Raw genomic sequence first — 144,179 nt, 5'->3', positions numbered from 1 at the left:
GAGAGCCGTAGGACCCTGGTGAGGTGTGCTGTAGGTGTGACAGAGGAGTTCAAAGTGGAGGTGGGTCTGCATCATCGGCTCTGAGCCCCTTCTTGTTTGCTCTGGTGATGGACAGGCTGACAGATGAGGTTAGAAAGGAATCTCCATGTGAATATATCGGTAGAAGGATGGTGAAGTTGGAGCTGCCAGGCAGGAGGTCTAGAGGAAGACCAAAGAGAAGATGTAGTGAGAGAGGACATGAAGTTAGTTGGTGTGAGAGAAAAGGATGCAGAGCATAGGGTTAGATGGAGGCACATGATTCGCTATGGCGACCGCGGAAATTGATCAGCCCAAAACAAAAGAAGATCTATTCACTGAGCTATAGGTTCGTACAGTGTTTTTTTGGTGGTGGGTGGCTTTCAATAATAGGTGTCCAGAGGTATTTCTGGCAGGCTTTCCAATGTAAAGTGCTGTGATTTTTCTACAGGGCCCTCAAACCACACAATTATCCTGTTGATCCAAATCTCAAAAATGTGCTGTGCAGAGATGCGTATTTATGAGCTGCTTGGTTAACCTAGTCGTGTCCGGAGGGAGGTATCAAATAAAAAGGAAACAAAGACAACAAGGAACATGAGGAAATGGAAAGACAGATAGAGATGAAAGATAGAGGAGCAGTTAACAGATGAGGTTAGAAAATATTAGTGAAACTTGCTGATTTTGTTCTTCTCGCCATTCAACAATTCATTGTAGTAATTTGTTTACTTTGAAGTAACTTTGTTTTCCACTTTCTGTTCAATTCTTCATCTTCATTGAATACTGGTTTGCCAAATGCAACACTGCCCCTTGTGGGTACATAAACATACAGTATATGTTGCGCATTTGTAAACATATGCAAAAGTCTCCAAACATAACCAGATATCTTTGGGTCACACAGAATACATTCATAACTACATAATAATTCTAACTTAACTTAACTGTCATGGACTGAATTTGAGTGCTGTGCTGCCCTTAAACCACACCCACGTTACATCACAAGCACTTTAGTTTTCCGTGTAGTTATGAATAACTCTGCGGGTCCTCTCACCACTGAAAGTGGCTGATAAGCTTGCCAATCCCAGGCATCAGAGAAAAGTCTGCATTTGTTAAATTACACACCCTAACAGCTGGATCTGTCATCATCCTTAATGTTGTTAATCAAACACCTTACTGCCTTAGACCAAGGTGTAGATCCCCAAGGATTTATCATCGCAGGGTGACCAGCAAAGGAAGGTAGCTCCAAAGTTCAAGAAGAAAACAAAGAAAATCAATCAGAGTCTTTTTCGGGGCCCTGTTTTTGTTAACATCATTTGGTTGTGTGAACTTTTCAGACAAGACTTAAAAATAACAACTGTAAATATTCACTGAGCAAATGACTCTGGGAGGGGATAGATCCCAGGGGGGTTGTGCACTTTGCAGTGTTTGTATAACACACAGTAGTGAACTGCAGATTTTCCTGTGTTGCTTGTTGTGCTTGTAGGAATTTACTGCTTGTAGCCTTGTGGTTATTTGATTCTGGGTACAGCCTACCAGGGGCTTATATATGGGCAAGTCTCCTTGTTAGGGTTAACTGAAAAACAATGTTTGCCAGCTTTAGTAAGAGAAACCAGCAAACATGTCTATGGAGATGAGCACAAAATAAAAGACTTGGCTCTTATAAGGGAAAAAAAGAAAAAATCACCAAAAATAGGTGAGCATGTGGAACACATTGTGGATATTATTTAAAAAATCTGTCAGTTGCAATAATCATGTATTTTATACAAGCAACATACAGTATGCATCTCTGCTACAAATTAACTTTGTTTCCAACTTCTACTGTTTTTGGACAAAATAATGAGAGGTGCAGTGTTACAATTTACCCCATCAAGCGAAACTTCGTGTTCCTATCATTTTATCCACGCTCTGAACCGGAACCAAGGTGGCCCTTGGTGGGTGGGCGGGGCCACACCACGTGGGGTGGGATTTAGACCATCCAAACCCAATCATCTACCACTGAGCCACCAGGACCCCTATTAGTGTTACAACTTGAGTGGTATTAATTGTAACATTTAGAGGGTTTGTTGTAAAACTTGCTTGAAATGTCTTGCTTGAAAGGAGTGCAAACCAACTTATTTAAATAAATATAATTTCCAACTACAGTATATTGCATTATACAGTATAATATCCATCTAAGCCTTGCTAGCAACTGCTGTAAGTAGGTAACAAGATGGTGATTAATGTCTAGCCATCCAGCCGCAGTGTCTAATTTTATTTGCTGTCAATAACTTGGACAATATAACACAATATATTTTTTTATATTGGTATTACTTTTCATTTCTGTTTTCCTTAGCTTACTGTTAGATTCACCTTCAACTCATTTACACAAAAACTCTACAATAACTTACAGCTTTATCCGACCAGCTGCACATGGTTAATTACCATTAAGAAATCTGAGCTTGTGGCTAATTTACATTCAGACCAATGCTTTTGCAACAACTGAATATACATAGTATATATATATATATATATATATATATATATATATATATATATATATATATATATATATATATATATATATATATATATATATATATATAATTTTTAATTTATATTTATATTTTTTGACTTAATTTATTTCCTATTTCCTTTGTTAGAACATATAGTTTTGTATTTTGTGTACAGAGTGAACTTTTAGTTATATCTTAAGTTCAACATGACACACACCATGATTGTGGCTGCAAGTGACATAAGGCAAGAGCTGACTAAGTGTCAACCTCCCCTCTCAATTAAACAGCAAATTAGACAACAGTAAAATGTTTCTTCCGTGTCTTCAACAGCCCATGAGATGGTTCTTTAGATGGTTCTTTAGTCAGGGCAAGTCTTAGAAAACTCACAACTTGTGCCTACTAAAATATATAATTGATTTTTCAGAAAAATAAGCCCAAAGTCACATATAAAAAGCAGATCTGGCAACAATGCTGACAAAATATTGAATTTTGTCAGACTGTGACGAAAACTCTTACCCCGGCTTACAGGCAGTAAACCACCACAGTCTTGACTTCAGTAATGAAATGTAATTACAGTTTTTATCAGATGGCAAACGTTGAGTTCAAAAAGGGATATTTGTTTTAAAGCATGATGATAAAAATATGTTTACAACCACTGTCCTCTGCATTCTGTCCAAAAGCCTGAATCACATGGAGATCACAAAATGCTGACAGAACAGAAGAAGACTATGCCATCAATAACACCAGTGATTGTATCTGTATTTTTCCCCTCTTTATCGTTTTATTGTCCTTAGTATAAGGAATCTGATAAGATAAAGTCCATCTCCTCAAGAATGTTGACACAAATGTTATTTCCTTAAGGTCATTCCTTGCCAATGGAGACAAATAGTCTTCGGTATGTTGTTTTTTTGTGTGTGTGTGTGTTTTGCTGGCACCCATGTTTTAACTCTTTAATTTTTGTCTTTTGAAATTAATGAGAAATTTGAAACTGTCTGAAAATGTGTTTTTATGACAGAAGCTGTTTGCTTTCACTTCAGTGCACATGAGACTGTTTTGTACTTTATGCTACATTAAAAATGTTATAGCAAAAGGTTTTTGCTAAATGCAGTATTTCACGTTTTAGTTAAGATGTTTGCCGAAAACAAACTTTTCTGGAAAAAAAACTTTTGCGGAAAACAAACTTTTTACTACAGTAAATATCCTCATCCACAGTTTACACTGTACTTACAATACACAATACTCAGTCAGTTTTAATTTTGGTACACAAATCTAAAAGCGATGCAGTCTACTTTAAAAGTGTTACATTTTTAATGATTGGAATGTAAATTGTTTGTTGGGAGGTAGTAATTAGACTTTGTGTATGATCATTTTGCATGATACAGTGTATGGTGGTGTATCAATGCTTAACTGTGAGAGTTTATGTGCACTGACCATGTGTCTGTCAGTCATACAAAAAGGCTACAGTCAGTCAGTCTTTTGCTTGATGTTAGACGTTTTTCAGTTCTGGATTGAGACTGATAAGCACAATAAAGAGTCTTTTATTTAAATAGGCATGGATAGAGGGATTACTACAAGCTGTTTGCCCTAAAGAATCCTGCAATATCTATTCAATTGTGTTTTCCAAGTCTTGGTTAATTAGGGTAAGTGTGAAGTGTGAAGACAATAAATTTTATATATTAGTTATATATTAGTTCTTGCCTACTAAGATGAAACCTAATATTGCACGCAAGGACACTGCATGTTAGATTTTTTGAAAGAACTAAACAATACGTGTGAAATGGATTAAGTAGAAATGTGGAGGAATACATTCTTATTCAACTGACTTGTATCATCAACCTTTCACCGTAGTAAAAGCAGTGTTTGTATTGCCCAGGACCTTCAGTGTCACTGGCTGCCCCTCTTCCTGCACTCTCACAAGGCAACACAACTCAAACTGTCTCTGGGGTTAAGCCAGAGTATATAAAAAGAATCCACCCCTTAGGCATATGTTTAAAATGCTTTGGGCATGTAACCATGGCAGTATTGGCCAGCCAAAGGTCATGAATGTTATTCAGAACATGCATGCTGGCATTAATAATTAGCTCACAGAAAAATGTGTTTGTGAGAAATATTTGTCGCTCCATATGAAGAAACAGCTGAAATCAAAGCAGCCAAGTGTTCACTGAGGTTGTCAGAACTGCCAAGGCTCATGTCATGCTCTGGGTCAAAAAGGCCTCTGATGGAAGGAAGCCTCCAAAAAATTATGCTCACTTATTTTGTAATAACATGCTGCAGTCTAACTACACAGTGAGAGGTGACAGCCCTACCCGACTGAAACCTGATAAGTGATGAAAAAATTACCAAGACTGACATTGAACTATAAGATAAGTTGTAGCTTGTGAGATGTGACTAAGTTCCTTTTCATTTACATCCACCTAGAAATTCCTAAATACTGTTAAAAGACACAAATTCATTATAGCATTTCAGGTTTCTATTTGTTGCTACATAAAAATTAACACATAAAGCTACTATATGAAAGTATTAAAGTAAAACAAAAGTTTATTTTAATTACAAAAAGGTTACAAGACCTTTTAATGTTAACCCAGCTGTGACAGTTGGTCACAGTCATTCCTGTGTCTAACAGAGCGGATATAAATCCATTTCATCAAATAAATCGATCCACACCAACTCCGACACATGTGCCTTTGACAGTATTGTTCTGTTGTCTCTCAGTGGAGTGAAAACAGTTTGTCCGGCTGATGTCCCTTTGTCCTGCTGACAGAGACTCTGAATGCAGTGTGCATTGAGTGAAATGTTCAGTATGAGTTAGCTTTTACAGGAAGTAAAGCTAACCAGTGTGCACAGTTTGCTTGGTATACAGTGATTTCAGCACTGCTACCTTCATCATCATAATACTGTGGCTAAAGCATAACAATTGAAGTAGTGCCAGTACTTCGAAACTGACACAAAAACAAGGGCGACCAGAATATGGTTCTGCACGTTTTACAGTGGGTACAGTATTTTCCCACTCACAACCCATGTGGTCGGTATCCTGGTGGACACATGCACAAGTGTCTGGGTGAAAACTTGATTGTCAGGTGCAGAATCTATGGCTCGGGGACCAAAGCTCCTAAGTGCCTGTACTTGAAATGCAATTAAAGTTTTTAAAAATGTTTTTGGTAAAGCAGGTGTGACTTAACACGAACTTATTTTGTGAGAGTAGGGGCATAGAGTGGTGGCAGAGTACTTTGTATGTAATTAGATAAGGTCTTTGGCAGAAACCGCTGAGCTTGTACAGGTATTCTGTTCTCACCATCGTCTAGACAGCAAGGAGGGTGATAATGAGGAAGAATTTAAATTCCACTATAGATCCTCTAAAGTAAGCTACACACTAGTACTTTGAAATATTCAACAGCTGAAAAGTAATCTAACAGATAATGAGTTGTTAATCACAGCAGCTCGAGGTGTTTAATCAATCCACACTAAAGAGACTGTTCACAGAAAGAAAAGAGGAGCATCTGACAATGGTTCTCTTCACTACAGCTTACTAGCTTTGTCTGTTTTTCTCTGCCGTAGGTCAGTACTTGTAGTTAACTCTCAGGACTCAAACCACACCATACATTAGGCTTTTTCTTTTTTACCAGTTTACCATCTTTTTTACTATTTAATCTTACAAATATTTTCCAAGGCTTTGTTCCATGTTTCTATTTAGTAAATCCTTTTCATTTCTTATAACAAGACAGGAAATGCCTGCCACAAGCTACAGTAAATTTTCTGGTGTGATTTGTGTCTACATTTTATGTCCAATGACAAACAGTGCCTCTTTAATTACGGTTAATTCATAGAAAATGCGGCCAGTCACATCCTACATATCACACTAGGCAACTAAAGATTGTTGTGCTGTCAACATGAGGCACATTCAGACAATTCAGACGACACTCATGATAGAATCCAAAAGTGTGCTTCTTTTCAAACCACTCAGCTGTCACGCTGTTGACCAGAGTCTGATTCACTGTGGCTGGGGAGGGACGAAAAACACATTTTCAGACACCTAAGGAGAACGATGGGAGAAAGAGTAATGTACACGAGAGAGGAAAGGCAAATTTATCTTTTAATGGGTTGTAGGCACAGGAATGAGAGAAATGCACCACTGAGTGGTTAATGGAAGAAAGGGGACATAAGTCAGTGCTATGACACTTTATGAGGAAATTACAGAATAGAAAAAGGAGAAATGAACAAGATAATGTTTAAAGTCAAATAATGACAGAGCTTGGTAGGTAGATTAACAGATTGTATTCTTACAGGGGTAAGGGATAATTTAGATTAATGACATTGTGACTTTTAATTTTGTAAAACATGAGCAGTCAGATTAATAGAAAGGTTCAAACAAACTCATAATTTAGCCAGATTACATGAACCTCTTTATTTGAAGGTAAAATGGAATATAAGACAGTTTTGGGCATTAATGTGGAAGCAACACTAGACTGCTAGGCAGTTTCTTCAGGAAAAGCTGTTGCAGAATCAGGCAAATAAGTCTTTAAAAAAGGTCTGCAAAGTCCTGGATGGACTGTCTAACTAAACTGTCTTATTATTCACTATCTTGTCTTTAGTCAAGAATGAACAAGACCAGATCTTGTCAGCTTCACTTGACCTCAGGTGTCACTTCCCTGATGCTCAGTCTGACTAAATAACCACAGTGAATTTGTGGAGGAAAAACAGTGCAGTGGAGTTGCAGCTGTCTCTTCACTTGAATACAACATTGGGCTGCAGGAATAAAAATTTACACCAAAGCTTTTTAGTAGTGACTCATAGATGTCACATAGATGTCACTGTTACTGCTGTGGTATAGGAGAAATATTGTCATAAACAAATTTAAATGAACAAGGAAGAGAATAACTAAAATTATTTTATTCTTGTGCTGCCATGAAGTGCAGAGATCTCATGAGTCACAGAGTGCTCCCCATGTGAAGTGGAAAGCGTTTTTTTTCAAGCAGTATGAGCTCAGTTATTTTGCTTAAAAGCAAAGAGTAACAATTATTTGCAAAAGTGTGTTCAGGCCTAAAACTTAAGTTGAACATATGCACACACACCAAAGTAATTATGACGACCTTCTTAAACTGTACATATGATTTTGGTCAATAATTATTCATAGATCAAAGTCTTTGCAGTGCTGGAGACGGCTTGATTAGACGTATGAAACAAGGCCAGACCGGCAGGAATACAGAGTGCAGAATGAAAGTTAAACTAGAGACATGGATAAGTCACCCTCTCCCTCTCCCCCTCTCTCTCTTTCCCTCTCTCTCTCACACACAAACCTCTGTCTGGGTTGCCATGACACCTACAGACAAAAGAGCAAGGCCCTAATGTCTCACTATATGATGAAGGCATTCATCACAACAGTGACATCTGTCATATGCTGATCTACCACCCTACCACCACCCAAATGCAGACATCAGCAGGCGTGTTGTCGTATTTTCAAGATGAAAACGATATCTTAAAAATAAAACCCAGAAAGACTCAAAATATGACTACAGGGTTTAACAACTGAAGTTGCCAAGGTTCAAATCAGACTGTATTCTTGGCTAAAGGCTGAAATGACTGAAAATTTACAGCCTTCCCAAGGTGTTTTGTATAATTCATTCAGCACAATCTTTTGCTACAAGGCAACAGCTTTGCAAATACAGGTCAAGTTTAACTTTATTGTGTGTTTAAAAACAAATTTCACCAACACTGTATATCATTGACACAGATCCAAAAGTAAAGCATACTGTATCTTTGAAGATTCCCCACAAGCAATTTTTAAAAGCTAATGTTTACAGTCTCTATTGCACCAAAATCTCCCCACCTACCCTCAGATATCCTCACTGCCTTCTTCCCTAGCAGGAAATAATAGCTACATCCAGTATGCTTTCAGTTTAGGAGTCACCCTCACATAGGCTGCAATATATCTAGACATGGCATGATCACCTGTAGTATCACGCATCTCGTTTACCTTACTGCCTGCATGGTCTGGCTTATATTGGCAAAAGGCCAACTGTGACAGAACCAGAGCTGGCCCACCCACTGTGAGTCAGGATGCTATTTAAACACATCTGTTAGTAATTGAAAAGTCATTTTTTCTTCTAACTTGAAGTGAAAAAGCACAGAGCAGCCAAACAATGCTATGACCATGATATTTTTCCCTATCATACATACTGTTTTTCCATGTTTAGCTCTTACATTGCAACGGTTTTATTTATTTCCATACATGCTTCATCAATTAGTGAGGAAGCACACTTTTTGCATGGTGCTTAAAAGCCTCCTTCAACAAAATATTATCAAATATATCTTTAAGACCCTTTTATGGGGAACTTTGGAGCATGTCAGACACTTTAAAGAGGGAAGAAAGGTTGAAGTAAGGACAAAAGGAGGGAGACAGAAGGGAAGAGAGGAGAGACAAAGACAGAGATAGGGACAAAGAAAGGGGAGGTGGACAGAGTGTGAATGCAGTGATCCAGAGAAACGAATTAGCCTGCTGTGAATTGACAGTTCCAGCTCTGTTGCCAGCTTCTCACAATATCTCTCTCTCACACACTTTATGAATAGGAGGCATATACAGAAGGAAAAATGGAAAAAATGGAAATTGTAAATTTAGAAAAGGAAACTGAATTGTTGTGTTCATTTTTTGAAAGTCAGTATTACTTTTTTAAAATCAGAGAGAATCTGTCTGTAGACATTTGATGTAAGATAATGATTCCACTTTACCTGTCTTCAAATCTCAGCTGAGGCAGCACAGATCCATTTATTGATAGTGTCATTTTTTCATAAATACTCCTACATTGAGACATACCCAAGGATTATACAATTGCATTCATATATTCATAACCAGGGAAATGTGACAGGAAATTGTATTTCTCCCCAACTAAGAGCATCTGCATTATGTTTGCTTCAGCACACAGAGGAAGGGGTGAACATTTCCTACGTAGTAGTGGATAATGAAATGTGAATAATGTGAACCCAAGGTCTTCACAGCAGCTCTTATTCTGACATTTAGCTGTTCTGCCACCTTTTCTTCTGCTTTCAATCCAGCAAATCCCCTTTTTTGGTCTGTAACCACAAAGTGGTAATTTGGCATTCACGGTGCACTGTGGTAATATCTCAGATCTGGCATCTCCTCTTAGCCTAAACACCTTGAAGGTGTTATTGTACTCTATTTTGACGTGTCCAATTTTATACCAACCTCTTATTATTTCTTTATCCTCCAACACTCACGTTTTTTCAAAGTCTCTGGCATCTAACATGTGCAAGATACTGTTTGACATCTGCAAAGTAATGCATAGGGTTTGCAGGTTTGTGAAACCACTTGCAGCAATATTAGACATCCAGAGCAACTCGTCCGGGCTGGTTATTGACTCCAGTGTAAACATACCCATGGCGATACTGGAGAAATAAATTTTGATGTTCTTATTGGAAAGCTGATAAATATATTTCCCCACTGTATAGTAAATCCCACGTTAAACTTTCTTGACATACCTAATCTTCCTCAGAAAAACCCAAGTCTATTTCATAAATTAACTAAATGAGGTCATGTGGTTTACTGTTTATTAATTGCATATTTGGTTTTTAGTAATTGCATTTTTTCTTCTAGGTATGGATAAGGCTCTGAGTACTACAATTATAATATTTATCACTAACAAATGTAGTTTAAATACATAATACAATTGTCATCTACAAACCAGAGCAGAGGACAGAAGCAGCTGCCAAGATTTCCAAATTAAACAAATGTGAATTGCTAAATCAGGATATAATATGAATAGATGTGAATATTAACCTTCAAGAGCAACTACACCCTGACTTATATTTTTTTTATTAAAATTTTATGCTTTGTTTTGTTGGTACGGGCACAGGGGGCGGTTTGTTTAACAAATTGGAGGAGCCAGCTGTATGGCCTTATCAGTTTGTATGTGGCAGTTTGTGGATAGTGGATGAATGCTCCCACCATCTAAAACTGGTGGAAATAAAAATCTCAGAAGTTAAGTTGAAATGATTAAAAACATTTTTACATGATCCCAACTGCTTCTCGAACCCCGGTGCAGAAATTAGAGCTTTGGGACAGCACTAACCATGAAGGTTCAAAATTCCACACCGATTTCTATCAAGCAAAAAGCAAGAAACAACATGTGCAATTGGAAAGCACCTGCTCTGAAAGCAAAGATGACACAATATTTGTTTCTCATCTACAGAGCTTAGTGTTGCTTTTAGAAGTGCACCGCACAATTTCTTCCAGAAAATAGCAGTAATATTCTTTATGTTTTCTTACCTACTAAAGAAAATTTAAAAAAAAATCTTAACTTGCTACAATATTGAACCTAAGATAGTGCTGGCATAAGACATCTCTCCTCCTTCCTGATTTGCCATGATCTACTACACTCTGCCAAGAGCTTAAAGTAGACTTTGAAACTACAATGTGGAAGAGTTTTTCAAACAGAAATCATTTTAATTTTCTGATTGGTTAGAGGAGTCACTTCAAATCCTTAAGAAGCAAACAACTCCACACTGCTGCTAGGCATTTTTATAACTCTGGTCACAGGAGTCTTCACATTAAGATAAGTTTGAAAGCATTTTCAAAATAAGTTGCATACTATAGTGTACCTCTAAACAATAGTACAAAATCAAGTACTGTAGCAAAACATAGCATAGCAGGCAGTGACATGATTTTCTCTTGCATAGCTATTTTTACATCATAATGAGCAGTTAATGTCACCTTCACTGATATTAGTGTTTGGAAAACATTTTTTTGTGCTCTCTTCTAAATTCACAAAGCAATTCAAGTGCTTTAAACTGTCAACCTAATGCAGCAAAACAACTCTGAATGCCCACAAAAGTACTTTGCATTTTTCCTATTTTATTTCTTTATCTTGTCCTTGCTCTATACCTCTTATAATGACAAAAACTGTATATATGCAGGGATCTTCATAATTGCTCTTCATTCTAGAGATTTAACTCTAGCTGTCCATTAGTAAGCAATATCAGTATAACTATGAGCATTAGTGGTGCAGGGAAAGGGAGCAGTCTCAAATTGAGTTAAAATGCAGATCTTTACATTTCTAGTCTGAGGAGGAGCTGGTGCAGATGAAGCCAGGTCTGTATTATCTGAAGTTCTAGGAGGGCGTTTGTTTACAAGGCAAGAGGTAATTGTAAACTTTTCCTCCCAGTTCAGCCAAGGACATTTTAAGACTGGTTTCTGGAAGGGAAACAGACAATTACCCACTACTGAAAACATCTCCGGTAAACACATTACAGTTTCTGTCTTCTGAGCTGCACAGCATTTCCAGAGATACTTGGAGTCAAGTAGTGAATGGGCAGGATGTGTGTTTTTTGCTCTGGAGAAGAATTTTTAATTAGCTCAGTGTCAGGAATAGAGCAGCATTGCTTGTGGACCAATGATCAAATTTTGCCTTTGATAATGACATCATCCTTGACATGGACTACACAATGAAGAGATGGGAATATACTCGCCCCATCATCCCTTCCAAGAAAATCGGGAGATTGAGGGGGGGCAGCTTCTGGGGCTTAAGCCCCAAATCTTTCTAAAAAACTTCCTCTGTCATATTTTCTTGGCTAAGCTGGTAAACGAGTAGAGAAACAATTTTATTACTGTGGAAATATCACAATCTTATGGATCCTCCACAGTGACATCCCGGGTAAAATAAGAAGATATTCTGTGTCTGCGACTTTTTATGTGTGCGAATGCAATAATTTTCCATTGTAATTGAGATGGGACGCTTGTGGTTTTGCTGGCAGTGAAATTGAAGCTGGATAGCCTAACTTCTGTCAATAATGATCATTGGACTGACATGGCATTTACTTTTTTTTATTGCTAATAAGCTACTTTCTTGGATGGTTGTTATTAATCGATTAGAACTCAGGTCAGCAATTTTTTATTTATTTATTTATTTATTTTGCAGCAAAAGTAACATTTTGTCATAATAATCAACTTAACATGACAGAACAAAAATGTGGGCTGTATCAGTGTAGAAATCACGAGCACAGCGTGATTTTGCTGCAGATTTAGCTTAATAGACTAAGTCTACCACAGACAGAAAATTTGCATAGCTACAACTCTGACAAGCATAAAATATTTAAAATAATTTGACTGCTTCTCACAGTCAAAGAAAAGTAGCCACAGTCTACTGTACATCATTGGCCAGGATGAGACAGTGTCTGAAAGCGGCGATGTTCAAGGCAGTGGCATATGACAAGGAGACAGAGTTGATTTTTGGCAGGGTGTGATGTGGATGTGCCAAGTGGGCTACGGCTCATTTTCTCTGACAGTTTAGCTGCTATCATAGCGGCTTCACCAAAGACAGTATCATTCCAGCTTAGTGCTATGCAACAAATTGTTCCCATCCCCTCTCTGTGTGAGGTCCTGTTGAATTCAGACAGAGAACAGGCTTTCCTTCTAAAATAAAATCCTATGTTTTGTTTGTGCAGACAGGTCATAATGGATAGTGTTGAATTCTATAAAGTTACCTGTAAGAAAAAACAACACCAGGACTAAAATAATACCACAGCATAAACCTAAAGACCCCTGCCAAAGAGGAGTTTTTAGCCATTTGTGATCATAAAATCACTTTAGGGCGCTACTATAGCAGGATATAGCAGTGTGCAGGATACGGTTGGACTTGAGCTTCGATGCCACAAAATGCCAGACTTGCAATCACTTATTTTATTTTTATTGATACTGTGAAATCTGTTTGCATGTTGACTTGATAGAGGCGAGGAGCTGAGAGTTAACAGCTGTCCATCCAGCTGTGCATTTTATAAACATAGGCAAATTAATACATTTAAACTCTGCTGTCTGGCACTGCATATTTAAAAGGCCTCCTTGTCTCCTAAACTATTCCATATGCAATATTTTAGTGCTTATTTATCCAGAGTTTTTTCATCACTACACAGGCAAATAAATGAGGTAGAGAGAGTTGGTGCTATGTTGCTATTCGTCAAAGGATCTTAGTTGAAAACCTGGGAGCAGTACTCCAGGTAATTATTTAGGGAATTGATGTTCATAAATACATAGAATTTTGGAAAGGCCTGAGCATGTACCTCATTTGTCAAACATATTGGAAATTTTTAAATCTGCTGTGGCCATATTCCTGTGTTATTGTTTATGACAGTATTTGAGTAATTTCTTTATATCCCCAGGGCATTCTTTGCTACAGTATAACATAAAACATCTGAGATCATATTTGATTGATTTGAACATAAATGCATGTGTTTTAATAAACGTTTTCCACACACTTCGTGAACACAAAAATAATGTTCAAATCCTTGGCTGGCCTTTCTTTGAGTACTTTGCATGTTCTACCCATGATTGCATGGGTTTTCCACAGCCCAAAGACATGCATGTTAGGTTAACTGAATGGTGACCCTGAATTACCCGTGGCTGTGAATGTGAGTATGAATGTTTGTCTGTCCATGTTGGCCCTGAGATAGACTGGTGACCTGTCCAGGGTGTACCCCCCCTCTTTCCCATGACAGGTGGGAAAGGGTCCAGCCCACCCACCCCCCGGACCCTAAACAGGATAATGGATGGATGGATTACTATGAATCCTGAACTGTGTCCTGAATGTTTACTTGCTGTATTCACTTCCTACAAGCAGATTGATTTCTTGTCATTTTGTGGTCATTTGTTTAAAATAAATAAATCTATTAAAAAACGAAACAGTTCAATCTTTAATTATTTCAAGAGATCTACAATTTCATCTTCTAAATCCTTTACACTAAGTTCAATAAAACCATTTAGTAATTATTATATAGATTTTCATTTTAATTTAGGTTACAGCTTATTATAACCTGATTTCAGGCTCTCAACTCTACAAAACTAAACTACTGTCTCTTAATTAGAATCTCAAGATTAATTTTATTTCTCTATGCATCAATACATTTAGTTTCTTATCTTATGCACAGGCTCAACCAGACCCTTTACCCCTTTTAAAAGATGCAAGCACATGCACATCATTACAAATCAATATATGTGTATGCATAAACCTGACTCTTGAATATTGGACAGATTATTTTGCAGCAATAAGAATTGTTCTCTTACTAATATAACAAAAAGTCATATTCTCTGAGTTAGGTCCAATGTCATTCAGTCAAGAGCAGTCAATAAGAGCTTTTTTTAAGTGGATCTCTGCAGGGTTGTGATTGATCACATGCCTTGATCTGCATCAGAGTTTAACATAATGAGGTTGATAGTGGGAGGCCTGCAGCTACAGGCAGCACACACTTACCAACTATTGTAGATTGTTAAGTCCATAACTGCCTCTGGAAGAAGAAGTTTTTTTGAAGAATTGCCAAACTTTATTTAATTTGCCATTTCAATGAGGATAGCTTCAATATGAACAGCAAAGTAGAATCTCCTTTTTCTGAACTAAAATTAATTGATTTATCTCCCATTAGATGCTCCTGGTCTCTAGTAACACAGACTTTCGCCTGCAGAAAATTATTCAGCATTTTAAATAAGAATTACGTTTCATTGTACCTTATAAAACCTCTAACCTTATGCTCATTGAGCCTGACTGAGTTAATTAACACTGGTGAGTCCAGTGATCATTCAGATATTTACAATCATCTACTTTGATTTGATAGTGTCTTTGCACATTGACTATGCATGTCGTTTTCTTCCGTAATCGATTTGCTTGTAAACAGCTTATTAGAGCAAAGATTGCTTTAGAATTGGATAATCTCATCTCATTAGGAGGGAAATGCATTAATGTTGATTAATATGAAGCTTGAATACTGATGATGTATCATGCAGTAGTGTGGAGGGGTGTGAGGATTTCTTCTAAAAAAGCCTGCATAATCATCCCTTTGTTTGGAACAAACTATGCATTTTCAGTCTGCATGGAAAACCTGGAAGCATGTTAGCATCCATCTCAGCTGTTCAGTCCATCTGCATGCTGTCTTTGTCTCTGAGCTACACACACACAGACTCTGCAGTATGCCGGTGGACAGTGCTGGTGTGAGAATGCCATCTGTACTCACACCATTGGATCCACCCTGGCGGCTGTCCACACCATGCCCTGCTTATTTATCACCGCCTGGCACATTGCAATGATATTAATTGATTTTGAGGCATCCCCTACCTCTCAACACCTCACTATTCCTTCCTTTTTCTCCCATATTCCTCTGCTTTACCAGGGCAGCTTTGGCAACCGCAACATCTTTTTTTTTCTCTTCATGTGTCAAGAAGATGGACTAGAAGATGGGCTGGTATTATTGTAAATGATAAGTTGTGAAGAGTATACACTCATAGCATTGTTGAGAGTATTGCATGTGCAGTGGGCTATAAGACATTGGTGCATGCAGTGTAATTGTACATTCATGCTTCAGGCTAAGTATATCTGGAAGGAAAGGAGGGTGATGGAGAGGAGTGACGACACACAGTGCTGCTGCAGTGGGAAAACCATTGCTGGTGCAAGCCAAAAGAATGAGAACAGTCAATAACCCTCAATAACTGCCAGAGGTTCCATGTTAGGGGCCTCATGGAGCTCAAGGAGACTCAGGCACCAAGTACACGGAGTATGATTCCTCTGGCAATTAACGCTACAAAGCCAACTTCACTTTGTTGGGACTTTGTGAAAGCACAGTAAGACACGTTCTGCTTGAACAAGCTACACTAACAACCACAATTATGTGATAATTAACAGTAAACAAGACAACGTGCCAAATCTTGCTGAACGTAAGCAGAGTGACAACCTGCTCTCTTTTTTTTCGTTCACTCAATATCTCAACTATTTATTAAAATCATCTTTACCTTCACATTTCAGCTTTGAACTGCAAAATATCTATGTGCACAAGGCTCAGTTGTTAGTCGAAGTACGCTTCATAAAATATTCCTAATTGGATTGATTAAACAATCTTATTGATATCTCACTTTAACACTTTGTTAAAACCATGTGAAGTTCTGATAAATGCAATGAGCTGACAGAGTGGAATCTCGGCTGGGGATGCTTACCTGTTTGACTGGGGGTTACAGTTCTTGTAGACCACGATAAAATGAAGGATTTCTGTGATGATTTAATTTTCCAGTGTGTGTTCTAAACCTCTGTTCTCAACAACCGGCTCAGAATATGGTGAATTCATGGCTACTGATGGTCACAGAATCTACTCTTGATTTAAATTCACATTTTAAATTCAAGAAAGGAGTTTTAGTGTTTTGGAAGGGGAAAATGTGCTGTAGATTGTTACTTCAAAAACATCAAAATAGGTCATGGAACACAACGGCTGTCAGAGCAGCATGAAAACACATTCATGAATGTATGGCAGAAATATACACGTGTGTGTTTTTATTCGAATAAATATACAGAACATCTGTTTCATCTTTTGAGAAAAGTGATTTACAATGGACCGTGATAATGACTTTGAAATGAATAATAGAAAAAAAAACATTCATATGCAGCTACAGTAATATTCCTTAACATATTTGTGAGGTGCACATGTTTTGTATGCATGCTCATGTTTGACCAGTGGTTTTTGTGTCTGAGTTGCAGCGTCGCAGGCTGTCATTACCTATCTCGGAGCAAACTGCCAGAGAATGAGCCAGGCATTAGGATGGGCGGCAGGTGGGAGGTAGGTCCAGGGAAAGATCAATGTAATTTGCAAAGTGCCTTTCACACAATTTCAGTGTTGGATCGTCTCCAGGAGTGGGAGCAGGAGGTACACAAGGAAGGATAAAAGTAACGACTTAACTTAACTTCAGCAAAACCCCAGAGCTCTACCGTGACTGTCAGAGATGACACAGGCCAACAGACAGAAAGAAAATGACGCTGTGTGATCGGCATCTTCTGCCTGCCATACAGACATACTGCAGCAAATCTCCGCGTCTTGTAGGCAAGCAGGACAACTATCATGGTTTTCTGTCCAACAGCACTGATACTATCACACTTGCACCACTTTACACTTCTGCTGTAAATTATTACTTGACTATTGCTTTGCCCTAAAGAGTAAATGATTTACAAACTATCTTTGTCCTCCTATCAGAGGGCAAATGGAATGCAACTCTATCTGGTACAGCATCGCCATCCAATTTGATTTTGTCACCCATTGTTTTCCTCATTGTCACCTCATAGAGACAACAATGCACATTTTATTGCTAAGTATAAGAAATGTACTGTCAGTGACTCATGGTGCATTTCAAATCATTGTTTCCTTTGTAATTATGTTTTTTTTCCATTGGTGGTGGGTCTTTACCTCAAACTCACACGTGGGAATGTACTAAATCACTTTAAAGAACTTTGTGATACTATTATCTCCCACCAAGTGTTCATTGATTTTAAAACTTGTTTGGCTATAACTTCTGTTATCTAGTTCCTCTTCACAGAAGCGTAACCAAACCTCACACTAGAGACAAAATAGACACACGTTGTCAAATCAGTATTATTTATATTAAGCAAAACCACGTTTGTCCCAGAGGGACCTCAATCTGCTGCCGATGCTGCTTCAGTGTGTACAGTTTCCACTTAATTCATTGCAGGAAACATGTTTTTAGGAAACGCATACTTCATGACAATCCCAGTCAGTAGCTACACTGTCCTATAAATAATTAGATCTTAACATACAAGTTACAGCTCTCTGAATATACTGACAACTCAGAATATTCTGCAGTGGTTGTTGTTGTGCAAGACAGTCGTAACAATAAATAACATGATAATTTGTGGTTAGACTATGCTCCAAAAAAAAACAAATACCATGGACCTCCTTAACCTTGGGATTGGTTGTCATTGGTAAGGCATCCAATTTGCAGAGAGGGATATGTGTGATTTGTGTGATTAACAAAATTGAATATTCTAAAACATATTCAAACTATATTGACAAATATAATGACAAATGGTTAAAGTGTCTTATTTTCCCAGAAATGCATAGTGTTTCCTGGGATTCTTGATCATTAACAGAAAGGTCTCTAAAGTACATTTTGGTAGATCGTCCATAGCACTTACTGTAAATCCTCAATTTGATTTTCAGGTCAAGGACAGAATTTATTGGAACCTCCACTGACCAGTCTGTGGCTGGATCTTTGCCTCTCATGTCTCCAGGGATAGAAACTACAGTAGGACCCTAAAATAAGACTATGCTCGGCACAATCAATGGCTCTTCCACAGCTGGCCTAGTTTAGCTCTCTGACACACTTCACCATGATCAGCAAACAGCATCTATACCCACAGCCTCTCACTAGTGACTACCTTCATCAAATATAATTTATTTCTCATTTTCTCTTTTTCTATTACTGTAACAGTTCTTTCATGCATGGTTTGGGAATAATTTAAGTAATGCAATTCATTTTGTATGTTTGGTGTTTATTTTGTTTGCTTGTGTTCTAATTTGTAAATGTATATTTGCTAATATATGTGTTTCACTATGGGTAAAGTTGCTAATTGCATAATGAAACCAATATGTATTTTATGATTAAAGATATAATGGATTATTAGTTTTCATTTTCATTATGATGTTCACCTTTCCTTGTCCTTCCACATACACTGGTTCATTAACACAGCACTACATATATTCCCCACCACTTTCAATAAAAGCAGCATATCACGTAAATGGATCTATTTTCAGCCCAACCCTCTGGAGCATATCAGGGCTGTTTGCCTGATAGGTGATATGTGATGAAATTTAGAATGGAAAGAAGTTAAAATTGGTTTTCTTTATGATGTCTGTTGTGTTGTTACATATGTACAGTATCTTGATGTTTACTGCCCACATTTGATAAAACAGGATACCATGATATTTACAAAAAGTTTAATGTTAGTAGATTTAATGTCAGTGCATAATTAATTATTAACTATTTTCAGAGTTTCTGAAGCATCTTATAAAGCTACAGGTGAAAATAACGTAATCTGTCTACTGCATTTCTGCACATAAACCAAGCTCAAGCTGAGGCCTCCATGTAGAGTAGGTACAGATGCATGAGGGCATATTTGGTTTTAATATCTCATATCCCATGCAGTTTTCTTTTTACTTTTTATCTATAGCTAGATGAGAAATTTAACATTTGTTAAGTTTAAAACACTCAGCTATTATAGACTTCAATGTTGACTGTAAAATGTATTCATTTTGCCAAGCAGCAAAACAGCTTTTGGGTAAAGGCTGGTTTGCGAGGAATACAATAAAAATGGACAGTATTTCACAACGAAGAAAGTATTGCAATGATGCCACAAGGGGGCCCTAGATGGCTGCCTACATGTGTTCTAACTGACAAGCCGGCCATCTTTACATTTGTACAGGCTGATTTAGTAAAGATGAAGAGAAGTAGGACAAAAATTAACCAGACAGGAATGGAATTGTCAGGTTAGCCAGTGAAAATACTAATGTGGTTCTAGCCAGTGAAGGAGAAGAAAAATTCAAGCTTATGTGTGCAAAGTTTGTAAGTCTGCCTGGGTAATGAGTTCGGATTAAGATGAGGGTTATCTGGGAACCAAGAATTTCTGTACAAATTTTCACAGAAATCCATTGAGTACCTGTTGTTGTATATATAGTCTGGACAGCCTGCGGGGATTTAATTTGAAAAGTAGTTGCAAAGAAGCATTTCTTTAGTCTAGTATATTAAAATCTACAGACGTTCAAAGGGTTTTTGAGGTTGGGGGGAATGCACCGCAGAAATCCTGGGTTTAGTTAGGAAATTATATTCCTACAGATCTGTTATTCCAACTGTATGACTGGGGTACATTTTCAGTAGAAGAGAGAAAGATAAAGGGAAGTGAGGGAGGAAGAGCATCATGACTGGCAGCTACAAGAATGTCATTAGGATTAGCTATAAAATGTAGGCCATCCTCCATTTTTCTGGTTTGGCCCACAGAGCAGGAAAAGAGCTGCAAAGATCAACTGTATGTGTTACTGTATTTCTGCAGTAAATCAAATCCACAGTCCAAAGAATAAGAAAGATTTAAAAAATCTGGTATTTTAAGAGGTTTTGTTTGTGTCTATTATCATGTGTTTCTAGATTTCAATCATCATAAATTATTGTGGTTGAGATGATTAAAAAAATGACTATAACATGGCTCCACAGAGGATGTCATGGCACTAACAATGATGCAGCAATCTGATTGGGTTGTTCAGTTGCTCAGTCAACAACGTTCTGCTATTTATGGAGTTTACAGTTTAGTGTTCTGTGCAAGTTCAAAAGTAGGACAAAAGTAGTAAAAAAAAACATTGGCACATTGGTCATTGGCTGAAGTCTGAAATCTTTTTTAGTACCTTTGATAGTAGTATTAGTAGATAGTAGTCTTTGATGTAGGATTGTTTCAGTATGTCTCTGTTAGATATTATCCACTGCCTTTAAACTCTGGCACTACATCAATTTGCTTTTTTGTTGTTAGTTGTTTATAAAAAAAAAAAAAAAAAAAATATATTGCAACAGCTTTATTTCCACACCACCATGAATACTATCTACATGAGCTCAAATCCACACCCCAAAAGAAGCTCATGTTGCTAATGTCCTCCTTATATCTTCCTAAATCATTCCAATTGTATGCACCTGGTGGGTTTTACCACTAAAATAGAAGAGGCTTAAATAAGGTTTTTTTCACAGCCCAATTAGCAGTAGACTAGTGAGGTGCAACTATTGGTGTCTATTGAAAAGACGCATGCAAATCAAAACACAACTCTCCACTCTGTAGGTGCTCTGTTTGTTCCATGGAGACTTTTAAGGCATCAGAATTAGTCAACTTCAGAATTAAACAGTAAGCCACAATTTGTACTATATTGAGTGTTGAGTTTTGGAAGTGGAAACAGCTCTTAGTTTGTTTGGACTGTTGCTCACTAAATCAGATGGTAAAGAGTTGTATTAGTCATACCGGGTGGAAATGTTCAAGACTGCTCATGTTTCACCAGTTTGTTGTGTTTTTACAGAACTAGTGTAAAAATGACTGAAGAAATTTTGAGACGTACTCATGTCAAAGGCTTTCTTACAAAACAAAAACACAAAACATGGTAAATTTTTAATCCCTCCACTCTGTGATATGAGAACCCTACCACCTCTGCATGATTTCTGTGGTTGAATGATTCAAGCAGCTTTTCAGATTTTTGTGTAGGCTGAACAAGCATCACCGGGTTATTCTCTGGAAGTTTAAACTGCCATGGACCCACCGGATGTCCCTGGCCTTTCACCCGATTTACAGTCACCTGACCCTACCCACCCACCCGGACTATCAAGTTCTTCTTGTTCAGTGTGAATCAGGTCATCCCAGCTATTGCTTTCCATCCTTATATCTGGTGTGCCTGCCTTTTCATTTTTAAACTTGTTTTTTGGACTTTGCTTTTGCTTGTTCATTTTGACTGCCAACATCCCCTCTTTTTTCATCTCGGTCTGCTCTTGTCTGCTGGAATTCTTAATAAAAGTTAACTGTATATTACAGTACTTGTTATTGGCATTTTGGAGACACTGTAGTTATTCAAAACATTGTTACTTCAAAAAAGATCAATGACTTTCAGCTTGTCCTTTCAGGGGTCGCCACAGCGGAACCTGTTCCGCACGTTGATTTGGCATGTATGCCCCAGATGCCCTTCCTGCCGCAACCCATTTTTTTTATCTCGGCTCATGACCCGCACCAGAGTCACCCTTGGTGGCTGGGTGGGGCCACACCTGGTGGGTTGGGATTCAAACTCGCGGCCTTCTGTATCCCAGCCATATGTTCTACCACTGAGTCACCAGGCCCCCTATTCAAAACACTGTTACTTAATATTGCACATTTCTGCAGGTAGGGTCACTTTTCTTCCCATCTCTTTCAAATAAAAAACAAACAAACAAAAAAAAACTTTTAGCCAAACAAAATTAAGATATTTGGCCAAACAAAATTAAGATATTCTAACCACTTTAGCGATAACAGGTAAACAGCACTGATCACAAAATGGCACCCCCAGTCCCCCAAATGTTTGCATAGTGTGGCATCTAAATTAATGTTCTCTAAAAGGGAAACATGTTGAAGTGCGTTTTTGACAAGAAGAAAAACTCACCAGAGTGGCACAGAAACCCCATCCACCGTCTTGTAAGTAAGTAAGCTTTATTTATATAGCGCTTTTCACAGATAAAATCACAAGGTGCTTTACAAGGTACAGTGATATATAATAAAACAATAACACAGAAGCTAAATAAAATAGTTAAAACCTAAAAGTCCAGTCAAAGAAAAGCCTGTCTAAATAGTATCTTCATCTGCTTTTTGAAACAATCCACAGATTCAGCCATGCCAGTGACAGGGCCAAGGGGTTCCAGAGTCTTTGGGCTACAGCCTGAAAAGACAGGTACCCCCGAGTTTTCAAACAGGTTTTGGGAAGCATCAGGAGGGTTCGACTTGATGAACGGAGAGCACGCTTAGAAGCACGATTAGAACGTGGTCAAGAGGTCTGAGATGTACTGAGGAGCCTGTCTGTGCAGTGCTCTAAATGTTAGCATTAAAATGTTTAAATCCATTCTGGACTTGACTCGCAATCGGTGAAGTGAAAATAAAACCAGCGTAAGATGGGCTGTTCTAGAGGTTTCTGTTAAAGCAATGTGAACACCATCGAGAAACAGACTGGTCAGACACAAAACTTTTAAGCGTCTACTCATCACACGCAAATTACTCTTTCAGACTTAGAAATAGATATGCTGTGCATAAAGAAAAGGCTGGAAGCTCACAATAAAATGTTGAAAAACTTTATCAAATGTAAAAGTTAGCAAAAGTGAGTGTTTTACTAATACAGTACAGAGACAGAAACGTGACCATCGGCAGATAACATGAATTTGTCTATGCGAGAGTAACATTTAGCAGCTAGTCTTTAAAAGCCTGAAAATTACAGTTTTCTGAGTGACAATGAACAAAGGCAACAATGGAGTGTTAAGGAAATTCACATTTTAAAGATTTGTGATAAAAGGTATGAATGTAAGGTGATTGTAATATTACCTTTGCCATGAAAAAGTCTGCATGAAATGGTACCACTCGCCTGTTTAACAAATAGCACACACAGCTATGCATTCTTATTCTAATACTGTATTATTTGCTAATACAATCTACACAGCTATTGTATTGAGTGTAAGTGAGTTATGAATCAGAACAACAACAAATCTGAACAAAAAAGCATTATAAACGCATGTGGTGGTGTTGGTGTTCTTTCCCCAGGACATTGCTTTTTAACTCAACTAACTTTGATTCTGTCCTCGTGTTTAAATACTTACACATCCCTTTCATCTCACTGTACAGCGTAGCTTGGCTGCTACCATCTATACACTAAGTGTGAGTTGAAAGATAGACCACATTTTTAAGGCGACCCCCTGACATGCTCTCATTACAGCTGATATGTCATTTGAATCCCATTTGTTTGATTTCCCACAGATAAAACTCAACTGAAACAGCTACCAAATTGCTAAACAAACCACCAGCACTGCTATTAGTTTACTGATGACCGTTTTCCCATGCTCTGTTATTAAGAGCTTAAAATGGAAGATGAAGAGGTTGGTCAAGTGTATACATCACAGAAACCACACTGCCAGTACTTTGTGATTCACATCCCTTCATCTGCTATCACAACAGTGCTGTCTCTGCTTAGATGGAAAAATTCAGGTCAGCAAAGAAACTATTTAAAAAAATCGAATTAGTGGATGTTCATTAGTGAAAGTCTAACTTATGATGTTAAAGCTAGAGATTACATCAAATATACAGCAATAATGATAATAGCTTCTTGTAAAGATGTGATTTTTTTTTTAAAACCTAACTTTCACTATGAAATGTATAGTAAAATGAGGAGGGAATAGACAATTTACAGTAAATCACTATGACTTTCTTATGTAACTGTTCTGGCTTTATTGTGTCATCTGAGGTCATTTAGCTTTAAAGCAGATGTCTGGTCCCCTGGGACTATCTACCTGAATCATCCATTAATCTTCCACTCTAGCTGAGGTTTATAGCACTGGCTGGTTTTGCAAGGGTTCTATTGTCAGAATAATATAAAAGCATGTCATTCTGGTGGAAAGAACCACTTACTGCTTGGCCTGGAATTGCTATTTTATCTGTATGTTTCAATGTCACTCACCATAAAGCTATAATTTGTGTTTGGTGTTGAAGTGTTTGGGTAATTGTGATTTCAAATAGGAGTTATAAACTTTCCAGATTATTTTTCTCAAATAGAACAAGGCTGCACAACATATCTGCACAGCTGTAGAGGAGAAGTTGAACTGAGACATAAGCATTCACAAAATTCTTACATTTGTGTGCACATTAGTAGTCAAAACCACTCCCATCGTCAGAAGCTAAGCTAGGGTAAAAACAGATGTGTCAGCAGTGTTGCTGTTAATCCAACATATGAAAAGCATGCTTAGTTTATGCACTTTTATGTAATTATGTAGTAAATATAGACAAGGAATTGGAAACCTGAAGCCATTTATTTATGACTTTATGTTTTAAGTGGCCAAATAGTGACTGACAGAATGACGTGATGGCACAAGGGTCCAAAAATAATTTTTCCTGCAGGCATCTGGACAGCCTTAGAGGCTTGAATAGATTGAAATAGAACTGCTGGTTGTTCACATTACAAAGAGTCAGCTAAGGTGTTTTGGGCACAACAGATCACGGTTGTGGACATTTCTCCATGGATTTAATCTGATCAACATAGAGGAGACACTAGGGCAGACCGATATTAAGTTGAAAAAAAAAAAAAATTACATATCCTATTTGGCTTGTGACTGCCTCATGATGCAGAAGGATGACTTCACCAATTTACAGTTTTCTATGGCTTTAGTTTAGGGCGTTAATGTACATTAATGCTTTTAAATCTCTCTCTGACTTCCTGATATTAAAATATTTCCTTGCTTCTAGCTGAAATACTACTCCAGATGACAGCACCCAGATTCCATCATTAGGAATTCAGATGATGTCATCTGGGGGAGTTCAGGAAAAGAAGGTTGACTATGATCACAAACTTATAATAGTTATAATAGTATGAGTATTTACTACCCAAACTAGAACCTAGAACTAGAAAAGAAGAAAGATTAAAATAATTGAAGGCATCCTTTAAGAAGAGCTAGAGGATGCCTGGGGAGAAGATCTTATGGGCTACCTTGCTTACCACGCTGCTATTGCTACGAGATGGGTGGATAAATATAAGCGACAGAAAATAGATGGAATAATAATTTTTAGTGAAGTGATCATGATTATGTAGTGATGAAATATTTTATAGAAAATGGGTCACAAGAGGATGGTTGTGGCTGTCACAGCAGACTCACGTTTCAAGCCAGAGTGCTCTGAGCGGGTGGGTTTAGGCAAGAAAGGTATTTGGTAAAGGTTAGAGAAAGATTGCAGTTTCGTTTAACCTTGGTATTGTTTATAGGTGGGATAACTGTCATGTTTAAAATAAACATGCTGATTTTTTTTTTTCAACTTTGAAATCATATTAATCTCCCTGATCCTCAAGCAATCAAGTAATTAGGAACAGTCACAAAAAACTGTACTTACATTGCTAGTACTTTACTGTATATGTTGGCTGTTGTCGTGTGGACTTAGACTGCAAGAGAGACCACTTTCTCACAGGATTGGTAATACAGTTTGTGCTTAGCCATCTATCACGTGCTTGTACTGTTTGAGGTCTTAAAAAGTCATGTTGCTCAAGAGTAATGTTGTTATGCTGACCTACCTTTTATATTTCCCATGGTAAAAGAGTGAACACTAATTAAAAATTAGGTGGTGGAGAATATATATGCTCCTGAAGTTTAAAGATACGCCAAGTGTTTTGTCTTCTGCCAGTTAACTATATTGTTAGTCCTGACCTCCGCTCAAAATCCAGTTTTGACATTTACCAAACATTCCAAGGAGCTTTTTTTACCCCAACACAAAATAGTCCTTAGTCTTTAGAAGTACAGTAACTGTCATCCCATCATGATCTGTGTCATGATCTTTGGCCCTTGTGTTTTGTTTTTTCTGCCTGATCTCTTTTGTTGTCTCTGCTCCCAGATCTTTGCTTCGCACAGACAAGCTCGACTCAGTCAGCTCTCTCAGTCTGCACCTTTTGTTTGTTCGACTGCTTCGATGTTGACTGTTATTTACTGCAACGAGTTGCCTTTTCTTCACAGTGCTGTGTTTGCTACCATGTGGACTTGTTTTATTCAGAGTGAGCCGGGTGCATAGTCCCTGGATGTTTTAACTTCGATTTGGAGTATTCTGGGGGAACAGACTACATGTTTCTGACTGTACCTTTAGCTCTTTGTATTTGACCTTACTTCATATTAAGAGTGATTTAACCTGTTTCAAATAAGAACTAATGTACCTCACTGCCAAACTGCAATGAAATTAACTCATGTTGTATCAGGTTATGTCAGAGATGCATCAAGCCAACATCAAAGAACTAGCAGCAATGACAGTTGACTGTTGGGTCATCTCATAGAGAGGCCCTGGAACAATGCAATGTCCAAGTTATACACATATTATTCCATCATATTGCAGCCGTCTTACATTGAGAGGCGGCGTACACCCTGTACTGGTAACCAGTGTTTCTCAGGGCCCACACAGAGAGACATACACAGACAGTCAACCATTCACAAATATGGGCAATGTAGACTCACCAATTAACCTAACATGCATGTGTAGGGATTGTGGGGGAAAGCAGAACTACCCAGAAGAAAACCCATGCAACAACTTGGAAAAAAAGGCTAATTCTGGCCCGCTGTGAAGGAGAACTACATCCTTCTAGCTGTGAGTGGTTAGCCACTTCACTACTTCACTATGGTGAACAGACATGCAGCTTTGCAAACCTTTAACAAACCATCATTTAATCTCTATTTTTAACACCATGCTTGCTCACTACGAGTAGTTTATAGGCATTTACTGTAGTGTACAGTACTATTGAAGATATGATATTGACAATGACTGATATATTGCAAATGATACTGTAGGTACTGTCAGATGCCTTAGTTATGAAACTGTTTATATAATCAATTTAGAGGTGGAAAAAATCTGCAAACTGAAAACCTGCTTGTAATTGTTTTCTGGTGTTGCATTTAGTAAACAAGACCTTATTTATTGGATTGTAAGTTATTGGACTACAAATGGAAAATGCCTCATTCTGGAAACCTAAACTGGTAACCAAACTCATGGGACTCACTGAGCAGTCTTTGTAAGTGCAGCTCCTGCTCAAACAACAAACCCTCTAAGTCATTTAGATTGTTTGTTGTTTAGATTGTTCTTGTAAATATTGATTCAAAATCAGTATAAACTGAACCTGCTCAGTATTTTTATACATTGTACCACAGAGATTGATTGAATGTCCCCACACTTTATTCTTTTCCTTTATTCTTTAGTAGAAAGAGACGTTTTCCATCATCAAAATTTCTGTAATATGCAGATTGCCCATTGGAAGTCTGACTTCTAATTGAAAACTATTTATAAACTTGGCATTTAAAGATGGAAAAACTGAAAATCCTTTCAATCTCTGTAGGATGTAAGAGGCTTATCAATCAAAATAAATTGTAATATATTCTTAACATCATACCTATAACACATACAGCCATAATCTTTTAAATTAGAACAAAGAGATATTTTCCAAAAATTTTATAAGAAAACTTAGTAATCAAAAAGTATGCATCTGGATTTTGTTTTTTCATATATTAAACTGTTTTCCATTTAGGATTTCCACAAATTGCCAGTAAAAATCTCTACAAAACCTAACAGCATTGCTTGAACCCAACGGTTGAGAAAAAGGTGAAGAGAAATAAGAGTGATAAATATTCCAGAGCCAAAAAGCAAAACATCAAACAAGGGACATGCATTAGAAACAAAACACTCAAGCAAAAAGGGAAATTATGATCTCTACTGAAGCAAAACCATAACAGGCAGTTTGAAACATGACAATGGTCCACGTGCACAATGGCACTTATCAACCTCCAGCAGAGAAAGAGACATAAAATGATTCAAATCTCTAAGACTGATCACTGATGTATCAGCAGATCTCATGAATAAACTAGAAAAGATAATTTTCAAGGAAATTACGTGGGAGAGCTGATTTCTGCTGAAAAGCTGCAGATCAGAGTTTGTGCATTGAAAATGTTAAAAGTTAAGTCAAACAAGAACTTTTATTCGAAGGTGAAGAGCATGACAGTAAAAGGAGACTAAAAGTAACAAAGTAAGTAGATAAACAGCACGGATTAAATATAGGAGTGAGTGGTGCATCTTACTTGTGGTGAGAAATGTAAATGGTTACAGGTGGATTGGCAGGTAGGTGAGTTGTTCAGTGATTCACAGGAAGGAAAGCATACAGGAGGTAAAGTGGGAATCCAGAAGAGCAGTGGATTGGTTGGTAAGATGAGGATCCAGAGGAGCATTAAGCTGACAAGTGAGTGGCAAAGACCTTGGTGTGTCACCTGGGGAGGCTGGAGAGACAGGGAGTGGCTTAGAGAGACAATTAGGTTCGAGGAAGACAATGGTGCTGGGCGGGAAGGTTTAGAGTAAAGTCAGAAGTCTATCCAAATATTCAAATCCAAAATCCACTACCCAAATCCAAATGTCCAAAATCCAAATATCTAAACCTTACTAGCCAATATGCAGTTATCCTAGAAATATACAAGTGACTTACAGAATGGGGGAAGAAAGAATAGGCCAGGTCCAGAATCTTCAGAGCATACAAACAGAGTCAGGCCAAGGCAGGGAGCAAAACAGGCATGTCTGGCAGGCAAAAACTGGAAGATCCACCAAGTAGCAAAAATACCAATACATCAAATTGTGCTGCTTTGGATGTTCTTTTGATTTATCATATTGATGCCACAGGTACCCTTTGTTGTTACTACCAGATGCTCCAAGATCACCAATATTGGACACCCTGGAAGCAACTGCATCCAGTAGAAACCCCATCACCAACTACCAGAAAAGAAGAAAAGACCAAAAAGTTTATAGCTGAAGTTGAGATGCACATGTGATGTCACACACTGTAACTAAGTGCAACAATACACACTGATAGAGAAGCTGAAAATACACCAAGTAGTACCTAAAACTGCCAAAACTCAAAAAGTAAAAGTTATGTAATCTTTATTTATCTAGCGCTTTACAACTATTAGCGATTGAGCTAAGGAGTCTACAAAAACACAACACGTTAATATATTAAAAATGAAAAAATAAAAGCAATGGAAGTCTTAGATCACTAAAGTATCAAATGCCTGCTTGAACAAGTGAGTCCTAAGTTTGGATTTCAAAGTATGCGACTCAGATATAACACAAATATCGGGTTCCGAAGCTTCGGGGCAATAACAGCAAAGGCCCTGTCACCCCAACGCTTTGACCTAGATCTGGGCACAGCTAGAATGTACTGATGAGTTGACAGGAGATTGTGATTTGCCACATGAATAGTAACCAGATCAGCGAGCAGGTGCTGGCCATTAAGGGCTTTAAAAGAGAGTAATAAGATCTTAAAATGGATACTGGTGTGAATAGGAAGCTAATTTAGAGAACGCAATATAGAGATTATTCTGCACCAACTGTAACCCCCAAAATGCAGCGTACTACAATAGTGAAGCCTTGAGGAAATGAAAGTATGAATAGCAATTTTCATGTCCTTGTGTGACAGAAAAGGCTTGACTTTGGCGAGAGGGCGCAGTTGGAGAAAACCGTTTTTAATGACAGAGCTGACTTGTTTATCCAACTGCAGCTCACTATCAAAAAGAACTCCTAGGAATCAGAATTAATGGGACGCACAAAATAAGGCAGGGCAGGTAGGCAATTTCTTACTTATTGATATTATAATGAGGAAGTGAAGCAGGCAGTGTGGCAGGGAGAAGTAGTGTGTACTGCAGAGGGAACCAGGGATTAACAGGTGAAGGTGTGGAGATCTAGAAGAGAAGCAAAAGGTGAGTAATTTGTCTGCACATGGAGAGACAATATTTGGTGACAGGGTGCTTATGGTGGTGTGGAGGAGCGAGACGGTGTGCAGAGGATCGAAGGAAGGGCCAGCTCAGTAGAGGAGGGAGGGGAAGAACTGAAAGCACTGAGTTTATCGGGAACAGAGTTACAATAAAACAGAAAGTAACAACTCAAAGTGTCCAAGGAGGGAAAACAGCAAAACAATTGTGTTCGGCCTAGAGCAAAATCCAATGCCAAACAAATTATAATAGCGTTAATCCACAACAGGGCTGCATTCAATGTAAAGTCACTTACTACTAGAGATACACTGGGAACAAGGCAGAAGGTTTCATGAGAGACAGAAAGATGTTCTGGCAGTGAGGAGTAGGTGAGTGGGGCATATAAAGGGGAGGCAACAGGTGAAGTAGGTTATGACTGATTAGGCAGAGAGGCAAGGAGGGAGGTGGTCACCAGGGCAACACAGATCAGAGTCACAGCCACGAGACTAGGTTTCTGTGTTTCAAGTGATAACATTGGAAGATAGCCTTCCAAGATCAGTATTACAGGGTTTGCATTTGTCATTACATCCAAACAAAATTACTTCAAATTTGCCCTCATTCAAAAACTCGGGGGGATCCCACAAGACAAACTAACAGTAGCAGATGACGCCTCACTCCATTTTATCGAAAAGTTTCGACCTGACAGGTAAGATTTGAACCAATGAAGTGCTGTGCCACTTATCCCCACCAGCTTATCAAGATGAGAGATAAGGACCTCATGGTCCACATTGTCAAATGCAGCTGTAAGATCTAGCAGAATGAGGACAACAGAATTGTGTGTGAGACAAAGGTGAGGATCCAGAAGAGCATTAAGCTGACAAGTGAGTGACAAAGACCACTCACTTGTGTGTGAGACCAAATGTGAGACTGGTCTAAAACTAGATCTAACTGAAGCATCAATGTGGGGTTTCTCAAGAAAAGCTAACCACAGCATGTATAAAGGCATCTGGGACTAAGCCCAGTTTATGACACTCATTAAAAAAAAAAAAAAAAGGAAAGTAGCTTGCTTGGAACAACATCCTAAAGGCTGTTAGTAGGTTTCAGAGATTTTACATCATCAGTTAAAATAATAAAAGAAACGATCAATGATCAAAGGACACGGATGAAAAGGAGACCTCTAAAAAAGACATATTATAATCAGTACCCCTTCTCACTGCAGCAACTGTTGCAGCAAATGATTCAGAAATTTATTGCAAAAATCCTACGAATCATTAACAGCAGTAACTAATTTCACCACGTCCTGATATTCCCTTAAACAGTCTCTCAGATAGTCCAGGGAGACATAAAGATAGTCCTTCTTCCATTTACGTTCTGCCTGCTGAGCACACCTCCTCAGAGCAAAATTGGTGTCATTCAGCCATGGGTCAACCTTGGGCTTGGAGACCTTACATCGCAGGGGGCCAACTGTATCCAAAATATCAAATAGAGTGAAACAAAGTAACAAAATCATCTGGAATCAACAGGTGTAGTTCACCAGGAACACATAACAGTGATGACATAAACATAGATGAAAAAGCATCAGCTGTCTGTGAAGATATAGGGCAGTAGAAACAGAATGGCAGGCATGATACAGTATGTTGAAGAGGAAAGGAAATGTCAAATAACACTGGAAAATGATCAGAAATAAAGGAATCATCCTTGCCCTTCATAACAAGAAAGAGTCCCTTTGAAATGACTAAATCAAGGGTATGTCCGTGTATATGAGTAGGAGCAGACACAGATTGAATAAGATCAAATGAATCCAATACAAGCATACAATCTGAAACTATCTGGGAGTTGGGACAGCATAAATAAATATTAAAATCCCCACAAAAAGGTTGTCATTTTTAGGAGTTAACTCTGCAAGAGGTTCAGCAAACTTTCAAAGATTGTTTAGGAGGACGATAAATGCGAGCAAGCAGCAACTCACCCACACAGTCAGAAACAGAGGCCAGCAGTTTAAAGGTGAACTACTGGCATCACATAAAAGGTGAACACATAAAACAAGGAGATCAGACAGCAAGCCAAACACAGTGGTGCCATCTTGATTCTTTCTCTATCCATCTTAATTCTTTGAGGAAAATGACCTAATAGGCAAAAGTTGAAAGTGTCTACACCTATTTAAAGTTCAAGTATGATGATACAGGATGCTGAACAAATGAGAGAAGTTTGAGAGGTTAAAGAAAAGTTGAATGATTTCTATTTTTTTTAAAAAGTTGAAAATTGTTGAATAAAAAAAAAAGTGCAAAGGTGAATAAAGAATAATAATAGCACATCAAGTCGGATAAACACACATTTAGAAAGCTGAATGAAGTTTTCACGACAATCCAGAAGTAGATAGCAAACAAGGGCGATGTGTGAGAGCTGTTGCACAGCACACTGCAAGTTCAAATCCGCACAATACAAGACAATGTTCATCATATTTATAATTATCTTATCTGACAGAGCAATCTACTGAACATAAAAGAAAGAATGGGGGTTTTTGTGTGATGACAGATTGCCTACATTCAGGAGTAAATTAATTTTAAATGGCAACATGTTCTTCCTTCCTAAGGTGACAGAAACACCAACCCCTGCCCCCTGTTTTTTGTAAACTTTAATCTTGTGCACAATATGACGTTGATGAAATTGCTTTTTATCTTACAACAGTGTAGCTTGCATAATTAGAATAATATACAAGTGTATCAGATGCTCTCTCGCCTGCAGTTGTGCAGCCAGTCCCAGATGGAGGAGTCGGGGCGTCTCTGTCCTGAGGAGCTGCTTGGGGCCTCCTCCCACTTCAATCAAGCTGGGTGCAATGCTGCTTGTAGGCTGTACATAAATAAACATGGTGCTGTGAAGTAACAACAATGACCCACTCCATACCAACTGGCACAGGAATTCAAAACAGAAGGAGCTGCTATAGCTAAGGCCAAGGGACACCACACAGCATGTGCACTAAGCAGAATGCATGCCTAAAAGCAATGCAAATTCAATGTTCCCCATGTGCTGCCAAGATTACCCCATGCAATACATGATAAAGTCATCATTATAAGAAAGATTATCTTTCTGTAGAGGTTTCAACAGCTACTTGACAGGTTTATCTTTTAGGTTCTGTACAGCATGGACACCTAAATGCGACATAAAATTTAGCTGTAAAATCATTTTATTGTAGAAATGAGCCTATCAATAATCAGTTTGTATTTTATTAGTTAGTTATCATTCCATGCACGTCTCATATCTTGACATTTAAAGCTTTCCTTCGCTAGGAAGGAAAGCATAGGACAAGAGGGACAATCTACTGCTGCATTGATGCTGCTGCCACAGATGCCGATTTATCTGGCCTTTTGTTTGTCCTACTGGAAGTCCCAGTCACTGGATCACTGCCTGCGTCATTTGTTACCGTAGTGTCTGTTGTGCAAAACTATGAAGCATGACAGCCCATCTGGACTGGGCACAAATCAAACAGCCCATAATACAGTAGACAGATGCTGTCCTCTGTTCGGCCACATGCCTTTCTGTGTTAATGCAGACAAATATTTTATTCCATTCACACATTTAGTCTGATGGCAAGGAATAATGTTGCCAGACCGGGCTACAAATTACAAAGTAATTAGGACAATCCACAGTACACTCAGAAGCCATAATGTTGATTTTAACAACTGTCATTCACGGTTACACCAATCAAATTAAATGTATACATAATCTAAACGCTATAGATGGCTTCAAGGTTAAAAATAAATTAATAAAACACAGAAGTGCGTCCATATTTGAAGTCTCCTATTCTTGGTACACTGCATGTGGGTAGCTGATCTAAAAGCAACAAATGTTGCCATCATAAAAACATATGGTTTGACATATGTACATTTTCAAAAAAGGAACTAATTCTTTTTTAATTCTGTGGAATTTATTTTTTGACATCTGTTAAAAGTTGTGCTTCAAGCTTTTTAGTGTTTTTGGGATGCAGGGAGACTGAGCTGCTGATCATTGAAGTTGCAAGCTCCGTATGGGACCAAAGTTTGCCAAATTCATACAGAAGAGATTGTACTGTCATGGCTCAAAATAATGACAAATGTGGAACTGCAGAAACAGCAAAAAGTTTAAATAGTTCACCTTTATTTTTATTTACCATTCGGCAAATGAGGCAAGCAGGCAAAAAAAACAAGGAGCAGCCGGGCAATCCAAAAAAAGGTCCAAAAAAAGCACAAGGTCCAAAACAAGGCGAGCAAAAAAGCTCCACAGCTGGTATGGCACACTAGACAATCTGAAGGAGAATGAAAGGAAATGAGCTGAATGTGTCTAACAAGGAAATGAAAAACCGGTGAGCAGAGCAGCTGGGAGATAACATGTGGGAAAGGCTTAAGTTATTGCAATGGAGGCATGTCTAAAATGATGGGGTTTTTGTATAACAGAATGACCAGGGAAAGAAAAGATACAAACCATCAATGAAAGATGGGAAAATGGGAAGAGCAACGGGCTATTCTACACTAGACTGATTGCTGTGTGCCAGGCAGTGATAGCGTGTTCAATTGCAGTTTATTCGGGCAGTGGAGAGCTCTTAATGTTCACAAGAGACAGAATCCAGTGCCTAAATGAGGAGTGCGTAGCAGGAAAACTAAGGTGAAATGTGTTTACTTCCAATCACTGGAATATGATCGTGAAATAGAGGGAGCAGTGCAACGTTTGCAGAAAACATCGCAGTGTGATACACATAAGTAGCAGAACTCATCATGGAAGAAAATGTGCGACCAAAATGAAAGTGACAATATTCACATGAGATATGGGCAAATATATGATATTTTCAAGTCTCCAGGGATGTACAATGCTAGCCTCAAGAGAGCCCAAAGAGACAAAATATGATGATTAAACTATGCTATCACTTGTCCAAGGATAAATGCCCAGGAGTAAAGTTAAAATTAAGTACAGAGAGCCCACCGTCTGAATGATTTGAGTGGTTGATGCTTACAGCTATAATATGCAGTTTAAGCAGGAGGCATTGACAGCATTTCTCCACAATAAGATAAGCTTAGGAGCACATTACTAAAAAAAGTTATTTTAAAAAGTTACATTCTGTAGCTTTAAGCAAGAACACTTTTTATTCCAGACAAATGTGGAAATGATAGGCTGCCTATTTTACCAGCAATTAGCAGGAGGAGGCAGAGGAGTCACACACAGTATACAGAAATGCTGCAGAGACATTCTGCAACAGCACATAGATTGTGCCAATTTTTAAATTAGGATTGTGTTATTTCAGAATGAAAAACAAAAATTACATTATCTGACCCTTTCCTATAATTAAGCATTGGTCGGAGAAAGAGTGACAACACTACATGACACTGGATTCTAAGTTCAGGTGCATTTGAACCACATCTCCTGTAAATGCACCAGGTCTGAAGACCTGAAGAAGCAGTGATTCAACTTGATCCACCTCTGTGATCTGATGTATGCTTTCGTTCATTGATTTCTTCTACTCTGTTGTTGCTTGTCAGTATCCAACCATAAAATACGGCTGCTAATTCTAAGGAAAGACACATATGCTTCAGTAAAGCCTTAGGCCAGAGGGAATTGGATATTGGATGTTGTCTCAGTTTGTCCTGGTCCCTGCTGTGACTGATGAAAGCTTTCATTCTGGTGTAACTATAAAGCAAGGTGTTATTTTGTTCTGATTAAGACACATAATGCTTCATGTAAATAATTCATTAATGACTTACTATAGTCCCAGCAATGAATGGGAGAAAAAGGAAATGTTTCTTAGCTGTGTGCTGCTAATTATTTCTTTATCCAGTGGAGCATCCATTTAAGGTAGGACAATGTTTTCCTTGCTGGTATGCTATGTGAGTTTGCAGGGGAATTAATGAATCAGCCTAATACCAAAAGAAGAAAAGCTGATACAAACAGAAAACAACTTCGTTTTCAAGTGATTTTCTACCACGAGGTTAATGATGTATGGCACAAAGTGAAGTAATGACCCTGCCTGGGTTAATTAGTTTCCTGCACACCTTCCTAACAGTTGTTCAGCTCATCTGTCTGTGATTTCTTTCATTGACTGCCGTAGAGACATTCTGCTACGACAGATGCACACATGCACAGGGTGTAAATAATGTGTTATTTAAGGTGTAATCACAAAGACTTTTGTTATCCTTCTTAGCTGTAAACATATATGGATTTTATTTTTAAACATACAGATAAAGTACTGTATAAGGAGAAAGTTAAGTTTAGCTAGTTTTACACTTTTTTACCATTTTCTTCTACTTCCCGTCCACATCCCTATGAACTACAGTCATCACAAATTATATATTTGTAGGTGGTATATGGATTACTACAGACCCATGTGCTTTCTCTGTGACACACGGTGCTTCCATCTTTTCTTTTAGTTATCGGACTCAACAACCTAAACCATACTGTGGGTCACTTGTTTCTACTATTTGATAAAATCGACAAAGGTGTATATTGAAATAGCACCCTATAGCAAACAGCTTACCAGACCCCTGTTGTCATGGGAACCACCATAAACCTATGGTTACAATCAAGGAAATGTCAAACTTTGGTTATACAGAGCCACAGAAACTACTTGGCTAAGTCAAAGCTGCGGTTCAGTAGAAACTGGTCTTGCTTGTGGTTCTTAAGAACATTTCACCTCTCGCCCGAAAATACTTCCTCAGTTTTGACCAACTGGCTCTAAACACTGTAAAGTTATTAAGTTGGTTAAAATACATTTTAAAATTGCAGGATCTTTGCTGTTATGGTTACAACAACAAATATGCAGTTAGTGGAGTTGTCATAGATAGATCCCCTGACATGGGGCTCTCACTCTAGATACTACATCACTTACTGCTTTCATAATTACTTTGGCTGCCAGAGGTTATCTGACTTTAAGGCATTGTTGTTGCTCGACAATATCCTGCAGAAATAAACAACACTAAATGTTTTTACAGGAGGACAGTCTAGTCCGACCAGCAGAAATAAGAACATGAATAGTTTTTGACACAACATGTGGTCCTCTTATTGTTATGTTTATTTCAGTGGAGGTGGAGGAAATCGTCTAATGATAACAATACATAACATTTGCAAACATTTGCTTTTCCATATCACTGTATAAGTTCTACATACAGCATTAAAAAAAAGTTCAAATGACGAATTTGCTTTGAATCATCAAGTCAGATGATTTAACCCTCATCTTCATTCGAAAGATAGTCGAGGTACAGACATCGTCAAGTCATTTCCAACCAGTGATTCAGACCACTGTGTAATAATTAACCCTTGTTTACTTTCACATACAAGCACTTCCTAGAACACTGCCAACTTGATCGGTACTTGCTTTACCAAAGCTAGTTACTTTGAAAGACTCATTAAAGGATAACATTGTTATTTATTGATATTTATTTTCAATATACCCAAAAGAATTTTCATAAAATGTCAGAATTTTGAATTTGCAAAGCTTACTGTCAGTGACAGTGTGCTTTTACACGCTGGCCATGGGAAATTCTGGTTTCTAATTTGATATAAGGTGTTAATTAACTTTGCAGTAATGCATAACTTAACCATACTTTTGTATTAACTACAGGAACAGCAACAAAGTTTTAGCAAGTATCAGCGGCTGACTCACTGTGGGAAGAAGCACACACCATGAATGGCAGATTTTAACCTTCTTAGTGAACATTCAACTTTTGAAGAGTGGGACGCCGCTAATGAAGTGGAAATTAAGGCTGGTTAGTCCAAGAAGAGACAGCAAAAAGTGACAACAACAAAAAAAAAAAAGGAAAATAGAGGAAGATGAATATGATGCAAAAAAGTAAAAAAGGTTAGAAGCTTGGCACTGAAGACATTCAGTGAGTTTGTTAAACAAACAGAAACATAACGCAAACCTGAAATTACAGTGCTGATCCCCTGATTCAGGCATTGAGAGAATTTTAGTCCTTTGTCCAACAACTATAAATCCATTGAGAAACACATGTGGCAAGTTTTAAAAGCATGTTTTCAAGTGTTGTGGCCACTGTCGAAGGAGTAATGTCAGGCACTCCCGACATTTACTAGCGACATTGCTTCATGATTAACACATTAACACTAAAAGTCCTCCACTGTGGAAATCAAATTCTTCCACCCAAACTAAAGATATAAAAAATTCTGAGAGATTACTATTTTATTGAGCCTTCCTTTAAATGTAGTGACACACAATTGGCCAATTTTAGTAACGCCTGTTTTTCATTTATAACATGTAGATCCATAAAACCTCTAAAACTCACATTGTTCATTTCTGTCCTTTTCGTCATCTTTTTTGGTCCAGATGACACTAGTCTGGTTTGATATTGGCTAGATTACATTTTTCAACATCCAGGTCAGAGTCAGATTTTCTATGGCATCATTATTAATTAGGACACCATTTTCTTGTGCCACACCTATAGATATGGCATCAAAGTAGTTATTCAATGTTTACGCTGCCTTACAGAAACATCAGCTCTAACTACTGTATATGTATAGTTATGCTGACTCATGGTGATGTCAGCATAATTTAAATGCTAGTCAGCTAAAATATCTCCTAATTCCAAACTCCAATAGGTCAGCAACCACGATGTCGGAATGAATAATTAAATGATGCAAAATAAAAGACCTAACAGTCTGATTAACAAGCTACATTCTGTTGCTCTTACATCTTTCAGGGATACTGATTGTTTCGACATGGTGTTGATGCCACAACATACTTTATGGTCCAAATAGTGAATTCTGTAGCACATAAATCATGTTTTGACAGTTGTGTAGTATCTTAGACCATTTACCATCTGCCCTCCAGTCATATTTCTTGTCATGCTCCTTCTCAAAAGCCTTTCATGGACAAATCTGAACAACAGACTATTATAAACATGAAACTACAATAAAGCATGCTTCAAGATCTGAGTTATGGTTGAGTGTTGCTGCCAGGTATTGGAGCTCTGCCAGTCAATTTCAGACAGAAGGACACCTCCAATCAAATACTTAAGGTTTGCTTGGGGGAGAAGGATTTTAATTTGCATTTGGATTAAAGACATCTTTAATTTATAAGATATAACTGGAGGATACTAATATACTAATTATAAAAAAGCTGTGTGGTTTAGACTTTCTCTGGCTGCCTTGTGTTAGGGCATTGTATTCTCTGCATACATCTTGGAAGCAACAGCATGGCAAGCTGGGCACATCTGCACCCAGTTCTTGTTACTAAGGGGGTTTACTATTTGAGGTTTAATATCCCCTTGTCTGCAGAGCAGGTGCAGTGTATTGAAGGGCAGGGGCAGACCCCAGATGTCTGTCTTGTCTCTAGCATAATCCGTAGCCAACATATAGGTGCCACGCATTTCCTTAGGTCTCTACAAGCAGTTCGCAGGTGTAAGAAAATATGAATGACAAAAGAAAACATTGAATCAGTTCCCTGCATTAATCTACTTTCTATTTTCAATACAGAGAACACAATGAAATGCAGCGTACTTAGTTTCAGGTCACACTCTGCTCAGTTCTCTACTTTCAGTAATATATACAGTCACATTACAGAAGCTTTTTCCTTAGGACCGTATTAAGATCATTGCATTTCAAAGCTTACAATATTGTGGAGTTGAAAAAAGTATTACAGTCTACACGAACAACATTATTTTATTCCAGCAATTCAAGATTTGAATGACTTTTAGCTATTAAATCACTTATTAGTTCTCATTATTTGTAAAGAGCAGCTCTATCCTGTTTCCCATTATTTAGACTGTGGTGGGCTGCCTTAGCTGATTTGTACCACCATAATGCCACTTTTCATAATAAATTGAAAGATCTCTAATGTTGTGTTTATATCAGCAAAGCATTTCTCCAAATCAGTCAGTAATCCTGTTGGAAAACTGCACATATCTCCAAAGACCGGTGGTGTAGCAGTGCTGTGAGAAGTGGTTATACTGTAAATTTATCACCCAAATTTTCAATTTGACTCATGCAGCAAAGCAAAACATACCCTGTGTTATAAACAGTGACATCTAAGGGTACTATTGCTCACTCTTGGGCCTGAAATACAGTATTTACACATCGTCACGTCTGCTGCTTGACTTCAAGAAGTAAGGATCATTATAAAGTTAACAGATGACAATTTTGGAGGTTATGTTATTTGTTTGTGTTTGTTGATGCTATGGTTTATGTTCCTGTGATGTGACTATATGAATTTCGCTTTTCGGGATCAAAAGTTTTCTCATTTAATGTAGTCTAAATTTCTGATTGCTCACGGAACAAGCAACTGCATCCCAACTACTGTGATGCTTCTGTATAACTGGGCAGCAAATCAATGCCAGGCTCTCAGTGAAATCAATAGGGGTGGCAATTTGCTATGAGTAAGAAAGAAAGTGTCATTTAAAAATCACAATAACATATGCAATATTAATTTTATGAATAAATTTAGACAGAATGTGATGATGTTTGTTAACAAAATGTTTGTAAATCTTTCAAAAAATAATTGTTGGTGGAAAATTTGTTTTATGGTATTTTAACAAACATGGCAACAGATCATTTTAGAAAGAAGAAATAACATCTACCAATTTGAAAGACAACACTGAAAGCAATTGTGGGTAAACTTTTTAAATTTAGGAAAGATCAGTGATGTGTTAAATGTGTTGCCAAAAAAAGACAAACAGAGATAAACTAATGGAACTAATGGAACCTACCGACCGTAGGGTTGGAGGCTCACGCCCTGCTCTTTCCGACCACAAGTTTGAGTGTCTCTGGGCAAGTCAGGAAGGGCATCCGGAGTAAAAACTGTGCCAAATCAACATGCGGACAATTATCCACTGTGAAAGGAAAAAATTTTTTAAAAAAAGGCTCCACCCTTTCAGCTACAATGATGATATTTACATATTCCTAATTGTAATTCAGTAAAATCACATAAAGTATATTATTCTGAAATGGACAGTTCTACAATACTTTCAGTAAGCTATTTTAGGCATAACTGAGTACTTCTGAAAGCAGTGGCGTTTGGACAAAAAAATCAGTCAAAGCAGCAAAAAAGTAACAACAGTAAACAGTGGGAACTCCTGAGCAGTACTATGTCACACAGTGCTGGGATGTATTTTTCACTGATAAAAAGGACTCAGCCACACTGGTTGACTTATGGAAAAATCTTCCTTATAATACAAACGTGTTTCAGCTCATCTGGGTAGATCTACTTTCTCGATTCACACTATTTGTGTAGTGACAGCACACCGCTTATGTATTTCTCAGTAAAAAGTTGCAGTCATGTTACTGTAACGTTACTTCAGTTCCTGAACTAACATCACAACACCTTATTTCAAACAATAAACCAGAAGTGGTACAGAATTGCAATACCCAAGTAAAAGTGCAAGTATTTGCTCAGAAACATACACCACTACAAGTAGAAGTACGACTTCAAAATCTTTCCTTCGCTTAAAGTACAAAAGTGCATGCAAAATGCTTCACTAGGAAAATAATTTATTTTAAATAGCATAATACATAGTAAAAATAACTAGTGACTTAAGCCATAAAATAAATGAAGGAAAATCAGCCTAAACTAAAAATACTAAACTAAAGCACCTCAAAATTGTAATTAACTTCAGTACTTGAGTAAATGTATTTAGCTGCTTAACACATTTGCAATAAATTCCTCTAAGCTTATAGTGTCAGTTATTGCCTTTGATCTCCGTAGTTATCTGATAATGTGCTCTGGAAACACAACAGATCACAAACAGACGTAACATGCAACTTGCAAAAAAATAGGATTTTGACAGCAGTTCAGCAGTTGCACTCTGTTCTACCCAGCCCTCCCTCCCTCTGCTCCACTCTGTTCTTCTGCTGTCTGCTATGCTTTGCCATGCTCTGCACAGCCCTTCAGGAATTAGTCTTAAATTCTTTAAATTATAGCATTATAATCAAATCAATGCAAATATTTTAATCAAGCAGAAAGCATAGGTCAGCATGTCGAGCCTCACTCAAAAAGCAAATGTATCTGCGCTGCTGGCAGTGCTTTTCTGTGAGTCTGTCTTCAGCAGCACCTCACCACAAGAATATGTGGAGAAGTGTGGTTTTGGAGTTTTGGAGTTTCTTCTATAAAAACTCAATGAAAGGTAGACTATGGCACCAAGAGTAATCTCAGTACCAGAGCAGGCAATGATTAATTCATCCAGTATCCTCCGCTTATCCCGTGTCAGATAGCATTGCTTTCCAGCTCCTCTGGCAGGATTCTGAGGTGTTCCCAGTCCAGATCGGATATATAATCCCTCCAACGTGTTCTGGGTCTACCACGGGGTCTCCTACCAGTTGGGTGTTAACACCAGGATGCATTTTTATTAAATGCCCAAACCACCTCAACTGATTCTTTTCCCTGCAAAGTTGCAGCGTCTCTACTTCGAGCTTCCTTCAGATGTTAGAACTGAGCAACCTATCTTTAAGGCTTTGCAGGAAACTTCCGCTTGCACTCAGGTTCGCATTCTTTCAGTCATAAACCAAAGCTCATTGACTTATTATCAAGAATACAAACACAACTTGCACTGCGGTTGTACAAGGATGTACAATGGCTTGTAACAATGCAATGTAAATTTAGACAGTATGTGTTTTTAACTTGGGAACAGACTACTAAGTCATTTTTTCCGAATTTTTGTGTTTGACCCCAAGATTTGTATCTATGATTCCTGCAGCCAAATTTGAAACCTTGTCTAAAAGCTTTCCCTGTAAAATGCGAGATCTTGCAAAAGTTATTGTTTGTTTTTTTCAAACATACAGCCTTTGCGAGATCTTGTAAAACTTTATGTGCTTTTTAACCATGTCCCTTCCCAGGCTCCATAGAAAGTGACACACAAATTCTAAATATATTTGTGCATATCATGTATATGTTCACATAAAGTGGGGTAGGGGTTTTACAGATGCCTACCTTATGAGCTGTCTGTCTGCTGATGATAGTGATAGTGCTGATAAATAGCCAAACTACAATTCCTAACCTCCCAAGTGCTTGCAGGTGTTCTTGTTTCAGAACACCTGCAAGCACCTCACTTCAACATCTTTGCCTCCCCTGCCCCTCTCTTTCCAACTTATGCCAGCCTTACAGTTTTAAGGTCTGGGACATAGAGCTCCAGACATCGCATGATTGTGACTATATAGCACCATGTTTGTAGTAGGAGGATAAGTGAAACTGAGTTGTTATAGTACAAATTTCAAATTTCTTAATACCAAATGCATTGCTACGTTCCAAATCTCTATAGATTAAACATAGAGTGACAAACAAGATAAGATTTAAAATATAGGTAAATATACATGGCAAGGCTTTATAAATCTGGAAAGTCATTTGACAACGCTAATCCACACTCTGGAGGGGAGCCCTCAATTCATGATCTCCCTATACTGGAAATTAATGATCTGGTCCCCAGTTCAGCAATGACTTACACTGTGTTGGAGTTACAACTTCAAATTATAGGCTTATCCATAAGCAGTTGAACCGTTTTATCTTTCTGGTCACATATCGTAGTGTCCTTGAGCAAGACACTAAACTGCAACTTAGTTGCTCCCGGTGAGCGTTGACCGGTGTATCAGTGTGTGTATGAGTGTGAGTGCGAATGGGTGAATAAGAAGCAGTGTAAATCGCTTTGAGTGCCAATAGGTAGAAAAGCGCTATATAAGTGCAGATCCTTTACCATTTACCAGTTAGTGAATTCCTAGTGAATAAATATAGTATTTATCTAAATAACCACATATTTCTCTCCACAGTCAGTGGGTAAGTAAATTCAGCGGGTGAATGTATCGAGTGAATGTTGCACGATGTCTGTATAATGTGCAGCCTATATAAGGCCCTTTTTGTCAACACATCTGATATATACACTTATGCTATGATAATCTGTAAGTGTAATCTGTAATAATACAACTTTTCATGTATGCTATAGCATGCTCTTTTTTTGATTTGCTGCATAGAGCCTGTTTAAATTGGATATTGCCCATTTACATTTCATAACAGGACACTTCATGCACACAAGTCCCCTCAACAGTTTAATCACTGTAATCAGTGTGGAATGTACGTTAAATGTAAAGTGGCTATAGCAACAGTACTTCAGTTTGATGACTGATTGCACAATCAAAGGTGTGTAGAAATAAATACCTAAATAAAGGATTAACTTTCCCTTTTTGCTGTAACTGGACACCATGTGCGTTAATACAAGACGGACTTTCTTTCAGCGAAACAGCATTCTCGGGCTCATTGCTATTTCATTGCTTAATTTTTTATTTTAGGAAAGACAGACAAAAATATGATTTAAATAAATGTGTGTTTTAACGTAAACACAGAATCGATGGAGTCCATAATCATAGTATAGCTGTGGAGTTTTGTACTTCTCCAAGTCAGGTCACTTCCTGTCTTGTCTCATCAGCTTTCATCAGCTGGGAGATAAATCATGAAGGATTTTCACATCAGCTGAATACTGGCAGGAAACTGCAAAGTGCCTCCTGTGTCTTGAAACTGAGGGCCAGTCAACTTCTTTTAACTGATGGTGAAGTCAACAAACAGGCTGTGGGCAGAGAGCGGGGGAGACTGCATGGTCAGAATGATAAATGTCTGAATGACAAAGCCTGCAAAAAGGAGACAGAGTGTTCTCAAAAACATCAAACTTTATTTTTTCCTCCTGAAGAGATTTTGATACTTACAGTACATTATCTGGTGGAGAATTGAAGAAGAGAGCTGACAGTGCAGATGGCATCACTTTTTCTCAATGAAACCTTTAGGCCAGAAGTGTTTATAATAGAAGAAGAAGTTTTTAACAGATGGTAAATTATGTTATATTAAGACAAATACACGTAATTTCCCATGTGGTTTGAGATAATTGCACAGGTCTTATGTTTCATGAATCTCCACTTGCGAATTGCTAATTGCCATCTAATGATGTTAATAAGTAAGTCATTTTGGTAAATAAAAACATTTAAATTTCTTTGAATTTAGATTAGTTGTATCTTTTAAAAAAATCTTCAGAACTTATTTGGGTTGATTGTGAGTCAATGATAAAACTTGATAAAAGCAGGTAAATTGGCTGAAGCTTGAAGTGTGTTGGGTTTAAACTAAAAAGGCTCATTAGCAAATCAGAATGACTTAACCACACAATACTCCAGCAGCATTCTCAGAGTTTTCTGTAATAAAACCAATATTTCTTCCCTGATTGTGCTCTGGTCACCCTCTTTGCCCTCGTAGCGTGATTGTTGGAGGTTAATGAAACAATGGACAGTCAGGGAGGAGAAAGCCAAAGATAAAAGGTAACTGTTAGAGCTTTAAGTACCAGAAAGAGGTCTGACAAATGTTTCACACTGTTTATAGGCTGTAGAAAGAACAGTCCGCCTGTTAGCCCCAATAGTTTCTGAGAGGAAGTTAAGTCAAACAAGTGTTGTGTTAAAGTGTGTGAATAGTTTTAATTTCAATCTACTATGGACTATACACATGAATTAATGTTGATTACAGTGAATTTCTGGGGAGAAGCTAATCGTACAAATTTAGATATCATAATAAACATGAAAAAGTTGCTTTATGAAGTATATTTAAAAAGTATGTAATAAATGCACAGTCAGGTGTTACAAATCAGGAAGTACAAAGTACTTTAGCAGTGAATCACAATCTATTTGATATAAACCTCTGTCAAAGGTGCAATTTAATATATTTTACAAATCAGTTGTACTTTTTCATATTTTCTATGATTTTTAATAAGCCTTGAAGTCACTGAGGTATTTAAGTAGATAGGATTCTGCTTCCCAGTAATAAGGGACTTTTTAATGGTGTATCTGATGTACTGTACTCACAACCATGCTGCATGCCAATGAATTTAAATAGCAAATTAGCTTGACATGAAATATGCAAGCCACAGTAAGTGCACATGGTATGCATTAACAAACGGTATGCCTGCACGAGTGTCAAATCTGTAATCTGCTCCACTTTGATCATGATTTCCCAGTAAACAAACATTATGTGTTGTTTTCACACAGCCACAATGTCTTCAGTTATTGAGCAACTGAATATTAAAATTGACTGACAAGTTGAATCACAGAGGGGAGATTTATGGTCTCAATCAAATTTCTTAGTTGTTAATTTTTACTGTGGCACCAATAGCACAGCAGGTGTGATATCCGCAAGAAGCCAGTGACAACAAAGAAAACAATAACATTTATTTATTGATTCATATGTTATACATTTCATGATATAATAGCGATATATTACTATCGGCAAAGATACTATAGTCCAATAGCATTTCTATACATAAATACAAAATCTGAGGTAGGGCCTCAAAGATTGATGACATTCAAAATAAATAGATGCATTTCACATATATGATATATATCTTCTTCTTTTTTTTTTTACATCTCACACAGATTTTAAAACATATGTATTGTATATCTACTCTCTGATTTCAAATCAAAGGATGTCATGGGCTGTTGGAGGCACACATCTATATCCATAGGCAGCAGTACCTCACATAGAACACATAAATATATGACATTACTCAAGTAATTAGAAATTTAACCTATGCATTCATAGGTCACACAATAAAGTGCCAAAAAGACACAACGGACGTAACAATAGGAATACTGGTACCATATGAGACAGACAATAAGCTATTCTGTGGTGTTACTTTGAACTACATACAATATTCTATTCGAGGACATCTATAAGGCCAATGGTTACCTGAAGATGTTTTGTAACGTATTGGCAAACATCAAGGAACAATATGGGGTATGAATGGCAGTATCTCAACCTCCTATATGCAGATGACACAATCCTTTTTTCTTCTAAAATTAGTTTTTTTTTATTTTCACTAAAACCCTAGTTAAGGTACTCTTTCTTTGGTTACCTATACTGCCTAAAGATGACTTGCAGGCAAAGCGAGGAGCCAGTTACTTTTTTGTCAATTTTTTTCTTCTTCCTCCTCTGTAAGAAGGACACTATCAACCCTCCATATCTTAATATTATGTAGAACAAAAAGCTCCCTAAAGTAAACATGCACAGACCTATACTATTGAGAGAGAAAGGACGAGGACACTGAGTTACAGTAACACAAACTGCACATGCAAGCTCTTCAATGTTATAGTTTGTGAAGAAATATGGTTTTAACTGAACCCTAAGTCAATTTTCTTTTTTAAAACAAAAGTAGAGAAGCCCAGTAGAAATGCAAACACAAAACTTACAGCTATTCAGCTGTAGCCCTGAAGGAAGTCATTAAAATCAATCTCTGGGCAAAAAAAGGCTTTCATCAGTTAAATCCATCTATAAAGAGTAGAATAACTACTGCTTCCAACACATGGTTTAAATGGCAACCTGCTCTTTCTGCCACCTAGGTTCCCAAGAGAGCGGCTGCCATAGGAATGAAATTTTTGTAGCTTATCACTGTTAGTGTTTTAACCAGCTCAAATTCACACATGACGTTCTAACAGCCTCGTGTCTATCAGAAAAAAATGAAGAAGAACAACAGGCTGTAACTTTCTGGGACCAAACAGTCCTATAAATCTCTGCTTCTTCCAGTGTTGTACTCCGAGAATGACCATGCAAACATCTGATTGACAGTTATGTGGAGTTCAGTAAAACTAACACTGAGACAAACACACACACATACACACGCATACACAGACATACATTAGTATTAAGTTTGAACAAATAGACCTAAATGCATCAAGTCTTAACAAAAGCAACACTGTGCAAGCAAGCTATTTAACAACAGGCCATTTGTGCTCATTAATTATGTTTTGTTTTCAACCCATACAACCTCTTAAATCATATCTGTGCTATTGTCATGGCTTAGAGAAACAGTTAAGGACCCTTAAACTCTGAGCTACTGTTATTGCATCCATACCTGCAGCCTCCATTAAGAACACTTAAGCCTGCGGTGTTAAAAGCGTAATAATGCCAACCAGGACTTAGTGTCACCATGAAAATGCATATGTAACTGGTCAAAGCTTGGAAAGGACTAATTACTTTTGAGTGGATACGTAGTGTTACTTTGAAGGTAATGGATTTGCAGTCCACAAAGTAAAGGTTGGCTGCCTGTCATGTCACATTTAAAAAGGCTGCAAAGCCAATCAGACTGCTGAGCCTGCTGAGGCTACACCGGACAGTTCCCTAAGGCTGCTGTGGTGTTACATCTGGAGGTGACTTTTACACCCCTCAGGAAACACTCTTACAGAAACTCGTTTGTGCTGATGACGTCTTAACAGCATGAATGCGAAATATGTTCTAAATAACAGTAATTTGAAAGATTATGATGGACCACAGTGTGAGCGAGGCGACCAAAAAGTCGCTAAAAGCCTTTTATTTACTGGATATGCAAATGAGACTGATCAGTGTATCAACAGTCAACAGACTGGCTCAAAAGCCAATTAAATTTCCAGTTGATTACAAGGCATTAAAAAGGCATTTTTCCTATTAATCTTTATTCTAATTATTGTTTTCCATCTATATTATAAACAAAATTCAAAACAAGATACTTGATTACACACTTGATGTCCAATATAATAACCACAAGGCTTTGCAGCAACAGTGAGCAAATAGCAAAGTGATGCTGCATTGAGGTCAACAGGAAGTTGTATTTTGATTCTGATTCACGCTTTTACACTGCTTCCTGCTTCATTATAATTTAGCAGTAGGATGGCTGTACTCTTATTTGCCTTTGCATTGAGTGCTATTATTCCTACAGCTACCTAAGGAGTCTGATGAAATTGAGTATACCTGAGACCCTGTTTTCATGGAACACACAGAGAGGCAAGAGGCAAAAGTCTGAAATGGCAAAGTGGTCTCCGGAGCTCTACCACAAACAAGAAGAGACAAAGTACACTTCCAGGAAAGGAGGAGGCCATTTTCTAGTCTAATCTTCATCTATTCAGCAAACAGCAGCTGCTCCTAACATTGTGAGGATGTAACAACACACACATGTACTACTTGAAGATACTGTACTTTTAAGAAGTGTATACTTTGTACAAGATTTTACATAGCTAGCAAGAGAAACATGGGGTTCACACACACTCTCAATCTCTGTCATATAAATATATGACAGTTACAGTATTCATGTAATGTATGGGTTTGGGTTTCCAGAGATGGCTTGACAAGTTCACAACACATACAGCGGCAAATACACAGTCTAAAATATATGCACAGGCTGACAATCAAGTCAGCTTCTCAAGACTTATAAAGTTTAAATGGCCACGCTATCACCTACTAAAGGAAGGATAGACTACTCTAGTGGATTCCTAGATTACTACGTTACATTCTAGGATAATACAACAGGAATACGACTTAATAAATAGAGAAGGAGAGAGGGTATTACAAATGGTCCCTCAGATTCAGAGAGAAAAATAGACCCAAGCTTCTATCATATTGCAGAATCATCCAAGGTGTATCTAGTGAAAGTGGTAACCGGGATGAATTTGCTACTCTACTGGGACGTAGGAGGCACAAATTGCAGATCTTGTAATCTAATCTATTGTTGACAAAGCAAAAGCAGCTGAGCTGTACCTCGTATGAATATACATATATACTGCGGGACAGGAACAAAATGTGATAACAGTACACACTGTGTTTTTTTTTCTTTTTTTTATGTGGCAATTGATATTATTTGTATTGCCCCTGGAATTTTGTACACAGATGGAACAAAAGACAGATCCTTGCTGAGCTCACTGAACCATTGTTTCTGTGTCTCTCAACTTTCTTTTGTTTTTTCCGTGTCTACTTTCACCAGGATGATTCATTATGTCTACACACAAATATGATCGTACAATCACACACAAACACACAGACACACAACTCCGCAGAGAGCAGCTATGGTGAGTCTAATATTGCAAGTGTAGTCTGAGCTATGCCATTTTATGACACAATTTTTCTCTTGGAATGAAGATCCCTAGGAAGGGTTCTGAAGTAATCAGTGGTCATGTGTGGGAGGCAATGATAGCCCATTAAAGAAATACGAAGCATCAGTGGAGGAGTAGACAGCCACTCCTCTCTGACAGAAGAGAGCAAGCAGTGAAGAAGAAGAGACAATAGAGGAAAGGCAGCCTGTTTCCACAGCCACTTTACAGGGAGGGAGACAGCAAAGAAGGTGACATACAGATGGGACAATAGAGAGAGGGAGAGGAAAAGGAGGAGGGGAAAAAAGTCGTCCTGAACTCAGGCATGTTGCCCCCTTCTTGGTGCCGGTAGTATTGTGTGCGGTGCTGCTTGGGTGGCTGCTACTGGTAGGAGCCAAGCTGGAAGTCCTTGGGGGGCAGTTTGAGGCCAAGAGAGTTGGTTCCCAGAGGGTCCATCATGTTCTTGTACCGTTCTCCACGGTGCTTCATCAGGAAAGGACCCCAGTCAGGCTGTGGTGAGCAGACCAGCTTCAGACGCTGGAAGAGGAGAGGCAACATACAGCCAGTTTAAACAGGCAGAGCAGATATTTGATTTAGATTTGTAGCAAACGATAGCACATAGAATAGATTTCTCCTATTTTATATAAAGAAAATAGGAGAATTCCTAAGCTCCTATTTTAAAGAATTTCTGTAGTGACAGATAATTTTACTTTATTACAATAATTCATGAACAAATACATTTTTCAGGTTTGGAGCTTTAGATGTTGGACTGTATTTTGATGAGATTCATAGAGTGCCTCTACCCAGAGCACTTTACCATTTGTCCCAAATTCACCTACGTATCCACACACAGGCCTAACCGTTCAGACACCTGGACATGTGGACACAGAGTTTGACTATTTAATTACTATTCAATTTAATTTCATCATGGCAGTGGAGGGAGGGGTGTAGAGAAATAGAACACATAATCACACAATCACAAAAATAAATGATTATGCATTTGTAACAGTCAAACAAACAAAAGAAATTAACATGTAAAGTTGGATGATAGTCTGTGATTGAGGCTGCTGTCACAGCCGCCGAGGCAACAGGGTCATTAGAGCAGAAATATCATCATCATCCATTAATCCAGTATTTTAAAGGGACCCACCAGAAAAGAGGTCTAAATTACTCAGTGTAAAATACTAAGCAGCCTGCCTCTCCCTGCTAATGATCAAAAGATGAGGCTATCAATATCGCAAAGAGTGTGTGGATGTGGAAAAGTATGTGTGTGTACATGCAAAGAGGACAAAAAAAACAAAACATACGTGACACTGTCTTGTCAATGCTTCATCTAAATTATTACCTCAATTATTGTGCCGGGTGCGAGGTGCATCTTAATGACAAACATGATCGGGATCCAGATGACAGAGCAGATGACCATGAGCCAGCCCATAACCATAGACCAGGTGGGGTAGGTGTAGTCCTCGTATGTCATCACTTTCCATTGGTACAGACTCAGACCCAGGATGCCCTGCACAGACCGAGAAAAGCAGGTAATGCACGTTAAATGTCACTAACAAGAGCTACTGCCACAGGGTCTCAACAAGCTCACTGGCAACCAGTGAATGCTGTACTGAACTCCACAGGTATATACAGTATAAGCACAAAATTGCAAATAATGATGGAAAAATAAACATGTTGGGATCATTCATAAAATGTTGTTGGTTTTATTCAGAGCACTGAATACTGTGGTTTAATGCAAACAGGTTTCTCTTGTGGACAACTTAGAAAAATTAACAATAATGAGTCCTAACAATGAGGTGGGTGTGAGGCTAACTCGAATAATAGACAAAAACTTTATCTATAGCTTAATGTTGTGCTTTAAATTTGTAACATAGATTTATTATTATTATTTGAGGTGATCATGTGAAAAGCTTTTTAAACTTTTAAAGATGACCTCCTTTGGAGTTGGGAATACAACATTTATATATTGCTTTTTGAATTTACTGCTTTGTGGATATCACCAAATAACTAGAATCTCCGTTTGCTTTTCTGTGTGTTTTATTCTTTATGAAGGGCTATGTAATTGTTATCTGAACTATATATATATATATATATATATATATATATATATATATATATATATATATATATATATATATATATATATATATATATATATAATTTATATACAATTTAAGACAAATTCTTCAGGGAAAACCACTCAGTTTAGTCAAAGCCAATCTGTTGTTAAACTATGAAAACAAATGTGATGTGATTACAGCCATATATTGATGATGATTTTCTTTTCTGCATAATTTATTAAGAGTAAAACTGTACATTTTAAAACAAAGGCCCATTTTTTTGTTTGTAGCTTCATGTTGCTAAAATGTGTAATGGTTTTTCTTTTGGCCGAAATGGGGACTTTACAGTGGACTGATTTCTGTAGTGAACTAAGGTAATGCTAATGCTGTGCCCACTGCCCCATTTGAGGAGAAGAATGAATGATGAAAATGAGACCTTTCTTTTTACACAGTGAGTACAAAAAGGGAACCAAGTTGAAAGAAAAACTCTTGTCAGCAAGAAATTTGGCAGACAATTGTAGAAAAAAAGAAGAGAATGAGGAAAACAAACATAAAAAGAAGTCAGACAGAAATAGATTAGTCAGGATTGTGCATCAATGAGCTCCTGGAGGTAATCTGATCTCCCGGGAGAACAGCAGGACAACCGGTCGGCCCAACTGCTGCTCCATTTGTCATCGTCACCTTTGCTTTGGAGCTACATTGGTTTCCATTACAATTACATACATTAATGTTCACCAGTGTCCAACACTGACATGCTGGTAAATACTATGCACTGAAATTTACAGCTTCTGCTACGGAACATGTAAAACCTAAGTGGGAATTTAGAGTAGAATATATTTTGTGTATATAAATGTCTGTATTTGGAGCAGCTGAACTGACGTCACACAAACTATTTGACAATTATTTTTGTGAAAAAAACACAACCAACTTGAGACTTTGTGACATGACAGGAACTGGAAAGAGAAATAATTTTCGATTTTGGCGTAACCGGAGCAATTTCTCCCCTGTTCCTTTCCAATTGTAAATCTATGAACTTGAAAGGCTGCAGTGAAAATGGAAACATTTTAAGCTGCATATGTCCATGTGTGCCTGTGTAAGTTTTTGTGTATGTGTGTGTGTGTGTGTGTGTGTGTGTGTGTATAAGAGTATGAGATGAGCAAAAACAAACACACCGTTAGAATCGTTGGAGTAACAAAGGCCCAGCAGAGTCTCCAGAATCGGTTTGGCTGGAAACCAATCATCATTTCAATGTCCTCGCAAAACCTCTGTAGACCTATGTAGAAAAAAGGGGGGGAAAAGAAGAAAAGTAAAATAAAGAAAAGAAATAGGAAAACTCCAACAGAGGAGACACAGAGAGTGACCTGGGTTTAATAAGGTCCCTTAAAAGAATTTTAGCAAATTCAGTTCAAGCTTATGAATCGGTAGGTGTGTGTGTGTGTGTGGGAGAGAGAGACACACAGACGAGAGAGTATCGGTTTCTGTTGTCCCTGTGAAAAACTGAGGGAGCAGATGGTTTCATTCCTCTACCTTTATTGACAGATAACAGTGAGTGACACGAAGATGCACAGTCACATAATCATTGCGATATGTCACCTGTACAAATGCTGTGGCAAACTGAAGGAGAGACATTTGCTTTGCTCTTTGGTAACAGCCTCCTGACACTCACCTGAGCCTGTGTGTGTGGGACTTAACGTTACAGCAGAGACACCTAGTGGCCATCGCCTGAATAACAGTTCATACACAGAAGACGTTGCCCAAAAGGCATTTACCCAACACTGGATACTGTCCATTTTTTTGTGTTTTTAGTCCCATATAAGGGACTAAAAGTAAATGTAATGCTTTCCAATCTTGATAACTGAAACAAAACTTATAATAATAATAATAATAATAATAATAATAATAATAATAATAATAATAATAATAATATATACAATTATGAATATTATGAATTCCTAATTAAAGAACTAGTATTCTCATGTGACTTTGGACATCTCCTAAGTTTTCTTTAAATCTTTTCTTTTATGAAGACTGTGGTTCATGGCAGCACGTAAAATGCAAATCTCCTTATATGTGAAATGTGTCGTTTCATTTTCTGGACAACCGGAAGAGGAATCATTATTGTCTTGATGGTTTTCTGAACTTTAGTGCTACCAATCAGGCCAACGTTTTCATTTTACCAACCAAAAGTGTCAAAAATTTATACTGACTAAGATATAAACTAAGATTAAAAATATATTTTTAATGTTTTTATTAATTTTGTATTACTTTTGTGACTATATATCATTTCCTTTTAATATTACCTATATAATATTAAAAATAGAAAAGAAAATGCAATCCCAAAAGCAGAAGATTATGTCTTCAAATGTCAGTTTTGTCTGACCAAGAGTCCAGGATGTCATATTTGCAACCAGTACATCCCATAATGTATGATGTAACCTATCATTAAAGTTACCCAGCATTTTCCCATGCTCCTGTGAGAAATACCAGACTAACTTAACACTCCCTTTACTTAACTCCACTGGTTTATTTTGCTGCACTGATGGAGAACTGTCCTCCAAGACACTGTGACACCATGGTGACAGGTGTAAGAACGGCACCATCACTGACACCGGGTGTGGTCAAAGGTGAAAATGGCTTACAATTTTCAGTGAGAGGAGCAGTCAACCACTGCTGCTTTACAGGCTGGTGTTACCCTATAGGTTCTCAGGTTTTAATGATCATGTGACCTTTCCTCTCTCACATTCAAGACTGCAACAAGCACTAGCAGACCTTTGATCACGTCGGCTGAAGGTTAAGAGATGAAAGCAGACACTTCGTACTCACCATACAGATAGGAAATCCCAATGAGCTCAAAGATAGCGATGATGACCAAAGAGTAGGAGGCTGCAAATGTATCCACCAACTGCAGCATATACATCCCATTCTGTCACAAACACACATGCACACAAGGACAATTTTAACCAGCAACTCAAAGCTTCAACTTGTAATGAATCCTTCCCCTCCTCCCTTACTTTCTGAGGCACGTACAAGTCAGTGTAACTGTCACAATGACCTGTACTCGATCACAAGAAATTACATATAAATCCTTCTTTAAGCTGGATCTTGCAGTCTGAAGCTGTGTGGGGGGCTCCCTTGTTCCACTCACTGAGCCTGTCTTCTGAAGGCTATGACTTTGCTCTATATGCTGTCGACTTATTGAAAGAGCGAGTCAGTGGGCACAGGTAGAGGTGCGTGTTGTTTTGTCTGTGTCTTACCTCTGTGATCATGGGAAATCCAAGGATAAAGAAGCAAACACAGCAGACCAGGGTGAAGATAGGTTTGTGTTTCCTCAAGTATTTGGGGAACTCGTCCGACACTGAGGTTACGATTGTCTCGATGGTGGCAAACTGGTACAGAGATGAGACAAAGAAAGTGAAGCAGAGAAAAGGTAAAACATATGAAGAAAGGAGAGAGAAGCAAAATAAGGGAGAAAAGGGTTATTTTTCACATGTGTGACGCAATTTTATTCAAGACAATACTGTAATTAGCTTGTGCCTAATAAAAGCAGTGAATTCAATTAAATGTGGTTAAACTGAGGGGAGCTGAGAAGCCTAAAGTCACCAGGTTTACTTGCTGCTGTCAGCAAGTTAGCGTCCTGTGTGATGTGGTGTTCGTCTTCATTTCATCCAATAAACACATTTTTGATTTTTCTTCCAAAACAAATATAGAAGTATAGAAGTATAGTTAGTCTAACAAATCAGTATGAAGAACTTGGATTATAATGGAGAGAGCTGGCAGGTGGAATCTGACTGGAGATAAACAAATGTAACGTGATGGTAAAGGGGCTCAGAACCCTGAAAACAGCAGTGAATGAATATATAAACAGGCAACATGTTTGTGTACTATAACAACCCTTTGGCTCTGAGCTATGTGCCACTTCTCCACCCTTCTCCCTCCTTCTGAGCTCCCCAAACTAATTTCCCATCAACATCCCAAGCCTATTACCTCTGAGCGGCTTCCTACAACAAAGCCACCAGCTCTCTCCTCAGAGCTGCCGCTGCCAAGGCAAAGTAACATCATCATTTACTGTTACTGTTGACTTGCGTCTTAATGCGCTGCGATGCCCTCTGCTCCTCAGGTGGGCTCAGGAGCATCACAGTGCAATTGAAGGAGCTGGAGTTTTATCAAGAATTGTTTACCCAGGACTGTATGTGAAGGTCCTCTGGACTTTGAAAAGTTCACCGAGATTTAAGTGTTTGTTCAGCGAAGTTTTACCAGGAATCAATGCAGTTACTGACACAATTAGAGACTGCATGGATCGTCCTGGAGAGGAGCTGCAATATGTGAATGTGTGGCTGGTTGAGGGCAGCAAAACAAATTTCTACAGTAACAATTACTTACTCACAACAAGAGGACACAGAGGACTTTGACCTCACACTCGCTCACTCATATAAAGTAATTATTGCAACTTGATAAATGCTGGGTTCATCACTCAGACATTTGTTAGCTACAGTTTGGTGTCCACCAGCTCCAGGGGGGAATGTCTGCTAAAGCTTGGGCTGCTAAATGCTCCATGTTGTTTGTGTAGTTATTTGATAACTTTTAACTTTGTCTCTTTGCCAGTTTGGATGTTGTACACTGGGATTATCTGTTTTTAGTTTTTTTGGGTTTGCTGAAAACAAGGTTGGTGAGGGCAGTGTCTCAAGTAAAGCAAAAGAAACTAAATCTCTCTCGAGCTCAACTGATCCGCAGTGTTTGGTTTGTCTCTATGAGTGAAATGTTTCACATTAAACGTACCCATCTATTGTTAATATTAAATATAGATTTGTGTAGAATCTTGAATGTAGAATTTTGTTTTTCAAACGGACTTCATACAATCTTGTGTTCAGGATTTCGGTGTAATATTTTATTCAAGACTAACTGTGGAGTTTCTTCCCTAAGGTGGCACCCTCAAGGCTGCAAACCTGCCTCCAGCCTCATACAAACAAAAAACTGTGTCTAAAGTGTTTTTATTATTTACACTAATGATTAATCTCCACACTATTTTGTCTCTATGGTGTGTGAAAATACAAAGGTGATGTCTTCAGATTGGTTTTGAACTTGGAAGCTGGAACAATGTTACTTAAATGAAGCTTATTTTAACTGTACCTAAACTTAGATTTACTTCAGAATTGTTGTTTCAAAACTTTAAGGTCAACTTAGTTTAATTCACTCCAATCACACAGGCCTCCTTCTGCTCACGTACCTAGAGAGCTTGAGCACTTCAGATAAAATCAGTCACAGTGGGTGGAGTGCATGGGTAATTATGCTAATTGGGTCAATGTGTGCAGGATTTATACATAGCTGAATGACGCTACTAAAGTTGAGTGTTTACTTTGGAGCAAACAAAAGTCAAGAGACCCTCAACAGAAAGATTGTTGATGTGAGTGTTTGGTGTTGCAGCCATAACAGAAAATTGCTTTCTCACAAAACTTCATCCATTAAGAATTTAAAAATGCTTTTAGAAGATCAAACTGAAAGCTGGCAATTATTTGTATGAATTCACAGAATATTTTCTTCTTCTACCCTGATCTAAGAAAAAACCTTAAATCTTAAACAGAATAATACAACCCTTAGAGCCTATGAGATTTGGTGAAACTAACATCAACAACTAAAACAAATATGTGTAAAGCATATTTTGCATTGATGGAACCACAAACAGTTTTTACCAACCGTGCAGGTCCAATGATTTCTCACTGTTTTGGTTTTATGAGAAATGTAAGCTTATTTCAGTCTCATCTCTTATATCATCCTCTCCTTCTGCAGCAGCAGGCAGCTGTTTTTAGAAAATAAAAAAAACCACTGTCCACTACCTGCCCAACACACAAGAAAGTGGAACACACAGCAGTTAAAGAGCCAGGTGTTTTTCATGCTCCAATGAAATGGCATGTTGTTCTGTTTCTGCTGAATGTCCAAATATAAGTTGTTTGACATTACGTCTTCTCCAAATTCATGTGGCAAATTTGATTAAGTAATTTGGTCCCCCACTAGAAATGTGGTGACAAGTATTTCCTGGCAAACAAACCGCTGCTCATAGTAACTACGTTACATCCAGCATCAGGCTGGTCCCTATGAGTGTCCAAGCTACTATGAATCCTTAGTGGTTAACTTGACAGCGTACAAGACATAGCATCTAAATAAAAACAGGTGACAGGTGACAGTCTTTGTGCTACATTAAACTAATATCATGTTGGATTTATGCACTTTAATTCGTTCATCTTAAGACAAACTGCTGTGTGGGCAATGGGGCTGAACCTTTCTGGAAAAACTAAAATTCTGGATTTGCTGTTGTCGCTTCAAACGTGCCAGAATTGAAGAACTGTAAATTATCCATACCCAAAGATTTTTACCATCTTTGTGATGAGAACATTTGAACTACATAAATACAGAAATAACAGACACAACAAGACACAGAGATTAAAGGACAAGTGGTTACCATGGTATCCAGGCCGAGCGTTAAGAGCATGAGGAAGAAGATGATCGCCCAGAATGGAGAAAGAGGAAGTCTGGTCAGAGCCTCTGGATACACCACAAATGCTATGCCTGGACCTGACAGACACACACACACACACACACACACACACATATATTAATCAGGTTACATGCATGGGGTCTCCACAGCAGGGAAAAATATAACTTGCAGCTGCTGTCTGCTGGCTTTGTATCTTACCTTCATCTGCTACCTTCTCTATGGGCACCTTTAACTCATGTGCCATGAATCCAATGACTGAGAAGATGACAAACCCAGCAAATATACTAGTGGCACTGTTTGTACATGTCACTATAATAGTATCTCTGCAGGGGAAAGACGAAGGAGAGAAGAAAGAAGTTAAATAAGAAACTGACTGGTTTAGTGACAGCAAGAGAGTTGCAATTAGTTAAGCATGAAACAAGTAATTTATTATATTATGATTTTGTATTTGATACATTTGTGTCAGGTGTACACACATATAAGAATCCAACAGTGTCCTCTAGTGTTAGAGAAGGTGTACACAACAGCGTACACTGATTTTGTTTTGCAAAATGTTTGTTATTTCTATTGTTTCTACTGTTTTTTTCAACATACAGAAAAAAGAAATAGAAAGATTACAATTATTATTTATTTAGTATTTTATTCTATGTTCATGCATAGTGTGAAGCATGTATGTACAATATATACTTATGAAGTTGATCGGAATTCTTTTTGCTTCACCAACATGTATCAAGATGTATGAGGTATAGAGGTTTTACATATGAAACCCACATCCATTGATCAGCCACAACATTAATTCCACCAGCAGGTTTTAATATTGTGAATGACAGAACATGAACAGCAGGGGTCAGAAAACTCAGTGTGTCATAGTTTAACCATGCTCATCCCCCTGTCCACCACAACCACCTTTATGTTAATAAAAATGTGGCTGATTGCTGTACAAATCCAGAAAGTCCTGGAAACTTATTCTATCTGACTGCATATTTTTATACAGATAGGTATTCCACTGTAAACACCTATGCCTAAGGGATGTAGATGTTTTCTACCAAAGGTGTTCAGGTGTTTTGCATTAAAATACATCTTACTCTATATTTTAGTCACGTACAAATCTTAAAAAAAACCAAAAAACTTTATTACTGTTTCAGTATAACAAAAGTGAAAAAACAAAATTGTACAACTGAGATTAATATGTACACATTGTGATTAACATGTACACGTGTATTGTGGCTCTAATGTCAATGTGAAATTGAAATGAAAGAAATTAAAGTTAAATTAAAGAAATACCGAACTGCTGCTGCCAACCATGCCATTTATTTTTGACATTTCTATCAGACATATAGATACAGTATCATGTGTCTGTGGTGACAGTTTGAATGTGTCTGCCAGATGCATTGTTTACCTTTTGTGTGTTTACCTGTAGCAGTTATTGTGGAACTTATTGTAAGAGGAGAGGGTGATGAGGCCTCCCCAAGCAGCCGATAAAGAGAAGAAGATCTGAGTGGCTGCATCTTTCCACACCTGACAGAGGAAGAGACAAAAGAGCTGCCGGTAAAGAGCAGGAAAATGTCAAACATTGAAAAGCTTTTCGCTGTTTGTAAATGTCACCTTTTAGGGAATAAAACAAGGAGATGCCAGGTACCTTTGCATCATTGAGTTTCTCCCATTTTGGTGTAATGAAGTAGAGGATGCCATCACCGGCACCGGGGAGGGTCACCCCTCTGATCAGAAGGATAACCAGCACCACGTAGGGAAATGTGGCTGTGAAATAAACCACCTGTGCAGAAATATGACAAGATAAGGCAAAAAGAGAGAGGGAGGAGCCCTGCAAAGCTGATAACTGATTACAGAAAAGCAAACTTTTTAATAATGTGTTTTTAGGTCTTTATTGGTGGACTGGAAGGAGCAGCTTTTTACTTTAAGAAGTGCCCAAATTTACACAATTCTCTCATAATTATTTAATTGACGCTTGACATCCAGGTTACTGCATAATTAACTAGACCCAAGACACCACCTGAAACATTTTTGTTAGAGGGTTGTTGTATGTCATCACTACGTCCAGTAGAGGGCAGCACCATACAAGAATTCTTTAAGTCCTGCACGTATGCAAAGAATCATTGAAAACGCATTTCCTTCGGCATGTCTTTTCCTGTATGAAGATGAAAATCCTCACAATGCAAATGAAGAATGATTTATCTCCTCCTTGCTTTTCTCTCTCGTCCAGGAAGAAAATTAAATACTTCCTCCCAGGCAGAATGTGTGACTTGCTCAGTATCTGAACTTGGGCATTGGATGTGCAATGGAAGCAGCTATTAGGATCCAACACTAGGCCAGTTTTTATTGTTTGTGAAGGCTGGTTGAACATTAAGTGTTTTTTTTTTTCTTTGCAGACAATCAGCTTCCGTTTTACTTGCATGTCATACATTTCATCACTGGGTGGCATTTTCATCACTAAAAGAAATACTGTACAATGTGTCAATGGAAAAACTAATCTCCAGCATCTGGCCAAAGGTGCAACAGTAAAGATCTGATGTTTTGCGGTTTGTTACCTTTCCTGATGACTTGATTCCTTTGGCTAAAGAGGCATAGACAATGAGCCAGGCCAGAAAGAGACATCCTGCCAGAGGCCAGCGGATGTCTCCTGGATATTCAATCCCTTTTGAGATGTGCAGCACATTGTATCTGCAGGTGTGATTAAAACGGAACAACTCAACAACAAATGCAACACACACATCTAAATCGTTCACAGCACAAGATAAAATACAAACCAGCATGATACAAATTTGTCTCTTTTTGTAATTTGTGTTTATTATTGATCCCTACAAGTCTTAGTTTGTCTTTAACAAAAAGCTTAATTCAGTTTTCATAGTCCAGTCTTTTTTATATTATCTCTGCTGCACAGGCAGGCCCTTTTCTTCATCTTCTTTTAAGACCTTCACTCATAAACGCAAAGAAACTGGAACGTTTCAGTGTTTTGTACTTTGTTCTAATTATAATACTTAATTTTTGATACACAGGTTCATACGATGCTTTTTAAGTAAGTTTTAGGGTGTATAATCATTTCGCCTGATTAGGCGGTTTTGAAAGCCATAAATATCCAAACATCTGCATGAAAAAAAAAATTGTTTATGAACATGAAAACAAACCTATAGAAATTAAACCTGCAAATCTGAATGTACATGTGTGATTTTAATCTTCATTAGCAGGAAGATTCACTCACTTGAAGTACTCCTCACTGGGGCTCACATAGGTCTTGTTGCTGTTCACAGTCATGTTTAACAGTTTGGTCAGGTTTCCCACAGTGTTAGGGGAGAGACAGAACGAGGAGTTCTTGATGGAGGTGATGTTTCTGTCCTGCAGGATGCACGAGTCTGTTCCAATCAGAAACCAACACACGTCAGCTGGGAGAGACTGGCAGAGTGCTGCTGTGGAGCAGAGCTTATTGTCTGCTCACATTCTCACTGATACTCAACAGATGTATCTGATGTATACAAAGGAGGACTGATATAAAGCTGCTGCAACAGGAGAAGGCCCAGCTCCAATGTGGAGCCTCTGTGATACTATGCAATTTTAGTTCTTTTAGATTTAGTCAGATATCAGTAACTAAAGTTTCAGAAAAGTTTTTATATATAAATATAATATAAGCCATATATATAAAACAACAAAATACACTTGAAATATACCTTCAATTTACTACACAGATGACCATCTTTCTGAAACTGCATTTTAAGAATATGGGATGAAAAAATGACCTACAGGCTGCATCAAACTGCAAAGGATTTTCACTCTATTATGGAAATATAGCTGGCAATATTGACATCCACGTGGAAATACATTTTCCACTTCATTCTTTGGAAATGTGCAAGTAGCTGCACACTTCCTTGTACATTTACAAGGTCACAGAGCTAATATAGTTTTCTTTTAAAGTTCATTTGAGTTAAATTTAAAGCCACCTAATTATAACTTTTGTGCCATTCACATATTTTGTTACTGCAACAATTTCTACTTCTGTCTAGAGAGAGAGAGAGACTATAGTGCAGAATGGGCCTGTCGTACATGTAGCAGCCAGCAAGTGTCAGTCTCGTGCTCACTGCAGCACTGCAGCAGCTCCGTCTGTACAGTAAATTTGTCAAGCAAGCAGTTTTTGTGCTGAATCCACAGAACGTCTCGAGGAAAAATATCACACTAAATTAACCGAATTTCGATATTTTTTCGACGGAATATCGACGATAAATGAGCAGCGTGCCTGCGCTCACATTTGCGCACAATGAAAACACGGTTTTAACTCCGTTTCCGTTCAGTTCACCAGGTGCACGCTCCACCGTTACAGAACAAATCTTCTTAGAATCTGTCAATACTTCAAAAGATTATTCGAAAAATATATGAAGTGTTTGCTTGAAAGTGCAACGTGTCACTTTGAGGCCTGCTTACATCTCATTGGCTGGTATTATTAAAACAATTGGCCAACTGGGTAAATGCAGTGCTGTGGATTAAAAGTGTTTTTGCGGTAGAAAACAGCAGAGATCACAGGTCAGGATTCATTATACTGCAGAACACCTCAGCTGAGGGACTCGTGACGCATTGCGCATTGTGCAGAGAGAGGTGAGAGGCTTTTAGTGTATGTGTGAGCAAGTGTGTGAGTCAAGGTGTGTGTGTCTTACCTAACAGCAGCATGTCTTTGTCCTTACATTCCTCCGTGTTCCACTCATTCCTACAGTTAGCCCATGGCAGTGAGCCCTTCAACGAAGCGAACAGGTAGTACAGTGTCCAGCACATTATAATATTATAGTATATGGCTATCAAGACAGATATTATCAACATGGCAATCCCGCAACCTAAAATAAATAAATGAGACGAAATATATACATTACTCTTAAGAAAAGAAGAGGAGTCATTATGATGAGAAATTAGTTTTCTTTTTGTAAATTCTTTCAGTGTTTTACTTGTGGCGGTTTACCTTGCAGAGCTGGGATGCATTTCCACACGGACACGGGCCCCTGGCTGGCAAACTGTCCCAGAGATACCTCCAGCAGAAAGATTGGGATTCCGGCAATGCCCAACATTGTCAGGTAGGGGATCAAAAAAGCTCCTGCAAGGAAATTACACAGCAAGCTAAAGAGCGCGGTTTCGGGGTCAGAAAATCCCGAAAACCAACATTAAGAATATATAAAAATTAATTCTGAAGATGAAGGCCTAGGCTTCCTTGCACGTATGTTGATACTTCAACAAGTATAATTACGCTAAAATTCGTATTGGTGTAAATGCAGAATTTAACTGCATTTTTCGTTTTTAACGAAATAATTACTTAACGAAATTTTGTAAAAATTTTTAAGTAGCCTACAATATTTTCCCACTGGTTAAAAACCTACAAAGATAACTAGGAAGGAAGAAAGAAGAGAAATCCTGACCAAAGAGGAGGGAGATATTTATTGTTTCTTTTCACACAATTTTCTTTAGTTGATAAGCCAGGAATTAGCGCTTACCTCCTCCGTTTTGGAAGGCAAGATAAGGGAACCTCCACACGTTTCCCAGTCCCACCGCATAGCCAACCATGGACAGAATAAAGTCCAGTTTATTGGACCAGTTTCCTCTGGCCTTATTCTCATCGCCCCCCTCGTCATCATCATCATCGTCCTAGCAATAATAATGTATATTAATAATAATTATAGGAACATTTAGTCTGTGTCTGAAACGTGGACGTTATAAAGGGGAAATGTGAACAACTCAACGACAGCAATCAGTAAACAACCAGTTACACAATCTTTTCAAAAAAGCTTAAACAGTCTGCAAAGGAATCCGATCAGAGAAGACATATGTCTTTAATGGAAGTTGCCCTTTTGCTTCACTTCATGCTCGTTATGTTCTCGGTGTCGTTAAGAGTTTGGAAACCAACGTTGCATAGACCATCCTGCGTAAAACTTATACTACAGCCAGTGTAGACACACAGCAGATTTAAATAACATCTCCTTCTGACATGTAAGGGAAAAAAACTTCTTATAGACACTCAAAATACAAACAAATACAAAAGAATTGTTTGTGAAAACAATTTAATTACCACTGCACCAAAGGATCTGACTGAGTACATTCATAAAAGGACTGCATCACTACTATTAATCAACACCATGTATGGGAATGTGTGTGTGCGTGTGTGCGCGCGCGCGCGTGTGAGAGTTTGAGAGGGACAGGATGTGGGGGAGCCCTCAGGGGATAGGAAACAATCCGCAGTCTCATGTATGGTGCTGTCTATCAGCCGGATAACACCTGGGCTTCTGGGATGTACCAAGACAGTCTGCTGGGAGCAGGGAACACCAAAATAATCTGCGATAGAATGATTTTATCCTTAATCATTTATCATTATTGGAATTGTAACAGGCGAAACAAATGACCGGAAACTAAATGATTTCTAAAAAAAAAACAACCCCCCCCCCAAAAAAAAACAAAAAAAATAAAAAAAAACCCAAAAACCAAATAGCTTTGTTCTGCAGTAATGTTCTCTCTGATCAGACCGTAAATCACACTGGTAATAAACATTAATGTCAAACAAATATCTTCCGATTTATTTCCTGAATATGTAGCTAAATTAAGCAAGTCAAAGTTTGGATGATAGGCCTAGACTTATTATCACATTGGTGCAGAGGGATGCAAGCAGGATGCTGCGCAGACCATTGTGCGCCAAATAACCCAGGATCCCCCTAAAATTCTGCTCTCTACAGTTTCAGCCCGTTGACTAGTACAAAATGTTTTCATGCTCATGCAGAAGTCTGTATTTAAGGTAAGCGAAGCACTGCCAAGTGGTTTGTGCAAGACATAACAGCCTACAGAACGAAACTCAACAATGAGAAATAAATTAGATCAAACATGTAGGAACATCCCGATAATACGATACCGCTCTAATTTATAACAATTTCTCCTTTTCGGGATATGATCCGAATGTCCAGCCACAAGCATCCACTGATTCAGCCTAAAAGTTGAGTAGTTTACAAGCACGTCTATGTAGCGGCAAAACCACAAACCAGCGATTGGAAAAAATCACATTTTAAAGGATACACATCACAGACTGGTTATTCCTCTTTCACTCTGTCACACATCAAAAGCACTGATCTACTAAAGCTCTGCGTGGCGGTGGTAGGAGCTCCCGGGATTTGCACCTTCCCTGTTTGCAGACAGCAGGTTAATCCATTCTGCTTTCTTATCAGCGTCACACGGAAACATCCGCACACGCCCGCCTCCAGCCGCACTCCGTTAAGGAAACGGTTCATTTAGCTGACTTACCCCCGTCAAGGTGCCGGGCTGAACAGACGTGTTCCCATCTGTTCCCAATATGATGGTAGTCTGGCTCATAGCCGTCCAGTTTCCCGCAGTGTTGTTCTGCTCTGCGGTGGCCCGGAGCGGGTCGCCATCCTTTCCGAAGGCCGAGTTGACGGCCACGGATCCAGGGACCGCGGGTGGGGTGCTTTTAAACGTCCCGTAGGCTTTATTTATGTCCGGTTCTCCCGGTTTGTTTTCCGTGGGACAAAAAGTTTTGCTTTCATTGCATGGTGGCTGCGGTGCCGGGTGATGGTGAGGGGCGGGCGGCGGGCACGCAGCTGTGTTGTCCGGTTTGTTTGTTGTAAGTCCCGAAGCTCCGTCGGGCTGCTGCGACGGGATGTAGCTGGTAGGAGCGCTGGCCGGTTGTTTGGCCATGTCTCTCTGGTCAGAAAAATCCTGGAACATGGGAGTGACAGATCAGCAAGACAAAAGGCAGAAGAATGGCAGAAACCATGAAGATGTGTGGCTGCTGCACCCCAACTCTGCTTTGGTACTAAAAATACTCAGTTCTTTTTCTGCAACGTTTTTCTGCAGCATGCTCTGGCTCTGGCTGCTCTATAGTTTCAGCTCACAGTCCATCGGGTGTGTTGGTGTGTGTGTGTTTGTGTGTGTGTCTATTGGAGGGAGGGGGGTGCTTTGCTTCTCCAGTTCCCACTTTCTGCAAGATTCTTTAATTTTACGCCCCATTTCCTCCCCGTGTCATTCAGCCACACACATCCACTAATTTTATGGGCAATAGACAAGCTGCTGCGGGTCTCCTGGTAGCTCCGCTCTCCCCGGCAGGCATGCAAGATCACCGACGTTACAACAGTGAGCGGACCCGGGGCGGCGGAATTACAAATAACTCCCTGAAATTTGGCTTGGGAGAGAAAGGGAAAGCAACCAGAAAACCTTCCAGATTATATAAAAGGTATTAGGGGGTTATTTGAAAAAAAAAAACTGAATGATACTTAACTGTCTAGTTAATTATTACACGAATCGAATAGTTGCATAAGAAAGAAAATAGGTACGATGGACTAACATTTTAATTGTGTCCACATCTAAACTCCAAAGAAGTAAAAAAAAAGATTAATGTCAGAGTGAAGAAAGTTTTTAATGTTGAGATGCAGCTGCGTTTCAGTACCATGGACAGTGCAAGTAGCCTGCACAAAGTGCGGTTAAAAAGTGAATAAAATAAAAACAGATAAAAAAGACAGATAAAGCTGCAGGTGAAAAAAGTAAAGAACTTACCATTTTGCAGAGCTCTGCTGAAAGCCTAAAACAGCTGTAAAAGACGAGGAGGGGGACTGGAAGCGGACTGGTTGTAGCCACGCAAAGCACCAAGTGCAAAGCTTTTCTACAGCTCCGTGGGAAAGACCAGAGTTTGCATCAGCGCAGAGCAAGGTGCCCTTCGTGTGACATTTTCTTGATAATAGGAGTTTGATAAATCATTGGCCTTGGAATGGGATTTTTAAAGGGACAACCGAAGCCAAGACGACGGAGGCGCGTGCGTGCGTGCGTGGACTGTGTGCGTTCTGATTACGCACGTTGCATGCGTGAGCGTTGGACGGAGCTCTTTCAAAGCTGATTAATACACTTGTCACCAGGGGCGTGTGGGATGCTTACACGCACAAACATGGATAACATGGACGCATCCCCAACGAACCGCGCGCTTTGTTTTGAATTAAGACTTTCAGGTTTAGGCTGTAATTGAACAGCTTTTAATGGAACACATCGCATAATGATAACTACACTGTGATAAGTTGGATTCTTCTGGTACAGTAGCAGCTACATTATCCACTCCTGGGAAAGACGCATTTGTAGTCCATAAGAATGTTCGTGTTATGGAAAAAACTTTGTTCCTTTCCTTCATCAACAGTTAAGTCTGCAAAAAAAAGAGACTATAAAGCCAAGGGGCGCGTCAGAATCAGTGTTTAAATTGTTCTATCAAAGACAAGCGTGATATTCTTGATAAATATTATTATGCGTAGACATATACCACGGATATTCTTTTATTTGAAATTGTTGGAACTACACAGTTAAAGAGTGTGAGCTAAAAATGGTGATAACTATAAATAGTTTTTCCACTTGGTGGGTTTTACGCTCCGGACTCTATACGTTCCTTCGTGCGTCATCCCATAGGAGCATCGATCAACTTTTTTATGTAGGCGGGGTCTTTATAAAGCTACTCATTTTTTAAAGTCTTACGCAACAAGCCGTTTTCCCCCTATATCACGTGTGTAAGAATAGGAGCCAACCACTAGAGCCTAGACTGGAAACCGTGACCGCGGAAGGAAAGGGGTGGCATACTGTAGATTCTGAAGCACTGCATTGCGTATACTATTGTCCAAGACTCCCTTTAAATGGAAAATGTTTCTTGTGTATGGTGATTTTACCAAAACTAAAAAGACACTCCCTTTATTTCATTAACTAAGAAGAACTTGTTATAATATAATCAACAGTTGTACCTTTAGGCCTCCATCCAGTAGATAAGTGGGGGAGACAAAACACACAAAGACCACAACAAGGTAGAGGACAACACAAGAACAGAAACACAGTTGTTTCTAGTAGTAGAATCAATTTAAGAAGCTCTTCCGTATAAAACTGTTTACTTTTTTTTTTAAATTGACATTTTCCACAGACATTTAAATATTTGTGTATAAAAAAGCGAATAAACTGGTCATGTCCTCTCTGACTGACTCCACTGGCAGTTTACCATATTCTCAGCCCTGACAGTCCAATTAGAAAGGTATTACCATCAGTTCGTTGCTTAGCGACCACGTAACTATCTTTCAAGAACTGTCGATGAAGGCCTAACAAACTACTACTACTACTGCTACTACTAGTAGTAGTACCTCTACTGCAGTAATAATAATAATAATATTAATAGTAATAATATTAATAGTAGTAGTAGTAGTGAATCATTTAGGGGACTTTCTATTTTTTATAATCATTTGCTAAATAACTAAGGGTATTTAATTGCCGTTTTTATGGTTGCGAGCTAAAATCAGGTTAAAAGTGGGTAAATTTTAGGTCACTTAACTGTTCAATCACAGCACGAGGCCATAGAAATGCCAAACATGAATGAAGTACACCGATTTACCTTTTTCTTATTGTTAAAGGCTTCTTATGCACTCATGCAAAACCCGAAAGAATATTCATACAGGGCGGTGTTTGATCAAACATCTAAAATATTTCTCCTTTTGAGCTTTTCTACAGGTCATTGCAGTTCTCTACTGGATGTCCCGTTTTTAACCTGCGCTCATGTCCTGACAGCTGAGGTTTGGGGCAGCCTCCCTTCTGGGTTCAGTCCCAGTCTGGGCCACTCGCTTGCTATGCACGCTGCGATCCCCCCGCTTGTAAATCTCCGTCCGTTGCAGATAAGAGGCTGCAGCGGGTGTATTAGCCGCCGCCCTGAGTTTAATTACATTGTCAACAGAGAATAATTGTAATTGATTTCTGTTCCTCTTCCAGAGTCCGCTGAACACACGGAGTGACACAGCTGGGCGCGCACACACTCACTCAGATTTTGATTCTCAGGAGGCTTTAGTGTGTCATTAACACATGTAACAAAACATAACATGACAAGCTTTACACATAGATGAGATGAGTAGAAATGTATTAGTGTGGATTTTGGTCTTGTAATCACTTTTACTTTAGAGAACAACCTTCACAAACTTGCTCTTGTTTACGTGTATTTAAGTTAGCTTGTCTCCGCTGGTGTCTCAAATGTTGGCTTTTATTTGAACTAGACGATGTCCTAATCGAGGAACTGAACTAATTAGCCTCACGGAAAGGATTGTTGGGCGTCTCCTTGCGCTCCTTCATTACGCAAGCTCCTGAAATTAATTGATTACTCCCATTGTCATTGAGATAACACAAATCCATCGAAGACGCAGGTAAAAAAGAGATTTGGTGGACGAGGTCATTCAGAGGCCCACTGCTCCCACCCCCACCATCACCATCACCATCGCTCATCATAGACAGAGAATTACCACTATAGTTCCAGTTCGGTTGTTATTGCGCCCAACTGCCTAAGAAATGTTTTTTCTATTTGTGCAAACAAATAATTTGGCTACTCGATGTTGTCTGGCCTGTTCATAAGGCTGTTTCGTATATCAAACCAAAACATTGAGCTAATTTATTCCAGCTCGTGCGCTTCTTCACGCTTTTGGCCACAAATTGGTTTCCAAAAGATGGTCAGGGAGTTGGCCGAAATGAGCCACCCCCAGTAAATTGGGCAGGTATAGTCATCTAATAACAAGTAGGCTAACTGAATGTGTTTGCAAACGTTTAAGCAAAATTTAATAAAATGCTGCAAAGACACCTCATTCATATGAAATATAGGAATCAAAAACAGCTATATTTCAAACCCTATCAACAGCTATACAAAAAGCACGAGTTGCTTGTTAACTAAATAGAAATTCATAAAACATCAAACTAAACCTACAAACTAAACAAACTATGCTATGAACTATGATTTAACAGCTTTAGTCCATTAGAAAGTTTCCTATCAACCTTTGATTCAACAACATGCACACATAATTTCCTGCACAGAAAAGCTTGTTCCCCTGAGAAAGCAGGCACACAAGACAGTATTGACATATTTGCAGGACATCTAATCAGTAGACATACATCAGAAGAGGTAAATGTCATATCACCAATAAGACAGGCAGCCAGCTCCACAGTCTGCTCCTCCTCCTCCTCACAGAAGGCTACACTTTCTCAGAGTCCAGGATTCATCATCTTAGGCGGAGAAGGAAGAAAAAACCTCTTTAATTGTAAGCAGTGCTGCGCAATGAAGTATGTAAAGAGGCTTCAGTCAGCCTTTTTAAAGCTTAAATTCATTTTGCATTGTCCCAGTAAACTCATGGAAGATGGATGATGCCCCAGGCCAGATCTCATGCAACAGGACAATAAGGAGGAGAATGTGAAGGAAAATGGAGTAAAATACTTGGCAAAAGCACAAAATTAGTTTAACAAAGAGCTGGCAACCACTTCCTAAGTGTTTTTCCCCAGTGGACATTTCCATCAAGTAAGGTGACATGCCAATTTAACCCCCCCCCGAACAATATTTAATGAGTCGATTTAACAGGACAGCGTTGCACAAATTTAACTTGTTCAGTATTTACATTTTTAACACTGATCAAGAGGAAAAAAGACTTATTTAAATGTGAACATATATCTACAAAGTAGTATACTATTATGGAATCTAGGGTTTAAGACTCTTTAGGACATAAAATCACTAAAATTACTAATTGGGTGCAACTTAAGCAGATGCCCGCTGCCAATGGGGAGCTCTTTGAGCAAATGCCTCTGTGGGTTGTATGAAATGGTAGGAAGCAATAACCTATATGGCTGCTTAGGTCAAAGGGCTTGCTGGTCAGGTGATAGATTGGAGAAAATAACCCACTGTTATAACTTGGTAAAAATACTGCACAGGTGTACCTCTGCAGGCCTTCCTCAAAAACTAAGTGACTGAGCATTAAAGGGACTAGTGAGGGAGACCCACCAAAACACCTTGGTGACTCTTCTGAAGGACATACAAGATTTCTCCGCCGAGATGAGAGAAACAGGAAACATCTGGTCTCTTACTTTTGCAAGTATGGGTGCTTAGGTGCTGGAAGGCCTGTGAAGTTAGAGGGTAAAATCACAGCAATGTATAAGAAAATCCTGGAGGAAAACCTGGTGCAGTCTGCACGAGAATTGTGATTTTTTTCCCCCCCAGCAACACAATGACCACAAGCATAGAGGAAAAAACGTCAATGTTTTTGAGTGGCTAAGTCAAAGCACAGACCTAAAGCCAACTGAAAATTTGTGGCTGGACTTGAAAAGGGCTGTTCACTCACAATCCCGGTTTAACCCGTAAAGAGCGTGAGTAGTTCTCTGAAGAAGAACTTACCAGTGACTAAATGAGCAAAGGCGATTGAGACATAACACAGACTCAAAGTCGTAATTCCTGCCAAAGGTGCATCTACTGAATACATATACAGATCAGTTTTCCCTTTGGCTTTTTGATTTTACTTTTCAGGCTTTTAAAGAATGTCAAATTAAATTCAGTCCATTTTGTTTGAAAAAAGTACTGCATGAGCAATGGCACATGATCAGAGACCTAAACTTAAGACATTTGAAGTTAAAACCATATTTAAAAATAATGTACAACTGGAATACCCTTAAAACAAGGATTACAATTCACCTTCGCTGCTGAAAACTTTAGATATTTGATTAGCAAAACACACTCACAAGGACAAAAAGATTCTAACAAGATTGTGTTTTTATTACAAAGCACAGATCCAATCCTAAAACCTGAAACATCACAATCAAGAGTTTAATTTTATCCTGCCCCCACATGCTGTGTATACATGAACAGTCAACAAAAGAAGAGGGGCATGTTCGCTGAATGTTGTTCCATATGCTGGCTGACATCATTGTAGGCTATATGTCTGCTTCCTGTCACGGACATCCAAGGTAACCAACAGCGAGCGAGGATCCTTCTTGTTTTTACGCACAGTGATCTTTCCCTGGAGGTCCTCACCTAAAAACACAGGCAAGAAGAGAAATTCCACGGTCATACTTTGTTTTATGCTGGAGACAAGACAATCGCTTAACATAAGAGTTCCTCATCATCCCCGTGCAAATGGGTGAAAATAGCTACTGTGATATTTATCTGGAATTAAAATATGGAGTTAAGGCAGAGGGGTGCTCATTTTTACACTGTGTCTAATTGCTAAATTTCAATTAAGAACAAGTTTGGCTTAGCTAAACTAACTTTAAACATGGGAGAGTGAAACCTCTATTGGAATAATATCATACTCCAACAACCATTGCCCAAGCTTCAAATCACACCTGACAATATATTAAATCAAAGCTCAAGTTTAAAAATAGACTGAGATAATAAAACAAGAGTGCAACAAGTTGTTAGGGAACTACATTTTCCACGAGAAACCTACCTGGTTTTTCTTTCCCCTAACAGTGACCAAGTTTCTTGTTTACATGAGAGTTAAGAAATTAGCTTAGTCAATAAGGACAACTGTAACTTCATTCTACCTCATTCCATGTAAATGCAGTCAAGGGTACCTGGCATGTCATATTTCCAAAAGAAAGGAGAGAAACCAACAATGCGTTAGTTCACCTCTCATTACCTACCATAACAATGTGAAATAAATGTTTCTGCTTTTCTTTTAATTTGCATTTTAGCTTGGAGACCAATTACAATTTGTTTTGGAATAGCAAACAATGTATGCTGAGTTATTCATGTTTGCACCTGCACAAACAGTCATATAGGAATAAATGGATGGATTTTATTTATGTTCACCATGAATTCTGTACCCTCATTATCACACTTCAAAAAAAACTTAAAAAGAAAAAAAAAACAAATTTACTAGTCATAAAGTGATTACGATGTTTGTATAGAAAGAAAAATGAACAACTGCTCATATAAAGAAATCTCCCTGATGCCCTGCGGCACTACAGTGCTGCTGAGTCTCAGGCTTCTGAAGTATGAACAGAGACGCACTAGCACTTATAGAAATGATGATGTGTGTAAAGGCAATGTGGTGTAATGTATGTTAATAAGCAAGACTGTGTGTGGCTGTGTATGTGTATCAATGCAGGCCTGCTCAAATCTCCAGATGGCAGTGAGAGGGAAGCGCATTTACAGTATGATGCATGAGCGATCGGCAGGCCAGGAGAAGACACTGATGATTACGACACATAATCACTCTGATTAACTTCACGTTTGACTGCTGGAGGTAAATTAATGTTTATCCAAATGACAAACAAGCATCCTGCCATCCTCCCCCACCTCCTCTCTATGTGCCACACACTCCTCATTGCTGGAGGTTAGAGGAGGACGAGGAGGGAAAATGCTGACTGTGCCATTTCCTCCAGTGAAGCATCCACCATCATTGCTGTCATGTCTCACCCGTTACCATGCCAACGCCACAGTCACAGACTCTGTTGCTGGCGCCGCGCTCTGGGTCTTTCACTGCACTGCAGAGAGGGCAGAGGGCTGCGGTGTTAACATCGTTGGTGATTTTCTGACATCAAAAACCAGGACATCATAAATTAATCTGACCAATAATCTAAGGGCCTCAATTATATTTCAAGTCACTGTGTTGAAAGATCTCTTATCTCGTATGTTGAAAAACCAGCAAATTAGGAAACTGTAGGAAAATATATGCTGACCCTTCACTAAAAAATGCACTTTCCAGAGGCTGTTTAATAATAAAAATATTGCAAGGTTAGAAAAACATATAGTCTGTAATAAGCAACTAAAAGACATTGTTCTGTCTTCTACTCCATCACCAACTTAATGAATTGGCTCAGCAGCTGACACTATAGTTACAAGACAGCCCAACTATAACAGATAAGGTTGCTAACACACATGTGTAGTTTGTGTTTCTGTTTGATTAAACACTGGTGGTCTCTGCCTGTAAGGTCAGAGAACTCCCACTTTCACACTTTGAGGCTAATGAGGCTAGCCTCAAAACATTTGGTTTACACATCCAAAGATGATGAGACAAGAGATTAACATTTCAGCTTTTAGTACCAGGTATTTACATCTGGACCGGATACGCAGCTTAGAAAATACCTTTTGTTTGAATCCACCCATTTTTCATATGTATTGGAACAGTTAGACTTAAAATAGATTAAAGCGAATATTAGACTGTTTAGTTTAGTTGCAAATCCTTTGCTTGGAATAACTGCATCAAGCCTGTGACCCATCGACATCACCATACTTTTGCATTCTTCTTTTTGATGCTTTTCTGGGCTTTCACCGCAGCGTCTTTCAGATGTTGTTTGTTTTGCTTCAGTCTCCTCTTTAGCAGGTAACATACATACTCTATAGGGTTTAGGTGTTGAGATTGACTTGGCCAGTATAAAACCTTGCCAGTGATGAACTGTTTTGGCAGTGTTTTGGGGTCATTATCCTGCTGTTTGATGAAGGATCTCCCATTCAATGTAGTTGCATTTTTCTTTAAATTAGCAGACTGTAGACATCTGAGTTTATTTAGCTGCTGCCATCATGTGTTACATCATCAATAAAGATGAATGAGCCCGTCCCAGAAGAAGCCATGACATGACCTCCACTGTGTTTGACAGATGAGAAGATGAGATGTTTGGGATCATGAGCAGATCCTTTCTTTCTCCAAACTTTAGCCTTTCAATCAAAGTAAAGTCAAACGTTAAGCTTTGTCTCATCAGTCCATAAACCTGTTTTAAGGGCTCATCTCTGTACGTTTTGGAAAATTCCAGGGTGGCCATCCTATTCTTGTTAGTGGTATGCATGTTCTGGTGTATCCTCTGTACTTTTGTTCATGAAGTCTTCTGTGAACAGTAGATTGTGGTACCTTCACTCCTGCCCTCTTGCTCATTAACAGTTGTTTTAGGTTCTTTCTTTACAGCTGTCACAATGTTTCAGTTGTCAACTGCTTTTGGTGTCTGCTACTTAGTACATCAGTACTTTGTTTCTTTTTCAGGACATTCCAAATGGCTATGGCCAATGTTGACTGATTTTCCATTTTCTCTCTTCTTCACAATTGCTTGTTCTTCACCCATAGACAGCTCCCTGCTTTCCATGTTGGTTACACCTCTTAACTATAAATGCAGTCTGAACAGGCAAAACCCAAATCTGAAACTGAGCATAGACATTTAGTGCTGTTTATTGTTTGAATAATCAATGTCACCCACACACACCTGGGCAACAAAAGACACCTGTCAGTCCAATACTTTTGCTTACATGAAAAAGGGTGGGTTCAAACAAAAATCTTCTAAGTTGTGTATCAGATCTGTTGTAAATAACTTTCACTAAAAGCTAAAATGTAGATCTCTCGTCTCGTATTCATTGTTTGATGTTAAACCCAAATGTTTTTAGTCTACAGCAAAAATAAAGGAATTGGCCTTACTGTTCCATTATTTTGGGGGGGGACTGTAAGTTATAAGGACATCAGTCTGATTGATATTATGGGCAACTATGTGTGTGTTATGGCATGCTCACACATAAAGTAAAGATAAAGCAAAACAAAGAAATAGCTGAAGTCTCTGGTTTTGCAAATATCGATTTCAAAACATGCCTTTAATGGGTTACTGGAACCTAAAGATGACAGGTAAAACAACTGTTGCCACTATTGGTGTGTCTGTTGGCAGTAGCAGATTATATAAATTATATCATTGTAGGTATGTAATTATTATTATTACTTTGTATCTGCGTGTGTTAATGCACTGTTAGGCATGGCTCAAATATTCTGTTAATGACATAGTGCTATACAATTTCTGTATATGTTCAATATAATGTCTATTAGGAAAGGATTTTCTAAAAAAGTATCTTTGCTCCCACTAATGATTTAGGAAATGACACACAGTTGCTGAATTTCAAACTAACTCTAGCCTGGTGAAAAAAAAACGGAGCCTGGTGCTCATGGGAGCCCCAGTCAAACTCACTTTGGCAAAAGGCAGATAAAGGTCAAAGGAATAATTGTTTGACCTTTGGTAAAAAAAATTTAAAACAAAGCTGAAAGGGAAAAAAAGAGGTTTGGGGGCAAGGACATAACTTTGCAGCAACTGTCCAACTAATCCCTCGTATTTCAGATAAAACACACACAACCACCAATCAAGTGTCTGTTCAGCCATGCAACTACAGCAGCTCTGATGTAATCAGTCAGACCAAGCTCCCAATGGAAGAGAGCCTCTGTGTCTTCAATAAACTGGCCAATCTGATGCTAGGAGAACAAGCTAACCATGTGTGGAAATGAGTCGTGAATGGAGCTGGGTTTTCAGTATGATGCCGTACATAAACCTGCCAGTACCATTAAAAACCAAGCCGAAAAAAAAAAACAGCTGGTCTCAGCCCAACATAGCCTTTATCTTTGAAACAACACTGGAAATACACAAATCACAAATGGATCATAAGTGGTTCCTTTAAGCTGTCATCATTCCCAGATTTTGAGTTCTGATGTCTGGTGGCAAGAGTTTAGCCTCATTTCTTTCACCGTCTCCCTCTTGCTCCAGACTGGCTTCATTTCAGTCAGTTCATACTTTTCAGGCTTTTCCTGTTCAGCATGGAGCTACAGTAAGAAGAAGAGCTGAGGGGCTGTATATTCCAAGCACCAGTATGCAAACAACCCTCTGGATGAATTGAGAAGAAGAAGGTTGGCTTGGCTGAAGAAGGTTGGCTTGGCTGCTGCTCTTCCGACAGCACAAGGACCCTTCATTGCAAACAGGTGGGGAGGGGCCAAGAGGGGGGAAGGCTGAGTCAGGAGGTGAGTCATGAAAGTGGGTGGGAACAGACCATCCAGTGAAAGTCCTGACATAGACACACACCCATGTCTCAACACCTCTGAGAGGCCCCCTGTGCAGGTAACCAGGGTACCGCGTTGCCTCAAGAATCATGGGACTTTCTTGCACCAAATTGTCCTCTCCTTTCTCAGATGAAAATTAAGTAGGTGAAACTGCAAAAAGGACCCTCCTCTCCAATACTAGAGCTACAAAAACACACTAGAGCATGATAAATGATTCACTGTTTAATTTATTATGCTGCCAGCTGGGAGGATTTGCAGGGATGTTTTGTTCCAGCCTGCTGGGTGCCTTCTCTCTTCCGCTGGCACCTCCCACAGAAGTGCAGCCTCAGAGTTAATTACTGCTGCACTCGTACAAACACATCAAATAGGATTCAGTCTCTGTCACAATAAATCACCACAGACATTGGTATTAAAACAAACCACTGGACTTTTATGCCCAGCCCTCATTTCAGCCAACTAGAGTTGAAAGTGCTTTTCAGTCAACACTTAGAAAGAGAGGCCACTGTGTGTGTGTGTGTGTGTTTACTAGAGAGTTTTAGCATCTTCAAGGTGACTTTAGGAAGTGTTCTATTATAGCCAGAGGAGAGTTCAGTGTAGACTTCTGGAAGAACTCTTGTGAATTTGAGTGCGTAACGTGTTGTAAAGCACACCCTAAGAGTATAGCAGGCAGCCGGAGAATGCTGTTAAAACCTCCATTTCTGGTTTACAGCCCCTGGAGAAGCCTGACGACCGTCAGGGTGTCGGTGTACAGTGAGTACATCAATAACCCCCTGCTCACTCAATTATTGCTGCTTTCATTTTCTTTTTTACTTTAATTTTCACTGCCCGTACTGATTGGTGCACAGACCATATACAGCATAAGCACAGACAGAGTGAATTATTGAAAGTGATGTAAAGTGCTTCAGAAATAACTGACCAGCTGATAAGAAAGAATAAATGTAAAGAGTAAAAGAGCACCCGTCCCAGTTCATACAGTTGAATCATGTCAGACATGCAGGCCTGTGCAACACCATGAAGGGCTTTTAAAAAAGAATTTTAAAATCAATCTAGAAAGTTACAGGCAGCCATTGTAATAGCTAATAGATTCAATGTTAACAAAGAAGAAAGAAACTGAGAAACTAAATGAAAAAATTAATAAATAAGAAAAAGAAAGAAAGAAAGAAAGAAAAACTGTAATATTGTGTCTTGGATTATATGTATCATTACTGGATTAACCTCATAAATTTCCCAGGTTTTAAAAAGTTGCTCCAAAGGTATTGGTATAGGCTCATGGGACCACACCAGCTGCCAATTAAATTTTGTAGTGTGTGACGAAACCAGGCAACAGGAATTCCATATGGACATGTGCAAAGTGGGTCAGCTGCAGCTTTGCATGTGTCCATATTTGACTTTTTTGCCCTAAAGTTGAAATTAATGGAATATCCAAAATGGGATCTTCATGGGAGCAGTAATGGGCACAGAAAGTAGCATGGTAATCTGTACGTTAGGTTTTAACAATCCTTGTATTATCATAAAAATAAATCATACTATATAATAATTATAATAACACTTATACTAGCACAATGTACAATAAATATCATGATGCTAGCTTCCAATTTATTACTGCATGTGTCCTGTATTTACTTTTTAAAATTTCCAAAATCTCTGAACTCTACTGATTAACACCAGTCTTCAGAAACTAATTTTGATCAAACCATCAGTGCCTTCTCAAGACTTGTATGAAAAATCTCCATTCATTATTTGGCTTTTAATTTAATTTGTCAGATGTCTATGGGCGCATGTAAGTGTCTGAGTGAATATTAAACACGCAGACACACAAACGCAGACAAACTTGTGTTTGTGACTTCTGCATTGAGTTAGCATTCTGTTGTCCTCAGCTCTCTTTATTTAGATAGTGTATGTTTATCTGACCCAGCAGAGCATACAGCCTTTGATAGTGTTTGAGCAGAGTCAGAGGTTTTGACGTTCTTATCGTACTAGCCACCAGACATAAAACGCCTTCATCCCTCTGTAGGTCATTTATTACTGTAGACTCCATCTGTTATCTGGCCAGTGAGTGGACAGCCAGTACAGAGGCTCATCCATCCGCACATGAGCAGATGCATCTGTGATTCTTATTATGATAATACATTAAGAATAGAGTTTTGTCCTGTTTTTTTTTATTAATGAAAGTTTTAACCTTTACAAATCTAGAACCCCTGGCTCTTCCCAGGAAAAATGCTATGTTGCACATGCTAAAGCTAGCTAGAGAGATGAAAAATTTATCTTTAAGATGAAATGGAAGAATAAGGTTCTGATGCAACTTTTACATTTTTATTATTTTCTAGGGTTTTTGTTGGAGGGTACTTACATTTGGGCTCACAGTGTGAAAAATGTTGGGTCAAATTAAAAAGCAGAGTTTGGATAAACTGACCACATCTTCTTATTTTAAATGGGACCTTTTTGCAGTCGTAGGAAGGAAATTACATGTGGCGACCCTGAACTCACGGGATAAGCCGAAAGGACAAAAAAAAAAAAAAAAAAAAAAGGGAGGAAAATTACAGCATCATTCTTAAGAAAGTACCTACTCAGACATAAGATCTGAAAAATTTACTTAATTCTAAGAAATTTGATGGTTTGTTGTTTCCGCAAGTTGCTCTGGTCCCAAAGCTATTTTTTATTCTCTGAACAATCAATCAATAACTATCAAAAGAAACACCTGTCAATCAGTTGCTCACAATGTTTTTTATTATGTCTATATTCAAACCCCTGGGAAAAAAGCTTTTTGTTTTTACTTTCGTTGAATTCTGATCCCACATTTGGTGCATTTTTGGGATTTTAAATCCAAATGACTTTATTGTACAGCAAACACAAATGGATTGGCCTTGCTTGTCCAATCCTTTTTTTTAGCATATGTCACAGCTTTAGACTGTACACGTTTTTATAGGTGGGCGTTTGTTTTTGATTCTGTAAAGTTTAGGAGCCCAGATTTCTACTACAACAGACCTAAATACACACATCTCAGTATGTTCTTTTGTGTTTCTTAAACAGTTAGTTATTTTATATGTACAGCTATGCCCCACAGCAACCAGTACCATTAATTATCGTTATTAAAAATTGTAATCTATGGATACAGTGATTCTATACATATTTCACAGGTCAGTTACAAATCACTCCACTTTTAATGTGTCATTATTCAGGGGCCTGTGTCTGGCTATCAGATGAAGTTTTACATGCTGTCTCTGATGGCTGAAAGTGATTTGTTTTGATCCCTCGCTGTCTCGGTCGGTGACAGATAACGGGTGTCAACAAGTCTGGCTACATCTCCACCACAGACAGATTACCTGCTGCAGCTTGCTATAATCCACCACCAAGGTCCACAAGAGAAAAATAATATCAAATCACAGAGTATCAAATTTTAAACGCATATGGCACAAATCTGTGAAACACAGAATTGTACTTTACCATGAACGTAACTGTTATGGTCTCGGTAAAGTTGATAGCATTAAATTTTAGATGCAGTCTTTAAAGGGGTTTTCCTACCTATGTGTTGGTTTATATGGTTACTGACCTGCTTGGACAGAAAATGGCCTCTCCAGTAGGAAGACAGCTTGTTTCCAATGCGTCTTTGTGACCTGAGGACCTGTGGAGAACATCACCTGGGAAAAAGTAGAGGGAGAAAAACAAAACAACAACCAAAACAATTCAAATTAATTCTCTCTGAAGAGCTAGGAGCAACTTATCTGGTAGATTCTTCATAAAAATGTTTGTAGGCTTAAGCATTTGCTAGATAAATGTTAGATACAGATTTACTACTGGGCCATTTTATTGGAACTAAAAACTGAAGGCACTTATATTATGTTATCGTTAATAAGCAATACTAACAGAAACAGCTACTTCTTTATAAGCACACCTGGAATGGCTCTAGAATCATAAATGAAATATTCAAAACAAACAAATCAAAGAAACGGCTCTCAGGGGTTTTGTTTTAATTGCAATTAAGCTGCAAAAGGCTCAAAAGCTTAGAAACTGTGTTCAATTCCACAGTTTCTGTGAGCCGACAGTAACTTATCCAGCCCAGTCAATCACCCAGTGCAGACAAACCATTAAAAGTGAAATGTATCGAAATTATTTATGGCTTAGCCTGTATTTAAATGAAACTTATCTTGCATTTATAAAGCAAACAGATAATCCCATTTTCAAGCATTGCCTTCCCAGTGGAGATAGTTATTCACTGCACCATCCATATTATATTATTATGTGTCTCATGTACAATAGGAAGTGCAATCAAAAGACATGTCTGTATTGCTCACAGAGCTTGCATGGGCTGTTCCAACTCGCCGGGTCTGCTGGGTAAGTGCTTATATCAGCAGTCGGCTAGGACATCCATCGATTGCCAGCGAACACCTCAGGGAGGAGGAACACGCTAAAGCGTGAACATAATTGAGTTTCTGTTAAAAGGCTTGGCTGTTGCTATTGCTGCTTACCTTGTTGCTGCAGCCTTTGTCAAAGAAAATGTCAAAGTAGCCGACAATTGCCTGCAATGAAATATGAGGGGCGTGTTAGAATGTGACAGTACAATAAACTATTTGATTTGTTTGACTACACTGCAATTCTGACATGCAGCTTGAGAGAGAAAAGTCTTTTAATTAGAGGGTTTAATTAGAGTTAGATGAGCTACTGTGTTTAGCAATAAGGCAGTAAAACCAAATTGAAAAAAACATTTACTTGTTAAATATTTACAGTTGTCCTTAAAGTACTATTTTATGGTGTTACCTCAGAGAACTATAGAGTAAAAATTATTGTGTTTGTGAGTGTGGGTGTACTGTATGTATCATCTAGAGAACTGTATTGGCCACTCTGATACTGATATTGTGGATATCATATTGACTAATATGAGAACGGCAGTTTTATTTTCTTCAACTAATCTTTATCTGAAAAAACTGGCTTTTTTTATTTGGGCTGAGTCAAATGTCCCATGTGCTCTGTCTCACCTCATCTGGGAGACTTGTCACTAGACAAAAGAAATAAATTATGAGGCAGCCACCAACAACATTCAGGCAATTTTGCTGACAATAAAATAAATCCAGCTGGGTACATGAAATTAGCTAAGGTGGCTATTTTGGTTAGAGTGTTGCAGCAATGTGAAAGCACTCAGCAGAAAGGTGGAATCACTTGAGGAAAATGAACACAAAGTGTATAAATATGAATGTATGTTCATCTGACTAATGTCCACTAGGGAAAAGGAAAGAAATGACAATTCTGTACTTGCAGGGGAACTATTTATGTTGGTAAGACTTGGCAAACAAAGGATAAACTAGCCAATCCGGGGCTGTACTGAATGTGTTTTGTGGTCTTAGATAAGACCAGAAATTACAGATTACATTTCCTAGAGACTGGATAACCAAATTAAATAATTAATGCATGTAAATGTCAGATTACTAATTCATTTAAAACATGCTTTTAACTGTTAATAGTTTGCAGAAACATCTGAATGAAAACCAATTCACACATATAAAACAAACAGAGGGAACGTTCAGGGCCAGAGTGCCTTTAGGTGACCGTCAGATATGTGAGTTAAAAACTACCCCCAGGCTTGTTTTCCTTCCATTTCTACCCCACTAGAGGAAGAGAGGCACTCCATCAATCTCAGGAGCGCACTTGTAGTGGCAATGATGCAGAACTAATAGCTTTTAATCCTGACGCAGCTGACAACTTGGAGGCCAGCTCTCTGAGACAAAGAAGAGCCAAATCAATGCAAGGGAACTAAACAGAAGACAGAAGTGGGGAAGGTAGGGACACAGAGAGACGTAAGCCAGAAAGAAAGGTGAAAGAAGAGGGAGGGCCAGGAGAGCAAGAGGGTGATTGTGTCATCGGGAGATGCCAAATACTATATCATCTGTTCATTACAAGTCTCACAAATTGTGTTAAATTAATACATTTTTAATTAATGGCACTTTCTTCATAATGTATCTGTATACAGCACACACACAAGGATGCACATGCAGACTTGATAATCACAATGCCGTCAGAAGATGCGTTCACACACTCCCTCAACCTTTATCGACTAGGACAGTCAGAGACAGTATCGCTAGATAACAGCTCAACCACAAGAAGGGAACCCAAAGTGGATAAAAGAGCAAGTCAACGCAATGCAATTATGGCATTTAATGAATGCTAAAGAGACGCTCGGTGCTGCGGTAATTAGGAAATTAGACATAATTACTCGTCAGGCAGAGCGGATTCACCTCTCTCAGCCGGAGAGGCAGAGATCATCCTCATCGCGCCTCGCTGATGACAAAGCCTTGTAAGCGTGATTGATTGTCAGTTCTGCGTTGTGCAACTTTCACAGTGCAGGGAGATGGGCAATTAAAATTTAGGCCACTGAACGAAACTTTCCTATAGAAAACCAGCAAAGAAACTCGCTGCCTTACTGACACATTAATATAACTGAGAATACCACTGCCTTAGACAAAAAAACTATGTGAAACTGTTCCAATAGGCTTGATGACATAACTGATACGGACTGTAACAAGACGTTACATTATTTGAATAGTTTTTGATTTAAGCTGGGCTGGGGGAAGAGAGTTTATAAAACTTCTTTGGGCCCCACTGAAAGAACTTAATGACAGTTTACTAGTCTGAGCTGTATCCACAAATATTTAAACACACATCAGCTAGTCACACCACTCTAGTGGGTCACATGTTTCTTTATTCTATTCTTGGTTGACAACAGTTAGAAAAAAACAGTGGTTTGAAGTGAGCAAACATGAATGCAATAACAATCATCTTCAGATGTAACCTTTTGAGATCTTAACACTAAGTTTAATGAGATGACTTAGGCTGCACAAAAAAGAAATCGTGCCAAAACAAGCTAAAAAGAAAAACCTAGGAAAAGCTGCAGAGTGGCAAATAATTAAACTTTAAAACACAAAATAAAATGTAAAATCTTGCATTTTACATAGTCAGAAAATAGTTGTCCATTAAAGACCTGGAATTTTTTTCATATTAAGGTCTTTGTGCACCCAGGACAAAGGACAAGAACAAGGAACCCTTTAAGCATAGAGACACATTTGTTCACCCCCACACACCAAAAACAGGACAAATCAGAATGAGCCCTTTTTATTTTCATCAATGTTTAGCCTTGGGCCCTGGCTCTGTCTGTGATAAGTGATGACAAAGGGCTTCTTGACAGCCCACGGAGGAGGCTCCACAACACTACAGCTCTCCGGCCCCCATTCTCTGGGAAGAGTGGTGGGAAAATTAATAATTATCATCATGGATAACACCAACAGGGAGCAATTCATCATCGCTCCCCTTTCGCCCGGCTGTGTGTCAGCGAGCCGCGTGGTCCGGCCAGATACTATTATACAACAGTGTGGGGACATGGGGAGGGGGAGGTAAAGGGAAGGGAATGGGAGGAGCACTGAGGGGGAGGCAGGGGTGGGAGAAGACGGGGCTAATGTGGTTTTGATGGGGTTTATCCAGGCGTGGAGGCTTCAAGCACAACCAACTCATGGATGGGTTGGTGTGAATTCCCCTCCACCACCTAGCTCTCTTCTCCCAGCCTCTCTGCCCAACTGCTACCAGTCCAGTAAGGTGGAACATGAATCAGCCTAGACTGCAGTGCACCTTCCATCTATGTTACTCACTCACGATGCTTCTCAAGCAACTGAGCAACAGCAACAGCCAGATGAAGGTCTAAAGCTACACAAAATTAACTGTGACTAGCTGCATCACTGAGCTTTGGTCTGAGGTCCCCTTTAGGCCCCCCCTGAAACTTTGCTCTTATTGAAAAACTATTTACTTATCTTTCTAACATTTGACAAAAAGTAAACATAACAACTTAATTTTCATGGACGTTTCTGTGTTTGGTTTCTTGTGGCAGCGTAAATAACCTAATTTTGTGACAGCTTCTCTTAAAAAAACAATGCATGTTGTGATGCATCTTTATGAATTAAATAGTAAGGCCACGCAGTATTAATTGGGGGCAAAAAAAGACAAAAAAACAAGCAGGCAATGGATGCATAGGGGCCAGGACAGCCTTGCCAGCTTAGGCTTTGAACACCCCAGCTCTGTGATGGTGTTTTACTGCAAGCAAACACACATAAAATTCTCAAAATTCTCAACTTCTTGGATATTATTAAATCACTGTAGCAGGATCAATGCAGGTGCCTCCAAATTAAGAGGAACAATGTACAAAAGCAGTGTTTATATCTTATGCTGTGGCATTGTGCTCTTATGGTACTGTTACTACTTTAAATACCTTTTTGTCACAGCAAACAGGCCATCGTCCAGTTTACACAGGTCCACACTTACTAAAGTGAAAAAAATGAACTTAATCATCAACTCACTGTATGGCAGCATTAACTGCATTTACACAAACACTGTTTTCCAGAAAAACCTTTTAGCTTCTGCTATTTCTAATTAATCACCTTGTTAGCGCCACCAAGCCAAAATTTTCTGGTGCTGCCACCAGTTGAAAGTTAGAGATGGTGAAGGGGATGAGGAGCACCATCTCTTTTTACTTGACACTTTCTAACTGGCATCTATTTCAGAGACAATAAAAAGTAATGGTGTTCTTAGCCTTTGGAAATCTTAAAAAAAGAAAAACTTACTATAGTGACATTTTATGTGGGAAAAAAGTATGTCACCCATTGAAGCAGTGTGACTCACTATTTCTTTATGTGACAATTATGTGACAATAATAGGTCCCGTTTAGTTTAATTCATGTATTGTCTTAATTTTTCAAGTTTTGGTTTCTTGTCTGTTTCACATCTACATTGAATGAAAGCAACTTTTGTGTCCAGTGTTCACTTCCTTTCTGGCAATAGTGCTCTCCTCTAGCCTTTGCATGCACATGAAAGCCTCCTATTGGCTATACAGGTATAGGTATGTTAATAAATATAACACCAACTTTTACAAAAATTCTCCCTTTAAATACAGCAGACTTACATCTGTAGAGAAGCACCAAGGATGGCTTGTACTGTTGTACTGTTTCAATTATCTGTGTGTTTGGTGCACTCTTTGATGAAGTTATGTAAATCAATTTAGTGTAACCAATATCAATCTAAGTGATTGCCCACATTTGTTAGACAAGCCTCAGTGTGCCTGAAATTGATGCATCTGACTGATGCTGGATGAGAGGGTGATAACAAAAGATGATGTTTTCCTAGGTGAAATTTTTTTTACATTTTTGCTTAAAAGAAACATATCTTGTGGATGCATATAATCTGCCTTTTCTGCTGTGTGTACCAACACAGCTCTATTGTTCACTGTCTTTTCTGCAAAGGAATGCTCTGTATATGTATAAACAAATGCTCTTAAATTGTATAAGTTGCAGTTCAGCCAAATGCCACTACATGTTGGTTCGTGAAATTGTATTTTTTGAATCCTATCATCGCCCAAGCACAGGGCAGATCCTCTCAGTATGATATATGATATATTTATACAGTATCTGCATCTCACAATAAGCTACAGTTTGTGGTCCATATGAGTTCTTCACAAACTCAATCCAAGATGCCAAGGCTCCTTCAGTTGTCCTACCATCATCTAAATGGTTCCATCTCACCTGTGTGAGTAGAAAACTGTGGACAGCATCTTTTATTTCACTAAATACTTGCTTGCTTTTACCACTTAAGGTTACACAAGACAGACAACAATTGTCTTGTCAATTGTCTTAAGTGGCAAACATAAGAGTCTGATCTGTGGTGACAGGGAGCAGGGTGGTAGCAAATGAGCAGCTGAAGAGAAGACACACACTGGGTAGTTGCAATGGACAAGGGGGATTCAGAAGCAGCTGTAACTTTACACTTTGTGACAAAATGTAAGTTACAAGTTACATATTTGAACTCCTATTAAACTTACTATAGGAATGGACACTATGACATACGGACAGGAGTTGAACCACCACTGTGAAAATGACCCTTTACATACTTAACCAATAGCCACAACTTAACAATCTAAACAATTTATGACCCTGGTATTTTAACCTCAAATAGAGGAACACAGTATCAAAATGAATTTGTGTATTTGAGGTGGGCACACAACACCAAGAACATAACTTTACCAGCATGTGCACACATGCACACACCATTATCCTTCCTAATTTCACCTTTAAAAAACTGGATCAAGATCGATGCAGCAGAACCCAAGATATTGCCTTTATAATTTCAGGCATTTTTCCTCCTTGTCAAAACCTGGTGCCTCCCTTACCCGTGAAGCAATTAGACAATATTTGGTTAGTATTTGTAAGGCCACTGCATGCAAAAAACTTTTCCAATTCACTTTTGTTACAGATTTAAACTCACTGAAAAGGAAAAGCCGAAAGGAAAAGAAGGAGATTTAGCCTCAAGTGACATAAAGTAATTGATTGAATGTCAAGTGTCGTTCTCTGACTCTCATTCTCTACACATTGTAATACATATTGTAGTATTACTATACGCAGAATTAATAACATGATTTATGTAAGACCTTCTAATGTTACGGAATTCTTTAAACAGAAAAACGTTTTAAAGAAAATGTAAAATCTACTCTCTTCCGCTTTAACTTCTAGGATGTTAAAATAAATTAATGTAAAACATTTGTTGATGGTCAACATGGCTCACATCCCAAAGTGTTAAAGAGTGGATTTTTCCATTAACTATTCCCTTCTTAATGTGATCAAAATCATCCTTGAGGTTGAGGAGTGCTTGTGCTGTCAGTCTAGAAGGCCATTTCCTCCAAAAGCTATTTAAGTTTGATGGAAAGTGGCTAAGAGATGAATTGCAGAGACATTCTTCTATGTAGTGGTACGGTAGCTACATCAGCCGCAGTGAGAGAGGGGTTTCAAATTAATTACAGGCAGAAACTTATTCTCTCCTCCCATGCTATCAGCATACATCATCAGTCTGCGGATGAGGCGTTATTAAAGAAAGTTTCAGCAAAAGGTGTATGTACGTGCTCATATGCATGTGGTCGTATGCTTCATGGTTTGCAAATGCAGGCGCTGTATGCACAAAGCACAGAGAATGCAAGATGTATAAGGGAGTCAAGGAGAGAAGGGATTATAAAAAGCTAGAGTGAGAGGATTTGTTTTGTGCATGAGCGGCGCAGACGCAGGGTTGTGCTGTTCATTTAATGCAAGGTTAGGCAGGCTGAGCTGATGAATGGACTGTCGACGAGAGAACAAAAGCCGACGCTCCATCACAGGAAGGGAGGCACAGCAGCCCTCACTCACTAATCAGTAAACACTGGTCCAGGAGCGGTTTACCATCACAGATTCTAGGCTTAAATACTGAGGAGCTGCAACCAATACAGATCACAGTTCAGTATCTTTATGGTAACTTAACCCCACTCCTGCAGGTCAATAATCCATCTGTAACTCCTGGGACAAGGTTGGCAGCTGGAGGCCAGTATCTTCAACATGCACATACAAAGACAAAAGCCAATGTATACTGTTTTGCATACAGCATCAGCATTCTAAGTGATGAGAAGTATAGAATAACAGTAAAAAAGTAAGAAAAAACAACTGTGCACCTACAATCCTGTAAAAACAAGAACCTAAAAATTATTCTTCTGTACTATATGATCCCATCATCCGTTTTGCTGCTGCGGACCCCTAACATGGACTTACTAGAAAAAGAAACTGGATGTTTTCAATTACAGAGCAAAGAAGACAGGAAAAATGAGAGGATGTTTACAAATCCCATTAAATACACCAGCCTTACCCAGGGAGCACAGGCCAGATAATAACCACCTATTGATTATCCATTAAAGCAATACACAAGACAGTGTGGTAACACTGCAGCACAACACAAAGCTGCTTTAACACAATGGACTCTTTTTCTTTCAGACAGATTACTTCTACAGTTCAGAGTGTGCCTGCAGTACCGAGGCTGTTCTGTAGGCAGTGGGTGGCTGCTGGTAGATATGTGGCTCATACACTGGAGGAAGTTCAGGGGAAGAGTGTGAGGACAGCTGTAGTGGGGTGGGGAGTTGATGGTGGCTGTATCACAGCAAATAGACTCATAAAACATTCTCCATGCTTTGGTGCCTGTAGCTGACCTTCACTAAGGTCACACACTTCAATTTTGTGTTGAAGTTGTTGCTGAGGTTGACTTACAAACCACAACTCAGATGTTCAGCCAGGTTTCAGATACATGTAATGTCTAAATACCTATACAATAGTTATATAGAGCTCTTAATTTATGCCTTGTTAAAAAAACCTACATTAATATTGAGTGATAAATATGAGCCAACTACAGGTTAATTTCAGTTGTTATACACTACTCACAAAAAGTTAGAGATACTCGACTTTCGGGTGTACTGTTTGAAAAAATTTAAAAAGGTCATGCTACAGCGATATTATATCATGAAAGTAGGGCATTTAAGTAGAAGCATGCAATGGAAATTTATTTATCTCAAACAATTTATTGAAACAAAAGCTAACGACAATGGTATACACAGCCAAAAATGTCAGTGTCTCAATCACTTGTCAATGATGTTAAAATGTGACGACGTGCAGAAGAGGACTGTTTAAATACTAATTGTCACTGAACCACAACATTTAGTTGTCGATTCATGGATCAGACACGATCAATTATTCACGTTGTTATTTTTCCAGCTAATCACCTTGTTAGAGAACAGCATGTTAAGCAATAGATACTGAAACACTGAACAGTTGGACATGTGCATTCAAAACTTATGTATACGTTATATAGGATATAGTGCGTTTGAGGTGTGTTCTGAAATTTAACCTAAAAATCAAATATCCCCAATTTTTTGTGAGTAGTGTGTATCTGAAATCCCTATGCTAGGTTTTATTGATTTGATTTTGTTGTACAGATAGTTGTAGCACCACCGATCACTAGATAGATGTGTTATAAATAATCAGATCGTATCCTTGTATACACATAATCATGATTACATTTAGTCATTCACTTTGTTAGCCAGACAGGGCAGGCTGTTACTGAAAATGGTAATACATTACAGAAGTGTCAGAGTTGTTACACACGCTCCCACACACACATAAAAACATAAAAAAACAAAAAACACAATTTATACATATAGTAGTTATATTTAGCCATGCTGATAAATATGGTTTAACTAACTGGAAAAATACATTAGAAAAAGTCAACAGGGATGACCATTTCCAGAAACAATGTATGATTCCCAGGCTCATTAACAAGTATAATAAGAGTTGAGTGCCTGTGAGTCTTACTCAAGGCAAACATGGTAGTCGATATACTTTATGTAGTGAAAAGCTATTTGTTTGTTTCTTTCTAATTTGTTAACTGTTGAAATTTCTGGCCCTTGAGAAAACAAATCATGTGTTAAAACACATGGCTACCTATTAGTCTGATGCCATCTTTGAAATCATTGAAGTCTTCCAATGCACTATAAACTGTGTTCACATGGAAATGGACATCAGCTTTGATCCTGTGGATATATGACCGGGACAGGGATCTACAGTCTAAGTTACCATGTTTTTAACACATGCAGCTATTTAAGGCTCGAGTGCGACAGGTATATTGTGACTGTGGAAGCAGGTGTGTGAATATGAGAATGACAGGGCTAGCAGCCTGTGAACATTTACTATGTTGTATGACATGGAATTCAAATCACATTTCCATTTCTGCTTTGATTTAATTTGAAACCTCATTAACTATCCAACTCACAGACATCATTCTAAATATAATCCATCACTATGAGCTTACTGATGGCTCTGCCTTGTTCCTTTCCACCCAATATCTCTGATAAATTACAGGTAATAAAAGGGAATGCGTAAGCTTCTGTTTTCCATCTTTTGATTATTTCATAATGTTTTGGGGGTAGTCTTTAATATTATACACATTTGGGTTAGAACTGAAATAGGGGAAAGAGAAATCAATCATGCAACAATACTTTCTACTTTCTACAGAGGCACCCCATAGGACCAAATACTTTTCTGATTTTTTAAAATAATTTTCTTTAAACATCATTTTGAGTAAAACTCAAACCTTATCAACTTTAAAAGATTTTCAAACATGTATTACTTACTGTGCAGTCTGTAGTGTTTGTTATCTTTAAGCAGAAATCTGATGTAAAATCCAGATCAGACAGACACACTCTGTTGCAGTCAATTGTCTGTTGAAAGTCAAAAACACACATTAAATTATAGGCTACCAAAAGAAATCTATGTTCAAGCAATACAACAAACTTTGTTTACATGTACTCAAGACAATATATGATTAAAAAAATCGATTTATTAAAATTATATTGTCCCCCACTAACGATACTGACAAAAATAACATCACTAGCAAAGCTGCTAAATTTCACCTACTGTAAAAATAGTAAAGAGTAACACTTGCAATAGCTGTGCAAAAATAACAAAATAGTAAAGCCTACCCATAATAAATGCATACCTAGATCTGAACATTTCTAAAACACAAGTGACCTACATTCTGTACCGTCTCTGAATGCAGCACAGGACACAGTAACAGTTGCCGACAGGCGACTAACGCTAAAACTTCTATGACGACAAGATGTTACTTTCTTTTAGCATGAATCACGCACAGTAAGTGGAAGAAAGAAGACGTGCGATGTCTGCCATTTTCATATCACTGACGGAACTTGACATGTTATCTTTGGTTATATTTTGTTATCTTCACCTGCTGTGGTCGCCATTACTCCAGCTTGTTGACCAGCAAAGTCAACACATGCAGGCATTTTCCACATAATTCAAAAACAAATCTAGCACCTTAAGTTTTTAAAAATGAACCTATTTAAGCAGAAGATTGTATTTTTCATTTTCTCAATACTATAATCTCTCCACAAACCTTCTTGGTAATTATTTTCACCTAATGATGATCTCTCACTTACTTACTCTCTCACATAAGGACATCAAGTTTTTTTTTTTAAGGCCACTATAGCAGATAAAAAACAGACACTGAGAATTTAAACACACAAATAATTTCATATTAGAATACATACAGAACTGATGGTTTCCTTATAATGTGCCCTTATGGCTGTTGAAAGCAAAAAATGTTAAGTCTAAACATAAAACACATAATGATAGGCAGGTTGAAAACTTAACATTCCTGAACCTGAACAGTCCTCTCTGTTCTCACTGAAAAAAGATCTGTTTTGTAGGAATTTATAATTCAGTGAAAGGGCTCTCAATTTTACGGAATAGCAGCCAGCCTTAATGGAATGTTATTGGATCGTATCAACATGAGGCAATAGAGGAGAGTCCATGTAATTTGGGCATATGGGCTGTCCATTTGTCACTGAAGGGGAGAAACTATTGATTAGAGGATTCAAATTCCATTATATCAAGCTTTACCTTCATTCATCACATCCTTAGAGGGAGGACATGCTACTTGGCAAACAGGCCAACAAGTGAAGAAACACATGATAGTATAAAAGACAGGAGAGAAGGACATTTCCGCACAGAATCAGACACTAAACACTAAAACACTAAAAAGATTCAAAAAAGGTATCTCTGTTCTTAGATGTGGGACTTTGTGCGAGTATGTGCGTGTTTGTTTTATCTCTGCGCTGTGTGTCTGCTCTACCATCAGCTGAGTGAAAACCACTCTATCCACAGGGGGCTGAGAGTAATGAAGTTTCCTTAAGAGGAACTTAAACAAGGATTAGACAGATCAATCACCCAGCGCTACAGCATCACGACAAACACACACATACACGCAGCTCCAGGCCACATCTCTCTACAGCTAAGGACTGTCCTCACTGTCTGTCTATATCCTAACAGTTTGGGCCTTGCAAAAATGTATGTGAGTCCTATTCATTGTTCTTCCTGGAAAGTCTAAATAATGTCCAGCAAAAGTACCCAGTAACATTTAATTTGGTAGAGACAAATCACAATGCAGTCATTTTAGAAATATGTATATTGATAAACTATTGACTACTTTAATTCCCAGACATCTTTATTGATATTGGACCTTTACATTACACTGCAAGTACAATGCTGCACTATATATGTTTACCTGTATGACTGCAGGTTCAGAGATAAGGGTGTCTGCTTTCACCACTTCCACGACGGCCTCAGGCACCACAGCCTTCTTCATGCACGCCATGTTGAAGCCATACACGTCATCCCAGAATGCAATTCGATCTTGATGCTTGTGCGTGTCTCCCACTGCTGCCAGGCTGATGTTACAAAGGTCCGGATAGACTATGGAGAGATTAGAGGTGCAAAGCAAGTCAAGCACAAGGTTGGTGGTATAAATCCTAGTGCCTCTGAACCTTAGTATGTCCATGGCAGAAAGCAGCTGCCATAATAAACGAAAAGGCACTGAACTGAACATGGTATGCACAATAGTAACATTATTGCAGTATCATTTTATAGTCAGAAAAGTTTGGTTATTCAAACCCTTATTTGTCAAGGACCCTAGAGAAATGATTGACTGACTGACCACTAGAAACACACAACACCAGACTGACATGGTGTCAAAGGTGACCAGGGGTCAAGGACTACAATGTGGGGGAAAAAACAGTAAGCATGTACCAAAAGTAAAACTTAATTTGTGTCCATATTCTTAAGTGGACCCAGGAGGTACCCAGCAGAGAAAAAAAAAGGATTTTAGTTAAATAATTTTAGTTAAATAACAATGCACTTAAGTGAAACCTGAATTATGCTTAATACATCAAACGGCCAAAAGAAACTACGCCACAAACATATGTGCAAGTATCAATGCACATATTTTTGGAGGTCACTGCTTCTCAATATGTATTTTTAGAGAGTTTAATCATGCTGCCTGGTCTGCTATGAGTGAATCAGCTCAGGAATTTATATTGCTCAAAACAGATGATCATTCATCAAAAATGGAAGAAAGGGTGGACAAACTTTTTCTCGCAGTTCTCTGACAAAAATTTAAAAGTTTTCAAATGGTTCAACAAATTTAATCGGAATGCCTTATCTTGTGGGTGTGGAGCTCTGCATCAATTTCATGAGGTTGCTGTAATGACTGTATCCATCACATGTGCACAATACATGGCATGATGACCATTTTGTCCTACTTTAATAGTTTATACCTTACACTAACATCCTAACATCAACATGCTGTTATTCAACATACCATTTCAACAGCAAGGAACAAAATACAAATATAGCAGCCTCCACAGCTCAAACAAGTTTACGGCAACAATTTGGAAGACTGGTGAGTGACATCCTCATGTCCAGCCACAAGGGCATCGATCTGTGAGGCCAAACACTGATGTTGAACAAGGCCAGGCTCACAGTCAGTCTACCATTTTATCTGCACCGACCTAGAAAGGGCCAGAGCTCATTGCAGTTAGTTTCTTCCACACTTAACTATAAACAACAATACCTCAACTGTGCACCAGTATGTTATTAAAATATAGTGTATTATGACCAATCCCAAAAAGGGCATGGTTGGATTTACATATCTTTAAATATTACACTTAAGATTTCTTTCGACTGCATCAACTTTCATCTGACTGCATCAAGAATAGTATTACTTTTCTTGCATTTGTTTGAGATCTGTTCCTCTAATTTTCTAGGAAGACTGAAAATTATGTTTTGTGGTGAAGCATGAGGAAAAAAATAATGATGTGCCTCAACCAAGCAGACTCATAACTCTGGGTGAAATAATCTATAAACTGCTCATGCTAAAACCATTGATTTGGAAGTATTTTCAAGATTTATATTAGTGGTCAAAACAGTTAAAACCTGGTTTTATAGACAAGCTGCTGAAAATAAGCATGGCCATTTTTGATCATACAAGCTGCTCTTTTTCTTTTGGCTGACATAGGAGTGGGCGATACATTAAATATTCTTGATGGATTGCGGCTTGTTCTTGGTAGGATGAGGCTCGCTTTGGTCTTTTGCTTTTCTCCTTCTCACAATCCCCTCTCAGTATGCTCTACAATTTCTTGGGAGTTCTCATTTTTGAAACATTATATCCCCATTTCAATACCTATCCTGTTAGCAGGACACCAGCATCAACCCACCTCACGCTTATGTTACGCAAGGTTTTAAACAAATGCAACCTTCATGCTGTGCTAACAAATGTGAAGGGACAGCTGTCATGGAGGGGAGTGTTTACAGGAAAGATACGACATCTTAGTCAAAAATGTTGTCAAAAGAAACACTACGACATATGTTAAAATGTTCAATATGTCACGCTGTTGCTGCTTTATACTTATGCTTATACTATAATACACTTAACTTGACAGTGACTCCACAGTTCCTGACCTGTGTCCACACCACACGTTTGAGTAAAGTTACTGACTGATAAACTGTTGGATTGCTAAAACAGAGGTGCTTTATAGTTCAGAGTGAATGATGGCACAAAGAGACAGAAGAGGGAGATAAAATCCGGGTGCTACAATGAAAAAGTGACCTAAGGAAAGTGAACAGAAACAAGTGATTTTTTTTTAACTACCTATTTTTACATAGTTGTAAACTAAAAACCACGGTAAAATATTTTCTATATTTATATTTGTTTTGAATAAATATTGTTTTCTTAAATTTAAACTTGTTGGTTGAAAACCACTAATGAATATAAACAAAAATGTTTTAATACAGACATATGTCAATGGAACTATTAGGATCATGAAACTGGTGTGACGGTGTGCAGTAAAGGGTTAAATTGAGCAACTGATGAAATGCTTTACAGGAGATTTCAAAAAGTATTTCCAGCTCTTAACTTTTTCCACATTTTGTTATGTTACAGCCTTATTTCAAATTGGATTAAATTCATTATTTTTCTCAAAATTCAACAAACAATACCTCCTAATGACAACTTGAAAAAAGTTTGTTGGAAATCTTTGCAAATTTATTAAAAATAAATAAATAATGAATTTGATCCATTTTGGAATAAGGCTGTAGGATAACCAAATGTTAAGAGCTGGGAATACTTTCTGGATGCACTGTAAATGTTGTTGCCAGGGTTACCAGGTTTGTTTTTTCCTGGGAAACTCTCCCATGTACATCTGAGGGTCATTCTGTTAAGCTTTGTTAGAGTTTAGAGTAAACTGGCAAAGAAGGGTTGGTCTGATGTTCAATATCCCAGGGTCTCTGTATAAAAAGAGCTTGAAACTGACAGTTGATAAGCAGTGGTTGTTGTTGTTCTTAATATGACATAACTGTTTATTGAATAAACATAATCCATGTCTTAAAATGAGCATTAAACACGAGTCTTAATGTCTTCTCATTGTGTTTTCAAATCTGAATGCATTCAGGGTTAATATGCTTGGTGATTAAGTCATAGTGGAGATGCTTGGAGCCACTGGCACCCCTACTGTGAAGTAACATTAACTGAGACAGAGGCCTACGGCTTAAACTAAAGTTTAGAAAACACTCATGAGGACACATATTTAAGTTAATACTTTAACACACAACTTACTACTACTAACTGCTGTAATGCAAAAGGTTAACTGGAACAATAGCATAGCAAAGAGTTAGCAGACAGCAAGTCCTTGTTTCTGAAAATAGTAAGGAAATTAGGTAAGAAATATACAGTATTAACCATACATTCCTTCCATCCATTATCTGTAACCACTTATCCTATTTTGGTGGCGGGGGTGGGCTGGAGCCTATGCCAGTTGTAACAAGGCAAGAGGTGAGGTACACTATGGACAGGCCTGCTGTCTAAGGGACAACATAGAGAGACACACACAGACAAAGGAAACCCACGCAAGGACAGAGAGAACATGCAAACTCTTCATTGAAAGGTCACAGCTGGCTGGGGATGCAACCCCTTCTAGCTGTGGGGTGTCAGAGCTAACCACTCAACCACCATGCTGCCCTTAACTATAAGTTGTTGTTTGTTGTGGTGACTGGGACACAGACTCCAAATATGCTGGCACATTTGGAAGATGATTTCAAATGTTTTACAATTTTTAAAAATCTTTTTGGAAATAATAAACTGAATATTAAGCCAATATTGTGTTTATAAAGCTTTTGTTCAGTGCCAGAAATGTCAAATACATAACATCTACCACTTTTATCACTAAAATAAAAATAAACAGTTGGAGAGAAGTAAAACTTCTTTGCAGGGAAAATTTGTCTGGTTGCAACGGCTACAAAGTTGTATTGTCATAAAATGTATAAAACCACCTACAATTTACATAATAAAAATGTATCTCTTTATAATGACTGATTTATTTAAGCTTTAGATTTGGTTAGTTCTCCATGTGCTGAAAGTTCTACAGCAGGTACCTACCACCTTGGCATACTGCCATGGGGGTGGCACCTGGCACCCCTATGGCTCTTCCCCTGAACATGACAATCGCAAGAGTTAGCAGTAGTAATGCAGAAAGCAGTAACAAGCAGTTAGCAGCAGCAACATATAACTAACAGTACTCAGAAGTCAACAAGAAAGAAGCAAACAATAGTTAGATATTTTAGGAGAAATCTTATAAATGGTCTCCAATCATATGCAATTCTACCTGTGGGATTGGTGGATGACTACTCTACCTACTGCTCTACAGTCGCCCATCTTAGTCATCTGATGACTGTAAATACTTTGTTGGAGTGCACAGAAACCATTTAATGCCCTGAACTAACACCAGGAACTCTATTTATCAGCGTACCGGACATTGTGTATTGTGTAGTGTTATGGCTAATTCCTCTTATATGCAGCACAGGCATTAACATAAATTGAAACCCTTCATTGTGTGATCATTAAAAGAAGGTCAGAGTACTTTAATTGTTGTTACCCAAGTTTTGCCAAAATTCTGTTTAGCATATTATTGGGGGGCCTGGTGGCTCAATGGGTAGAGCATTTGGCTGGGATGCAGGATCCAGCCTTAAAACTCATGCCAAATCAGCTTGTGAAACACATTCCTCTGTGGCGACCCGTGAAAGGACAAGCTGAAAGCCTCTGATTGAATGTTTAGAATCTTACTGAGAAGCGGTGAGAGAGAGCGGTTTGAGGAGTTTTAACTGTCACACCTTGAAACAAACTATTCTTTTATAGTACTTTTTACAACAAAATGTATTCAAACAAAAAACAACAATGAAACAAAAATAAAAAACTAAACAAAACAAAAAACACACTGATCCTGAGTCTACTTTAATTATTGTAATAACTACCCCAGGCTGTAGAGCATAGAGCAGCAAATATATTTGAGTCAATGTTTTTTATTTAGATTTGTATCTTAAAATATAGGCATTCTAATAAGCACATTTTATTTATTTATTTTTTTTCCTGGGATATGGGCTACTGTTCAGTCTCATTACCTTCGACACATCGAGCTATAAAATGTGTGAATGGATGGTGACAGATCAGTGATGGGCAACTCGTGCCCTCTCATTATTAGCTGAACTGCGCCTGTGACCCTTTGAGTGTCAGTGTACCAAACTACTGTGCCCACACATTATACTATCCAGCACACACAAACAGCAGATTTGTCACTTCATTTTACTCTGATTACTGAACCAAGTGAGTAATTATAGGGGCCAGGAAAGAGAAGGAGGGAGTGCTGCTGATTCTCGTCCGAGAAACACACTGAAAGAGAAATAGAGACATTGAAATAAATAGGCGAAGGAGGAGGTGCAGTGCTGTGCTGTGGATGGAAACACACTAAGAGAAAAAGGGGGGTACAGGGGCGTCCCCAGATTCATGGCTTTGACATCTGCGTCCTTCTCGACTCACTGCTCCCAGCCCATTTGTCATGCCCCTTCCTACCCCCACCACTCTTCCCTCGCTCTCTCCATCTCCCCCATTGGTCAGTTGTGAAAAAGGAAAAGAGAGTGTGGGAGGGGGCATGGGACCAAACAGATCCCTTTTCCTGGATGCTTTGCTGTGCCAGGCATGCTGGGACAAATTTAAGGATGAAGGGGAGGTTAATGTAGTGGGGAAAATGAGCGAGCTGCCTTAACTCTCTTCTGATGTAGCTTAAACACACATACAGCGGCGCTGCTGCAAGGACGGACTACTAACTCACAGATGTGCATACACACTCAAAACTGAAAAGAAATTTAAGAAGCACTGTTGACAAATTAGAGTCAACACTCAATAAATTTAAAACGTTAGGTATGTATCTTTGTTTTAGGTATTACATCAGGGTGCAGCCTGTGTTAAAATGCAAGAATATTTGCTCCACAGATTTAATTATTATAATTACTGCCTTGGGCCTTTTTAACTCCTTATTTCACTCCATATACACACACACACACACACACACACACACACACACACATACATAAAGAAATATCTGAATTTCAGAGAATAATGTTCAAAATCTATAGACATATAGTATTTAGTTATAACCACAAAGAAAAGAGCTAATGTGCTGAGATATATAATTTGTACTGGGAATATTTATTGAGTGATTTAGTGTTTCCATTTAGATTATTTATTTCCGTATCAGAGCAGAATCAGTAAGGGCACCCACTGCTCCAGTGGTTGGAGCCAATGGTGCTACCAGATATTTTTTTCAGGTTTTAAGCCTTTTCATTTTATTTCCTTGACAGGCAGTAGATCCCGACAGAGCAGCCCATGTTCTGAGCATTAGGGTTAAAAGCTCATGACGAGCCATACTGTGTCCTCTGACCTGTTACTTTCTGCCTCAGCCAGGTCACACCTTCATCTGTCTAATCTCCCCCACTAAGAGATCTGTCTCTATAGGTGGTCGTCCACACGTGCGTTCCTGTGTTTGAGTGGGACAGCTCCCTCATGTCCCAAGAAGCCTCTGAGGGCAGTGTGGTGGAACGGTGGAAGGGTTCCTCGGATGGGTTTAGCACAAGCCATTAAATGTGGTCAGTGGTGGGGATGGGAAGAACCAGGAGAGTGACACACACACACACACACACACACACACACACACACACACGTAGCTAAGGTGGTAGCTAGTGAGGCAAAATGTTAAAGTACAAAACCCAAACTCAACAGCTCCCAGAGTAGAAGGGTAAACAGCACTGACCGCTTTGTGTAGCAAACTGAAATGGGGCGTAATCTATACGCAACCTTCACAAAACAACAATCTGTTAGTCGGGCTTTGAACTTGAAGATAGTGTGAGTGTGCTATAGCACCCTAAAACCCCGACATGGTGGAAGGTGAGTTTGCCTTTCTGTATCGCTGGTGACTATCCATTGTGCTACCTTGACTTTGTGATGACATAACAGGAAAGTGATCTGGAAGCTGAGTTGTGTCAGCTGGATTTTAGTTCAAATGTTTCACTACTCATAGAGGCAGCTTTCAAGTACCTAAGAGTAGCAATTTTTTTTAAACTAACAAGAAAGATGTTCAGTAGCTATAACTTAACGTCCAGATATCCTCACCTGAATGACTGAAAATATTCACAGGCATTCAACGGGTGACAGAATATTTAAGTGACCTACCTGAGCCCCCATCAGCCAAGTACAGGTCTCTGGCATACAGGACAGAGTCCAGCATGGACTCAAACAACAAGAAGTAACCCTGTAAGGAGAGAAAGGAAACATATTACCCCACCATTTTATACAGTTTACTGTACAAAAGTCAAAACCAGTCTGGTATCTTTAGCTGCTTTCACACATGCACTGCAATCTTGATTTATTTATTTTTTTTGTTCAGGAATGTCTGGCAAGTTTTCTTTTTCTATGTGCTCTAAACAAAACGCTCATCTCCACAGCAGAAACCCAAGCTGTATCAGATTGGATGAAGATCTGTAAACAGCATTTTTTTAAGTCTTGCCACAGATTCTCAAATGGATTTAGGTCTGGACTTTGACTGGGTCATTCTAACACATGAATATGCTTTGATCCTGAATATGATCTTTGATCTAAAGCATTCCATTGTAGCTCTGGCTGTTCGTTTATGGTCGTTGTCCTGCAGGAAGGTGAGCCTCCTCCCCAGTCTCAAGTCTTCTGCAGACCAACAGGTTCTAAGATTCCCCTGTCATTGGCTCCATCCATCTTCCCATCAACTCTTCTTCCACATGTTCGCTGTGTCCCCCACATGGCTTGTGGGGACTTTTTTCTTATCCACTCTTCCATAAAGGCCAGATTTGTGACAAGCGCGACTAATAGTTGTCCTGTGGACAGATTCTCCCACCTGAGGTGTGGATCTCTGCAGCTCCTCCAGAGTTATCATGGGCCTCTTGACTGCCTCTCTGATTATTGCTCTCCTTGCCCCGCCTGTCAATTTGCGTGAACGGCCATGTCTTGGTAGGTTTACAATTGTGCCACACTCTTTTCCATTTTCAGATGATAGATTGTTCAGTGCTCTGTGAGATGTTCAAAGCTTGGGATATTTTTTATGACCTAACCCTGCTTTAAACGTCTGCACAAATTTATCCCTGACCTGTCTGGTGTGTTCCTTGGACTTCATGATGCTGTTTGTTCACTGGATTTTAGTTAGGGGTATGAGGGTAAAGGGGACTTAATAAAAAAGCATGCCACACTTTTCAGATATTTGTTAAAAAGAAAAAGAAATAATTGAAAACCATTTATTATTCTCCTTTTACTTCACAATTATGTGCCACTTTGTGTTTGTCTATCACATAAAATACAATACAATAAAATACTTTGACGTTTGTAGTTGTAACTTGACAAAATGTAGAAACTTTCAAGGGGTATGACTCCTTTTGCAAGGCACTGTACATGTGTTTGGATATTCAGGCCCGGTTTATATGTGAAAATGACTCTTGACAGCCACAGAATGAATGCATGCCAGTAGGAGGCTAACAGAATAGATAGACAATTCAGTTATTTTTGTATTCCAGCTGTGGTGGAAGTTTGAATGTGAAGTGACTACGGATCAAATGATGTGCCCGCATGGTCTGCCACCCAACATCCAAAGATTTGCCCCTGGAATGACCTTTTGTTCTGCTCCAGTAGACAGCACATTAACCCTGGTATTATTCCATTAATGCTGAAATTGAGTTTTGTCCACATCTTGTTGGCTTTGACCTGAGTGGCAGATACTGCTGACAAATGTTTTTATTCTACTTCTCTAACCAAAAATGCCTCTCAGTTTATCTGGATCTATGTTTAAAGCATCAAAACAAGAGCACTAGAAAAATCTAACATTTTATTTCACTCTGCATATTTGTTGTTTATATTGTATATAATATTTTCCTTCACAAAAGATTTTTCACACAGGTTAACTAAATAAAGTCTTGTATATGTTCAGGCATGTTTTTCTGCTTCACTACTAATGTTGGCAAAACAACGACACAAGCCTGTTTTTCCTACATTTTTACAAATTTTTAACCAAAATGTCACATCAGAGCAAGCAAATCAACATAAAAAAATTTTTGCTTAAATTATATGTTTGGGAAATGACTTCCAACCACTGGAAGGCTGGACCTTACAAAATAAAAGCAAGATGTAAGCAGGACTTTCATAAATGAAATTTCTAGTGTGAACTAATCAGTATGACTATAATAATTTAAAAATATGGTCTTAGATATGTTTTACAATAAAAGACGGACAGGGCGAGGTGCGGGCCAGGACAGAAGATAAAGAGTGAATGAGGGGAGTGGGTGAGAGAGTTTGTATGATGATGATGGGAAGGTAGAGAGGAAAACAGAGGACGAGCAAGACAGAATGATAGAGAGATAATGCAGTGGCCAGCTGAAGAGTAATCACTGAGATAAGAGCCATATTATTCAAATAAAGACAACATTTAACTTGGAAGAGGAGAAGCGACAAACTACCCTGATTTATAACTCAAAGCTCCAAAATCATCACCATATCTGTCATAGACCATAAGGACAGCAATAATGCTAATATAACCATCCCATCCTCTACAAAGTGATAAAGCGAAGCATTCTCTTTGTTTGTCAACACTGGAGACACTTGCTCAGAACGAAAGTCAAACTGGCAGATCATCAGCAGCTGACCGCTGTAGTCCAGTTGATGTCCTTAGTGGGTCATTTTTAAAACCCTCACAGAGAGTACACCAGCCTCGTAATTTAGAGCCCAATTTCACGGGACACTGCCTCAATTCAAGGAAAGAGGATATGACAGAGAGAGATGCCTGAAAGCAGAGTCAAGTCTTAACTTTTATCATCAACAATGCTCCAGGAATACTGGCCTCTCTACTGCCTTTCGCCTACTGATATGTTCCACTAACCCCCTAATTTATGAATCCACAATGTTAATTACAAAGAACCCAAACAAAATCCACCTCTGTTTCATTAGACTGGGACATGTGGAGGCCAAGAACTGTCATCCCTGAAAGCTTCATCAAAACTACTTGATACACTTTAGGAGTTTTGGGCAGTACTATTTTTAATTTTGGACAATCAATGCACAGACTGCTAGAAAGACTGGTAGAGAAAAGCTATTTAAAAAAAAGAAAGAAAAAGAAAGAAAAGGGATTACTGTCACCACATCAACCATACAATTCTTTAATACCATTTCCAACAATCAATTTGTCTACAGCGTCAGTGTGTAAGGAAACATCTGCATTTAGTGTCAGGCAGCCAGGCTCGAGCAGGCGAAGCTGAGCAGTATAGTCACTGTGCGTTTCCATAAGGGAGACTAATGAAAACCTAATGAGAATGGGCTGGAGCAGCTTATGCACATTAAAAAAATTAGCATATAAAACACATTCTCCTGAGTGGGCTACGACACACACCAACATACACATCCATGCAATTAACAATAAACATCCAAAAAAGAAAAATAGCAAGTACATTTCTACAGCTTTGTTACTTTTGTAACAAATTTTAGCTGTTTGATTCATTCATCAGGGCTTTCACTTCACACAAAAACGATTAAGCCTAAGTAATTTTTTATAAACTCAGAGAGAAAACTTATAATTACTGTTGTTTTCTTGTCTTCAGATGCTAGAGGTAGAGTACAAAAAGATTTTGGTGTGCTGCAATGTACAGACTCCATGTCCATCAACCCTTGGGAGTGTGTCAATAGTACCAAGGAGCATTTTGGTACAAACTCTGCATTAGCCGTTTACACTTTATTCCAGCCTCCAGGTCCTCTCTCTTTCTGCATCCAACACGTCTTCCTCAGTTACTGCAGATCATCATCACTCCCAGTTTCGGGAGGGCAAAAGCAAAATAAAGCAGAGGATGATGTGTATGCATGAATGTGTGTATTTCTGCATCTGTGTGCGTTTGTGTGTGTGTGCATGGGTGGGTGGGGGTACTTCCATGCTTCACTGAGCACTGAAGGCTGCAGCTTTTCATCAACATGCCATTCTATACTAGTCTATAGTCAGATTACACAAAATTAGCATAAACATATCAGACTCATCCGTGTAATAGATTTTTAGGCTTGGTGAGTGTACATTGTGCAAGTTTCAATATCAGCCGAATTTCAATTTAAACTCATGCATATGAGAGATAGAGGGAAAAGAGTGTGTAATAGCCAAGTAATTTGCAATGCAGCTACAAGGCTATTAGAAGCAGTGGCTATTCTGAAACCAACAAGGACATCATGTGGCCGGTACACATTTTATTTAAAATATGCTAATTCTTTTAAGACATCAATTTTTTTCTACACTATGATCTTTTTTATTACAAAGGTCTAGATTCAACTAGATTCAAAGGGTGTGCATGTACCAATTATCGGCATCTCGCTGTTGTTTCCAAATTTTAACATGCCAGGGCTGAAAACCCTTTAAAAACCCACGAAGCACGTGAACCAGTGACCTCCTCCACTCACACTACTTAGGTCCCCAAACACTTCAATGGAGATAAAAACAATTTTATACCTATTAAAGACTTTCCAAATGATAGTAGGTCAAAATTACAAAAAAAACTCTGATAATAAAAAGACTTAATTAGCAGGGTTTGTAATGCTTAGAAAAAATACTTAGCATTTTATACATGTTGCTGTTGCAAAGATTCTCGACAGGAAAATACTTTTTGGAGCAATGTGCATCCTGTGATCAATGGCAAAATTGCAATACTACTGTCGGCCGCTATGTCAAAAATTCTTTACACTGAGTGGGCTTACATACTGTAGACTTAAGTAACCAGGTTACAGTTGATTTCTGATATCAGGGTAGGGCATTAGGGAAACCTGGTTTCCCCAGATAGATTACCTCGCTATGTATACGTGTAACCAGGTTTCTGATTAGGTTTCTCCAACTGCACATTTGTGTAACAAAAGGCTGAAAAAGGAAGATGCAGCTGAACGAAAGAAAAAATGAAAAAAGAAATCATTAACGGGGTGATGCCGCCTCATTTTTAAAATAAAATCTGCATAAAGCTTGACTTATAAATCGTAGACATATAAATAAGTCTGATTCCCCCTGCAGACTTTCTCTGAGCATCCTGGTTATTTAAGGGCATGTAAACGGATTCATAGACATACACCATTCACACTTGCAGAGAACCGATATCATGTCAGCAGCAGATAATCAAAATCTAAGTCAGCATCATAAAAAAAAGCAATGATTCCCTTTGTATGCATTTGCAAAAAAACAAAAACAAAGAGAAGATAAATAGCAGTACATTTAAACTATAAAAATCTTAATACACTTGTATTTAGCAGTGTATTTGTCCAAGCATTCATATTATATTTTATTGGGATTTTATGTGATAGACCAACACAAAGTGGTACACAATTGTGAAGTGAGAAGAGAATGATTGAAATTGTTTACAAATAAATATCTGAAAAGTGTATGGTATGTATTACTTTACTCTGATACCTCTAATTAAAATCCAGTGGAACAAAATAGCCTTCCGAAGTCACAAAAATATTAAGAGTCCACCTGTGTGTAATCAGTATAAATACACCTTTTCTGTGAAGCCCTCAGAGGTTTGTTAGAGAACATTCGTGAACAAACAGCATCATGAAGTCCAAGGAACACACCAGACAGGTCAGGAATAAAGTTGTGCAGAAGTTTAAAGCAGGGTTAGGTTATAAGAAATATCCCAAGCTTTGAACATCTCACGGAGCACTGTACAATCCAGCATCCGAAAATGGAAAAGAGTGTGGCACAAATGCAAACCTACTGTCAAGACATGTCGATCCACCTAAACTGACAGGCCGGGCAAGGAGAGCATTAATCAGAGAAGTAGCCAAGAGGCCCATGGTAACTCTGGAGGAGCTGCAGAGATCCACAGCTCAGGTGGGAGAATCTGTTGACAGGACAACAATTAGTCGTGCTCTCCACAAATCTTGCCTTTATGGAAGAGGGGCAAGAAAAAAAGCCACTGTTGAAAGAAAGCCATAAGAAGTTGTGTAAGGGACACAGCAAAAAGATGTGGAAGTAGGTGCTCTGGTCAGATGAGACCAACATTTAGCGTTTTGCTTTTAGGCTAAAAAGTTAAGTGAGGCAGAAAACCTAACACTGCACATCATCCTCAACACACCACCCCCTTAGCGAAACACGGAGGTGGCAGCATCATGCTGATGTTTTTCTTCAAAAGGGACAGGGAAGCTGGTCAGAGTTGATGGGAAGATGGATGGAGCCAAATACAGGGCAATCTTAGAAGTACGCCTGCAAATACTAAACATACTAAAAATGAAGAACCTATGAATTTTGGAAACACCAAGTAGAAGGCAATGACTGTAGTTCAACTATTTCAAGGCATTGTTTAAATTAAAACAGGATTTAATATGTTTTGCATCAAGAAACATTTGAACAATCTTTTTTTGTGTGTGTTAGGTCATGGTATCTGTGTTAATACCTCTTTAAACTCCTCTATATGGTGAAAATTGGGGTATTTTTGTGAAAAAGTGTCATAAAAGAAAATGATTATCCTACCACTGTAAATATGCCAAAAAACAACAAATGAGGTGGGTCAGAGGGATCAAAAGTAAACTAAAAACCACTTCCTGAAACATTTGAAGGTCTCGGGGAACTATGTAACTATGTACAACCAATAAATCCTCATTAGTACATGGACCCACCTGTGTGTACACATGAATCTATTTTGTTGCATGAGTGTGTGTGTGTGTGTGTGTGTGTGTGTGTGTGTCTCCGTGTGAGACTGACAGTCAGTCAGACTGAAGGACAGGATGACTGATGACTATTACACTCTTCTTAGGCAGGTGAAGCTCCCAGTACTGATAATGAGGCTAAAGAGGAAGAGCTTCCATTAATTTGACTTCAAACCTCTACCGCCAATGATTCAGATTTTCTTTGTTCATGTTTGCCTGTGCCATTATTACTTGTTAATCAGTCTCAAAATTTTCACCTAAATAGGTAATATTACAGAGAAATAAGCACAAAGAAATCCTAAGCAGCAGAAACATTAAGTGTTCAGGGTACTTTTTACATTTAATGTAAAAGACTTAACAGTCAGGGTGGCTGAAGACCAATTTCACAATCTGGAAGAGTTCTCCAAGGAGAGTTACTGCAAACCTCAAAAAGGACTTTTCAGGGAAGCTGGCCTTTGCCTCCACACAAAAATGTTTGAAAACTTTAGATATGATGCAGCTGCAGCATTCTAAGAGAATCATGAAATACTAGTTTAAGGAAGTCAAAATCATAGCATATCAAATTAAGTTTGTCATTTTGTAATAGAGAGTTGTAAATGCATTTTCACACTTGGACCTATCAGCTGACCTATATCACCATTCAGAATTACAGTAGAAATATGATTAAAACGAGTCCTGGACTTCAAAAGATTCATAAAACTTGTCTTTGTGTCTAGTTAATTTGTGTTAAAATATACTTATTTATTTATTGTGGAAGATAATTTGTTAGTTCCAACAGTCTTTCACATTATTGTCTTCTTACCTATTGATTTATAATTTTAATATATTACCATGTTGAGGTTAGTTAAAGGGCATAACATATTTTGGGGAAAAAACGCTAATCCAGGTTGCAGACAGGCGAACACTAAACGTCAGTAGATCCAACTTTATGTTGTATTTTATGTCTGTATGGTGATTCGTAAAAATATGATAAAAAAGAAAATAAAGAACACGCTATCAAACTAACAGGGGCATCATCTGTGATTAATCCAGGAGTGATCATCTTTATTCAGCCTTTTGGGGAACTCTGCTCTGCTCCTCTCCATAAGCCCCCCCCCCCCCCGATCTGGTATAGTCTCTGTTTTGTCCTGTTTGTTTTTAGCAGTACTGAGACACAGAGAACCGATCAATGTTGTGAGTTATGAAATGACAGTAATTCTGCTAAAGGCAGTCTCTCAAACACTGCCACAGCAGACAGACATTCATTTGCCCCCTTCACCACCACCACCACAGATACACCACATTCATCACCCATGTCTGCCTATGAGCCCTGTAGTCACTGTCTATCTGTTCATTGCATCGACTATTACAGCTGGACTTCAGTAATATAATCCTTTGTTTTGCACTAGAAAGCAATGCTAAATCAATTGTGCACATCCCTCACAAAATGTCAAACTGTCATTCTGCTTAGTACATTGTTGTGTCTGAAATTGTGTTCTGGTTTAGTTTACCGTCTCCCTGACATGCATGCCTTTTTCAAATCCTAAAGATTTTTCACAGAATACCTTCACATCAATCAAGTGCACTACTTTCCAGGCCAGGGAACAACATTTTGTATCATAACTGATAATAAAGGAATATAATTCATACTTGAATTAAAGAGGTGATGCTTTTCTTTCAACTCTTTCTCTTGATCCACGAAGCATGGATTTCTAGGCCGTCTACTTATACAAATTTCAGATTAAGTACACTATTCGCTGATAACAAGCCCACAAGAAAGTTAAAACAGAGTTTTTCCCATTCGTGCATCCTTTTCTTTATGTCAATCCTTATTTCCACAAACTTGGGGAGGGAACACAAATAATGTCACTTCCCTGCACTGCAGAATTACTGATTGTTAATCTATTCTTGGTTACAGAATTCCCTTCTGATTATCCTGGCATTTGCTTTGACCCAGTTAGGCCATTCAATCTGAGTGTTTTTGTGTTAATTTTGTTGTACTGTATGCAATTATCTAATCAGTAGAAAAAATAATTTGGGCTTCATGCAGCTACACAGAGGTGGTAATCTGAAAACATTATTACCACAATGTGAAGCCTATTGGGTTTTTACATTTAAACACTAAAATGTACCACATAAGATTTTAAGTTTGTATTTATTGCAGCATGGCAACTTGAGCTTAGTTTCTACACTTATTTTTCTGTATAATATGTTAAGATGTTGCACTTTTTTCTTATTTAATTTTTTATATAGCTCAGGGAATGTATGGTTTAAGGATTGATATTTGTCAGGGGCCTTGTAGCATTTTCAGAGAGGCATATTTGAAATGTACCTCTTATTGATAAATTGATAGGAGAGTGTTGGTGGAAGTGGATTATGTGGAGTTGGAAACTGCCTTTTTGCGTGTGGACTTTGGCTGAGTGGCAGAGTGACAATTGAAAAATATGACATTAAACACAGCACAACTTATATGGCAAACTGCAAGGAAAGGCATCTGTAGCAAAAACATTAAAAATTATTTACTAAAGCCATTTCTTTTTTCTAGTGTCATATCTCACTGAGATTATAAGATATTGCCTGGCTACAGGACAAAGCCATTAAGTTTAATATAGTCTGAAGCCATTTACATTGGCCAGAAAGATTCCTCCAGTGACAACTGTCATCTTTCCATTTTATACAGGCAGATTGGAGGGCAGCTTTTGAAGTCCTGGCCACTCTGAAAAATGTCTGCCATTGGTGCCATGATGAGAAGTGACTGGAGGAGTCTTAGATTTATTAGCACTCTGTGAGCCAGTGCCATCAGAGATTATGCACCCTATCCTTCACCGTTCCACTGGCACGTCACCCATCGAATTTCAATTTCCCTGGTGAGAGGATGGGAAGGCTCTGGCTGGCGACCCCAGCTTGTGACCCTGGGGTTTCACGATAGATGGGGGAGGTGGAGGGAGGACAGATATGGGATGCTCATGAATTAAGGATGACTTCAGCAGTGCATTCAACTTTGGCCGTCCTGCCTGTATCACCACAAAGAATCTTCTTGATAAATGGGCATTAAGGGGATGGAGGACTACTCTTTTTGGTTAGGCATTCGGAGCTTATGGCTGATTTTAGCCTTTTTAAGCCATGTTTAAAACATGCCTTAGTGCAACTAGCATGTTGGATGCTACATGCTCATTGGCCAGTAGAAGACCAAGCTGGGAATCAGCATTGAGTATATGCATAATTTTATCAAGGAGTTTTACTGGGGATTTAGGGATTATACACCTCCATGGTATTTACACCACACTTGTAATCAAACACACTGGCTGCAAAATGGGCCCAAATATTACATATACATCAAGGCAAATTAAAATAAAAAGGTCATTCTAATGGGTAGGAAAGATTAACTCAAAAACATTTTGGCATGTTGAGGTCAAGTGTGGTCTCTGACATTTTAGTATGAAAGATTCTATACAGTTTTTGTACTACTTTACATTGATGATTGTAAGCGAACGCATACACAGGAAATTAAAAGCACATATTAAGCTGCTGATATCTGAAAAGAGGGAGAGACCCCTAGAAAGCTGGTCATTGACCATTGACCAACTGTGTATCCATCTACTACACAAGGACACAAAAACATGCACACAGATGGTTCACCATCAATTTCATAAAAATATAAGTGCCAATATATCTTAAATGTTAAATAAAATTAACATTAGTTTACTAGTGAATATTTTCAAAATGAACTAATATTGGTATAATTTTTCTCAAAAAGGAATTCTATAGTTTCACTTCTTTTTTAATACACTGAAATCACACAGGGTCATTTGGTAGAGATTACCTGCTGCAATTTAGTAAGCTGACACTTGCATTTACTGACTATCTATATTAGTTAACACACATTTCAGTTGGAAGGCTTTGACTTGAATGGCAGTACTCACTACCAAATTATTAAAAAAATGCAAAAGCAAATATGCACTGACCATCCATTCGGAGATAATGATGTCCACCTTCTCCACAGGGAGGTTGATATCTTCTATACGGCCTTTAATCAGAGTGATCTTGTCCTCTAGCTGGTTGGACCTATGAAAAACATACAAGGGTCAAAGAACCTAATAGGATGACTTCCATAGATATTAAATCACCTAGAAATCCAATAGACTGAGGTTTAAGATTTGTCCAGTTTGTAGTAAAACTGTGCTGCAAAAAAATGCAAGTAACTGGTATTTTGTGCACATTGGTGCAGTGGAACACCCTGTAACTAGAAATGTGGTCTTGTGGTTATATGCCTCCACCAACAAATCGGATTGTAATTCACATGAATGATTGTCCATAATCATATTCTAATCACATTATCCTTGGGCCCAATTAGATGAAAAAATTGTGAACAAAAAATTTTCAAAAATAAGAATAAGTCAGCAGTGTTTCCAAATTAGCAACTTTGATGCTTGATTTTACATCGTCTCAGCCACTTTTAGTGACTTATTAAAAAAAAAATAAATAAAAAAACAGGAACATGTCTAGTGAGTTATTGCTACAGTCTTAGTTGACCAAGAAATTCCCTTAAGGCCTTTTTGAGGTATTGTGTTCATTGGCATAATGGGTCCCATGAACACATAAAGCCTATACGCCCACAGGCGTCACAGATGCTGAGGTATCACAACAACCCTGATGTATTATTGACTAATAAGCAAACATTTGATTTAAATATAACAGCAGACCCATACAAACATTAGCATTCAATTAGAGTAGGACATTAGGTGACCTGTCCATTATAAAGCCCCTTTCAGACATGCATTTGAATTCTGACATTATCTTTTTAAAGTTTTTTTAGGAGGGGGTGTTAGCGTGACCAAAAATGTATAAGTGAAACACTGCTGACATTATCTGGACTAAGTCCTTTTAGCCCCCTAGTGCAATGTCCGTATTATGTTCGTGAGCTCGTGCACACAGCACGCTCCTCTGTCCCAAATCATCTGGAGGATTAAAAGATGGTAACATTTCTAACCCTCAACGGCGGCTGTAGTCAAGGGCTAGAACCTTTTCTAATTACATGCACTGCTCCGATGTGCTGTAAACAAAACAGTTTTCCAAATTTTTTATTTTATGTCATGTTGTGCCTCCTGTGCATGCTGCTGTGCATGCACGCGCACAGAAATTGAGCGGATTTTCTTACTCGAGCGATCTAGTAAGTTACATGTCTGAAAAGCCAATCTGGACAATGTCCAAGACTGAATTCTCCTAACATTGTCTGGAGTTCATACGTGAAACTGGCTTAAGTTAAGTACACGAGTTAAATTGTCTTTTTATCTTGGTTCAGGTCTGTATAAACTCTTGGGGAACTTTGTCATCTTTTCCTATGAAAACAACCATCCACAAAGGCTGGAAATGGGGGCAGATGAGTGTCAAGAGTGAACCAAAACAAGTAAAGTCACAGGAAGTAAAAAATAAAATAAACTGAAAACACTAGAGTTGGGTGAAAACTGTTTTTAACATTACACATTGCCATTTGACCGCTTGTTAATATAAGCATGAGGATAAAGTGTGGGTTTAAGCCTTATTGACCTTTCTTTAAGTTAAATAGGGTAACTTGTCAAGGACAATGTATTTGTATCTATATATGTTACAGTGAGCAACTTCCCTCTTGACCCTTGTTTCTGTGAAACTTCCAAACTTGTAATTTGTAATCAGTAATACAATCAACTTGTAATCAGTGTACTTTTTGGCTCTGTAAGTTTCCAGTAATTACTGTTTTGGGGTAAAACTTTACTGTACGGCTGCAGAGGTGTCAGTCTCAGGTAGGAACCGTAACATCAGGGCTAGTGTTTAAATGATCCTTTCTTTCAGAGTAGCCAGTCAGGGTATCAATCTCTGTGAATATTCCATTATCATGACAGCTAATGTTACTGAGGACAGAACAATTACTCACAGCGGCCCAGAGAGCATTTCTGTAGCAGCGATCCTTATCTTGAACTGTCTCTCTCCCCTCTGCTGCATTGCTACTGCTGCTATCACCTCCTCCCAGAATCCAACAGCCCCTCACTCCTCACCCACAACCCCCCACCTCCACCACCTTTCACAAGAGGGAAACACTGTAATCTCATTATTGGGGTAATTTAGAGGACAATGTCAGGACTCTGGGGAGAGAGTCAGTATCTGTGAAGCTTTGTAGGTGTGCAAAGTGTAAGTGAGGGACAGGAGAAGACATCTCATCATCGCAGACCAACCTTTACTACACATAGCTGTTTTTGGCAGTAAATTTACACCTTTCTCCAAGATTCTTGTCTTGTTAACTGTCAACCAACAATTAGATTTTAAATGAATATATTTTACCATTTTACTCATCATTCTACACTCAAAGACAGAGAAAACAAGGTTTTAGAAATTGTTTGCCAATTTATTCAAACTAAGAAAACTAGAATCTAATGGAAAAAGGTATTAAGAGCCTTAACTTACTATGTGGGACAATTTTGTATCTTCTATAAATATATTCAAATAACATCCTCCAATAATAACAATTAAAGCTCCTCTATGTAAAACATTGTCTTTTTTCCCCGAAAGTGCTGTCACATTTCAAAGCATTCTATTAGATAATCTATCAATTCCAGCCACTTAAAAAAGTATTTAGACATTATCCATTAAGGAAGTGACTGTGAAGGAAGGAAGTCACAGCTTTTCATTTAAGCTACAGCTATGGAGTGGAGACAGGAGATGGATGCTCCTGCGCAACCAACAGGAGCCACTTTAATTACAATCCTGATATTAACATCAAGAGACGGACACACACACACACACACAGCTCAAACTCACATACACACACAGACATAAGAACTCACAACCCAAGCAAACAGTAGATGTACAGGGAACAAAGGTTGGAGTCTGTGCATGTTTCTGTAAGTAAGTATGTGTGTGTAAATTTGTGTGTGAGTGTGTAAGAGGGCGGTGGGGTGACAACATCTTTCTTTAGCTGAATCTTCAGCGCTGGCAAACCTGTGACATAGTCTGCATGACAACACATACTCCTACAGCGAGTCAGTGGTCTGTAAAATTAAAACATCCTATTCCTTCAGCAAACCCGTTGTTTCGCTCACACAGCACTATCTTACATTACGGTAATAATACCAGTCATAATGGCCCCTAACTCAAAAATGCATTTTAGAGGCAGGGGTGTGATGCACACAGTGCTTGCAGGTAGATGTACGGACAGTGGAGGCTCTGGTGGAGGCAAATGGTCTCTGTGGAGAACCAGCTGCTGGAAAACTAGAAAGACATAGTAACTCAAACAGGACTGAGGACTGTATTAAAAAATACCAACAGGGGGTCATCTACATGTTTGTGTGTGAGCATGTGTGTGACTGCAGGTATTGGACTGTAGCTACTGCATGGAAGAAGAGACGAGGGACCACAGGAGTAAATTATGGGCATCATGGCCACACAACTGACAGCATCTCTATTGAAGTCAACCAGCTGCAACAAATAAAAGGTGACTGGAGGTCACATAAACCTCTACTCCCACAATACTGTGCTGAAGACAAAGGGACGAGCATGTGCCTTCCCTCTTGGCTCTCAAACAACCACTATAGATTACATGGGAAGGTTCATGCTGACCAATGTACATATGAAAACCAGGTTTTAAAGAAAAAGGGATTGTAATGTGTGTGTGTGTGTGTGTGTGTGTGTGTCTCACCTGACTATGTCCATGGCCTGATAGATGATTTCTGATTGGTCAACTGCTATAACCTTCTTGGCCCCGGCTCTTGCTGCGAACATGGACAGAATGCCAGTCCCACAGCCCACATCGAGCACCACCTAGAGGGCGGGGGGAGGGTGTAAATTACCCCAGGGCTTACAAATATGGAATGTTCAGGAGAAGCCTGCTCAATTTAAGGGTTTAAAATGCTGCCATGAGCAATGGAATGTAACTATGTTTACCTTTACAACAAACTATATAGAACCCATTTTATTCAAAATAATTGTAAACACAGCTTAAGGTTGGGAAATGTGTTGTCTTAGCAGTTAAAATGCCAATCAAAACTATGTAATTACAATACTCCTGTTCATTTCTTTACCCACTTCTATACTATTTTTTTCAGCTCGAGACAATGTTGTTGTTGACTTAAGTTTTCAAACACCTATTTTAGGTTTCGGTTAATTTTTGGCCTCCAACTGGTGTTAAATGATCGCAACCCTGGTGCAGTGACATTACACCCATCTATATATAGCATATGTTTATCTGTGTCTCTATTTAAGGGAAATATACCTTCCTTGAAGGCATCATGCTGTCTTTATTGGTTCACAGAGGGTCGCCAACACAGTGCTGACACAATGCAACACCCACCTCCTCTCTCCTTTCTCCATTTTTCTTTACTGCTCGGCTACATTTATGCCTCTTCCTCACCAAAAGTGTGTTGAAACTAGAATATCTTGTTTGGTTCTCCATCTACCGCTTGCTATACAAGGTGACATTTCCCTCTCTACCGACAGCACCACTCTGTGGTAAGGCACATTCCCATCGACACATCCTGCCTACCTCCTCTACAGCCTCATCCCAGCACTAACCAGCAGCCGCCCATATAATGGATGGTCATGATACAGGCCACTGCTTCCTGCAAATAAAGCCAATTGAAAACAGAGCGGTGGTGTGAGCTGGAACGGTTTTAAAGGGTGGGGGTTTATGGTGAGGGGTGGGGGTTTATGGTGACGGGAGGGGTTGGGGGTTGGTGCGTCTGTTATCGGCACACTGCAGTCAACACCTGAAGTGCTTATGAAGCCAAACTGTGTTTTAAATCAGACACCATCTCATTATTATGGTCATTCCTGCAAAATTCACACCCCTATCCTGTTAATAGGCTTCAGTGTACATTCAACCACCCAACTTGCATAAAAGTACGCACACACACGCACACACACTTATCAGTTTACATTTGTTTAGTCAGCTCACCTTGTCTCTGAACACATCAGGGTTGTGGTACATGAAGTCTCGGTAACTCTCTGTGCGCACTTTATCCTGTGAACAGAAAATTTTCAAAAATAAGAATAAGTCAGCAGTGTTTCCAACTTAGCAACTCTGATGCTAGATTTTACATCGTCTCAGACCACTTTTAGTGACTTATAAAAAAAAAAAAACATGTCTTGTGAGTTATTGCTAAAATTTTAGTTGCCCAAACAGCAGCCAGAAAGAAGCCTGTTTAGTTACAGAGTTTAGTAACTTCAGTGATTTCCAAAGTTTGGATTCACAATTCACTGCACAATGTACAATAGCAATCTACATATTAGTAGTTTTAGACACATATTTATGACACCATAGCAGCATAAGATATACCTGACTAATGAAAGGTTACAGCTATGTAGAGTTTGAGTTCATTTATTAGTAATTTGAACTTTGAAATTTTTTTGTCAATATAGTATTAACATCATGATGTGATGGATAAACAAGTAGTTTCTGACATCATCTAGCATGTAGCGACCTTTCGAGTAGGTTTTAGTTACTTTATATTGAAAACAGTTAGCAACACTTACTATTGTGAATTAAAGGGAATCTTCTAAAACCTAATTTCTAGCACGTTTTTGCATTTCAAGTTGTACACCTTATTTTGTTTGTATTTGGATGTTGTGATATAAAGTTGAATCAACATTGGCCTCAAACCCTTCAGGTCAGAACTCACAAATTGAATATCAAATATGGTCAGAATGGTCAGCACCTCGTCTCTGGGGGGGGGGAGAGAAATCTACTACATTTAATTTACAGTGGAAAATTAGGAAGTTTTTTAAAAGAATTTTAGCAAGAAACATTTTAATGATTTGAATATATACTCCAAAGAGTCCCACTTATTCAAGAAAAACATTTAAAACTATAGCACCATTTTACAATTAATCCAAATCAGTTTTACTTTAGTATCATGTCAAAAATGTCTCTCCCTGAAATCTTCTATTGTGGTAAAATGTCAAACAGCATATACAGTTGGGGTTTAAAGATAAGAGGAAAACACCAAACTGCTATTTGATAAATAATTTAAATATTGTTGGTCTGCGGTACTAACTCATGAGTCTCAACGTGGCAGTGTTGCGCTGTAGAAAGCAGATGATGAGCTTCTTGTCATCAAACTTGACTACAGACAGTTCTTTATGTTTGGGTTTAATTTCACCTTTCAAGACTGCTTCTATTGCCATTTTTAATCCTACTCCAATTCACGCACACACCTCCTTCAGGTCTCAATTCATGCCAGGCAGATATAAATTAAAATTTGATTGATTTTAAAAGGAAGTGAAATACATCGAAGAACGCAGACATCATTATACCCTCTTCTATACGTTATCTCACGCACACACACACATCAAGTGCGTCATAGATGATGCACTTAAAGAGTTGACCACATTCTACCGCAAAGCCCTCCATCACGTGTTCTTGGCCCCTCCTGAGGCTCTAATGGAGTTTACAGCCTGACGCACATTCACACTGCAAAACTTAACAGCGCTTAGCACCAATCAGGACAGGAATATATCTAAGCACTGCGGTAAGTAGAACAGAAAGGGAGGAGAAAGAGGTGACCCTTCCCCCCTCACACATACATACATACATAACCCCCCCCAGCATGCTGACACTTTCAGCGCATAACGAGAGTTGAAATTATTTTTCACAATTCTAGTATCTGCCTTGCAGCAGCGATGCCGGGGTCTCACATGAGGACTCAGCATTTATTGCTGATTTGTCATTTTTGAGAATATGTCTTGTCCTCACTATTAATGTGCACATAAAGATGATCGTTTTCATTTACGTGCCACATTGAAACCTTTCAGCCAAGACATACACTGATGAACCCACTTTTGCTTTGCAGAGATTGCTGTGCCTGAGGGAAGTGACTCACAAGGCTGTGAAGAGACCTGCAGGCCTGGTCAGTGTGTGTGTGTTTATGCAACCCACACCTTCAGCATCTCCTCATGTATGCCATAATGGCCGTAGGAGCTAAAGTAGGCCTCGTCTTCGTCTTCTCGAAGCTCGGCCACAGTGCCCAGGTTACCCGATCGGTTGGTTTCTGCATTTAGCACCAAACCCTGAGCCAGCAGCCTGAAACACCACGAGACAGATGTGAGTTTAACTTCTCTTATTAGGACAAGGGACAAAAAGCAGCAAGCAGAAAGCACACACAACCTTCATGCAGCACGAAGCAGTAAATGGAGGAGATAGGAAGCATTCATCTTTCTAACTCTGTTCCAACCCTCCCCAACCTCACTCTTTCTGTAATTTTCCCTTATTGCCACCCTTCCTACCTCCCCTCCTCACTTTAACCTCCATGCTGCAATGGAATTTTCCCTTCCCTTTTTTTTAAATCATCCCTCTTCCTCTAAACTTCTTCCATAAGGTACTCTAGGTGATGTTTCTGCAATAGTGAGTTCACTGTATCCCCCTGCTGGCTGCATTGAGGAAGTACATAAGTACAGAAACACCAAGTCCATTGCAAACTCTAAAGAACATACAGAAAATGACAGGATTGATAATAGGACAACATTATTATCACCTAGTGGTAACAAAATAACTTTTAAATAACAAACCTCAGTTTGTGCAGGTCATCCATGGCTCTGGCCAGCGCTTCCTCTGAGCGATGGGCTCGCTCCTCAGCAGCCTGTGCCCTCTGGAGCAGTGCATCATGGGACTCAGGCCCAGACGATGAGCAAGCTGACACTCTAGACTCCTCACTCCCACAAAGCTCCTCTAGGTCTGCCAGAAACACAAAAAAGAGGAGACAAATAAAAAGAAACTCAACACAGTGGCACAGGAATAAAAAAGGATTAAAAGGATTTTGTATATTTTCTCTTCCAAATATTTGTTTAGATGTTGCACTGTTGTATATGCACAGACCATTATACTTAGAGTACAAAGACATGAACTGATGGTCTGACAAACTGCTTGAATTCAGTCTGTTAGATCTCCCAAAGGTTTTAAAGACCAACAGGTTGTTGTTAAAGGTTTCAAAATTACAATTAGTACACTTATAGTGTCCAGTGGGCTTTAACAAAAATTAAATCGATAAAAATAAGAAACTATCAATAATTGACTGAAACATTTGAGTTATTTGGAGACACAACTGTGGAGGTATTTTAAGGCACACCTCAAACACACTGCTTCCTTTTGTGACGTCATGGGAAAATCAAAAGAAATCATATATATATCAGGGAGAGAATTGTGGACTTCCACAAGTCTGATTCAACCTTGGGTACAATTTCCAGATGCCTGAAGGTGCTACGTTGATCTGTTCAAACTATTATATGCAGGTGTAAACACCATGGGAATGTCCAGGAAGGAGAAAGGTTCTGTGTCCAAGAGATGAACGTACTTTGGTGCGAGATGAAAAGCAAAACAACTTGTGAAGATGCTGGGTCAAGCTGGTAAGAGAGTGTCATTGTCCACAGTGAAACGAGTCCTATATAGACATGAGCTAAAAGGTGGCAGTGACGAAAAAGCCATTACTACAAAAGCAACATAAAAAGCCAGATTACAGTTTGCAAATGCATAAGGACAAAGATCAAAATTTTTGAGACTTGTCCTGTGGTCTGATGAAACTAAAATTGAACTGTTTGTCCATAATGACCATCATTACATTTAGAGGAAAAGGGGGGAAGGTTCCAAGCCTGAGGACAGCATCCCAACTGTGAAGTATGGGGGTGGCACCATCATGTTGTGGGTTTTTTTTTCCTGCAGGAGGGACTGGTGCCCTTCACAAAATAGATGGCATTATAAGGAAAAAACATTATGTAGGAATATTGAAGCAATATCTCAAGACATCAGCCAGGAAGTGAAGGCTTGGGCGCAATTGGGTCTTCCAAGCGGACAATGACCGTAAGCATATTGCAAAATTAGTAAAAAAGTCAATGTTTTGGAACGGCCATATAGAAATTTGTTTGCAGAGCTGAAAAGGCGTGTGCGAGCAAGGCGGCCTACAAACCTGACTCAGTTCCACATGTTCTGTCAAACTTTTAGGAATATTGTGAGAAGCTAGTGGAAGGATGTCCAAAACATTTGACCCAAATCATACAGTTCAACGGCAATGGTACCAAATACTAAGGAACTGTAAGTAAACTTCTCTCTCGTTATTTTGGCATTAAGCAATTCGAAATAATTTTGGTAATCCTAACTGATCTAAAACAAAAGTTTAGTCTGATTTATGTAAACTTCTGGTTACAGCTGTATGTCTCTGGAAAATCTTTGCTCTTTAATGGAGGTTTATAAATAAAGAATTGAGCTTATGCTCAGTTTGTAGGCACTGCCATAACTTGCTTTGAACATTTAATGTCTGTAATGAAACATACATATTTGTGCAAAATGTTACTCAAACCGCATTCAATTTTAAAATCTGTATAATTTCTACTGTACCCATCTGCAGCAAAGGGTCATCCTGTACAACAGGCCGTAGGAAGTCTTCACTCTCCCAGGGTAAAGGAGCATCTAGCAGCCCCGTCAGACAGGATGGACCACATTTCTAAAAGCACAAATTATTTTAGGAAAAACAATCCTAATGCTTTTATACCTTTACTTGTATATTAAATTTGGAGACTATAAAAAGTAAAGGATATTAGAACTTCTGTCTCTAGATCCAAATTACACCTGACACCTGCCACTTAACAGAAGGTAAAATGTACTCACTGATGATCGTATGTAGTTGATCATCTTTATGTAACCGTAGTCGTCTAAATCTAGCAACAAAACAATGGGTGAGTTATTTCAACAAAACCAAATAATCTTCTATCTGCTGAGCGAGGCACGGAAACATCCGTGTCTACTTACTGTGCTTTCTGATCACATCTATAAGATTTATCTGATGCTCAGCTGTACAGTGCTGCAGTGTGGAAGTCACAGAGTTCAGCAACCTGAAAGGGAAGGCTGCAAAATCAGCTTTTTTACAACGTATTACAACGTTGAAACAATTATTTGCAGATATTCTGGATTGTTAAACTACCTTATTGCCCAGAATTCTACTTTTTATTTGGAAAATAATTTGCTTATTTTTTTTAGCATTACAATCTAAAATTTTCTAAAATTGTGTTAATTTTATTCATTATTTATGTTAATTTAGCTTATTTCAGGTGACATAATATGATGATTTCATCATAAACAGACATCCTCTGAACTCACCTGTCACAGAACAGACAACTAACCGGCTGACTGTCCTCCTCCATCCACTGCCATTGCTCCTCATCATTGTCGATGTCATCATCACCGTCAGAGAGCTCGGGCATCTCCTCAGCAGCTCCCTCACCGTCTGTTCAACAAATATATGCTTACTGCTCCACGTAAGAGCCACACAGTCACGTTGGCAGTGTTGCTATAAGCCAAATTCCCTCGAATATAGTTGTGGTAGCTATACCGTTACAGCTGGGAAAAGGCTGCGGACTTTTGAAAGTTTAACACCAGGACAAAAAGAGACAATATCTATACTACATAGAAAACACAAATAATCGCCAGTCGATATGCACGCTTACATTTTAACATCTACAATTTCGAGCTATTTTGTTTGCAATTTACAATACTCACGTGGGTCTGTGTACTCTGCCATGTTGTTGCTCCGGACTCACTGGCCACTTCCTGGTGACGTTTGGTGACGTAAGTAGGGCGGGGAAAGCCATAAGTGGCACTTTCAGATAAAGACCACAAGATGTCGCCAACGTTTGTTTTATGGCAGATCTGCGTAATGCAACTGCTCGTGTCTAAGTCACCTGCTTTAAACAGGCGGAAGGTCCAAGGTTTTATTATTATTCTTAAACATTGTAGAGTTTTACGTGCAATGAATCACTTGAAGTTTACTGTGTGTGTGTTTGTGTGTATTTGGTATAAACCATCTCCATTAAACTTCAAAAGTACTATTGGCATTAAAACAAAACAACAACCCATTTAATCTACTACTTTTAAATAATCACCCTACTATACATGTTGTTAAATAATGTTAATGTTTTTAATATATGCCTTTTAAATCAAATTTTATAAATAAAGTGGGAAAGGTTTTTCTAACTTCAGTGGGGCAAACAACTTTTAAGCTAAAAAGAACTACTCATGTGAATAAACTAATTTAGGTTACGAGTACTAATTTGTAAGTATATTTAACATATTACTCATCTTTATTTTTTTATTCCTAGTAATAACTAGTGTATGAAATTGCAATGGTATTTCATATTTTATAGGCTCTAATTGACATACAAGATATAAAAATGGCACACTGGTAGGCAAAGAAGGAAATAGGGTTTAAATCAAAATAAAATATTATGGAAAGTATAATAAACAGAGAGGGACAAACAATAATAGGTTCAACAGAAAACGGTGACAAAGGCACACAGTAATTAAGTAATAAACCCATTAAACTTTTTTTTTGGCAAGAAAAAATAAATAGGCTGTTTAAAAGTTTCAGGCTTTCTGGAAAGGTAGAGTAATTCAATAGTCATCAGTCCACACTTAGACATATTGTCTGATTTATTGTATTCATTAGCAGTGTATATGACAATTCAATACTATGAATCAAAACTAAACAAATTCGGGATTTGAGCAATCATATTTGAATATGATACACTGTCTGGCCAAAACTGAGGCCAAAACATTCATGAGACTCATATAGTGAAATACTTGTTCAGAGAGATATCATTTTCACACGTGGGTTGACCACCTTACCCTCGCTGGGAACCTTTGGGATGTGCTGAAGAGATTTTTCAGCAAGATCATTAATATAAGAGCTTGCTGAAAAATTAATGCAACTCTGGATGAAAAAAAAACAATCTATGTCGCATAAGCTCATGGAAACATTGAGCAAATGTCTGTCATAATCACAGCTAAATATAGGAGTGTGTGACTTGTTCTTTAGCCAGGCAGTGTGCATTTTAAACATTAAATTAAGTGTTTTGCTGCACCAATGAAACTGTTCCAAATTATACATCCACAAAAGAAGCTGACAGATGGAATTGATTTCAGTATAGTGTAATTTATTTTAGAGAAATTTACCAAAACCTTTCCCACTTGAACTGAAATTACTTTATAAATGATATGTGCTGTATAGCAAATATGGCATTTTTCATAGTTCACTCCACATAAGAAAAAAAATTGTTCATCAACCCCTTACTAATGAACATGACAAATAAGAATCAAAACTCAAACTCCACTGACCCACTAGTTAGATCAGTCATCACAAACCTAAGTTGTGCAGTAAAACTATTTTGCTACTTCAAAAAGTGTTAAAATCAGTTATAATAATAATAATGATAATAATAAACATTAAATAATAGGCCTATATGTTAATTTACAATGTACTTCTATACACATACTGTCTGAAGGTTTAGGGAAACGTCTCAGCTATAAGAATCTCTTAATAGGGCAAATTACTTGACACCAACTAATAAACTGTTTAGTAATCCGTAGTCCTGACTGAGGTGGCCAGAGAATCACGAATTGAAATTTAAGACATTGTTTCAAGAGTCTATCGGACTCTGAAAACACACAAACACACACCATTAAAACTGTTAGGACTGTACAGATTTCTGGTAGAATTTGTGGTGAAAAAGACCCACTGTTGATGCTGCATTTGTGTGGTACTGAAGGTCTGGCTGGGAAAACTAAAAATTCCGTCTTGGAGAGGTTAAGCTGAATATGTCTCGCTCTCACTCAAGCAGCTTTGTCAGACAGACAGGAAGAAATTTGTGAGGCGACTGTAGAGTCATCTGGTGGACAGGACAGGAAGTGATGTGTCGTCAGCATAGCAATGACAGGAAAAGCATTGTGAGTGGATGATAGAATCCAGGAATGTAGTATAGATTAAAATAAAAGAAGGAACAGGTGGTAAGATAGTTAGAGAGGAAGAGGGTAGATGTCTCCTCAGTCAAAGTGGAAAATGAGGAGAGCGATGCACTGTTAGACAGGCAGTGAGATAGATGAAGGAGAGAACTCAGAGCTGATGGCTGCCACCTTATTAGTAAAAAAACTTGCAAACTCATCGGCAGTTAGGGAGGTGGAGGGAGGTAGAGGAGTGATTTAAAAGTGGAAAACAGCTTCCTGGTGTCAGTGGTGTTGCTAGGTTTGTCCTGGTAGTATGGGTTTTTGCCCTGATATCTGAGAAAAAGATGCAAGCAGAGCCTGAGGTTTGTCCAGGTGGATGTTCAGGTCTCCAAGGCTGATGAGGAGTGCCATCTTCAGGGAAGTGGGACAGCAGCATGTTAAGCTCATCAGAGCTGGCTCCCTGGTTCACAATCCTGTGGACTGTATTTGGAGCAGTAATCTGACGGCATGATATTAAAACGTCTGTTTAAACTGTGGCACGTAGGGTGTCAGGATGTCAGATCTGATGCATTTTTCAAAGGTAGGCAAAAAAGGCATCCTGCAACCTAAATCAAATGCAGAATTCTTCTATTACCATCTTACCTGTGTACAAAATATGTTCAAATAAGGGTTTGGCCATGATCAGACTCTTCTAATAAAATGACTGCTCCATCCTACTGTGACAGCATTATTCCTCCTCACACTCAGAAGAATACCCATTTGATCCATCAGACTACTTTCACCAACAAAGCAGGTGAATTCATTGTGAGTTTGACTACTATCCATGTCCATTTCGGAATATATTTGTTCATTTATATCAAAACAATGTTTAATAAAATAAAACATTGATTTTAGTTGGTTCAACATTAAATACAAAGAGGAACATTATTTCTTTCTACTGGAGGTGCGATCTGATTACATGCCTATTTAATTTCAATCAATACTTTTAAATATAACAATACATGAGACGAGAATGTAAAATTATAATGTCTGGACCTGATGTTTCTGGCACTGTTCTGTTTTAGAGAACATAGAGACCAATTTAGCAGCTATTCAGTCGCCATTCAGCCTAAAAATACAGAAATGCCAATAAAGCTGCTTCTCTTCAGTGGAATTACTTCAGTGACCAAAACAACATCTTTGACAATGATATTATCTTCAGGTAATACATGTAGTCTGGCTTTTCCTTTGCCCAATAATCTGTGAATTACTGAAATGAAGAGCCATCCATTTAGTTTTTTCAGTGCCCTCACACCACCCAAAGAGGTGCTAGTATCAGTCCACCTCCTCCCATGGTTGTCTGCTACATCAGCCAAAGCTCCCACCCACCCATAAAAAGCTTATAACTTTTGAGTCCACAATGACTAGAAGACCTCATGTACAAGGGTGCACACTTGATGATGAGGGCTCTTAAAGTCACTGCCATCCTGACGGCATATCAGGTAAAGTTTTTTTTTTTAAGATATGACAGAAGTACCTGGAGCAAACATGCCCAGATGAAACCACTGTCTGCCATGCACCCCGCTGTGCTTCCCAGGGAACTGGAAAGTACCTGTTGATGTTGGTTTTGCAGGAGAGTACGAAATAGCTCTACCTGACCAGCATATCGCTAAGAGGACAGACAGCTTAGACATCCCACCCCTCCCCTAGGGCATATTAAGCTTTGCTGTGGCATCCATGCAAAGGAGGTGCAAGAACAAGGATTAAGCTCTGCCTCTCTGCCTTCCATGCAGATGCTATTTTTAGATAAAATAATTTCAAATACTTAAAATTACATATATTAGATTAGCATAGATACAGTCTTTTATTGACAAAGTTGTCACAGAAGCATTTTTCTGATCATAAGACGTTTAACATTTTAATTTAGTGTAGAATGACCTTCAGTTTGTGTTCACCATATAAAAGCATTCAGGACACAGAGGTGACAGTCAGTTTTTCTAAGAACACAAAGCCTTCAGGAATTGAAGAGATACTTTCAAAACAAAGTTCATTAACCCTCATGGGTTTTGGAAACATGGCCACTTAACATTTACAGTAAATGATAATCGCCTTTGTGATCTTAATATAAGCTTATACATAAGTGATGCACACTGGGGCTAATGCATAATGAGCCTAGGCATTTTAAGGCAGTGAATCAGTTTATAGTCTCACAGCACAAGTGAAGAACATCAAAAAGCCCAACAATAGTTCCCTGATGAAAATATGAAAGTACAAGAGCAAATAAATAAAAAACCCAAATACAATTTACAGGATTAAGTACTTACAAGTTTCATGTTCTATCATACAAATAGCCTTTGGTTTTCCGATAACTGCAAAACAATCATGGATGAATTCATGTAAAGTATTCCCAAAATCCTGATTACCGCAGAATGAAAACACTCATAATCACTTTATATCTCCTGCAAGTATATGAAGAAAGAAAATTAAATTAATAATTTGCACCATGAGTCCCATAGAAAGACGCAGCATCAAATTAGTTTCAATCAAACTTTCAAGATAAATGGTCACAGGTACTAAAAAAAAATCAATAACTTTCTTTGGGAAGTTTATCCTCTGAATCTTTGCCACAGCCGTAGCACACCTGTGCCTAAAATCCTTAAATAAGATGCATTCTAAAAATGGACGCCCCGCATTTATGTAATGCACTCTCTCATTAGTGTCCTACGTCACATGACTTGATGCCTATTTAGTCATTATTGATGTGAACGCATCCAATATTGGTTAGTATCAATTCCTCTCTTATTTAACTGTATTTCCGCCCCCAAGGTTGATGATGGCTTTGTTCTCTAGGATCTCTGTCTTCTGCTCAGGCTGAAGCAAAGTGTTGGATACCATTGCTTTTACCACCACTTGACCGGGAATAGACATTGATGAGAAAACAGCAGAGAAGGCACTGAGGAACTTCCTGGCCATCCACTCAGCAGGCCGACTCTCCTGCCTATCTACCAGTAGAACCCTGTAGTAGAAAAAGACAAGCATACTAATGATTTAAGATTGCATTGTGTTGTTTGATAGCAAAAAACACTATAGTGTACAGCAGACTTTACACAGTTTTCCCCAATGGGGTGATTAAAAACATAATTGTTTTCTTTTCACCTCATTCATTTTAAATAGGGTGGCCAAAACATTAGAACCACCTATTCTCATAATGCAGTCAAGTACAACTCCTCTACCCACTTTGACCTCAATAATAAAACACATAGTAGAATTTCAACCTAAAAAGTGAGAGATTATAACCTTGTAAAAGTAGATTTGGATTGCATTAAAAAGCACAGGTGGTCATGATATTATGCATGATATGTGTATATATCTACGGAAATAAAATTAGCTAGTGTAGTGTACATAAGTGCTATGGAACTTTGTCTCAAAAAAAATTGAACGCAAAAAAATACTTACCCTGGTCTGTAAATGGCAAATCTGTCAAAAGAGAGTGCCTCAATATCTGCTTCCACTTGTCCCTGGAAGAAAATTAATAAATGCAAAGTTCAGCTTGAATTAAGAGACAAACCATATTGGACAAAAAAAAAGCAGAGAAGAGAAAGAAAATACCTTGACTTTGAGGTAGAGAAAGTTGCTGTTTTTATCGGCTCCTCTGGAGGATTCAAGGTGGAACTGCTTGCAGCCCCCCGCCTTGGCGAGTTCAGCTGATTTTAGGACATAGTCGTGATCAACGCGGATGAATCCTTCCTGAAATATAATATTTGACACTGTCACTGGGTGAGAGGTGGAGTACACTCTGGACACGCTGTTAGTCTATCTCAGGACCAACGCAGAGAAACATACAATTCACACTCACACACTCCTATGAGTAGCTTAGAATCAGAAATATTTTGCTATTAATTTCTCTAAGAAATATTGCCCAAGAAATGTCCAGAGCAGAACATTTTACCCTGACAATTTAAGCTGTAACTCCTCTGAGGAACAATCTGTGATAATGGTGGTGGTGATTTTGAAGACCTCCAGCATGTCTTTTACATTCGGTCCTAAAATTTCCTGTGACGATCTTTCAGTTTATTGTCTAATTATACAATGATAGCTGTGTGTGTTTTTGGTAGACAAGTATCAGTACATGTTTCAGCCCATTACCAATTTGGCTCAGATGGAAATGTTCAATGCGTATAAATTGTTTAATACTTGCTACTGACTCAACTCACAACAGTAAAGTATTGATTAAGTCACTGGTGGAGAGCTCATATCAGATGTGTTCAGGTTAACTCACAGCCCCTGCTTTTGCTCTGGTTGTTCCCAGACAACAGTAGCCAACATCATGGCCCTGAAAGGCTGCAGCATAATCATCAAGCTTCTCAAAGTCCACCACCTCTTGGACCTGGAATGACAGCAAACACAGTAGCTAAATTCAAGGCTCAGCTGAAGGAGTCGAAGGTGAAGGACTTATTAATAAAATCTTTTAAATGGATGGAGGATAAGGCAACTGACCAAGGTTTCATGCACCTTATCCTCAAAGGTGAGTTGTCTCCTTCCAATGAGGGTAATCTTGGAGAAGATGTTGCGCTCCAGAAGCTCTTGAAGCAACAACCTGCCTGTTTCCCCAGATGCTCCAAGGATGAAACAGCTATTATTCTGCTGCCTGAAGCTCTCCTCCAGGGTCTTCATGTCTTCAGCCATGCTGTGTGCCAAAACAAACTGGCATTAGCACCGTGGATGTGTGCAGGTGTTGCCAAAAAAATAACACAATAAGGACACGAGAACGCACAATCTTAAAAAAAAAAAAATACTGTCCTAAATGTGTTTTAAACAGATTGTAGGATTTCTTAACGAAGTCTGGCATTATAGGGAAATATGCTGGAAAATTCGTAAGGAAATTCAACATTTATCTCCCGGTGTTTTGTGGTTTGGGGAACATTACAGCTACGGTTAACCATTAGTATAGCGTTGGGTAACGTTACATGCAACGTTAGCATGTAACTTAACTTTAGCTAACAACAGAGAAATCAGATGTTCTTTACCTCCTGTATTTAACCGGATCCTCGTCTTCGAAGTAAATCAAACCCGCTGCAATTACAACAACTACGACAGTTAATATCCCGGTCGCTTTCCCCAGGGCGGTGCTCAGCAGTTTCATAACAGACACTCACACAAGCAACTGCTGAATTGCCGCTACACTTCCTGGTTTTCTCTGACACACGTTGCTGTTTACCTGCTCCGTTGAGAGGCTGAGGGAAAATCAGAAATGGCATCCACCGCGAGCCAAATACAATCTGTTACTTCCAATATTAATGCATTTTATTTATTTGATATGATGTGATATAGATTTAAACACAGAATAAAAGAAGAGACACTGCGCAAACCTCGTTCTCATCCCTATTTCTTTTAAGCACAAACGAAGCTTAATATGGACCGCGCATGCGCACTACGGCTTTTGTAAATGGTCTGCACTTATATAGCGCTTTTCTATTGGCACACAAAGCGCTTTACACTGCTTCTTATTCACCCATTCACACCCACAATCATACACACACTCATACACCGATGGGGGAACTGGCAAACACTCACCGGGAGCAACTAAGCTAGGGTTAAGTGTCTTGCTCAAGGATACTTCGACATGTGACCGGAGGAGCCGGGGACTGAACCAACAACTGTGAGATTGGTGGACAACCGCTCCACCTTCCTTCGCCACAGTCGCCTCAAAGGCGCTATTGTTTTAAATTTAATCTGGCATTTCATAGCTAAACAAAAGTGATTCATTTATTTTGTTTTTTACCCTATAGCGAACCTTAAATTATTTTCTGAGGAGGCACCACTTACATTTTTATTAAAAGCATATTAAACTCAAACTTATTAAGGGGCAACACAGACACATACACAGATAAACAACTATTCACACTCACCTTCACACCTACAGGCAATAATAGAGTTAGAGTCACCAATTAACCTAACATGCATTTCTTTGGACTGTGGGAGGAAACTGGAGTACCTGGAGGAATCCCACACAAGCATGGAGAGAACATACAAACTTCACACAGAAAGGCCACGGTCAGTGAGGCAAACTCACAACCTTCCACCACCAGCACTACCCACCGTGCTGTTGCACTAATTTCATCCATGTATTTTTCAAATGGTTTGTTTGGGAAGATTCCATTAATTTGTAGTTCTACCTATTTATGTTGTAAATCTGCTTTTTATAATTGTCACAAATCCATATATATATATTGCAAACATAATTATGGACTTAATTAGTTTGTTTTGTTTACATGTAGTAGAGTTGGGTACAGTGGAATACAAAAGATAGGAATGAGCCTAGAAAAAGGATTTTTGAACACAAAGTTATAAAATGGAAAGGCCCTTCATTGTATTATGTCTAGGTCAGCAATCAATATTGAACAAATTTCTGGCGCTGATAATGTAAACTGATAATTTGATCTCTTATATTCTTTCACTCAGACGTGTTCAGCAACGTTCAAGTGGATTTTATCTACTCATTAGAGGCTGGAGTAACTGTACTTGCAGGCATTGTTACTTTATTGTAATCATTGCTTTGCCTTAGGTTTCCTGTTGAAAATCCGAAATGGTCACTGTACACTGTACAACGTTTTCAATAATATAATACTGTTATAACATGCAATACAATAGTGAAAGCATAGTGGATAGTTTGAATAAGCTCTCTCTCTCTCTCTCTCTCTCTCTCTCTGCACTTAAAGTGGCAGACAGTAGCAAATGTATAAGACATGATATGATATATAATGTAATGAATATGAAATAAGAACATAGGTGAGCGGTCTGTCCTGTTACAAAGTAGTGTTCTGCCGGCGGACACCCCTCTCCTGACACAGAGAAGAGTCGTTTTACACGACTAAATTACTTCTTGTAGCAAAAATGCTTTAGAACACAGGATAAAAAAAATTCTACTTAAGATCTGTTTGGATCATTTTTTGCAGTTAAGTTGAGAAGTTTTCTGGGATGGCAGGACTAGTGTGTAATTTGGTCAGGAAATCCAGCCTGGACCTGGAGTGTGAACCAAACCCAGAAAAACGTCTTTGCCTTTGTCAGACCTTCAGGGGGTTTCATTAGCCAAAACCTCAACACAAAGAAAGCAAGTCCAGTCACATGCAATGAATTCATCAACGCCCCATGTTTTTAACACCCCTGCCACTTCGAACACAAGGCATCGACCCAATCTAATAGTATATGATGGAGCCAGGGATGATCCTTTAAAGATGTCAGCAGTAAGAGACAGAAAGAAAAGAGGCTGAGGTTGAGAGAAGAGGCCTTAAACTGGCACTCTGCTGAAATGAAATGTCGCCTCTTTGTTCCTTAGCCACGGGTGCTAATTGGGCCTATCAGTGGGGAGGAAAGCTGCTGCTGGGCTCCTGTCTGTCACACCTGTTGAGTCATTGTCTCTCACATTGATCAGACAGGAAGTTGGAGTAAGAAGGCTTATGCCTCTGTGGGTGCGTGGCAGCAACGTGGTTCAATTTCCTTTTAGAGCTCCGCTGCTGGAGGTGGAAATACCAATGGTAGTCAGTGGTCAGTTGCATTTGAACATTGATTAACTTCCACTAAAGGACATATGCATCATACAGATTTGGTTTTTATTGGCTTGTTCGCATTCTCTATACTTCAATCACAGTCCCTCCTGCATTTTCTCAACATTGCATAATATGTTTGATGTCTCTGTTACTGCTGCTCTGCCACACTTCACTTGAAATCCAGTTCAGACAGGATTATCTTATAAAACAGTAAATGAAACATAATTGCTCAAACAGGACATGCCAGTACTACATGTAATATGAATTACTGATGCTTTAAACTAGTTCTCTGACGTTGATACCAGTACACCAGCTGTAAAGCATTAGTCACAAACTGATGATTAATCTTATGCATTAAGACATTTTTCTAATAATAATGTACAATATACAGCGATTGGAGAGGTTTGTACTCCTTTGGCAGTCTCAGAACAAATCTGACAAAAGTAAAACTTCAGCCTGGATGCTAGAACAAACAATATTCACAGATGAACCAGAAGTTGTTGGCTTAATGTCAAAATTAATGTTATTTTATTTTGCAACCACAGAATTACCTAAATGACCAAACCATTGTTGTCACATGTACAGGTTTTGGGGCAAAAAGGTTTTTACACTAAAACTCAAAATAAAAAAATATACTAAAAGATTAAAAATGTCATCTTGAAACCAAACTCATAAGATAAACTTCAATTCAGCTTTTGGCTTGTCCCTTCAGGGGTCACCACAGCAGATACAATGCTCTGCATGTTGATTTGGCATGAGTTTAAATGCCAGATGCCCTTCCTGCCACAGCCTTTCCATTTTGTCCTGGCTTGGGGCCACCTGGGTGGCTTGGTGGGGCCACACCTGGTGGGATTTGAACCTGCAGCCTTCTGCATCCCAACCCTATCCTAGCAGCCCTAGCACGCAGCCACCAGCCCCCCTTTGAAATTAAAGAGCAAATTTCCAAATTTGGTTGATGGCTCAGTTTCTTTGGGTGCAAATCCATGTTAACTACTTTTACTCAAACAAGATATGTAGAGAAACTAAAGTTTTGGGGATAGATTTGGGGATATTGTACCACTTAATGTTATTGTTCTTGTTGTTTTTATTTTATTAAAGAAAATGATTAAAAACACTGTTGCCCATAAAGTTGGAATAATTTTGTTTTCAGACACATGGCTCTTTTTTCAAAGTTTAATTGAGGTTTAATTTTCACTGAATTATTTTTGCAACAGATTGATCAACGAAGTTGTAAGAAGATATTCGCTTTATCTGTAAAGAATAAATCCCATATCCACAAGGGCAACGGTATGTGTACAGTATACATATATATATATATATATATATATATATATATATATATATATATATATATATAAACTAATGTGTTTATATATATATATGAAATGACAGATTAGGATAAGGGAAGGACAATGAAACCCTAAATGGAATTTTGAACATATTTAGCATGTGTGCTCGCCTACATAAACACGTCACATATAAAGACAATTACACAGACACACACACACAGACACACACAAACAGACACGCACACCGAGTACACAATCTTAAGAGCTTGGAACCCCCGTTGCACAGACTCTGGAGTGTGATGCTAATGATGGTAATTAATGGAGCCTGACAGCACAATCTGCTGCCTATTGTCTCCCAATAAACAGCTTTACAGTCCACATGAGCCAAAGAGGAGATGGGAGGTTTAAGCTGAGAGCAGGAGACAGGCAGGGTAGAGGGTCAGACCTCTAGGGACAGCAGTGATCCTGAAGTAGGGATTAGCTCAATTAGGGAGGCACTGTCTGATCAAGATACAGGGTTTGATGATACCTTTGGTGTGTGTGTGTGTGTGTGTGTGTGTGTGTGTGTGTGTGTGTGTGTGTGTGCGTGCGTGCGTGCGTGCATGTGTGTGTGTTATGAGAAACCCCATAATTAGAGCCGACTGTTGCCATTAGCTGTGTGATAGAGCTAGTGAAGAATAGTCAAGATGATACCTTTTGCTTTTCTGTGACCTTCTGCTCAGATATCCATTTATTGTCATACATTTCAATAGTAATTAAGCTCCAGTTTTCCTTATTGCCCAAATATTAACATGCCCATGAATATTTCAGTGCCCTTATAAAGTCAACTTGTTACTGGTCATTTATATAAGTGAAAACATTTTTCTTAATTTATTTTGCTATGTATAATTTATATGCATACCCTTGTCCCCAAAAAGATGATCTTTTCTCTTACAAGTTATGTTATATATTAAGATATATTCGGTTTTTAGAGGTACTGTGGTGTAAAAGCTTCATTATAGTTTGAAAAGAAGTGGGAATTCTGTGCAACCTAACAACTCTAATATCATTACGATATGCTTCACAGCGGTTTTAGAAAAACTGTTGCAACATCAGGCACTTTGGGCCACCTTTAAAAAGAGAGAGACAGAGAGAGGGGTGTGAGAGAGAGACAGTGAATAACAGAGAGAGAGAGAGAGAGAGAGAGCTCTCAAAGGTTTATGAGGAAATGCCAGTTACCATCTGGTCTGCTATGAAGAATCAAGACAATAACGTAATGTCACAGTAGGACAGAAGCTCAGACTTTTCCTCAGATTGTCTTTGTAACAGGCTCAGACTTGAGGCTTGGACCTTCACAATAGGTCGTAGGCAAAGGAGAGTATCAGTGGTGCTCACAGGAGCTTTCCTGCTTAAAGAGCTGCAGCTAAGCAGCACTGAGACCTGCTTTTCCTCCTCTGAGGAACAATACGCTCATTAAAGGAGCAAACAGATTATGATTATTTTTCTTTTGAGGGTCTGGGGGACCTGGGAGCTGCCAGCAGATAGAATTAAGAAAACACTTGCACATCTGCCCAACCTGCTAATAACCAGTGCTTCAAATATGTAGCATGCACATTTCTGAGGTAAAAAAATGTAGCTAACATTAGTGTATATACTGTGTATGTGTGTGTGTGTGTGTGTTTGTGTATGTATAATTCTTGACTCTTGTGTGAAAGAATATGTGTTTCTTATCATCTATCATCAAATCTGCTTATTTTATAGTTTGCATATGTGCATTTATTTATATAGCTACATGTTGATCAATAAAACATTCAAGTAACTGTCATTGTGGGAGATGCAATGTACCTGTGTGCAATGATCACAGTCAGAGTTAGGAAGCTTTTTCACAACTGCATCTAGTGATGAGACAAGAAGGTCAAGAAAAGAGTTACACACATGCATATACTCTTTAACACAGTGCGTGAGTGAGTACTACAAATTACATGGCTGTAGCTCAGTTGGTGAGACAGTCATCCACGGGCCACGGGGTGAGTGGTTATATTCCCTCCGGGCTACGTGTCTTTGGACAAGACACTGAAACCCAAGTTGCTCCAGATGCGTCAGGTGAGCACCTTGCATGGCAGCTGCCGCCATTGGTGAGTGAGACTGTGTGTGAATGAAAAGCAACATTGTAAAGCGCTTTTGACAAAATGCACTATATAAGTGGCCATTTACCATTTATACGCGCGCACATGCACACACACACAAAATTGGATGTTGACATTGTTCTACTGCTGTTGTGTAATTGTGTAGTTTTAAAAAGTGAAAAATAAAAATAAAAAATAAAAATCATGAAATCATTTTTTTTCACAAAAATATAATACAAAATATAATTACAAACTATCTGTTTTTGTGTCTATCTAGGTTTTTAGATTTCCTGACCCAATTATACTATAGTGAACAGTGCATTTAACAGCCTGAAAAATGTAGATCTGGTATATTGTACAATCCAAATCAAAGTCGTCTGTCACCACAAACTAAAGAAACAAAGAAAATACAACCTGGCCAATGCGAGGCAAACGTTGACTTTATATTAACTTCTCATTAGATGACAGCAAACCTATGAAAAAGCCCTTTCTGATGTCAGGTTGGAAGAAGTTATTGACATTTGTCATGACATTTCTTCACTTGGATGATCCAACATGCTGTGATTTACCAGCTCTTTCAAAGACATCAGGTTTTTCTCCGCACCTTTGAGTGGGGCCTTATGGAACAATTAACACTGTTGAATATTAACATCAGGCGACACATCACTTGCTCATAACAATCCACATTTGTCAAGTTTGACTAGTTTGCTGCTTACTTACATGCCTGATGTTTAAAGAGGAGAAGGACAAAAAAAACGAAACCCTAATCAAAGAACAGTAAAAGTTCAAACTTTCAAACAAAATGCTTGACTGTAGTGACAGGGTTATGGCGTAAGAAACAAAGTGTGTCTTACCTTTATAATGGTTATCAACAAGCAAATATCAAACAAACTCAGCTAAAAAAGTGTTGGAGCTATTCACAAATAACAGTTGACTATCTCCTAGAACACCGTAGAAATATGATCAGTTATGATTAGATTTTCCCAAGAGAGATTTTAATTTGAAACAGATAAATCTTCACTAGTTTGGGTAATAAAAGCATAATACACCAAAAGCCTCTTAGTGGATATTCGTGTTTGCCTTTGTGTTTTCATTATCAGATCTATTTGCTGTCTTAAATCTCCCCTTTGTGGCAGGACGGGTAAAGCTTAATGAGTCCTTTGAACTGCCGACATCCCCAGCAGAATGGCTTTGGGAATGTCAACCAACTAACCTTTAGTCTCTTTCCCACATCAGCAACAGTAAAGGGCACCTAATTCCAATCTTCCAATTCATGCCCACCTCCTAAATTCATAATAGGTTAATCATTTTGCTCATCTCACATGCAAACACAGAGCAATTATCATAGCAAACAGCTGTGCCATAAAACTCATAGTACACAGACCTACCACATTTTCAAATCAAGAAGTTGTAATAATTTCCGGTAAGGACTATTCTCCAACCATTTAGAAGTATTATAGTATATACACTTTTAATAGAAATGTGGTGGATTATATTTTTGGGAGGATTATATATTTCATAGTTTTACATATCTCTGTCATGCAAATTAATAATTTAAAGCAGGTTGCAAGCAATTATTAAGGTTTTTGATGTTTTTACTAATGTAAAACATCAAAATGGATAACAATTGCACCTAAGATATGTAAGTAATTGTGGTATTTGTCCTAGTTTGCATGTTTTTACTTGTTGTAACAAGTAAAATGGGAAATAGATTATTACATAGGTATAATGAACAAAAACCATAAAATAGTATCCAAGATGTCATAACCCTCAATTATATTGCATCAATAGCTGAACTAAAGCAAAACACTGGTCATCACAGAAGGAGTCAAAGCTGAAAAGCTGCATTCTAAAATGTTTATACCTTATCATGGTCACTATCTCTGCATGATTCTGTAGGCCTGTTTCTTTCTTGGCTCCTGGCTGATTTTGTTTCTTGGATGGGACCTGTTGTCCAGTGGCCTACAAGGAGGGTGAAAGAAGGAAAATGGGAGATCATGTCAAATCATGACAGACCCACCACAGCACAGAGACCTCCCTGCTGATGAGCAAACATCACTACAAATGGCAGAGCTAGAAGGACAATCACTTGGTGAAAGGAAACTAATTAGCTGGAGTCTAATGCCAGTTTACTAACACCTGTATTAGCGTGCTTGCTCAGTGGGGAAGTGCTAATCCCTCATAAACCCAAAGTACTCCTCCCAAGAACTGGAATTTGCATATTCAACTTTAGCCAGCTGTTCCCACCCTAAACCCAGACAAGACAGACTTCAACATTGACATGTTGACGGAGGGTTAACATTTCAATGAGTATATCAGGTTCCTCCTAAAGAAGCCATATAAGACTCCTTTTGATTTCATCTTCTTCTTCTGTGAATTCCAAGGGTTCAGATTTTTGCAATGTGATGCTCGTAGGACACTTCTCAAATCTTAAAGAACAGGTGTGAAGAAAAGGGCAAATCACATTAGTTTCAAACATTTCAAAATTGTGTCAAATCCAAGTTTCCATCTTCAGACAATTTCCTGGAAACTCTCCACCTTGGTCAGTTTTCTCACATCCCTTGGGAAGCCCATGACGGTCACTTTCAGCCTCATTCCTTGGCTCTTTGGCTCTCCCATCCTCTCCCACTGCCTGGGTGGTGGAGTGATTACATAGTAGCTGTGTGTGTATCAAGGCGAGTGCAAGGCCTGTGTGTATCTGTGTGTCTAAGGGATTAGTAAGCTTTGGCATTAACATCATGCCCGGACTGGCTACATTCCCTCACTCGGCTAATAATTTGAGGGGAGGAGAAAGCGGCTGGTCCATTAGCTCAGTCTGTTTGCTCAGGAGCAGGCTGACTCTGATCCCCTAATTTCTCACCGATTCCAAGAGAATCTCTGGCTTTTGTGGCACAGGGATAGGACTATAAAGGATGGGGCTGAGGGGCACATTGATTCAGAGATCACCATCCTTAGGACATTCTGTACACTTACCAAACTAATCAGTGTGTGTAAACACAGCAAGACGTGTTGAGGGCTGCAACTAAAAGGCTGGGGTCTCTGGGGTTGATTAGGAAGAGCTGTTGATGGACCACACTCGGTGTCTGCACTCTCTGATCTCCAGACCACATTGAGGAAAACTGTGAAGAATGTTTGAAGAAGCTCTGAGTGGATCTGTTGTTGTCTCTGGTGGATCTAAAAAGTTGATCTGAATAACACTAAGGTTAATATGAGTTACAATAGTTTGCAAGAATGATGTGTTGGGATGAAATGACTGTAAGAAAACAATATCAGTTCATATATTTCTCTGCAGTGCATGACTTTTGTCACTTTTGATGTGGACTGCAGTCGTTCTCATCTTGTTAATTGCTGAAATCATTTTCATGTCAACTTCACTTTTCTCTGACGCGTTGCCATGCCAAGCCATCACCATCACCAAAACATCAGGCTTCATGCAAACCGCAACAGGTTGGATTCATTACTCCCTCAACTGTGATCAGTATCCTTGTACTTGCCACTGAGATTTTGGGTTTATGATATGGTGCATTATTCTGCTGGAAGTAGACTTTAGAAGACTGGTTCAGAGTGGTCATAATGGTATGGACATGGTCAGCAACAATACTCTGGTGGGCTGTGGCATTTAAACATTGCTACTACTACTACTACTAAACATTGGTATTAAGGGGCCCAAAGTATGCCAAAAAATATCCCCCTCACCATTTTTCTGCCATCACCAGCCTGAACTGCGAGGATGGCTCTATGCTTTTATGTTGTTTATGCCAAATTCTGACCCAGCAGAAATCAAAACTCATCAGATGAGGCAATGTTTTCCTTTTTTTTGTCTATTGTCCAGTTTTAGTGAGCCCATGTGAATTGTTGCACTCAGCCGACAGGAGTGGCACCCGGTGTGGTCTGCTGTTGCTATAGCCCATCTGCTTCAAGGCTGGACTTGTTGTTTGCTGAGAGATGCTGATCTTGTAAATTACGGTTCTACCAGTTTAATTTGCCGGATGTAGACATCCAATAACGTTCTAGACCCATGAACAATTTCAAATGAAAGCAAGCCTCTCAAGTCATCTGTAATGCAGCTAAGTTCACACAGAACCAAACTTTAAAAGCGAAAGCTTAACCTTACGGTGGATAAAGAGATCAAAATCTCATTAAAAAGTACATCCACAACATTAATACTACCTGTTGGTCTTAAAATAAAAATATTATTAACTAATAATTGCTGATGTATCGTTATTGGTTAACCACCTGTCAACTATGAAGTGGTTAGAATCAGCTTCACCTTTACCAACAGTGATCTATGATTATTTTTCAAGGTCAATACTAAGTCTGTGTACTTCACGAGCTCTGCACATAGTTTGACTGCACATTTTGTTGTAGATGTAGAATACTCAAAGGGGTCATGGTTTTTTCATACTATTTAAATCAAAAACCATCTTTTGTTTTGCTTTGTTTTTTCATAACAGTCTAGACTAATGCTCCTAATTAGCTATTCAAAAAAACTGATATCAGATGATGTATGTGTCACATTCCTGACAGGATGGATGGAAATACTGTCAAGCAAGCTTAGTTTGAACCAGTGCAAAATTGTTTCCGGCCCTGATTCACCTGGATGATGAACAAACGTGATGTAAAAATGCAGTACAGTGAAAATTGTAACAGTGGTGTGGGCCAAAGAACATGAACCAAGAGTAAAACCTTCTTAACGCAAGGGGTTTGTATTATAATAACCCATCAATCATCAGATTCTAAGCCACAGCCCATGGGAATACTCTTCTGTCGACACACTATAACTCAGCATCGTCTTCATTTTAAGTGGACATCAGATCAGATGTCACTATCAATTCCCCAAAGCCAACACCTCTCCTAATACCCCTCACAGCCAATTAGGGAAAGTAGTAGTCGCAAACCTTCAATGGCAGTGCACAGTAGCTGGTTGTAGATACATATGCTACCCTGCTAGTTGCTGTCAGTGGGGACAGGGGCTAATGGGCAATCACAGGGGGGCTTATGTTGCAAATCAGTCCCGATCCTTGGGGCTCTACTGGGGATTCCCGCCCAGTGTAGCCTACTTCTGCAGCTTATGATCCAGTAATGGGTGCTTTGGTGGAGATCTGAGAGAGCCCACTGGGAATATGGTGTTAAACTGGTTCAGGCTTCCTCCGGCTAAAAGGGACTTTGATAGGCAAAGTAGCTCAGTGCAGAGAACAGAGGAACAGGTCCCTGCTAATAGGATGTGTCACTACTAACTTGTACAGAAGCAGTTGACCCCTTGCTTAGCATATGTAGGCTGGACAGACAAACTTGTATGTGAAATATTTCAGTGAGCTACAGAATTGTTCTCTTTGTGTGTAAAGTAAATTAAGCCCTAGGTGTTTTGTTTGTTGTATATTTACACATTTAATTTAATTACATTCTTATTTCAAAACGTTTCATGAGAAGTAAATGAAAAGTGTATATTTCCGAAATATGATGAACAAATTGTTGCTAATTTCACATCAGCTGATTTGATTTTGGTACTGTGGGACAATGTTTTGCTTTTTAAAGATATGTGTGGCCTACAGTCATAAATTGGCGTGAAACACTTGAGGCTACCAAATGTTCTACCAAACAGTGTATGATAGTAAACAAATTATAAACAACATAAACTTCTGAAACTTAGCTAATTAGATATTCATGAAGTAATATTTTTTCTTTCATTGATATCTAAATGTCATTGGAAATAAATATATTGAAACAAATAAAATCCATCAAAAATGGTTTAAAGCACTTGCACAAAAAACATTTCTGCATTAAAAGTTCTTCGGTTGAAATAACATCTCATCTCCAACTTCAGTTGTTTTGCAGTTGCTGTATTTCCAACTGGTACATAATAGCAGAACACAGTCTGACATGGTCAGTTTGCATGAAAACTTTTAATATTTACTTAGCCTGATCTGGTGTTGTGCGTATTAGCTTTTATTCCAATTGAGGACAGTTGCATGGCCTTATAAATCAAAACTCGGACATGTTGACTAGCTTTCACACTTTCTTGTGAATTCAACAAATTTTCTGTATAATTCTTACATAAACCTATTGAGAAGACCCATGTGTCTCTATCACCACAGCAGAATATTGACATGATGAATTGACCATGATCAACTCTTGTTGCTGATTATTGATCACTATAATCCTATAAAGGGAACCCTGTCAATGTATATAGTTGTGTAGCATGCATTTGTGTGGATGTGAGAGGGGCCTTTAGGCTGACTTACGTGGGTTTATGCCGTCTGTTCACCCTGTCAGTGGACGGGTGGGTTTGTGGTGAAGAATGGTGAAGGCAGGTGGTGTGACTAAAGCGAGGACTGGGCCGAATTGTGCGGATGCCGGCTTTAGCTGAGGGAGGAGGAGATGGGACAGGGGTGTCACCAGTCGACGGGGCCTGTCCGAAACAGCACACCACACCACACCCACCCAACTGTTTCTCTTTCAGCACCCTTCTGCCCGTTTCTCCCTGTCTCCTTCCCTCACTCCCTCTGTCTCGCTTTATCTCTCTCCTCCTCTTTTCTTTTCTTTTAAAAATGTATTGTTAACAAAACGGTTTACAAACCCTGGCTGGTACATTATCCACGACCGCCTCCTGTGAGATTGATTTAAGCAAATGGATTCAGAAAGGGAGGGAGGGATGGAGAGGACTGAGAAAGGATGGAAAAGGAGAAAGTGAAAAGGGGTGTGTTCCCCAGTGCAGCAGCTTTACAAAACCACCACATGGGCCATGCTGAATATTCCCTTTTCTCTTGCATTTTGAGCAGCCATACATTAAACACTCATTATACAGCCTTTATGTGCAAGGGGAGGCTCCATCTCTGTGAGGGCAGAGTGGCTAAGGATGGACTATGATCTTTCTGCATATGTATGCATGGAGCATCTTTAGAGGCTTTCTGACACGTATGATATCATCATGACTGGGAGATTTGACTTTCATATAGCCTGACTCTGGAAAGGGAGGTGTGTCGGCTGCAAGACAAATTTTTACGGTGTGAATCAGATTGCGTGTAATGTTTAATACAGTTGACTTTTGGAGCTGCTTGCTTTGGCATAAAGAACGCAAGCAGCTGGCAGAAGACGGAGAATTTGCTAAGTCAAACTGCAAACTGTATTCAATTCATTTGTAGTGAAAAACCTAAAAGATAAAAATCCTATACCATCAAAGCACCATAAGTGACAGTAACCATTTAAAAGAAATTACTGGCTCTCTTTTTAATAGCTTCACATTTAAAACTCTGAAAAGCACAGAAGTGTCTTGGTCTTCTCCAACCTTTATTCACACAAAGAAACACAGAGACACACTTCAGCTTTGAAAAAATGTCTTTCAATTTAACTTTTCATTGCACTTTTTTACTATTTCATCTCACTTTCAACTCCAATCTCTTCTTTTATTTCAACAATAGTATCCTTCTCTGTGTGTTTGTGTTTGTGTGTGTGTGTGTGTGTGTGTGTGTGTGTGTGTGTGTGTGTGTGTGTGTGTGTGTTTGCGCTCGCGCGCTTGAGGAGAGCAAAGGTTGAACTGGGCATCCCATCATGATAAATCACTGGTTAATGAGGAGTCCATTGTGTCCTCACACATTGTGTCTCCCTCTTCCTCCTCCTCCTCCTCCTCCTCCTCCTTGTGTCCCTTAGACCGCTACCTTCAGGTTGTTAAGCTGACACAGATAATGAACTGGCCGCTTTGAACTGTCCTCACAATATTGACTGGTTGCACACAGCAGATGTCTCCCTGGCAGAAAGCAACTGGTAAAAGCACATTAGGTTAACAAAGAGAGCTTTGCTTTGCAGGGGTGGAGACTGGAGAGAAGGTGGCAGAGGGGTCTGTGTGGGTGTGTTGTGAGGTTCGGGGGGACGAAGGGTTGAGGGGCAGAGGGCAAGCTTCAGATTTGACAGATCTGGGGGATTATATCAAAACAACACATTTGCCGATAATATGACGAAGAGGAGAAGTGACAAAGAGAGGATATGTTTTCAAACAGAATGTCTCCACAGGCTTGAATCATGAATGTGCTTTAGGTGACAATATTTTTGAACTTTTAGCAGTGTAAAGAGTAACTAAAAAGTTTCCAAATACAAACCCACTATGTTAGAGTGCAGCAAACACCAATTGCATTTGTTGCAACATGAGTAGAAGCAAAGTGCAGACAAATGCTCCTAAAATCACTAATCATAGTTAAAATTCTGTGTGTGTCTTTTTCTACAGCTCCAGTCTGCCATTGATTCAGTTCATGAAATAATGAAGTTCCTCATTTATCATTTACAACAAAGTTTTAATATTTGCCAAACTGTTTGCCCCAAACATGTGTATTGTCTCGTCTTATGGATAAACAAATGTCTGCCTGTAAAAGGATAAAAATACATCCAACTGTTTAAAAAAACATAGCAACATAGTTTGTAAAAAGCTTAGTTGCAATGTGCAGTAATCTGATAACAATCTGAATCACAGATGAGTTTATTCATTTTGTTTACAGATAATAAAATTATTAGGTTCATATGCAGTCTCCCTTTCGTTTTTGTTGTTCAGTGAATACAGTGTGGCCTGCGAGCCCACTGGTTTTCTTTCTGGCAGTGGGACGGGTGTCTAATGGGTCAATAATAAGCCGTGACTAACCATCTCCCTAAGGAGCAGCTTGGCCAGACACACACTCACAGAAAGCAGCAGAAAGGTATGAGCCACCAACACTGATTACCATATAATTGCAGCCATTGTATTTGACATGGAGAATTAGTAGCCCGCTAGGTGGCTAACTGGCCTTTTATTCAGCTTCAGACTGGACAAAAAACACACCCACACACAGACAGCCATACACAACTCATACTGGACACAATATGCATTTATGTGCACACAATTAATTCTGTCCTAATAATACAAATCCCTGCATAAAGACCTCAAATCTCCTAAAAGTTTCAGGAACAGAAATAAACCACTTTTGATAATAGCGTGTTTTGCTTGTGTGAAAGGTCTTTTGAAGAAGATGAGGATGAAGATGAGAATCTTTTAACCGCTTTAGGTGCAATTAGTTCTCTGATGAACTAAGTGTTTGAGGTGTTCAGATAGTTAATATAATCCAAATATAGCAATGGAAATCAGCTTGAAGATGGGACTTAGTCGGGGAATCGGATGAGATTAAGGTGTAGCCTTTGTGACCTATCTCACACCTGTCTCTGTTGAACAACCACATGGAATCCGATGAGAAACACCGGACAACAGCTTTTCTCGTTTCAAAAGCGCCATTTTAACCATCTAAGGACTCTTCATACACACTGGGTAATCTGCTATATCCTTTCTTCCTTTCCACACGACACCATTTGTGAAGTTCTGAGCTTTTCCTACAAGGAACCACATCCTCAAACCTTGAGGCATGGAACAATTTGATTTGGTTTCTGGCTTACGAGTCAAGAGGGTTAACAAGACCCACCGCCATGGAGTCCCTTCACCCCACGTGTGGCTAAACGATCATTTCCCTACGTGCCTCACATCGCAACAAATCTCTT

General features: G+C 38.7%; 3 protein-coding genes across 5 annotated transcripts; all 3 read right to left on the bottom strand.

Annotated features, from left to right (window-relative positions):
• Positions 1 to 46,427: 46,427 nt before the first annotated feature.
• slc6a5 (solute carrier family 6 member 5) lies at positions 46,428 to 68,143 on the bottom strand. Of its 2 annotated transcripts, XM_067495586.1 has the most exons (16): positions 67,219 to 68,143; positions 65,953 to 66,384; positions 64,164 to 64,314; positions 63,638 to 63,769; positions 63,342 to 63,515; positions 61,901 to 62,051; positions 61,230 to 61,362; positions 60,323 to 60,457; positions 60,098 to 60,201; positions 58,882 to 59,006; positions 58,648 to 58,760; positions 55,448 to 55,579; positions 55,017 to 55,116; positions 53,366 to 53,466; positions 51,473 to 51,640; positions 46,429 to 50,664 (listed from the first exon to the last, which is right to left on the bottom strand). In XM_067495586.1, the coding sequence occupies exons 1-16, from the start codon at positions 67,219 to 67,221 to the stop codon at positions 50,509 to 50,511; spliced, it is 2,310 nt and encodes a 769-aa protein (XP_067351687.1). In that variant the 5' UTR covers positions 67,222 to 68,143; the 3' UTR covers positions 46,429 to 50,508. The 2 variants fall into 2 exon arrangements, with proteins under 2 accessions (XP_067351686.1, XP_067351687.1); XM_067495585.1 differs by lacking the exon at positions 67,219 to 68,143 and having other exon boundaries at positions 46,428 to 50,664; positions 65,953 to 66,801.
• Positions 68,144 to 72,223: 4,080 nt separating this feature from the next.
• prmt3 (protein arginine methyltransferase 3) lies at positions 72,224 to 121,593 on the bottom strand. Its single transcript, XM_067495584.1, has 16 exons — positions 121,530 to 121,593; positions 121,131 to 121,257; positions 120,783 to 120,865; positions 120,642 to 120,691; positions 120,372 to 120,477; positions 118,553 to 118,718; positions 117,926 to 118,067; positions 115,944 to 116,009; positions 114,690 to 114,811; positions 110,986 to 111,085; positions 100,541 to 100,619; positions 93,215 to 93,402; positions 91,266 to 91,352; positions 81,734 to 81,784; positions 80,818 to 80,905; positions 72,224 to 72,502 (listed from the first exon to the last, which is right to left on the bottom strand). The coding sequence occupies exons 1-16, from the start codon at positions 121,549 to 121,551 to the stop codon at positions 72,393 to 72,395; spliced, it is 1,587 nt and encodes a 528-aa protein (XP_067351685.1). The 5' UTR covers positions 121,552 to 121,593; the 3' UTR covers positions 72,224 to 72,392.
• Positions 121,594 to 125,568: 3,975 nt separating this feature from the next.
• On the bottom strand, positions 125,569 to 129,126 carry htatip2 (HIV-1 Tat interactive protein 2). Of its 2 annotated transcripts, none has more exons than XM_067495582.1 (7): positions 128,947 to 129,126; positions 128,756 to 128,801; positions 128,226 to 128,415; positions 128,008 to 128,115; positions 127,338 to 127,475; positions 127,185 to 127,246; positions 125,569 to 126,744 (listed from the first exon to the last, which is right to left on the bottom strand). In XM_067495582.1, exons 1-7 carry the CDS (start codon positions 128,984 to 128,986, stop codon positions 126,528 to 126,530), a joined length of 801 nt encoding a protein of 266 aa, XP_067351683.1. In that variant the 5' UTR covers positions 128,987 to 129,126; the 3' UTR covers positions 125,569 to 126,527. The 2 variants fall into 2 exon arrangements, with proteins under 2 accessions (XP_067351683.1, XP_067351684.1); XM_067495583.1 differs by lacking the exon at positions 128,947 to 129,126 and adding an exon at positions 128,885 to 128,903.
• Positions 129,127 to 144,179: the final 15,053 nt, after the last annotated feature.

The sequence above is a fragment of the Channa argus genome, chromosome 2 (genome assembly GCF_033026475.1).
Source record: "Channa argus isolate prfri chromosome 2, Channa argus male v1.0, whole genome shotgun sequence".
Lineage (NCBI taxonomy): Eukaryota > Metazoa > Chordata > Actinopteri > Anabantiformes > Channidae > Channa > Channa argus.
The sequence above is the reverse complement of the archived record's forward strand: the minus strand, read 5'-3'. Positions and strand labels throughout refer to the sequence as shown.

Excerpts from the sequence above, each read along its gene's own strand:
- slc6a5 (XM_067495585.1), bottom strand. The coding sequence starts at position 66,393 with ATGTTCCAGGATTTTTCTGACCAGAGAGACATGGCCAAACAACCGGCC. Across the intron at positions 60,202-60,322 it reads AGAAACTCAATGATGCAAAG|GTGTGGAAAGATGCAGCCAC; the intron begins GTACCTGGCATC and ends TTCCTCTGTCAG. Across the intron at positions 58,761-58,881 it reads AGAGAAGGTAGCAGATGAAG|GTCCAGGCATAGCATTTGTG; the intron begins GTAAGATACAAA and ends TGTGTCTGTCAG.
- prmt3 (XM_067495584.1), bottom strand. The coding sequence starts at position 121,551 with ATGGCAGAGTACACAGACCCAC. Across the intron at positions 118,068-118,552 it reads GATGACCTGCACAAACTGAG|GCTGCTGGCTCAGGGTTTGG; the intron begins GTTTGTTATTTA and ends GTGGTGTTTCAG. Across the intron at positions 111,086-114,689 it reads CAGGCCATGGACATAGTCAG|GTCCAACCAGCTAGAGGACA; the intron begins GTGAGACACACA and ends TGTTTTTCATAG.
- htatip2 (XM_067495582.1), bottom strand. The coding sequence starts at position 128,986 with ATGCCATTTCTGATTTTCCCTCAGCCTCTCAACGGAGCAG. Across the intron at positions 128,802-128,946 it reads TCAGCCTCTCAACGGAGCAG|CGGGTTTGATTTACTTCGAA; the intron begins GTAAACAGCAAC and ends TTGTAATTGCAG. Across the intron at positions 128,416-128,755 it reads GATCCGGTTAAATACAGGAG|CATGGCTGAAGACATGAAGA; the intron begins GTAAAGAACATC and ends TTTGGCACACAG.